Source organism: Molothrus aeneus, chromosome 10 (genome assembly GCF_037042795.1).
Source record: "Molothrus aeneus isolate 106 chromosome 10, BPBGC_Maene_1.0, whole genome shotgun sequence".
NCBI classification, from domain to species: Eukaryota; Metazoa; Chordata; class Aves; order Passeriformes; family Icteridae; genus Molothrus; species Molothrus aeneus.
Window position 1 is genome coordinate 24908470 of NC_089655.1, and position 141296 is coordinate 25049765.

Genomic DNA, 141296 nt, shown 5'->3' on the forward strand with positions numbered 1-141296 from the left:
CAGCTGTTTGAATACATGTTCCCAATATAATAATTTTCCATACACACTTTTCCCCAGAATGACAGGGATTGGGCTTAAAAAGTGTTATTTTAGGACACGGTGGGGGATGGAAAGAAATGCTGGCTCTGTTATACAGAGGTGAAGCAAAATCCTGGTGCAGTCCAGCGTGCACAGAGAACAATGCAGTCATGATAGCCAGAGCTGGCACCATCCTTGGAGCACACAGCCCTCTGGAAAGGGGCAGGGCTGTGTTTGCTCCGATAGCACAGAGAGAATGAGAGATGTCAGCACCCACAGCAGCCTCATCTGTCAGGCAGGAGACAGGATCCTTAAGGGCAAGCTGCCCTGGGAGTTCCTGTGCCACCCAGATAAGATGCTGCTGTGAAGGGAAGGTGGGATCAGCCTGCAGGTTCTGGGGAAGGATGTGTAAGCTCGGCTCCTGAGGAGAACCCAGAAAACTCTGAAGAGAAATAGCTGAGTCATCCCGTTTTCCAAAATACATCTGGAACTGCTCCATCTGCTGTGTGTGTGTCCTGAGTCAGGCTCCAGTTGGTTCTCTGGAGTCAGATTCAGGATCAGTGCAAGGTGGACATGCTTTCATTGAAGTTGACAGACTCACATTCTTTCCCACACAGCTGGCTTTAATCCAGCCACTCAAGTGCTTGTAGATGGTTCATGGAGTTGGTAGCAGAGTCATAAATCCAGATGAAGAGCCTTGGGCTTGCTCGTACAAATTTGGTTTATGGCAGCGGTGAAATGGCTCTGGCAGTGCCTTTGTAAGAGAATCCTTTTGGGGCTGACCTAGCACAGCTGCATTCCTTGCTGGAGTTGCCATGCTCTGGGAACAGAGTGACTGAGTGCAGCAGCTCTTGCCAGCTCTCAGGTGTGTCTGGTTTTGTGCTCTGGCCTCTGGCTGTGAGTGCCCCTGTGGCTGTGGCAGCCCTGGCAGGTACCGCACATGGCAGTGCTACTGCCAGGGCCACCAGGGCTGTTGGGAGAGCTGCTCTTGCATCACCTTTGTCCCCCTGTGTGCTCCAATTTGGTGTCAGTGCTGGGTGCCGCTGGTCTGGATGGACCTGCAGCACATCTCCATCCATCCCAGCAGCTCTGCAGCAAAGAGAAGCTCAGGGTCACACTCCCTGCTGAGCTCAGCCCCCACTGCCATAGCCAAGACTCTGTTCTGGTGTGTCAGGCCTGGAGAAGGCAGTGCTGAGTTTTTGTGTGCAGATCTGCTAATTGCAGCTGGCTGCTCTGCGGGCACAGGCACGGCTCTGCACTCTCAAAAGTCTCCTGGTAGTTTCTCAGCCAATAGGATAAATTCAGAATGAACAAACAGAGCAAGTCAGATGAAGTTGTCCTTCTTAAAATACATGTGTTGATTATGTTATCTGTAATAATAATAAAGTAAATAAATAAAAGACACCACTTCAAATGGAACCAAGGGGAAAATCTCACTATACAGATAAAAGGAAGCAAGCCAGAACTGACATTAAAAATACAAAAGAAAAAGCAAATCTGGATGAAGGGTCTGATTATCCCCTAAACATTCTGCAGTACTTTTGCTGATGCAGAACTGCCTGGCACTGAGCTCGAGGGGCTGCTGCTGTTTCTCTGCTCACTCTTGGTGTACAGGCTGTGAAGGCACCAAAACCCCGTGCAGGAGCAGAGTTCCCAGAGTTTCACTGGGTGCCTTGCTGGGGCTGGTGTCTGACAACAGAAACACAAATCACAAACTCTGATTCTTTTGCACTTGTGTCTGAATAAATGCAGGTGTTTGGCAGCAGGAGCACCACAAACCCCAAGCACAGCGTCCCAACAGAGCAGCTTTTGTTGAGCAATAAGGAAACCTCACTCCCTCCCTGTGCAGCAGGGAGCAGCTGCAGCTGGAGCTCTGCTCACCAGGGACATCAGGGGCACAGGGTCCAAGCTCTGCCCTTCCTGTGGTGCCCGGGCTGTGCCCAGGCTCCTCTGCTCTGTGCTCGGGCACAGCCCAGAGCTCTCAGAGCTCTCAGAGCTCCCTGGATGTTGCTCTCCTCTGGCTGCTCTCCTCAGGAGCTGGGATGCTGCCTCAGCACCCCGAGTATCTGTGCTGTATTTTCTCCTGGAGCCCTTCCCACAGCCAGCACTGCCATTGAATTGGCACTGAAATATCAGCTCCGTATTTTTGTGCTTTTAATATTTGAAACCTAAGTCTTTGTCAGTTTTCTTCCCTGTGAGGGGGGTGAGCTCCACCAGAGCTCTCACGGGGCTGGATTGGTTTTATCACCTGGCTGTGAGCACAGGGTGTGTCACTGGTGGCCATCTGGGGACCACACAGCTCTTGTGTCCTGGGCTGAGCTGGGAGAGACTGGGAAACGTTTCCAGCTGGAAAGAAATCTGTGCCTGGATGTCTTGTTCCAAGCTGCAGTGGCCAGGGAACCCCCAGGGGCAGAACCTCTGAGCACCTGCCCTGATGGGCCTGAGATGGATCAGCCTGTCCTGATGGGTCTGGGATGGATCAGCCCCTGTCCTGATGGACCTGGGATGGATCAGCCCCTGTCCTGATGGGTCTGGGATGGATCAGCCTGTCCTGATGGGCCTGGGATGGATCAGCCCCTGTCCTGATGGACCTGGGATGGATCAGCCTGTCCTGATGGGCCTGGGATGGATCAGCCCCTGTCCTGATGGGCCTGGGATGGATCAGCCTGTCCTGATGGGCCTGGGGTGGATCAGCACCTGTCCTGATGGGTCTGGGATGGATCAGCCTGTCCTGATGGGTCTGGGATGGATCAGCCCCTGTCCTGATGGGTCTGGGATGGATCAGCCCCTGTCCTGATGGACCTGGGATGGATCAGCCCCTGTCCTGATGGACCTGGGATGGATCAGCCCCTGTCCTGATGGACCTGGGGTGGATCAGCACCTGTCCTGATGGACCTGGGATGGATCAGCCCCTGTCCTGATGGACCTGGGGTGGATCAGCACCTGTCCTGATGGGTCTGGGGTGGATCAGCCCCTGTCCTGATGGGTCTGGGATGGATCAGCCTGTCCTGATGGGTCTGGGGTGGATCAGCCCCTGTCCTGATGGACCTGGGATGGATCAGCCTGTTCTGATGGACCTGGGATGGATCAGCCCCTGTCCTGATGGGCCTGGGATGGATCAGCCCCTGTCCTGATGGGTCTGGGATGGATCAGCCTGTCCTGATGGGCCTGGGATGGATCAGCCCCTGTCCTGATGGGTCTGGGATGGATCAGCCCCTGTCCTGATGGGCCTGGGGTGGATCAGCCCCTGTCCTGATGGACCTGGGATGGATCAGCCCCTGTCCTGATGGGCCTGGGGTGGATCAGCCCCTGTCCTGATGGGCCTGGGATGGATCAGCCCCTGTCCTGATGGGTCTGGGATGGATCAGCCTGTCCTGATGGGCCTGGGATGGATCAGCCCCTGTCCTGATGGGTCTGGGATGGATCAGCCCCTGTCCTGATGGGCCTGGGATGGATCAGCCCCTGTCCTGATGGACCTGGGATGGATCAGCCCCTGTCCTGATGGGCCTGGGATAGGTGCTGGTAGCAAAGTTTCATCTTGGATGGAGCTGTTCAGAGCTCTAACATGCAAGTATTCATTTCCTTGAGCTATCACCAAACACACGCTTTATCCCTTTCAAACAAAACACTCAACTTTCTACTGTGTCCAGCTGACAGAAATATATTTCAATTAAATATTATATCACAACTTATGACTTTCACTGAGTGTATTAAATAACCCCAAGAATCTTGCTGCTAATTCAATATTAGTATTTCACTCTGCACTAATTTATGTTTAACAGGGTTCCATTTGAATCTCATTATTGTTTGTCAGTGGTTAATTCTGATGATCTTGGAGCTCAGCTGTTCTTTGTGGTTTGGTCTCAGTAAACACCATCATGGCAGGAAAAGGGTTTGATCCCTGAATCTCCTTACCCAGGGACACACATCAGTGCTGCAAGCCTCTCAGCAAACACATGCTGTGGGTCACATTCAGTCCTGCCACTGCCTGAGTTGGTAAAAGAGATGTTTTCTTACACCTGATTATATGTGCAAATTGAAAAGAAACTGGTCAGGTGGGTGAGGTATAAAATAGAATCAGCACCAGCTATCCAATGCAACATTTCTACAGAAGTGTGTGTTTGATAAATCCTTCCTAACTAAAGGGAGCAGAGGTTCTGTGAGTGAACCTTCCAGGGTTTACAGTGCTGAGTGTTCAGTGTTGGCATAACCTGCCAAGGTCACTGATAAAACTCCTTTGGAGTCAGGAGGAGTGGGAGAACAAACCATGATCCAATGCCTCAAAAATCCTGTGGGCTGCAGGGTTTTGTCTGTCTTAGTCCCCTCCTCCTTCAGTTTGGAAAGTTTTATTACTCTTTGTTGAACCAGCAGTTGTTGTTCTGGTAGAACCAACATGCCCACAAAATACATCCCTAGGGCACAGCTGTGTGAAGTTACAGGGACTGACCCCTGAGGAGAGAGACTTCCCCAGGGTCTCATTCTGAAACATCTTGTTCCATCAGGAATGCACTTTGTTCGTTGTAAGAACCAACCTGCCATCAGGCATTTTGGGTTTAATTCAGCCCAGGAGGGAGATTTCTCATTCAATATGGGTCACTGTTTGTGCTCAGTTTGGTCTGGAAAGCAGAAGCCTGTCTGGACTATGAACATTGCTTGGTGACTTGCTGATTAATGTGCATGTCAACATAAAAGACTCTGCCATTGTCTTTTTCCTTTTTTCTGCTGAAAAGACAGCTATATTAATAAAGTGGATATGAACTGTTAGTTTGGCGTTTTTTAAAATAGGCAATCCAGCTAGCATGGGACAATCATATTTATTCAGTTTGGGCACTTTAGTTAATAATGGGGATTTGTTTTTCAAAGGACAAATAGGGTTTAATATATTGGAGTGAATTTCCATAAAGTCAGAAGCCCAAGGCAGCACAGAAATATGCTGCATTTTCATGTGCTCACCACATTTCCATGCACAAATCAATTTAATTGTGTGCATGTTTTTGCTTGGGGCCTTGTGCTTCTGCTTTAAAATGAGGGAGTCTTTTATTTTGTTTTATCTTAAAGCAGCCTTTCTTAGGGATTGGTCCAGCAGCTGTGGGGCAGTAGCAGAGACAGTGGGAAAAGTCAGGAATGGGACTGTGTTTATGCTCTGGGACTGTAGCAAAGCCCAGAGGTGCAGCAGAGACTTGGTTCCACAAATCCACAGTGCCTCAATAGCCAGGCTGAGCTCAGGCTGCCAAAAACCTCACCAGGGCACCTTGCACCCCTTCTAAGAGCAAGCAGGAGAGGAGAGAGCAGGCAGATGAGAGGTGTTGGAGCAGGATGGTGCTCCTGAGGCCAGGGTCCCTGGAACGTCAGGGGACATTGCCAATGCCCCAGCCCCAGGGATCCCACTCCAGTGTCGGGGGCAGTGGGTCTCAGAGCCAGCAGAGGCGTTTGGGGTTCCTTGCCTTGTCTGCAAACAGCAGCAGAGCCCGTCCCAGCCATGCCTGGGGCACAGCCTGAAGCTGCTCCCATCCCCTGCTCCAGGCTGGGCTGGCTCATTGTGCGCACTGGAAACAGGAGTGTGAGGCTGCTTTGGGCTGAGTTCAGCAGTGGGTGATGCAGGACAGACCCCGGGGGCTCTGGAGTTGCAGTTTGAGTGGTGACACCTCAGCCAGGTGAGACGGGTCCAGAGGAGCTCTGTGAGAAAGAGGGGCCCTGGCCTGCAGCCCCCTGAGAGCCTTACCTGGGAGGAAAGGCAGAGACAGAGCATCCTGGGGGCCATGGGAACCCTGGGTGCCCTGCACAGCAATTCTGGGGTCAGAGCCAGGCCATTCCTGTGTGCTCTCAGCTCTGATATTGGTGCTGCACTCCTGCCCCAGCTCACGGTGCCACACCACGCTGCAGCACCCAGCAGGCTCACCCTGCTCCTGCTCACCCTGCTCCTGCTCACCCTGCTCCTGCTCACTTTATTCCTGCTCACCCTATTCCTGCTCACCCTATTCCTGCTCACCCTATTCCTGCTCACCCTGCTCCTGCTCACCCTGCCCCTGCTCACCTTATTCCTGCTCACCCTGTTCCTGCTCACCCTGTCCCTGCTCACCCTATTCCTGCTCACCCTATTCCTGCTCACCCTGCTCCTGCTCACCCTGCTCCTGCTCACCCTGTTCCTGCTCACCCTGCTCCTGCTCACCCTGCTCCTGCTCACCCTATTCCTGCTCACCCTGCTCCTGCTCACCCTGTCCCTGCTCACCCTATTCCTGCTCACCCTATTCCTGCTCACCTTATTCCTGCTCACCCTGCTCCTGCTCACCCTGTCCCTGCTCACCCTGCTCCTGCTCACCCTATTCTTGCTCCCCCTGCCCCTGCTCACCCTATTCCTGCTCACCCTATTCCTGCTCACCCTATTCCTGCTCACCCTGCTCCTGCTCACCCTGCTCCTGCTCACCCTGTTCCTGCTCACCCTGCTCCTGCTCCCCCTGCCCCTGCTCACCCTGCAGCTCAGTCAAAGCTCACCTTCAGGGTCTTTCCTCTTTGGCCTTTCCTGCTGCCCTTGACCAGCCTGGAAATGATTCTGGTGGGACCTGGCAGTGGAACAGCAGGAGTTTGGAGAAGGAAGGGGTCAGTGCAAGCCCACATATGCCATTATTCCTGATGGCACATGCACAGAGAGTTCTGCTGTGCCCGTGGGCACCATGGGCTCTGGCAGTCTCATCCCCCCAGCTGCTCCCCCAGCTGTTGCCCCAGCTGTTGCCCCAGCTGTCCCCAGGTTTGTTGCTGCTGGCAGACAGGGCTGCTCCTGTGTGGGCTGTGGATTCCCAGTCTCCTGCCAGCCTCACTCAGTGCTGTGCCCTGCAGAGGGTGAGCGTGGCTGAGCTCTGCCTCAGGCAAAGCAGGGCCATCCCCAGGGCTGCTCCAGCCCATCCAAAAGCAGAACTTGGCAGGCACTTTTATGAACTGACAGAGGAAGGTAGAGGCCCATAAAGTGGTGCTGATATGTGCAGTGTGCTTCAGCAGGAGGGAGACATTCTGTTCCCAGGCCTTCGAGACATTGTGGAAAAGGAAAACACACAACTGACTTCTCAGCTTCCAGCCACATGCACCAGTTATGGCAGTGCTGGGACACAAATGCCAGATCTAAAATGAGAGCAGGAACAATCCTGGAATTGTACCTGTACAGGCTGATGCTATCACTGTATCTGATCTGACAGGAAAGAGCTCCATGCTAAAATAAAACTCTTTCAAGGCTCCAAGAAGCTGTCCCTAGGAAGAGCCAGTGCAGCTGGAGAGCCCTCCCAGGCTGGCTGGGGTGGCTCCAGTGTCACTGCTGGGCCACCAGGAGCTGCTGCTGTCAGGAGCAGGGTCCAGCTGAGAGCAGAGCTGCTCCCTCCCAGCCCTGGGCTTTGCTCTGGGGTAGCACTGAGCGCCTTGGCAGTGCAAGCCTAATGCCCATGCTAGCAGGAGGAAGGAAAACTCTTCCCACTTCTCTTCACAGTTCATTGTTTAGCTGCCATTTGGTTGTTTTCCATCAGGAATAACATTGTTTTCCCCCCTGTAATGAGCCACAGTGTCTTTGTTATGTGGTTCTGATTAATTGAGTGAGAAGTAAGACCTGTAGGATTCTTGCTTCTTTTTCTTTCTTCTGGTATTTGGTATTTGTGTAAGGATGGCCAGTTGCCAGCTTGGCTGGCTGTACAAGATGAGGAACAGTCTGCATGCTGGGTGTTCCTGTTACACGTGGGGTTGGTATTAATCCTGAATTTGCTGTTCATGGAAAGGTCCTTGGTGTGGCTGCTGAAATCTGCAATGCACTGAGCAGCCACTGGCCCACCTTGGGCTGGCAGCATGCCTGCATGGATCGAGCCAGAAGTGGAGGAATTCCATCAGGATTCAGGGAGAGAATTGTTTAAACTGCAGGGGGATTGATTTGGGGAAACTGCAAGGCAATTTCTAAATTTGCTCTCTGATTGCAAAATCCAAATTCTTCCCCGAGTCCCACGGGTGATGCCAGGTTATGCTGCTCTGTCTCCCCACTGCCACTGGGATCTCCAGTGGCTCCAGGGGGCTCTTCACAGCTGGGCACTGGTGATGTCCCCATGTTTGGCTGAGGTGAATGCTCCCCTTCCCTTCCGTGCTCTCTGACTCCAAAGGCTTTGCTAATTCTCCCTGGCTCCCCCAGTTCTCCTTCAGCCCCTCCAGTGCTGCTTTCCTGGTGCTTTGCTCTCCCTTTCTCTCCATTCCCATGGCCTGAGCAAGCTCCCATCCCTGCTGCTGTTCCTGTTTACACAAGCTGCTTCACGTGAAGGAAATTAAGAGGTTGTTTAGCCCAACTGTCTCACTGCACGTTTTAATTCTCTAGATTTATGATAGAGCAGCTGTGGCTGAATCCCATTTGAAAAGCTTTTGGGACATTTTCCTATAAGTGTGAAATGATATAAAACTTTGGAAGGGGTGAAAGATTTTATCTAAAGCAATAACAGTGAAATCTGTTTATGTTCAGGCTGTTTGTAATACACGACTGATGCATTCTTTCACCAGGGAACTTGCACCTATAGATAATTTTAAGCCCAGTTGCCATATGGATTGGGGTCTCCCTGAAAAGTCCCCACAGTGCTGTTGTTCACCAGAAATGAGCCCTGAATATTTTAGAATCGAGGGGGAAATGGGGCACCACGTGCAGCTCAGCCAACATGCCAAGCAGGTCTGAGTGGGAGTGAGCACAGATTGCTCACATGAACAAAAGCAATCACAGCCTGATCAATTCAGTGCTGAATTCTGCCCCCAGAGACAAGGAAAGGAAGGAAATTCCCTGTGGAAGGACGCCAGGAATGCGTGCAGGCAGTTTTGCTGCACAGGGGAGCAGCCTGGTGGCACCCAGAGTGACTCAGGTTAGCAGCCCAGGGTCCTGACAGAACATGGCTTCGTTGGCTTCCTGTACCAGCCACAGAGTCCCTGGCATGCTGTCCTCCTAGGTGCCAACAGGCACTTTGTCACTGAGGAGGGTCTCAGTGGAGCATCTCAGTCTGGGTTTTCCTTCCAGGCTGTTCCCTGCTCTCACAGTGGGACTGAGACACAGGGGTTGGAATGGTGCCACTGATCCCCATCCTCACCCTGCAGGGGTACTCTCTGCAAACTGTGTAAAAAATGCACTTTCCCTTTCCTCTTTCCTTGCACCATGCAGTGGAATTAGGAGAAGAAAAGGAAAAGGATTGTGTACAAATTAAGTGTAAAGGTAGTTTGAAAATAATACAAATTTCCATGGTTTCTTCAATGTGATTTTACAGAAAATGCAGGAATATTTTCCCAGTGGATTTGCATCTGATGTATTTCTTCTTTCTTCATAAGGAAATGTTAAAAAAACCCAGAAGCTTTAAATAATAAAGGAGGAGGACATTCCTACTGGGGCTGAGCAGAGCAGTCCCAATTTAACTGATGTAACTGTGCATTCACTCTGGACCTTTGTCAACACACATTAAAAATACCTCATCAGTTTAACCCATTTCCTTCTCTAGGAGAACCCTGGGAGATCACTGCTGCAGAGTGAATGAGGGGCCACAGCCAGGCTGGGAAAAGAAGCTCTGAAAGTTCCATTTCCCCATTGCATGATGCCCTGTGTGGCTCGGGCTGTCTCAGCACACCTCTGAGCAGGCAGGGGCACCCTGGCAGTGAAATGGGGGCCCTCTGCTATTGCCAGGAGAATTAATCCTGATTTGCATAAAACTTCCAACTTCCACCACATAGGAGTGTGGCTGATGAAGTTGCTGCATTTAATGTACCCCTGACCAAAGAAAATATTAAAATTAAGTCTATTTTTTTATCCTGCAGTAAGAGACTGTATTTACAGTAGTTTCTATCACTGAAATGAGACTTTTAAAGAGAGTAACTTGGTTTAATGGGTCTTAGTTATCTCATATATTCATTACTATGAAGAATGGATTTTGATGAAATAGTATTTTCCTTTTTATAAATCAGGCATTGTAGCAGTGGTCATGTAATGCCTCACTGTCCCATCTGCTTTGCAATAATCAAAATTCTTAATTTAGATTTGTTTGCATTGGGTTAAAATGAAGTTTGATTCCTTTAGTGCCTTTATTTTACACTTGGCATGGTCCAGTAACATGAACGGATTTGCTTGATTGGTGATGAATTTTGGAAGGTCAAATGCAAACCAGTGCAGGCAGAAATCCCAGGAGGGGTGAGGCTGGAGCACCAGGAAGAGGGGTGGGATTGTGGAAGCCCCCAAAGCAGCAGCTGATGGAAAGGCTGTGATTAAGCTGAGGCACTGCTATTGTGCCATGACTGACAGCCCCAGCCTGCTCAAGGCACGTGGGAAGGATTTCTTCACAAACCGTGCCCCAGGTGAAGGAGAAACCTGATCCCTGTGCCAGGAGCTCGCCCAGGTGTCCGGGTGTTCTGCAGGGGCTCAGTCAGGGTGTCCCAGCATGGCCAGGGGCTGTGCCTGGGATGGGGCTGTGCCTGGGATGGGGGCACTGCCAGGGATGGGGGCACTGCCAGGGGCTGTGCCTGGGATGGGGGCACTGGCAGGGATGGGGGCACTGCTTGGGATGGGGCTGTGCCAGGGATAGGGCACTGCCAGGGCCTGTGCCTGGGATGGGGGCACTGCCAGGGATGGGGGCACTTCCAGGGATGGGGCTGTGCCAGGGATGGGGGCACTTCCAGGGATGGGGCTGTGCCAGGGATGGGGGCACTGCCAGGGATGGGGGCACTGCTTGGGATGGGGGCACTGCCTGGGATGGGGCTGTGCTTGGGATGGGGCTGTGCTTGGGATGGGGCTGTGCCAGGGATGGGGGCACTGGCTGGGATGGGGGCACTGCCTGGGATGGGGGCACTGGCTGGGATGGGGGCTGTGCCAGGGATGGGGGCACTGCCAGGACACCCTCAGAAAGCCCAGCAGCCTTTGCCTGGCAGAAGGAGAGCCCTGGGCATGGTAAACAGAGGAAATTACTCAGGATGCCTGGAATAGTTCTGTGTGGGGAGGCTCAGGCTCCCACGAGGAGCCAGCTGAGCCTGGGGCTCAGGTCTTCTCCCAGGATGTGTAAAGTGCCCCACAATAAACCCATGGATCCTTGGGATGGAGGCTCTTGATGAGGAGTGCTAAGGGAGAAGTTTTCTTGGTTCTCCTTGTCCTGTGAATCTGTATTTGTATTTCCTTCTCCTTGTCCTGTGACTCTGTATTGGTATTTCTTTCTCCTTGTCCTGTGAATCTCTATTTGTATTTCTCTCTCCTTGTCCTGTGAATCTGTGTTTGACCCAGGTTCCTGTGCTGGATTTTGGGACACGTGGGTGTCCCTGAGCTGGCAGAGGTGCTGGTGCCAGCAGGATTGGGCTGGAAGTTGTGTGGCCTCTCTGCACTCCTTGTTTGGGTTTTTCTCCATATTTTGGAGGGAGATTGGGATGGAACCCCCAAGCCAATCCTGAACACAACAGTGCATGCCAGAATCAGAGATGTTCCCACAGCTGGGAGGGTGAAGCTGTTCCTTGTGAGTGCTCAGCAGCCGCAGTTTCCCAGTCAGGAGTGACACTCGTGGCTGCTCCTCCCTGGTGTGCCAGCCCTGGTGGGCTCAGCAGCCAGCACAGGGGCTCAGGGGGCCAGGACTGCCCTGCCAAGCACCCAGGATGGGGTGGGACTGCTGCCTGCACCCTCTTGCAGCACAGACTGCGCTCCAGTCCTGCCCTGGAAGGGTCCCCAGAGCCACTGGAGGGTTCTGTGCAGGCCCTGCTCTCGGCCATGGCTCCCAGCTGCACATTTGCTTAGGGAGGTGCTGCACTCTCACTGAAAATAATTATCAAAGGTTGGGGAGAGTTTTCATTTCAGGCCATTTCTTTTAACAGAGTTAGAAGCAGTGTGATTTCTGTGAATTTGAGGGAAAGTTATGATACAGTTCTGGGACTGACTCCTGAGTTTGATGGACTGTCACACAAGGATCAAATCAAGCTGAAAGAAATTGAAGTTGTAGCTGTCATGTGGAGTATGACAGCTGTAACTGCAGAGAGGGATGATCCAAATGGCTTGCCTTCAAACCCCTTCATTTTCCTGCTCACTTTAATCTGTTTGGACAGTCTCAGGTCATCTGTTCTGTTACCTGCCACAATTACCTGTCATGGAGAATCTAGAGCCAATTTTACAGGGGGAGCAGCATTCCCAAAATATCTTAGTGCTGTTCCAGTGTATGTGGAAGAATTCCAGGGGAAAAAAAAATCTTTTGTTCTCTTGGCAGTTCTTTATGAAAAGTTCTTTATGAAAAGTTTGAGCTTGCTCACTTACAGGATTGAAATGATGTGTGTTTATGCAGCATTTGTATCAGAGAGGATTTACACCCAGGATGTCCCAGGAGGGATGGACACCAATGCCTTTTGTGCTGGAGTCTATTGTTCAGTGCCTTTCCTTGGAATGCTTTATCCCTGGATCCCTGGTATTCCAGGTCTGTGCAGCCAGGCTCCCTGTGGAGGGAGCATGCAGGGGTGGGTTCTTGTGAAGGGGGTGGCTGAAGAGGGCAGGAGGATGAAAAACCCAGGAGAACTTTTGCAGGAATGGTGTTCATATATTTAGTGGCAGACAAGACTGTCACAGAATGTTCAAAGGCACATTTCTGCCTGATTTTCCTGTTATTAGTGAAGCTAAAAAAATTTCTAGTTTCATTTCTAATAACAGTTATAAGGAATGGACCAGATTCCTGTTATTGGGGTATTTTTATACCTCCCCAAAACGGAGCTCTAAGTGGGTGCAAATTACCTCTGTAATTCACAGGTGTAAGTATCTGCATCCCATTATCAGAAATATTTAAAGAAGAGTTGGTGGAGAAGCACTTGCCTAAGCAGGGCTCACTGCAAATTAATTATTCCCAAACTTCTACTGTTTCTTTTCCTTCTCCCTCCTTCTGGCAAACAGTGGGGAGAAGCTGATGCTAAAGAAATGTTGATTTCCCATCCCTGAAGGCTTGGATTGTGCTTTGGTGAGTGTTCCCCTCCCGGTTCAGTCCACATGCCTCAGCTGGAGCCGTGAGTCTGGGTGGAATCTCTGCTTAGAGCCCTTATTAGCCTTGTTAGTCCTCATTATAATCTCTGCCTTAAGTCCTTATTAGCTGGTGCTCAACACTTCCTCAAACGGGCTAAGACCAAATGGAGCTGGAATTGCCTTGTTTAGTGTGTGAGTGACACCCTGAGCAGCCTGTGCTGTGACACGCGGGGTGTGTGAGCACCCAGGGTGCTGTGCCAGGGACAGGGACACCAGGCAGGGCCAGGGTGGCAGCTCTGCCGGCTGTGCCTATGCCAGGGACACCAGGCAGGGCCGGGGTGGCAGCTGTGCCTGCTGTGCCCAGGGACAGGGACACCAGGCAGGGCCGGGGTGGCAGCTGTGCCTGCTGTGCCAGGGACACCAGGCAGGGCCAGGGTGGCAGCTCTGCCGGCTGTGCCCGTGCCATGGTGGCAGCTCTGCCTGCAGTGCCCAGGGACAGGGACACCACGTAGGGCCAGGGTGGCAGCTGTGCCAGGGACAGGGACACCAGGCAGGGCCATGGTGGCAGCTGTGCCTGCAGTGCCCAGGGACAGCCACTCCTGGCACGCTGTCACAGCCAGAGCTGAAAGGAAAGCCAGGCCATCCTGTTTTCAGAGCGTGCACATTCTCCTGCTCCAGCTCCCACGGGTGCACACATTCCTGCAGGATCTGTCCCTGTCTGAAGGAGGATTGCTCTGCACAGCTGGGCACATTCAGTCCAGGGCAGTGCCACGTGTGAATGGGCCAGGCTGCAGCTGCAGTGGCCTCCCTGGGGCTGGCCCTTGTGCAGAGCTGTGGGTGCAGAGGGTGCAGAGGGACAGACCCTGCTCTGCTCTGGGACAGTGTGGGCACCTGCAGCCTTGCCCAGGGGAACAGGGGGCTTTCCTTTGCAGGGCCTGTCTGCACAGGAGGGGAGGAGAAGGGCACGGTGCCCTGAGGTTTGTGGCTGTTTCCAGGTGGGCACTGAGCTGGGTTTCCAGCAGAAAGCAGCTCAGAGACATGACCTGTCTGAGGTGTGGGTAGGGCTGGCTGAGGAGCCTGGTGCCTGCCCTGTCTGAAGCTGCTCAGAATGCGAGAGAACAGGAAATAACACGGTTGTCATCAGCAATTTTCCAGGCTTTGGCAATGGACAGCTCAAAATGAGGAAGGCTGAGTAGCACTGCTCTTATTCCCAGTGGGGAATAAACTCAGGTAGCCAGGATGGTCATGGGGGAAAGCAAAGAGATCCCTCACAATTCCTGTCTTTCCTATCACCTGTACAGAAATGCACATCCAGCTGCTCCAAATGGCAATATTCCCACTCAGAAGTGTTAGTTGGCAACAGCAGTGGGGCAGGGCTGAAGAAACGATGCAGTATTAAATTATAATAAAAGGATTACAGAGCTTTCTCTTCCTTGCAGCCAGGAAGGAATTAATGCCTGTAAGTTCTGGTAGCCAGGGATGACAAAGGGACAGAACCACAGATCTCCATTAATGCAGAGGTTGCCTGTTTGAGCTTGACATATCCCAGCTGGTGTGTCCATGCAGTTACAGAGAAGGGCAAACAGAGTCAGTTCTGTTCTGTGAAAGGTGACCAGAGCCTGAGCACAGTTTTCCAGATGAGCCGTGTTACAGACAGGCCTGAAAGACCGAGTTCTAGAAATACCAGGAAGGTGAGAAAACCTACTCCAGTGAGTCAGTCCTGTGAGCTTCCACTGAAAACTGACCTCTGTTCACTCTGGGATTGCTCTGCATCTTCAGTGTCAGTGAACCAGGTCCTGAGGTTTTGGTTCAGCCCTTGTTCATGTCTCATTCAGTCAGACTCCCACGGGATCCTGTGAGAAAAAATGAGTGAAAATCTGTCATAAAAACTGCTGCAGCGTGCATGCACCACAGACAGAGATCTGTTCTGTCTGAGCCAAACTGCACAAGTCCCTGTGACTCCTGAGGCACTCTGGAGCAGAGTGAAGGCATTGCAGGGAATATTGACCATGTGGTGTCCATTACTTTTGTTCTTCACACACCAGGGCTTGAAACTCAGATGAAAGGCAGGTAGAATCTGGCTTTGGAAGGGTCAAAAAGAGAACTCAGTCTCACCTGCTGGCCGGTGGAGCACAGCTCTGTGAGAGGGATTACAATTCTGTCACCCGGCCTTTAGGGCCTCCTGCAGGTACCCTGAAGGGCTGTGGCAATGACTGCAGGGAGCTGGATGACACCGTCCAGCCAGAGCCTTTATGTCTGAATTAATTTCCACATGGAAATTTGCCAGAGTTCCTTTTTTCCAAGCCGTCCCTTCTGGGAGAGCTGGCTCCAGTGTCTGACCAGGCTGAGCTGCCCTTGTGCAGCCTCCATCCTGCAGCCCCTCCTGCTGTGGCAGCAGTGGGACAGGGCTTGGGGACCTCCTTTTCCCCTCAGGAGTCACTGTGCTGCTTTTTATCCTTTGCCCTTCTGGGGCACTGTGGTGTTGGGTGGCACTGGGCCATGCCCTGCGTGAGAGGGAGTTCAATCGGCTCCTGCCTGGAGTGCGGGGTGTGCAGCTCCTCTCCCCCACGTCCTGCCTCTGCTCTTCATTTCTGCCTGCAGGGTTTGTGCTCAGCAGCATTTCTGGGTCTCCTGTGCTGGCTTCAGCTCCAGCTGCTCCCATCTGCACAGGGGGATGCAATTCTGTGTGTGCTGCTTCTCCTGAAACAGCAAATTTTAGTGTAAATAAATTCCCACGTGAGAAACTCACGAGAGAAAAGGACTTGGAGCAAGTACAAGTAGGGAGGTCTGAAGCGTTCCCAAAAATTCCTGAAAGCTCCCAGGGATTGCCTTTTTTGCTGAAAACTGGGAAATACTTGAAAAGAACAAGGACAACTCCACAGACCCCCTGGAAGTGCCCATGAACCACTGATGCTCCACAAAGAATTCAGAGAACTCCCCTGGGTGGTGGCTTCTGAAAATGAGGAGGGATTATCTACTGCCTTAGAGTTTGGGTGGACTTGAATTACTTACCACAGAATGCACGGTTTAAAAGAGAATTTCTAGGAAATGCTTTCGATCTATTCATTAACCTTGCTCCAATTAGAGCATTTCATATATTGGACATTTAAGTTAGACTTAATTTAGGATATCATTTGAGATCAAAGATGCAGAGTCTTTGAATCTTTTATCATCCTTTTCAATCTCTTCAAGCCCTTGTCAGTGCTGTAGCATTCTTTTAGGACTGGGTAGAAGCACATACAGAAATGTACAATGTTTTATTAGAAATGATTTCTTGTTGCTGTAATGAAATGTAAAAAAGGTAACATAAGGGCCTAAAAGTAGGTGAGAGGCTGTAATATTCCCTGTTAAAAATAATAAACACACTGAGTCACTAAGGGCTATGTGAGATCATCATGTGGAGATTGGACAAGAAGAATGCTGACTGAATCCCAGTGGCAGGTACTCCAGCTCTCCAGAGGGCAGAGATATTTGAAAAAGAGGGGTTTTTCTTGCTTATGAAGGCCTTTGTCTGTGGTACTGCTCCTGCTGAGTCCTTTCCATGCAGTATAAAACTACCACGTGCTGTGGAACAAACGAAAAGTCCGCAGGAAATGTGGATTTTAAAGAAGTCTCTTCTACTATCCAGGCTTATTTCAGCTCTTGTTCACACTTGATTTTGGCCATGGGGAGGGAAGGGAGATCCTTCAGGACATTGCTCTTCTGGAACAAAGGGGAGTGCATTGACAACAAACACTTTTCAATGGCTGAACTCCCCCAGCTGCCTCCAGGGGATGCCTACACAGGCACCTCTGACTCGGCTGAGAGGGATTTTTAAGAATCAGCTTCACAGATTGGTTGTGTTTTGCTCTTGCTGAGGGGGATCAGTAGGAATGCCCCTGTGGAACAGAAGGAAACCCTCCTGCAGCCAAACTTTGCTCTCCCAGCCCCTCAACCCCACTCAGGCCAATCCACAAGCAGCAGCAGGGCTGAGAGAAAATGTTTGAGCACCAGAGCTCCCTGAAGCACTGACCTGTGGGCAGGGCTGGGGGGACGGGAAGGGTCACTGGTGACAGCAGGGTGGGTGCTGCCCTGCAGGGTGGGTGCTGCCCTGCAGGGTGGGTGCTGCACTGCAGGGTCGGTGCTGCCCTGCAGGGTCGGTGCTGCACTGCAGGGTGGGTGCTGCACTGCAGGTGCTGCACTGCAGGGTGGGTGCTGCACTGCAGGTGCTGCACTGCAGGGTGGGTGCTGCCCTGCAGGGTGGGTGCTGCACTGCAGGGTGGGTGCACTGCAGGGTCACTGGTGACAGCAGGGTGGGTGCTGCCCTGCAGGGTCGGTGCTGCCCTGCAGGGTGGGTGCTGCACTGCAGGGTGGGTGCACTGCAGGGTCACTGGTGACAGCAGGCTGGGTGCTGCCCTGCAGGGTGGGTGCTGCACTGCAGGGTCGGTGCTGCCCTGCAGGGTGGGTGCTGCACTGCAGGGTGGGTGCTGCCCTGCAGGGTGGGTGCTGCACTGCAGGGTCGGTGCTGCCCTGCAGGGTGGGTGCTGCCCTGCAGGGTGGGTGCTGCCCTGCAGGTGCTGCAGTCCAAAGCACGCCTGGGTGAGCAGGTCCCAGCAGTGCCACCCCATCCATGCCACAGCCACGGGCTCTGCTCCAGGGACAGCACCACGAGACTCAGCACTGCACAGAACTGCAATCCACCGGAATGTGGCACAACAGGTGTGCCACAGGGGACAGGGAGGAGCTCAGCCCTTCCTCCTGGCTCTCAGGGCTGAGCTGGAACCTCAGCCAATGATCTCCTCATCCGGGGATGCAGAAAACAGGTTGAGAGGCACATTTTAACTGATGAAGTGACTGAAAGGGAAGGCACAGGCACTGTATCTTCCAGTTAGTCATCCTTCCTATAAAAACGAAAAAATAACTTTGATTAGGCTCTTCAGCATCTGTGTGAAGTCTTTAATTTTCTCATTCCATTCTTACCGATTTCCCCTTACCCTAACTTTGTATAATGAGGCTCTGAGGAATTAGATCGTTTGTTCACCCTGTACCAATCTTGTATAAGTTTGATTTTTTGTTACTTTGAATATTCAGGTGCAGCAGACTTGGGGTAAAGTTCAGGTCCTGCCTGAATGTCATCAGGAATCAGGGGAGATACCGAGTGTAGAGGATTGTGCAAACCCCATTGTGGCTTGTGTGGTGGTGTTAAACACCTCGGGGTGGCCCACAGAGAACAGCTGGAACCAGGTCCAGGAAGAGATGTTCAAATTCTTTCTTTTGCCCCTCAGTCACATCTGGAGCTCACAGAAGGGTCTGGTAGGGCACAGAAGGTGCCCTGTGGAGCAGCACCAGTGCAGCAGCAGCACAGGGAGCGGGAAGAGTTCGGCAGGTGTCACTGGATAGGAAGAACAGAAGAAACCAGTGGCTGGTTTCTTTATGTTCGGCCACTGTGGTGTCCCCTGGCAGCGGGCACAGCTCTGCCCGGGACCCGGGGGTACCCCCGCCCACTGCCGGGCTGCCCTGGCCAGGAACGCCCTGAGGGATGGAAAACCCCGGGTTTCACCTGCCCAGAGCCTCCTCCGGGCCGGGTCAGAGGCACCGGGCTGTCCTGGGCCCGGCTCACCCTGCCCGGCACCTGCGGGGCTGTGCCGGGTCCCTGCCTTCCTGCCTGCGGGCTGCGGATGCGCTGGAAACGCGGTGGAAACGCGATGGAAACGCGATGGAAACGCGGGGCTGCAGCTCCCTCTGCTGCAGGAACATCCCCGGGCTGTGCTGCGCTGCGAGCAGCAGCGGCTGCCCCGGGCCGGGTCCCTGCAGGGTGGGGATGCGGTGCGATTGTGGGGTTCCTGCAGGGTGCAGATGCGGTGCAGATGCAGGGGCGATGTGGCGCAGATGCAGTGGCGATGTGGTGGAGATGCGAGGTCCCTGCAGCGTGCAGATGTGTTGCAGATGTGGTGCAGATGCAGTGCAGACGCGGTGCAGACGCGGTGCAGGTGTGATGCAGATGAGGTGCAGGTGTGTTGCAGATGCATTGCAGGTGCAATGCAGATGTGGTGCAGATGCGTTGCAGGTGCAATGCAGGTGCGATGCAGATGTGATGCAGACACGGTGCAGATGCGTTGCAGGTGCAGTGCAGATGTGTTGCAGGTGCAGTGCAGATGTGTTGCAGGTGTGTTGCAGATGCGTTGCAGATGGGTGCAGATGCGTTGCAGGTGCGTTGCAGGTGCAGTGCAGGTGTGTTGCAGATGTGTTGCAGATGGGTGCAGGTGCAATGCAGGTGCGATGCAGGTGCGATGCAGGTGTGTTGCAGATGTGGTGCAGATGTGTTGCAGATGTGTTGCAGGTGCGTTGCAGATGCGTTGCAGGTGAGGTGCAGGTGTGATGCAGGTGAGGTGCAGGTGCGATGCAGGTGTGTTGCAGATGTTTCCCTGTGCTTCCCCCCAGTTCCATGTGTCACTCCCTGTTTCCCTGTGCTTGCCCCCAAGAGCTGCCCCAATTCCAGGTGTCACTCCCTGTTTCCCTGTGCTTTCCCACCAGTTCCACGTGTCACTCCCTGTTTCCCTGTGCTTCCCCCCAGATCCAGTTCCATGTGTCACTCCCTGTTTCCCTGTGCTTTCCCCCCAGTTCCAGCTGTCACTCCCTGTTTCCCTGTGCTTCCCCCCAGTTCCAGGTGCCACTCCCTGTTTCCCTGTGCTTCCCCCCAGTTCCAGCTGTCACTCCCTGTTTCCCTGTGCTTTCCCCCCAGTTCCAGGTGCCACTCCCTGTTTCCCTGTGCTTTCCCTCCAGTTCCAGGTGGCACTCCCTGTTTCCCTGTGCTTTCCCACCAGTTCCACGTGTCACTCCCTGTTTCCCTGTGCTTCCCCCCAGTTCCAGCTGTCACTCCCTGTTTCCCTGTGCTTTCCCTCCAGTTCCATGTGTCACTCCCTGTTTCCATGTCCCAGGGTTTGTGTGTGTGTGAGCAGCATCCTGCTTGGGCCAGCCAGCTGTATGGGAGCAGCTCCTTCAGCTCAATTTTGTCATTTTTCAGTCATTCCTGCACTCCAGGCCTTTGGAGTGAAGCTTCTTTGTGGAACATCCATATTTTACCACTTCACCATGAAAATGGGTGTGAACTCCATCATCTCCAGTGGTGGTGTGTCTGAACCTCAGCTGTCATTTCTTCAGCCCTTTGAAGGGTGACTGAAGGCAGAACTTCGCTCCTTTAGTGCAGCCTGTGAGCAAGAGCTGTGCTTTTTGTGACTCATATCTATTTATTTTTCTTTGTACATGCAGTTATCTTGCATATTTCTGGTGCCAGGCTTTCTGCTCAAGGCAGCTGAGCAAGAACAGAGACATTTAGAGTGGATAAGTTGTATCACCAGTATAAATTTTCAGGTAATTAAGTGAGATGAAGAAAAACAAACCAGAAATGCAAGCTGGAAAATGGGTCCCTATTCTGTGCCAGGAGTCCTGGCAATGCATAAAGACAAGGAGAGATGTTGCAATAACCTGATGCTCAACAGCACCAAACTGGGGCAGGAATCCAAACAAATGGGAAAATGGTTGGTGGTGGTTCTTGTCACACCTGATCCACCTTCCTGGATGTCCAGTATCCATTTTCCTGGATGTCCATGCTCCATTTTCCTGGACGTCCATTGTCCATTTTCCTGGGTGTCCATGCTCCATTTTCCTGGACGTCCATTGTCCATTTTCCTGGGTGTCCGTTCTCCATTTTCCTGGATGTCCATGCTCCACTTTCCTGGATGTCCATGCTCCACTTTCCTGGGTGTCCATGCTCCACTTTCCTGGGTGTCCATGCTCCATTTTCCTGGATGTCCATGCTCCATTTTCCTGGATGTCCATTCTCCATTTTCCTGGACGTCCATTGTCCATTTTCCTGGATGTCCATGCTCCACTTTCCTGGGTGTCCATTATCCATTTTCCTGGGTGTCCATTGTCCATTTTCCTGGGTGTCCATGCTCCACTTTCCTGGATGTCCATGCTCCACTTTCCTGGGTGTCCATTGTCCATTTTCCTGGATGTCCATGCTCCACTTTCCTGGGTGTCCATGCTCCATTTTCCTGGGTGTTCATGCTCCATTTTCCTGGGTGTCCATTCTCCTGTGTCCCTTCTCCCTCTGCTGGAAGAGAGAGCTGAGCAGTGCCAGAGCCTGGGACCAGGTCATGCACTGGGACCAACTCCACAGGAGTTTCCACTTTCAGCAGGGAAAATCTTTCCGTATTCCCAATTGCAACTTGCTTTGTCCTTAATTTTGGGGGGGTTTATTTATTATTTCCTAAATAAATTCAGTTAAGTAGTAAGGATTTCCCTATTTTGGAAAATCTCAGGCCTCTTCCAAATTCTGTTATAATTAGTTCAAGACTATCTCCAACTGTTTTCCTGAGAGGAAACCTTTCCTTGGCTGCGGGAATGTTGGCTCCAGTTCCCTGGAATCCTTTAGCAGTGTGATATCTGCTGACAGGATGCAGGTTTTGGAGTGATTGCTCCAGGCTTTAGCAGAGCAAGATCTGGGTCTGGGAGCCATTTCTGGCACTGCTGCCTGTTCTGGGAGCTGTGTCAGAGATTGGGTGCCTTGATTCCAGGGGCTGAACTTTGGCTCCAGAAGTTGTTTTGATGTTCTCACTCTGCTTTCAGGGACATTATCCTGTGTTTGAGGAGGTAAAAATAGAACAAAAGCTGCTCAGGATTGTGAGGAAGGACTAAACTCCATCCCTCAGGGCTGCACAAGGCAGTGGTGCAGCACAGAGCTGTCTGCCCAGCCCTCACTGAGCCCAGCTTTTGGCACAGGTGGCTGTATGTGATGAGATCAATGTTTCTTTAATTGTTCTGTTTTAAGTTGATGCCAGCCTCACTTTCTGAACTCAGGGAAGTTTTGTGATCACTTTCACACAGGTGAAAATGAGGAGCCATGAACTGGGCGCTCCTGAATGGTTACAAAAGCAGCAAATGAGGTGCATATGAGCAGAATGAAAGTTCAGATTCTTCAATGTTGTCATGTGAGACCCTGTAAAGCTCTGATTTTCTTCCTTTGATCATACCAGAACCTCCTCTCACACACTCCAAATTCTTCTGTAACTTTGTCAGAACAATCCCCCTTGAAATCCCAACAAGCACAGATGTTCAGGCAGATTTCAGAGTGAGAATGAATAATGAAAGTTCATTATGTTCTACAATGTCCCATTTAGAGCAGCCAGCTTGTTCTGAGCACTGGTGTGAGCTGCAGTGGGCTCTGGGGCTCTCTGACCGGGCTGTGGTTCAGGAGACAGCCACGGATGCTCCTTCCCTCCGCTCTTTGTGATGGACAGGGAAAGGTTTCCTGCCGGGGAAGGTGCCCGAGGTCTCTGCATTCAGCACAGGCTGGGACTGCCAGGGCTGACAGAAGAGCTGTAAAACTTCTCCTCCAGTGGCCTCAGGTGGCAATGCTGATTCCTGTTCCAGGGGATCCCGTTCCCATGCAGAAGCTGTGGCTTCAGGCAGCCCCTGTCCCTGCCATCAGTGTCTGTCTGTCCCCTGTCCCTGCCATCAGTGTCTGTCTGTCCCTGCCATCAGTGTCTGTCTGTCCCCTGTCCCTGGCATCAGTGTTGGTCTGTCCCTGCCATCAGTGTCTTTCTGTCCCTGTCAGAGTCTGTCTGTCCCCTGTCCCTGCCATCAGTGTCTGTCTGTCCCTGTCAGTGTCTGTCTGTCCCTGCCACCAGTGTCTGTCCCCTCGTGCAGTGCCCTCGTGTGCCCATGGCAGCTCTGCCTCTGGCTGTGCTCACCCTGAGTGCATCAGGTCTGGAAACAGATCACACAAAATGATCCATTATGGGAAAATGAGTGTGGGGGAAGTTGAGAAGGAGGAAAAATCTCCCTTTCTATTGTTCCCACCCTAATCCAAGCCCTCCTTGGGTGTGGTGGTGATGTAGAGAGACTCCCTTGCCTGCTGCCATCCAGCATCCTTGAACAGCAAGGAAAGAAGGAAATATCCATGGAAATGACTTCATTGTTCCCTATCCTTGGTGTAAGGACAGTAATTTTATTGTTGAGCTTGGAGAGTGCAGTTTATAAAGGCAGGGTGGGTTTTCTCCTGGGAGCACAGTAAATGAGTGAAGGATCTCTCTTTCAGTTTTCCTTAGCACATTGTGGAAATTGGAATTTTCCTGCCGTGGGTTTTGCTGGGCAGGGCGGTGCAGGGGAGCAGGGTGGGCAGCAGGGCTGGGCAGCAGCTCCTCCCTGTGTGCAGATCCTTGCAGGGCAGCTCTCAGGATGTGAAGGGCCCACCGAGGCCAGGCTGGGGCAGGAGGGACCCCTGCTCCTCCAGGGCAAAGGCTCTGCTGCCAGCCCTGGCCCGCAGGCTCTGCTCCCTGCACTGCACGCGTTCCTGCTGCTCTTTCACTGCAGCCTCCTCGCCCCCTGCACTCGCGCTGGGACAACGTGTGCACCCTCTGTGCCTTTGGGAAGCCACCGGCTCCAGGGTTTTGGATCCTGATATCATCTCCACTGGAATTCTGCTCAGCCATTTTGTTTCCCTTTTCTACTTCAGTGTCTTTTCTCTTACATGTCTTCCTAACATTTATACAGACCAATGTTCACTGTCTGTTCGTGGCAGACATTTATGCAGACCAATTTATACATTTATACAGACCAATTCATAAATTTATACATTTATACAGACTAATTTATACATTTATACACACCAATTTATACATTTATACAGTGTTCATTGTCTGCTCATGGCAGACATTTATACAGACCAATTTATACATTTATACAGACCAATTTATACATTCATACAGACCAGTTTATATATTCATACAGACCAATTTATACATTTATACAGACCAATTTATACATTCATATAGACCAGTTTATACATTTATACAGACCAATTTATACATTTATACAGACCAGTTTATACATTCATACAGACCAGTTTATACATTCATACAGACCAATTTATACATTCATACAGACCAGCTTATACATTCATACAGACCAATATTCACTGTCTGCTCATGGTTGCAGTGCTGCACTTGCACCAAGTGCCCAAGGAGCCCCACAGGGAGCTGCTGCTCTGCTCATCATTTGCTGCTTGATTAAAATGTTTTCAATGGAAGATAAGCAGGCATTTAGGATTCCTACTACATCTGTAAGTGGCCTTGGCAATGCTCAGGGATAAATGCATCCTGTGCTTAAGCAGTTCACAGTTACCATTGTCATGGTGACCTTTGCTGTTGTCCTCATTCAAATCTGGCAGGAGATAAAGGGTGGAACATTTCTGAGAAGCAGAGGAGAGTGAAAAAAGCTCATTAATATTTCACTGAGGAGTGGTGAATGAAATCACACAGTTACTCCCATGAATTTTCTTATCAGCAGACAAAATGGAGTGGAGGGATCGTGGCACTGGCAGACATTTCTTGCAGGAAGAATTCAGTTCTGCCTCCTGTTTGAACAGATTTGAAGGGTTTAAGAGACGTGTTCTCATTGAACAGGGAGCTGTGCCAGACTTGACCAGCTCCCAGTTCTCCCAGCTGCTGAAGGTTAGAGATACCCAGTGAGTGATACCAGAACACTGCCTTAAGATCTTTGTTCTGTTTTAATTGAAATCGAGGACTGAAGGGAGGCTGGGCATTGGCAAGGAAATAGGAAATGTACTGTCTCAAAATAGGATAGCAGAGAGGACACTGCTAGGGGCTCAAAGCCCAGTGATATCTCCACTGTGAAAAGGCTTCTGGCAGGTCTTTCAGAGGCACTGATTTATGAGACATTAAAATAATAACAGAATCTGATTCAGGAGCCAGCTCCATTTCAGAACTGTGGTACTGAACATCAGGCCCTCGTGGAGTGCTAGCACAGGGGTGAATAATACAAAATCTGTAATAAAAGCACTGGTAAAATGGACAGGAAAACAAAATTACTGCACCTCTCCCTATGACATAAATCTCTTTTCTGTCCTCTAGGGCTTGTTTTCTGCCATTTGTGAGAAAGAAAGGCCCATTTTGCCATCTAATGCAGCTTGCTCCAAATGAGTTTCAATTTTCTCTAGACTAGGAAATTTTTTGCAGGTCCTAACAACTTCAGGAATTCCAGCAGTAAAGGCTTTTGATGGGATTCTCCAATTTAGGCTCAGGGTCTAACAGTAATCTTTTTTTCCAGGCCCAATGCATCTGGCAGCATCTGGGCATGTAATCCTGGGGAAAAAAGGGTTCCTGGTGATTAAAAATAATGCCAGAACCCCAGCACCCCACTGTCGGGTCCGGCTGTCTGTCTCTGCCCCGACACGAGTAGTGTGGTTCTTGGGTGGCACGCGTTTTAAAGGATGAGTCTGGACTCTTCAGCTTTTCGGTCTTCAGGTTGTTTATTATTTCTTATCTACAAAATTTTCTGTCTGCTCAACAGAGGTCTGATCTGCAAGCAGTCACAGGCACTCTCTGACCACCCACGGGGCGGTCATGTCCTTTTATACTAATATCTACGTACATAATATTTACCTTTATTTTCCAATGCTTTTCACCCATGTTGGCAAGTGCACCTTCACCATAAACCAATCCCCAAATGCCAACATCACCACAGGAGATGGAGGACAAGAAGAAGGAAGAAGAAGGACAAGACACGCCCTGATCCCTCCATCTTGTCTCCATAACCCCCCTGTACCCAAAAACCTTAAAATCTATATTTCACTTTCTAAATGTGTCCCTTTTACACCTTTTACTCTAAAGTGATTCTCTTGTCCTCAAACTCTTGTTATTTCTGTGGATGGATCAAAATCAAGCCACCAGACACTCTTGGCAACATTCCAGGATTTTCGAGACCCCCAAGGGTTCTCCTGGCATCTCTGGACATTGGGAACAATGTGCTGAGATCCCACACCCCACCCCAGAAATAAAGCCATCATTTTGGGCTTGGACTTAACACTTTATCTCTCAGGTTAACAACTGTAAGCTAAAGAAAGTTGCATATTTGCATTCATTTTTGCTCATATAGCAGTGAAGTTAAATTTAGTTTGTAAAAAACCTCACAAAAATACTATGTGTGCATACAAATCAGGCTGTTTTGTGAAGCTCAGTAAACACAAAGGAAGCAGCATTTTAATCAAAATGAGGAATTGCATCCTAATCACCTCTGAGCACATGCATATTGCATAAGTGCATGTTCTGCAAAGCAAACGCTGTGTAAGGGGCTGCTGATCCTCAGCTCTCTGAGCACTGGCCAGGCTGGCTCTGCATAAACCCAGCCTAAGGGAGCCCTGCTCGCTCATGGCTGTGGGGATGTTGGATAAAATAAACCAGAGCAGCAGCTGTGGTGCGGGGAGCGACGCTGGGGAAGAGGGAACAGGAAAGCCTTATCAATGTGATTGTCTGGCAAAAGATTTGAGAATATGGAAACTATGAGTGAGATTGAAATGAAAGCAAGCTTTGAGATCCCTCAGTTACTGAACAACTGGAAAACAATGGTGTGGCTGGCTGAAGGTGATCCCCTTTTGGTGGAACAACACCCTCTGCTTGCAGGCAGGCCCAAGGGGCAGAGCAGACCCTACAGCTTGGCAGAAGGGGCCCAAAGAGGAGTTTTTAGGGTTTAAAATGTAACACAGTGTGGTAATGTAGTGATTCTTATAGGCTGTGTGTAAATGCTATAGGATTTGTATCTTAGACTAGATTGGTTAGTGGGAATCAGAATATCCAACACAGAAGAAGATTTATTGTATTGTAACAGGAACCTTGCTCTCTTAGCTCTTGCCCCTTTTACTCTCTTACCTTTTTACTCTCTTATGCTTTGGCTCTCTTGCCTTTTTTACGCTCTCACCCTCCCATCCTCTCTCCCCCTCTCTTCTCTGGGGCCTGCTCCAGCTGTGCCTGGCAGCTCCCAGCAGGGCCCAGCACCCAGGCCCTTTGCAATAACCCCAAGTTCCATGACCAGAAGAAGATTTATTGTATTGTAATGAGAACCCTGCTCTCTCATCCTCTTTCCCACTCTCTTTATCTCTCTCTCCCTCTCTCAGTCCTGCTCTGAGCTGTGCCTGGCAGCCCCCAGCAGGGCCCAGCACCCAGGCCCTTTGCAATAACCCCAAGTTCCATGACCAGAAGAAGATTTATTGTATTGTAATGAGAACCCTGCTCTCTCATCCTCTTTCCCACTCTCTTTATCTCTCTCTCCCTCTCTCAGTCCTGCTCTGAGCTGTGCCTGGCAGCTCCCAGCAGGGCCCAGCACCCAGGCCCTTTGCAATAACCCCAAGTTCCACAGCCAGAAGAAGATTTATTGTATTGTAATGAGAACCCTGCTCTCTCATCCTCTTTCCCACTCTCTTTATCTCTCTCTCCCTCTCTCAGTCCTGCTCTGAGCTGTGCCTGGCAGCCCCCAGCAGGGCCCAGCACCCAGGCCCTTTGCAATGAACCCCAAGTTCCACAGCCAGAAGAAGATTTATTGTATTGTAATGAGAACCCTGCTCTCTCGTCCTCTTTCCCACTCTCTTTATCTCTCTCCCTCTCTCAGTCCTGCTCTGAGCTGTGGCTGGCAGCCCCCAGCAGGGCCCAGCACCCAGGCCCTTTGCAATAACCCCAAGTTCCATGACCAGAAGAAGATTTATTGTATTGTAATGAGAACCCTGCTCTCTCGTCCTCTTTCCCACTCTCTTTATCTCTCTCCCTCTCTCAGGCCTGCTCTGAGCTGTGCCTGGCAGCCCCCAGCAGGGCCCAGCACCCAGGCCCTTTGCAATGAACCCCAAGTTCCAGACCTGGCCCCGGAGATCTCTGCTCTCCATCCATCCTGCCCGTGCCACCCCCGATGCTCCGGCAGAGCAGCACAGAGCTCTCTGCTGCCAGAGCTGCTCCCTGACCGTGTCTGGGCAGGGCTGAGCTCTCAGGCCCTGCTTGTCCCCAGGTGATGCTCCAGGAGGGGCTGGGTGTCCCAGGAGGAGGGGACCGGCTGTCCCAGGGATGGGGACACTGCTTTACCAGCTGTGACACTGAGGGACTCCACTTCCCTGTGCACACAGAGCCCAGCTTGTCACCAGCCCCAGGAAATAAGATGAACGCATGAATTGAAAAGATTCAGTGTTTGAAAACACTCTGCCTTCTTCTCAAGCATGATTTCTTTTCTCTTTCTCTGAAACCTTCATCTCTGGGGCAGTGAGCCATGGTTTCCATCTAGGCTGATGGAGGAAGGGGGTTGTGGCAGGGCTTTCCATGCTGACACACTCTGTCCAGCCTGGGCTGGCCCTCAGCCTGGCTCCTGCAGTCTGTCACCATCTGAGTCTCAGAAACCACACATCAGAGAGGCTGGAACTGTCCCTGCAGCTGCAAGGCTGTTTGCTAAGTGTGATTTTATCATCTTTGGGATGTTTTCCCTCACAATTTCATTAAAATATTCATGAGTTCTTTCTCTCGACTGGAATCATTAATAAATAGTTGATGTCAGAGGCATAGCCCTGCACTTCCTTTCTGGATGGATCTTTCAATATTCCACACGTTCCCAATGTGACACCTCCTGATCAGGGTGCAGAGCTCTGCCTTGTCAGGTGTTCCTGCCCTGAGCATCCCCTCCTCAGACACACGAGGGACTCTGACCCTGCCAGGGCACTTCCCAAGGCACAGATTCCCAGCAACTACAGCGGGCGGCAGCCCTGGAGCCTGGGCTGAAGGTTCCCCATCAAATGCAGGGTGTAGGTAAGAGCAGTGCTAACCAGCACTGTTCTTACACAAGCTCCTGGTTCTCTAGAGGCAGAATTTGGTTCCAGAGCTTTCAATCTGTCATTAAAACTCAATTTGATCACAACTCCTGGGGCTGAATTTCCCAATGTGCTTCCTCTGCCTCCTTTGGAGCTGGGTGGGAGAGAAGGTGATGGGGAAGTAAAGGTGGAGCAATGAGGGGCTGAGACAACCCACAGCAGAGCTCCTGGGCATGCACAGCAGGCAGGGAAATGTGCAGCTTTACACATGGCTCTTGCAGCCATTAATTTTATCTTTATTGGAGAAAGTCCCATGTACACAGCCGATTTTCTGCTGCTTCCAGATGGGGTCACAGCTGGGTCACTCCAAGCATATGCCCTCTTCTATTTTATTCCCTCCCTTCAGAAAGGGATCACTGTTTCCTCAGTTTGGATTCTCTGTTTAACCCTCCCTGTGCAGTTTCCCACAGTGGTGTGGTGTTGCAGACTGCACAGCACTGGCTTTTCTCCCACATGCCAGCGACATTTGGGAGCCTCCCCAGCAGGAGTGGCTCCTGAGCAGTGTGGCATGGCTGGGTTTGCTCAGGGCCAGGTGTGACCTCACTGACTCTCTGGGTTTCAGGTGTTCCACTGCGGCTGCAGCACCACAGCAAGCCCAGAATCACTCACCCGCCTCCTGCTGCCCCATGAGCTGCACTCCCAGCCTGCTGGGCTCTGTGTGAAGGGGGGCCAGAGGGGAGGTCCCATCTCGATGGATCTTCTCTTTGGGACCATTCCTGAGTGGGGAGAATTCACAGCAGGATAAGGAATAAATCCAGGAGCAGTGAAGGACAGCTCTGGCGTGGGGATGTTGCATGTGCAGGGATGGCAGGGAAGGAGAGAACAGGCACTGAGGAGCCTGCAGCTCCCTGCCTGCCTGGCACTGCCCTGGGGTGCCCCACACACACAGGGGTGCCTCCTCCTGCCTCCAGGCCTCTGCACCACCACTGCCCGTGCCTTTCTGTGCCATTCCACTCTCCCTGTTTCCTTAGAAAAACCGGGACACAGGGCGCAGTGATAACTGGAGGAAATCCCACCATGTTGTAAGTTATGATAAAAGCTGCCACAGGGAGTAGCAAGGTGCAGTTCAGATCACAGACACGCTGTGTGAGAAGAAAAACTGAAGTAATAAGTCACCTGCCTTGAACGAGCAAGGCAATAAAAGTGCCTTTCTTCCCAAGAGCACTGATGAACATTCCCTTGCAAACACAAACGGGGGCACAGGACGGGCTGCTCTGCCCGCAGCGCCGAGAGCTGCAGGGAGGCAGAGGAAGGAAGCAGGGCAGGGACGTGGGTGAGGAGGAGGATCTGAGGGACCCTGCGGGGAGTTCCTTGCTCCCTGCAGTCGGGCCAGGTGCCTGTGACGGCTGAGGGCACAGCAGAGCAGCTTCTCAGCACCACCTGATGAGGCTCGGGGTGGGGTCGTGCGAGGAATGAAGGCTTTCAGAGCGGCCACGGGCAGATGCCAGCGTGCTGCCTCAGTGCCACAGCTCCCTGCCGTCCCCGAACGGTGTCCGGGAGCATCCGTGTGCCCGAGCGGGAGTGGGAATGCCGCAGGGAGAGCAGAGCCCGTCCTGCATCCGCCCATCCTGCCCCAGGGAGCACGGGCACTGCAGGCGGGGTGCGAGCGCGGAGCCGCTGGGCACTGCCGGCAGGGACAGCCCGGGCTGACACCCTGGGCAGTGACACCCTGGGCAGTGACACCCTGGGCTGACACCATGGGCTGACATGCTAGGCTTCCATCCGGGGCTGACATCGTGGGCTGATAGTCCGGGCTGACACCCTGGGCTGACATGCTAGGCTGACATCCTGGGCTGACACCCTGGGCTGATATCCCGGGCTTACACCCTGGGCTGCCATCCCGGGCTGACACCCTGGGCTGATATCCCGGGCTGACACCCTGGGCTGATATCCCGGGCTGACACCCTGGGCTGATATCCCGGGCTGACACCCTGGGCTGATATCCCGGGCTGACATCCTGGGCAGTGACACCCTGGGCTGCCATCCCGGGCTGCCATCAGCCGGCAGCGCTCGGCGGAGGTGTGGCTTGGCGGGGCCGCTGATGCTGCCGCTCAGCCGGGAGGGGCCGGGCTGGCAGCGTCCCTGCTCCCTCCTGCGGGCACGGCTGCTCCCGCTCCATCCTGCCGGCTCCGCTCCTCTCCCGCTCCCTCCTGCGGGCACCGCTCCTCTCCCGCTCCCTCCTGCGGGCACCGCTCCTCTCCCGCTCCATCCTGCGGGCACCGCTCCTCTCCCGCTCCCTCCTGCGGGCACCGCTCCTCTCCCGCTCCATCCTGCCGGCTCCTCCCGGTCCATCCTGCGGGCACGGCTGCTCCCGCTCCCTCCTGCCGGCTCCGCTCCTCCCGCCGCAGCTCCGGCAGCTCCCGCAGCCTCTCCCGATGCTGCTCTGGCTGCCCCAGCCCCGGCAGGGCCGTGCTCTGCCCGCCGCAGCCGCGCTCGGCAGTGGGGCAGTGCCTGCCATCCGGCACAGGGACACCCGAGCAGCCCCAGTTCACCACCTGACAGCACCGAAACGATTTTGAAGAATTCAATTTTTTTTTTTTCAGCACCTTTGCTGCTTCATTGTTGCCTGGCTTTTTGAGCATGAGTTCTGGTCATTAGGGGTGCTGCCACCGGAATATTTCTTCATCAGATGCCACAGAAGAGAGTCTAGGAAAACAAAGAAACTTGTGATGTGGAGCTGACAGTTCTGGTTTCAGCTGGTGACAACTTGCAGAATCAGTGAGAAGGCAAAGGACAAAATGCCCAGGACAATGTCGGTGACTCCTGGTAATTTGTCACTCAATGGGACGAGCTTCTCGACTGAGCATCACAGCATTATGGACAAGCCCAGTGAGCAGAGAACTTGGAATGTCTTTCTGTTCTGCTTGACTTTTGCCATTGCACTCCCAGCCCTTCTGGGCAGCATTTATTCACTAGTTTCCCTGCTGAAACTGCAGACCAAGAGCACGGTTTCGATGCTTGTGACCTCTTTGGCAGCAGATGATCTGATCAGCATCGTGCCAGTGATTATTTTCATGCTCATGCAGTGGTCAAGCGAAGTCCTGCCCCAGCCTCTGTGCACGACCTCAGCGTTTTTGTACTTATTCCAGGGCATTTCTAGCAACCTGAAAGGGTCTCTTATAGTTTCTTACAACTTCTACACCCTCAGCACGCCCGGGACACTGAGCTGCAGCTCCTCCAAGCGCCGTGTGAGTGTGGTATGGGCCATCCTCGGCATCTGGACTGCCAGCCTGCTGCTGTGCACTTTGCCTCTCTGTGGCTGGGGCAGGTACATCCGCACGTCCTGGGGCTGCTTTGCCGACTGTGCCAGCTCCTACATCCTGTTGGTGTTGGTTGTGTACTCGCTGTGCTTCTCCCTCCTGGCCGTGCTGGCCGTTCCCGTCTCGCTGCAGCTGCTGTGCTCGGGGGAGCCCCAGCTGCTGCACCCCGAGCAGGGCTCTGGGGGCTGCAGCTGCCCTGGGGCTCCGTGGGGTTGCGGGGCCCCTCCGCAGGCACTGCCGGAGCCGGGGGACAGACCCCGGGAGCCTCGCCCAGCCTCGGAGGCGCTGTTCGGGAAGGGTGTGGCTGAGAGCAGCGCACAGAGCTGGAGCTCCACCGTGGGCTTGGCCCAGAAACGATTCTCGCTGATCCTGGCACTGACCAAAGTCCTTCTCTGGCTGCCAATGATGGTAAATTCTCAGATGGCTTCACTTTCCAATGCTCACTTACATTTCATGGGACGTCACCTGTGGGCCATGGATTGGAACAGACGAACAGTGGCCATTGCAGCTGTTCCTCGTAGGGTAGTTGAGCCAGCAGAAGTCCTCTCCAGCAGGTCTGTGTCACTGCATGAGTTTCACTGGAGCCCAGTGTGTTTGGCAGAGCCTGGTTCATGGCTCTGACGTTCTCCCATCACATCATTCATGTCACGGGAACACCGGGGCAGTAAGGTCCCCCTTGGGTACTGCCAGCTGTGGGACAGGGCTTGCTCAGCAGTCTGGGCTGGGAATTGAACTAAGGGCCCCTCTGTCCTGTCCTCTGAGATGCATCCTTTGGGTTAAAAAAGAGGAGTTTGGCAGGAAAATGCAGTTTGGTGGCACCTTTGTAAACGCTGTAGTGCTGGGGCGGGAGGGAGCGCTGCTGTGGGCATGTGTGTGTGTTTGGGGACAGGAACCTGAGAAAGGGATCTGCTGGGAGCAGGGAACATGGGGCTCCTCGGTGCCACACAGGACTGGCGGGCACTGGCAGCTGCTCACTGGTGCTCAGCATCTACATTTAGCTTCAGTGAGGGTTTTTCTGAGAAGTGCAGCGTGAGAGGAGAGCAGTCAGTGCGTTTCCTCTGCTACCTGTTGGAGCCAGAAGCTGTCCTCAGCCAACACTAATGACAGTCTGTGTCCTACAGGGGTGTCATATCCACAGCGAGATGTTCTCCTTGGTCCTGGAAGCATCTCCTGCGCCCAAAGTGATTTACATTTCCAAATGCTCTGCCTTTCAGATACAGATGGCTGTCCAGTACGCCACTGGGCTGCAGAGCCTTTCCTTTGAGGCTCTGAGCTTGCTGCTGACCGTGCTGGCTGCTGCAGTCACCCCCGTGTTTCTGCTGTCCCAGCACTGGCTCCACCTGCCCTGCGGCTGCGTCATCAACTGCAGGAGGAGCTCCTATGCAGTGTCTGCACCAGGGGCCAAAAGTAAGTGTGGAAGGGTTCTTGGTGTGACAGAGGTAGCCACACCTGTCCTGGGAACCTTCTTGGCATCCTCTAGAGCCCTGTTTTTGCTTGGGCTTTGTGTAAAAATAGCTGGAGGAACAGAGGGGGACAGGTGGAAGAGACCCACAGGGATCATCTGGTCTCAACTGCAAATGTTAAGGGCTAAATATTTCTGAGGATGTGGGAGTTGTTTCCCATTCTCTGGAGTGAAAATCCTCTACCATCAGTGGACGAATTCCTGACATTCCCTGCTTGTTCAGGGAGAAAGAACTCCTGAATGTTAGAGAAAAGCCTCAGTGCATGTCTTTCACTTGCTTTAAACACCATCCAGGTGCAGAATGGCTTGTGCTGCCCCTGCTGCCCTTCTAGCCACTTTCCCACAGAGAACAACTGCAGTTCATCTAGAAGGCAGCTCCTTCTCACAAGTCTTTCTTCTCAACAACTCCTTTTTTTAATGGAGGGGAAACTGCCTGTTTCCAGCAGGAGCTGGATAATTTATTCCATGTTTTAGCATGCCATTTGCATTGTGTTTGTAACCTCATTTTTCTTTTTGGTCCCAACTCCTAACACAGTTCCTTTCCTTCCTGCCTAGCCCAGCGTGGCGGTTTTGAGTTCAACCTGTCGTTCCAGCAGGGCTGTGGCATCTACAGGATATCCCTGGAGAGCCCTCCCCAGGCCAGCGGGGACGGCAAACCCTCGTCCCACCCCAGCCCGGTGGGCTCTGCCTGCGGGGAGCCGGGCAGAGGCAGGGACAGCCTGGGACAGACAGGGCCAGGGGCACCGGGACACGGCCCCCAGGGCGCCAGGGCTGGCCCAGGGCCCTGCCAGCAGCAGCAGGGCAGCAGCCCTGCCCCGTTCCCTGAGGGACCAGAGTGGAGGCTGTGCCACCAGGAGAGCCACACGCCCGAGCTCTCAGACTGGGAGTGGTGCCGGAGCAGGTCCGAGAGGAACCCTCGGCAGGTAAAGGAGCAATCTGTTCTCTGCTGGTAGTTAGAGTTTCCTTATGAAATAGGAATGATTCTCACTGACAGTGATTCTTCTATGAGTCCCATTTTTATTTGGTAAAACTCATACGTGGCATTGAATAATGTTTAGTCACCACAGACGTATTTGCAGGTGTTGATCCTGCAATAATTTCTCACTTGTCTTCTTATTTGTGGGGTTTTCTTATTTTGTGTGCACCTGCATGGTTTGTATATGGTAAGAAGTAAGTATGAATGATGTTACTTTATCTTAATGAATAGGAAGTTTCTCTCCAAAAGCTGACATTTTCCTGAGAATTCTCCTGTGGAATTCAGTGGCCATTGGGCATTGCAGCAGGTGGGAGTGGGGTGAGAGCCCAGGTGAAGCCTGTGAGACAGGAGCTCTGGAAGGCTTCATTAGGAAGGGCTCTCTGGAAGTCACCTGCTCCAAGCAGGATGATTTCAGGGCCAGATCAGCTCGTGCTCAGCCTCTGCACATGCACAGGAGATGGATAAGGTGTATTTTCTATTCAAATATGGGCTTCTCTCTCCATCTGATAAACACAAGTTTATCATCTGAGTCACAGTAGGAATTTGGCTGATGTTTCAAATGGGACTGATCATCCCTTTCATAAAAAACCAATGCTCACACTCTTGCAGTGTGCAGAGATGAATTCCTGCACTTGGGGGCAAAAGGGAGTGATGACTCAGCCTGGTTTTAATCTACCAGTTCTTGCCAAGGCCTCATGTGCCATGTACAGCTTGGTTAATAAAGTCACTGGATCAGGTTCATAACTCCTTGCAGGACTTTACAGATGATGTTTAAAAAAAACCCCAAAATTCCTTTCCCCGTGTGCCCTGGTGCCAGTTCAGCTGCAGCCTTGGGACTGCAGCAGGTGTGAGCAGCTCTGTGTGAGCAGCTGGCAGCGGCTGCCTGGGGGTGTTTTATGTGCCCTGGGGCCTTGTATGGCCCTTTTGGACATACTCTTCCCTTCTTGCAATGCAAACAATCACAACTCATGCACTTCTGACACCTTCCCAGGTATAACCCACTGCCAGGCACTGAAGCTCCTGTGGGTAAGAGCTCCAGGCTTTGCAGTCACAGCTCTGCCTGCTTCTGACATTCAGCAGGAGCTGCCAGAGCTTCACAGCTGACATTTGCTTTGCAGCTGGGAAAGGGCAGAGCCTGAAACCCCTGCAAGCTGTGTAAAAATAACTTTAATGCATTGCTCAGGTTTATGTTGGATGAAAGATCAATTTGGGCCACACATTAATGAGCTGAAAACCATCTCCTTTATTCATCATGTCTGCAAGTCCCAAAGTCTAAGAAAAGTCACTCTGTTCTCATCACTCTGCATTTCCTACATGTGTTAAAGAAGGAGATTCCCCCAGCATTGATTTGCCACATCCTTCTGCAGGAAATCCAGGGGCTCTTCTGAGAGTCCATAAATACAGGGGTTCTTGTTTTTTCTCATCAAGAGGAGGAGCTGTAAGAGCTGACAGCAGGAGGGCATCAGCCATCCCCACAGATGTGGGATCAGCCAGTTTGATGGAGGTTGATGCTTGAAGAGCAGGTGCCAGGCAGGACCCAGGATGCCTTTGGCTCCCTCTGGAAGCTGTGGGCCTGGAGAGTGGCACTTCCTTGGGGTGACAGTAGTGACTGTGGAGCTGCTTGGCTCTTCTGTAAGTAAAGAGTTGCTCCATCAAAGTGTTTTCTCTGGAATAAAACTGGCATGAGAGAATGAGGCAGCAAGGTCCATATTGAATATATGATAGGATGGCTGTAATGGAGAGGGAGAGAGAAAATTGTACTTGTCATGTCCAACTCCTGCTCGGCTGCATTTTTGAAAAATACCTTTAACATCTCATAAAATACCCGTGTATCTCCCTTCCTAAAGAGATTGAATGTAAATATGTCATGTCTTATTTTGTCTATGCTTCAGTGCCCTCAGGCAACAAAAACTTCCCAGGCTGGCAGTTTGTTCCAGGCTTGCTGATTATTTTTCTCTACCTCATCTGTGGGTTGCCTTGAGGAAACTCTTTGAAGAGGCTGCACAGGACCTATTTCTGTGCCCTGCAAGGAAAGAGAGGGGGAGGCTGTGCAAGTGACTTCACTGAGGCGGAGCAGTGCAGGCAGGAGTGTTTGACATGGGAAATGCCCAGCATGTCCCTGGCTGCAGGAGGGTTGTGAACGCTCCCTTGACCACCAGGCACAGCACAGAAGCTGAGTTAGGAATGGCCCTGGAGGTTTCCATTGCTGGTGGGAATCTGCAATTCCAGCCCTGCTGATGTGCTGAGCTCTGCCCAACGGGGCTCTTCCTGCCCAGCTGCTTGGAACGTGTTCCTGATTTCCAAAGGGGTTCCTGTGGCTGGAAAATCAATGGAACCTTTCCCTTCACCTTCTCCCCCTGCTCCAGAGGCGTGTGCCCCCTGCGTGGTGCTCCCTGCTGCAGCTCCAGGGCCTCTGGCTCTCTCTGGAGCTGCAGAGGAATGCTGAGAGCAGGGACGTGTGCCCAGGGGGGCAAGGCTGGACAGAGCTCCCACAGCCCTTCCCTGCAAGGTGTCCTCACCTTGGTGCTCTGTGCCCCTCCTGGTACTGACAGATACAAATCCTGCACCAGACCGGCAGTGGAAGTGCTGGGCTCAGCCCATCTCAGGTGAGCTTCTCTCTTCCTGCCATAACCCCCTGGCTCTGCCTGTTCTGCAGCCAGCCTCAAAAAAGGCAAATCATTGCAGAATTAATTTCACTGCAGCTAATTTGCACTCTTAGGGAAGTAGAAGGCTAAGCCTCTATTTTAAAACAAACAGAAAACTCATTGTCTCTGGAAAGGAGAAGCCAGGATCCTTACTGGAAACATTCTAAAAATAGACCTTTTCATCTCAAGATGTGTTTGACCAAAGTAATTAGGAATGCAAACTGCTCAGAGCTGTTTTACATTGCTGGGTTTCTGTTTGGGAAGGCAGCAGGGCCCAGGGGAGCAACAGGCACAGGGCACAAGCTCTTGGTGCAGAGCCCTGTCCCAGGCAGGAGCAGCAGAGTCCAGTGACCTGTGCCTCACTGGGGCACTGCTGGCACCCTGTGCTTTGCTGGCACTCCTGTGCTTCACCTGTGCCTCACCTGTGCTACACTGAGACACTGCTGGCACCCTGTGCTTCACTGGGACACTGCTGGCACCCTGTGCTTCACTGGGGCACTGCTGGCAACCTGTGCCTCACCTGTGCCTCACTGGGGCACTGCTGGCACCCTGTGCCTCACCTGTGCTTCTGCTGGCACCCTGTGCCTCACCTGTGCCTCACTGGGGCACTGCTGGCACCCTGTGCTTTGCTGGCACTCCTGTGCTTCACCTGTGCCTCACCTGTGCTTCACTGGGACACTGCTGGCACCCTGTGCTACACTGGGGCACTGCTGGCACCCTGTGCCTCACTGGGACACTGCTGGCACCCCTGTCTGCTCTTCCAGGGCCTGGGAAACCAGGAATTGGGAGGGACAGTCTACCAAGGACGGAACCAGTTGGTTCTGTCAGACACTGCAGAACCAGCTGGGATGGTGTCCCAGTGTCCCACGCAGCCCCAGCTGTGCTTTGACCATTTCCAAATGGAAATCTGAGTGTCAGAGCCTGTTCCAGCTGCTGTGGGCCTCAGGTACACCCAAGGCTTCCCTGTGGACAGTATCCTCCCTGGGGAATGCAGCCCAGACCCTGCTCAGGCAGCGGGAGCAGGACAGGAGCTTGCTCCTGACCCACAGGGATGCTGGGGGAGGCTTTGCCTTCCTGTCTTCTGTGAGCTCTGGAAGGTGGATGTGTAATTAAAGAATGAGGGATTTGCAGAGATTTCTCTGCTCAGAATACATCAGCATTCCGTAGGGAATGAGGACATTTGTGATTTATTTCACTGGGATTTTCTGGTCTTTGCTTTTGAAAAGTGCCTGTGCTGGTACATGGGGATCTCTGGTGAAATCCCTGTCCCAGATTCCAAAGCCAGGACACCCTCCAGGCATTGTGGGCAGGGGCTGCATGGGGGATGCCCTGGTGTGGGGAATCCTCTCCACAAACAGTGGAGCTTGGTGAGGAAAGGGCTGGGAGATGAAGGCAAACACTGAACTGCAGGGAACCCTGGGAGTGGGAGGCAAAATACCTCACAAGGTGTACCAGCAGAGTCTGGTTTGCTGTGGGTTCCTATGTACTGCATGGATGTGTCATGAGAAGCAAAAAGGGTAATTAATAATGGTATCAAGGACAAGATAAAGGTCACTTTCTGTTCTCATTAATAATAATTTATACTGAAAGTAATTCCAGTAATAATCAGTGCTACTTGGCTGTACCTAAACCCAGGATAAATGCATTTATCCCTCCCTTGGGCCCCATAACCATGGGTTTAGTCCCAGCACTTGTGTCCACAGTGCTCCCCAGAGCTCAGCATTGTGGTTTGCACTGACAAATGGATTCTGTACTTTAGAAACAGGTAAAGGTGTCTGGAATTGAACATTTCCACTGGAGCTGTTCAAGTGGGAAATGACAGCATTCAGTGTCTCCCTGGTTACTGACTGGGCAGTGACAGAGGAGGCTTGATGGGTCTTTTTCACTTTAACAGTAAATACTGATTTCTCGAGAGAAAGCTTGAGAAGACTTTCAGAAAGAGGCACTTTCAGAAAGTGATTGGAAATTTCTCATTCTCCAGACATGGAGTGCTCATTCCAGCAAGGGGAGATTGCTCATTCTCCCTCCAGGTGCCTCATGTTCAGTCTGGCAAATCAAAGAATTTGATTAAACTGGACATAACCTTGCACTGAAGGAATCAGCTTTTATTTAAACTCTGGTTTTCATATTCTGTAGATTTCACAGTCAGTCACAGGCACTTGGGACTTCATACACTAAGGTGTATAATACCACAAAAAACTTTTCACTACTCTTTCAAATCATAGATACTAGGTGTGTAAAATTCTGCAAGGAGCAGGCAGTAAGAGGAGTTAACAAGGGAGCAGAGTGGCTGATTGGTGCTGGATTTTGGGCAATGAGCACAGTGGCTGATTTTGCCAGATTTTGAGTAATCTCAGCACAGTGGGTTTGTGCTGGATTTTGGGTTATCTCAGCACAGTGGCTGATTTTGGTGGATTTTGGGTAATCTCAGCACAGTGGCTGATTGGTGCTGATTTTGGGCAATCTCAGCACAGTGGCTGATTTTGGTGGATTTTGGGTAATCTCAGCACAGTAACTGATTAGTGCTGGATTTTGGGCAATCAGCACTGGCCGATTTGTGCTGGATTTTGGGCAGTCTCAGCACAGTGGCTGATTGGTGCTGATTTTGGGCAATGTGGCTGATCTTGCCGGGTTTTGGGCAATCTCAGCACGAACACTGTTGTTTCCCCGCAGCGCACGGGTGGAGCCCTGGCCGTGCCCCTCTGCGCCTTCCAGGGTACCGTGTCCCTGCAGGCTCCCGGCGGCAAAACGCTCTCCTTGTCCACGTACGAGGTGAGCTCCGAGGGGCAGCAGATCGCGCCCACGGCCAAGAAGATCGAGGTGTACCGCTCCAAGAGCGTCGGGCACGAGCCGAGCCCGGGCGAGCCCGGCTTCGCCGACACGAGCGTTAAGATTCACTTGGAGGTGCTGGAGATCTGCGACACCGCAGAGGCGCTGGACACCGTGTCCATCGTCAGCAGCATCAGCCAGTCCTCGGCGCACGCCCGCTCGCCCTCCCTGCGCTACTCCCGCCGGGAGAACCGGTTCGTGAGCTGCGAGCTGGGGGAAAGCGCCTCCTACTCCCTGCTGGTGCCGTCCAACAGCGACTTCAGCATCTCCATCCCGGACACGGTGGAGGCTCATCGGCGCAACAGCCAGCAGCAGCACTCGGCCAGGGCTGGCTACCAGGAGGAGATACAGCTGCTGAACAAAGCCTACCGAGAGCGGGAGGAGGCGGGCAGCGGCTGAAACAGGGGTTTAACCTGCACACCTCCGCTGCCCTGACAGGCAGTGCTGCGGTCTGGCACTTACCCGAGCAAATACCATATCAGCTGGTTTTTTCCTATCATGCAAATTTTGTTTAGGTGCACTGTTGAATCAATTCAAACTGTTAATGCTGTATCAAGGGGATAACAAATACTGAAGTGCTTTACAGCTTTCCACAGTGGATTTTAAGTTATTTGTTTATATACCTATTTATTTGAGGCACACGTGTGTCTAAAGGGAATCCGAAATAAAATCTTAAACCCCAGCTTTGGTGTTTGACGGCACTGGGTGGCGTGTCTGCAGGGACCTGTGGAAAGGAGGCAGCAGCTCCACATGTGGGAGGTTACAGCAGCTTTCATTCACTTGCAGTCCTTGTCAACATCTAAATCGACACAATACTAGAAATACTTTTCAAACACCTGGACATCACTTAAAGCTCATTGGCTGCTCTTTGTTTCACGGATTAAATCTCTCTTCCTGTTGATTAGGCCTGAAAGTATACGAACATCACACATTAGGAAAACGATACAAATTCCCCATTCTGCAACACACCGGCCGATCGGGGACTCGACCCGGGGCCCAGCGGCTGGCTCCGGTCGGATCGGGACTCGAACCCGTGGCCAGCCGGGTGGGTTCGGTCGTGCCGGGACTCAAACCGGGTCCCGCGAACGGATCAGGTCCGGCCGGGACTCGAACCTGCGGCCCGTGCGCTGCGGTTCAGCGGGCGGGCGGGCGGAAGCGCGGCGGCGGATGGGGCGGGCGGTGCCGGCGGATGAGGCGGGGCCGCGCCGGGCCGGGCCGGGCTGAGCCGCGCCGGCACCCGCGGCCATGAGCTACGAGCAGCGCCGTGACTGGGGCCGCGGTCGCGGCCGGGGCCGGGGCCGGGGCGGCGATGGCGGCGCCGCCGCCGCCGCCGCCGCCGCAGCCTCCTCCGCGGCGGGCGGGCCCGGCGGGCGAGGACGGCACCCCGGCCACCTGAAGGGCCGCGAGATCGGGATGTGGTACGCCCGCAGGCAGGGCCAGAAGAACCGGGACGCCGACCGGCAGCAGGTGAGGGACGCGGGGACGCGTTCTGGGGCGGGGGCCTGTGCCTCTGCGCGCAGGCAGAGCCGGAGGTGTCTGGTCGTGCCCGGAGCCCTGGGCACAGCGGCGGGCCGGTGTGTGAGGGCTCCTGTGGCCGCTGTTGGGATGCTCGCAGCCCTGGGCACAGCGGCGGGCCGGTGTGTGAGGGCTCCTGTGGCCGCTGTTGGGATGCTCGCAGCCCTGGGCACAGCGGCGGGCCGGTGTGTGAGGGCTCCTGTGGCCATTGTTGGGATGCTCGCAGCCCTGGGCACAGCGGCGGGCCGGTGTGTGAGGGCTCCTGTGGCCATTGTTGGGATGCTCGCAGCCCTGGGCACAGCGGCGGGCCGGTGTGTGAGGGCTCCTGTGGCCGCTGTTGGGATGCTCGCAGCCCTGGGCACAGCGGCGGGCCGGTGTGTGAGGGCTCCTGTGGCCATTGTTGGGATGCTCGCAGCCCTGGGCACAGCGGCGGGCCGGTGTGTGAGGGCTCCTGTGGCCATTGTTGGGATGCTCGCAGTCCTGGGCACAGCGGCGGGCCGGTGTGTGAGGGCTCCTGTGGCCATTGTTGGGGTGCTCGGCTCCCCGCTGACGATGGACGCTGTGCTTTCTGCCCTAGAGAGCTGTGGTGCGCATGGATGAGCGCCGGGAAGAGCAGATCGTGCAGCTGCTGAATTCTGTCCAGACTAAAAACGACAAAGAGCAAGAAGCCATGTCCTGGTGGTCCGGGGATGAAGAAGGGTAAAGAGATATAATTACCAGTTCGTTTATTTATTTTGAATTGCACAAACTTTCTGTAAGCTGCAGGAAGATGTGTCAGAAGTGACTTACCTTTATTGAGTGTACTGGCTCAACAAATATCCTCCAGTTTCTCCACATGTATTGTCACACTGAAATGCTTGTAGTCATTGCTGTAAAACTCTTTCGTTATTGCTGAGTTCAGGGTGTTACATTTCTACTTAAACTCATAAAACTTCTAAGTCATCTCAAGGCCTTCTGCAGTAAATGCATGGGACTTTTCAGCTCTCTTGGCCTCTGGAATTACTCTTCCAGAGGTGGCTTTTGGCTTCTGGTTTCGGTTATTGTGCAGTCTTGGAACATTTTCGCAGGGTCTGTTCTGGGGTTGTTAAGGATTTGCAGGAATAGCTGGTGTGCTGAAACGAGGGGACTGGGGCTCCCTTTGGTGAGGGATCCAGTTATGGGGCAGTGAATCTAGCAGTAATTCTCTGATGATGTTTTGTTGCTTTGGGGCTTCATTTGTTACAAAAGAATGTGTTGTTTCTTAGATCCTGATGTCAGGTTTTTGGTGGTTTGTAGTTTGAGACTTTATTTTGGTTTAATGATATTCACTGCAGGGACAGACCCAGAGCAGCTGTGGCTGCCCCTGGATCCCTGGCAGTGCCCAAGGCCGGGTTGGACATTGGGGCTGGAAGCACCTGGGACAGTGGGAGGTGTCCCTGGCCATGGCAGGACTGGCACTGGATGGGTCTGAGGTCCTTCCAACCCAGACCATTCCGTGGTTCTCTGTTCCCATGGACTGTTGGTTCTTTACCTGCTGGATGTAGTTAATGAACCTGCACTCTGCATGTGGCCAGGCACCGCTGGGGGAATCTGAAGTTCTTGTTCTGTGATTCCAGCCCCGCTCCAGAACAGCCTGCCAAAGTGAAACCAGATGCTGAGAAAGCTCCTGTAAGACAGACACCAACCTGGGAAAAAACATCCCTGGATTTGGATGTGGAATTCCTCTGTGAAAAAACCGAGCAGGATGCTGATTTAGATGAGCAACTTAAAGAAGACTTAATGAAGAAGAGATCTGATCCCAGATACATTGAAATGCAGGTACTTTTCCCTGTGTCAAGTTGAAAACTTTTAATCGGATTTTTTTTAATTAAGCTAACCTCAAAATGTAATCCCTTGTAATTTACTAGAAAGTTGTCATGATGTTTCTTTTGCTAAAAATTATCTTTAGAATTCATAAAATTCATACCTATTGATAGAAGAGCGATTAAAATCGGAAATGACAGATTTCAGAAACAGTTAGAATCTGAAATTTGAAGCTGACATGTTGTTCTATTGGGTGGGTTTCTCTTTCTTTTTTATGGGTTGTGTCCCTGCAGTTATGTCTGAAACTGAAAGCACAGCACCGGACTCTGAAGGAATGGCCTTTTGAAAACAGAGGTTTTGTTTTGAACAGTCACATACAGAAAATTGTCTTTCCCTGAACACCAGTTCTCTCTTCCATGCCAGGCCCTGCTCTTGCACCTGTATATACCTGCCTTGTCATGTACTTAACTGTTGGGCTGAAATCATTTTTCTAAATTGAACAAAACTGAAGCAACACATGGAATTCAAGTTATTTCCCATGGGCCTGTGTTTATACAAGTGTTGCTGAGCAGTTTGTCATTATTTTGTAGTTTAGCCCAAACTAAAGGGTGAAATCTAATGGAGGTGAAATCCATTCTCTTGCGTCAGTGCTGAAAAGGTGTTTAAAGAGAAACATTTTTTCTTTTTCCCCAGAGATTCCGAGAGAAGCTCCCCTCATACGGGATGAGAGAGGTGAGTGTGCATTGAGAGAGACTCTGTGGTGCAGTGCTCCAAAACAGGGAGAGCAGTTGTGCCTGTCACTGGCAGCAATCCCTCGTGGCCCTCAGGAAGGGGAGAGGTCTCCCAGGTTCTGAGCCTGATTCCTTTCCAGACAGTACCAGGGGCTCACTGATTGTGATATGGGGCTCAGTACAGCGTTCTCATGGGAATGGAACTGGGAGTATCATGGGAATACAAGGCTGCTACATACATTTAATAATAGGTCTTCTTTTTTTGTCAGTTGAACTTCTAGAAGATTCCTGGTCACTCAGATTGTTATGCTTTCTTCTGTGTATAAAATGGTGCCCTTTCTTGAACAATTAGTCAGTTTAGAATTGAGTACAATTAAGCCAATTAAGCCTTTTTAGCTTTAACCACAGACTTACTGGCTGCACTGCTGGCCCTCAGTGCCATTAGTTTCCCAGTTGCAGGATAAGGGCAGTGACAGTAGGAGCTGTTCCTAATTGATGTTAATTCTTAGGCTGATATCCCCTGTATGCAGTAGAAATGGAGTATTCTGATATGTTTGCTTTTGCAGGCTCAGTGGGTGATTAGTGAGCTCCTTCCTACAGTCCCTCTATTTGCCATCATGTTCTTTCTGTCAGCATTTGTGTCTTAAAATAGTGACACTCCCCTTAACAGTCCTTGGGGTGGGGAGGACGAGGCTGGGAAACTGTTCCTGTTGGTACAAGAAATATTAAAATACTGTGCTGAAAACCTTTAGTTTGTGCAGGCTTGGAGTCCAACAGGGCAAACTCTTGTGTTCAGTCTGCAAAGATCTACAGGAGCCAAGCAGGAAGCAGAAAGGTTAAAAATGTATTTCAGGCTTTCATTTTAGTTCTTCTATGTTGCTTTCATACAGGATCTGAAGCATTTAAAGCTAGTGTGGAGGTTGGGCATGCTTTAAACCCTACACATGGGAAGTGCAAAGTGCAGAAATGGCTTCTGTGAGGTATAAGCTAAACTTTTTTGGTAGCATTACAGGAAGCAGCGGAGCACGTTGATACTTTGCTCAGAGCTCATCCCACAGGAGCAGAGAATTCTCAGAGTCCTCTAGAATGTGTTTGCAGCAGCAGAGCAGTAACAGTCGTGTCTTTGTGTGGCCAGGAGCTGGTGAAGCTGATCAACAGCAACCGCGTGACGGTGATCAGCGGCGAGACGGGCTGCGGCAAGACCACGCAGGTGACACAGTTCATCCTGGACGACCACATCGAGCGGGGCCTGGGCTCCACCTGCAGGATCGTGTGCACACAGCCCCGCAGGATCAGCGCCATCTCCGTGAGTGCCCCTGCCCGCTCTGCTGCAGTAACAGCGCTGCCAACCTGCACTGACGGGGTGTTCACGAGGTTTGGCATCCGTGGAGCACTGGAACTGCAGCCTCCTTCTTCCCTGGCTTTAGTCATGGGTTAGATCTGTGATTTTAATGGATTGGGGCAGTGCAAATGCCCATTAAGATAAAAACTAATGTTGTGTCAGGCCCTCTAGAGGTGTGTTAATGAGCAGGAAAGAATCTGGGTTTCAAATGCTCAGTAGTTACTCTCCTTGATAGTTGAGTGTCAGATGGCCAAGCTCTGAAAGGGGAACCTGCTGCTAAGGCTTGTGTTCCTCCAAGTCTTGTCCCTGGGTTGCTGCTCTCAGGAGAGGAGAAAAGGTGCTCTTCAGGGCATTTCTTTATTTACAAACCTCTCAGTACCAGCTGTTCCTACTGGTGAGCAGCTCAGTCACAGATCAGCCTGATTTTCTTTGTCCCCCTCAGGTGGCTGAGAGAGTGGCTGCTGAGAGGGCAGAGAGCTGTGGCAATGGCAGGAGCACGGGGTACCAGATCCGCCTGCAGAGGTGAGCGGCTCCCTGGCAAGGGCCTCTTGTTATCCTAAGGAGACCATTTGAAAAGTACTTCTAAAAAGAAAGAACTGCTTTCCTGCTGGTATTTTCCCCTGAAGGAATTCCTGTGAGGAAAGAATGAGGTTTTTGAATTTTAGGAAAAGGTTTGAGTGCATTTACTATGTTTTATGTGACAGTGACTATTCTAAGTTAGGCTTTGTCTAATAAGTCCTGTCTTCAGCTCTTGTAAAAGGTTCTGCTGTAGGCAGAAATAAAACTGCTGTCCCTAATCAATGAATTTTAAGAAAAAGTGAAAATGCTAAAGGGAAGAATGCTCCAAACCATATTTCTGTGGAAAGCTGTGCATTTGCTACCCATATTTATGGACTAATTCCTTGGGACCATGTAATAGGTGCAGTGACGGAAGTTTGCAGAGCAAAAGCTTTTACATTTGTAGTTGGCTATAATTTCAAAATCTGAAGTGGTACCAGCACATAAGGGAACCCTTTTGTTGAAGCAAAACTGCTGGTGAGAGAAGAGAGCTGAGCCCTCCCAGTATTTTAATTGGGGTTCATAGAATGTCTCTGCTATTGCTGTTTGCTCCAGGGCTGTGCATGTGAGTGCCCTCTGTGCTGAGCCTGGAGGTGGGGATCAGCACCTTAGTGTGCAGGGGATGGCACGGGGTGCCTGGGAAGTCAGGGCCTCTCCCTGCTCCATTCTCCAGCCACAGAAGTGATGCAACAGTGGCCTAATTTCTTGTGCTGTGTGTGAGGGAGGCAGTGAGGCCCATCTGCATCATGTCTGCAATGGCTCCTGCAGCTGGGGTTTAAGGTTTTAAAGCATTTTGTAAAATACAGAGGAAAACTGAGGAGTTGTTATTGTGTCTCTTTCAGTCGCTTGCCAAGGAAACAAGGTTCAATTTTGTACTGTACCACAGGAATTGTCCTGCAGTGGCTCCAGTCAGATAAGTAAGAGCTCCTGTTTAATGGGACACTGAATGCAATTATAGAATGAGTCCTGAGCTGTTCCAAACAGTCATGGCTCTGCTTTTTATTTTTTCTAAAAGCAAAAGTTTAACTTCTTCCCCTTCTATTTTTAGGCACTTGTCCAGCATCAGTCATGTAGTTCTTGATGAAATCCATGAAAGAAATCTTCAATCAGATGTTTTAATGAGCATTATTAAAGATCTTCTGAATGTTCGGCTGGATCTGAAAGTCATACTGATGAGTGCTACTTTAAATGCAGAGAAGTTTTCCGAGTACTTTGGTAGGTGAAATGCTTCCTAGAAATGTTCTTTCTAAGTAATTTAGGCTTCTACAGTATAGTGCAGTTCTTGAATTATAGCATTGATTTGTATGAAAAGAAGAAATTACTTCAGTTTTACAAATAGCTGCCAGCTGCTGGAGATGCAGTTTCTCTCAGTTTTATCTCATTGCTTCTGGTTTTGCTTTCCAGACACATTATGGAAACAGAATCCACAGAGTGTTTTCCTAGTAAATATTTACCACGTTTAGCATTCTTGCTCTGAGGGGGCAAGCAGATTGAACTTTGAGTTGTTCAGTCTCCCAGCTTTTTCCAGTAGCTGGAATCAGTTGAACATCCTGGTGTGCAGAATACTGCCTGCTGCCTGTCCTTTTTTCATTCAGCAGCCTTATTTGGGGGCGAATGTGACATCTTCCCTGACAATTGGAAATGTCCTGTAGACATGGCAGCTACATTGCAGAACTAGTGAGGAATGTTTATTGCTTCTGTTCTTTCAGTGCAGTTTTTCATCAGTAGTTTTAAAACCGAGTTCTGCCTCCCTCCACAGACCATTGCCCTATGATTCACATCCCTGGGTTCACTTTCCCAGTGGTGGAATATCTGCTTGAAGATGTCATTGAGAAGTTGAGGCAAGTGTTTTTTCTGAACATCATTTCAGAGAGTATTTGTGGGGGGGCTTAGCTTAGTGTATGTATGCTCAAAGATTAACTTGGCATAAAGAACAGTTGCCTGTATTTTTCAACAGAAAACCTCCTAAGGGGTGTCCTGTATGGTAATTACAGGTGGCACACAGTTACCTGGGAATATTGGCTTGAGGGGGAGAACACTTTCTCTTGCTGTGGTGAATTTTCAGGTCTCTAAATCAAGCTAGTCTTTCTTACTCTTCACTTTTTTCCCCTACATGTTCTCATACTTACTAGGGTTGCTCCCTGCTTTTGTAAGATTTCTGTCAGAAGAGAAACTGAAGATTTTTACACATGATTTAGCTAAAGCACAGCATATTGTCCATGGTTTGGAAAACTGTGCAGCTGTTCTAAATTCCCTCAGTTTCAGATGGAATTGTGTTTGCTCCTGCTGTGTAAAGGTACACCCCGGAGAAGACGGACCGCCGGCTGCACTGGAGGAGGGGCTTCATGCAGGGCCACATGAGCAGGCCAGAGAAGGAGGAGAAGGAGGAGATCTACAGGCAGCAGTGGCCAGGCTACCTGAGGCAGCTGCAGGGCAGGTTGGGCCCAAGTTTCTCTTCTGCTTTCTGTTTTCAGACAGCTCTGAAGTGACAACCATAAATTAGTGTATTATGTTGCTGGACTTTAGTAACAGTGGGATAGTGGCTGCTGTGGAAAATGGTGATGGAATTGTCTGTACAGTTGGCTGGCAGCTATTGAAGTGCTTTAGAGGCAGCAGGACTAGCTCCCTTTGCTTCTGAGTTATTCAAGTTAAATTTCACTTCATTAGCTAAATACAAATTGTCAGTCCCTGGCTCATCAACTGACAAATTGTCAGTCCCTCTCATCGATGAGAAGGAGAGAGGTCGAGCAAGTGCTTCAAAACAGTTCAGTCCTGACATGGTAATTCTTCTGCAGTTCTGAACTGACTGTAATCCCACTGAACTAAATGTGGAGGGCACTTTGGGGGTACAGGAATTGCTCAGAGAACTGAGCTGATTGCAGGTGGGTTCATGGCTGGGTGGCTCACTCAGAGCCAGGCAGCAGGAGCCCTGGCTTTGCATGTCTGTGCTTTCTCTGCTGCAGGTATTCAGCAAGCACAATCAGTGCCCTGGAAATGATGGATGATGACAAGGTGGACCTGGACCTTATAGCAGCACTGATCAGACACATTGTGCTGGAAGAGGAGGTACAGTGGGACTGGGCTGGGGGCAGTGCCAGAGCTGGCAAGGACTTTGGCTGGTCACACAGAAAGAAGAGAAATTTTTGCTTGTTCTTCTAAGTAATTGAACAGTTCTGAACTACTGTTATGTTCAGATAAATACACAGAGGTAGCTCTTTTATAGAAAAAAAACAACCCTTGACTGTACCAGGCTGGGTCAGTGAGATTTCAAATCTCACATGCCCACCATGTATCAGAGTGCAAGGAGCTGGCTCTCTGTGCAGTGTGTGATGTGTTCTGACCTCTCTTCCCTTCACTGCCTCTTTTCCCCATAGGATGGTGCAATTCTGGTGTTTCTGCCAGGCTGGGATAACATCAGCACTTTGCATGAGCTCTTGATGTCTCAAGTCATGTTTAAGTCAGGTAAAACCCAAACTCTCTGTGGGACTTCTGGCAGTGGCACTGGGGACAGACTCCTTTTGCTTGGGGTTGCTGCAGTTGGGCTGGATTCATTTTTTCCCTTGTCTCCTCTCCAGAGTGTTCAGCAGTTTTTGTGTGTCTGGTGTCCTTTCCTCTGCTAACAACAACTCCTTTTTCTCACTGTGGGAGTGGCAATCTGAAAAACAGCCTGACCTGCATCTTCTTCCTCTTGTCCTTTCCTGCAGCTGGGAGGACTCCCATCCAAAACTAAACTTCATTCTGTGTGTGCTTCCTCTGTGCTTCATCCTTGAGCAGCTTCCCCTGCTTTGCTGATAGTTCCCTTAAATCCTGTTGATTTGAGAATTTCTTACAGACTCTCAAGTACTCTGTGCCTGCCTGACACACTTGTCCTTCTGCATCTCTCATATTTGTATCTCATCTGTCTTAGCTGGGCTCCTGCCTGTTCAATGGTGACTTGCAGTGTGGTTGTGTACATTCCATAGAATTCCAGTTCATTGAAGGATTGAGTGTCAGTTTGTGTATTAAACTTGACCAATTATTTGATAACTTCAGAATTTAGAAAGGAAGTCTGAATTACTGTACATAACTTCATATATTGTCTTAACTCATCATGTTACAGCATCATAAAAAGGCCTTTATACCTTTTTACATTGTTATGATACAAATACTTGTGATCTCAGAGCAAGAAGCAGTAGCCTGACTTGCAGCCTATTTTGTCTGTTCTGCATAGTTGATTTAATAGATTTTCCTGTAAAATTGGAAGTTTCTGCACTTAAACCATATCTTCTACTGATTTTTAACTTTCAGATAGGTTTATTATCATCCCTTTGCATTCACTGATGCCTACTGTTAACCAGACTCAGGTATGCTTCTCTTTTATTGCAATATTTCACAACTACAAAAAAAAAAGAATGAAGCACATGTTTGGTTTTGGCAAAGACATAAATGGGCCCTGGATAATTGCAGGTGTTCAAGAAGACGCCGCCAGGAGTGAGGAAAATTGTGATTGCAACCAACATTGCAGAAACAAGGTAAGTGCCTGGCTGCCCAGAGCCAGGAAAGCTGTGTGTTCAACAGAAGAAGTGGAAGTGATAATTTAAAGTATAAACCTGTTTGATGTTCCTGAAAATACATTTGTGTTTGCGCCATTAATTTATAACACTTTATCTTTAGAAATATTTATAGACTAAACAAAGTTTTCCTATAATTGTTTTAAACAATTCAACCAACTATGTTGTTTTGAACAGTTAAACTATAGGAGTACTAAACAATTGCTAGAATGATTTGTACAGGATAATCTGAGCTGCCTGTGCTCTGTTCAGAATCCAAGTGGGAACTTCTGCCAGACCAAGGAGAATTAATCAGCTCTTTCTTGAACTGATTAGTAGTATAGTAATATAGTTCCTAATGAAATTCCAAAGGCAAATTTTTTAAATTGCTGACTCTGTTTGGGAGGGAATAAAGAGAGGCCAAACCCAATCCTAGGTCACACTTGCAAAGATGAAAAGTTGCTTTTTTCCCCTCTTTTTTTTCCAACAGCATCACAATTGATGACGTCGTGTTCGTTATAGATGGGGGGAAAATAAAGGAGACTCACTTTGACACCCAGAACAACATCAGCACCATGGCAGCAGAGTGGGTCAGCAAAGCCAATGCCAAGCAGAGGAAGGGTCGAGCAGGAAGGTGGGAACAGGGGGTGCTTAGGGAAGTTTGGGGATGTTGAGTTTCCCACAGTGCTGAAGGTTCTTTATTATTTGCATGTGCTGGCACTGCTGGCTCCTGTTCCTGGGCAGGGAATGATTTCCTTGTCTTCCTAGGAAGCTGAATTGACTTGTGCTGTGTTTAATTCCAGAGTTTCCCTCCTATAGAAGAATGTCCTGCATTTTGTTGTAATTTTTGTCATTACCCTCACACCTGATTTATGAGGCTTATACAGTAAAATGGAAACACTGTAACAATTATTTCTTTGTTCTCTATGCCTCTTTCCTGCTGATGGGTCTTTAGAAGACTGAAGTGGCTTTTACAATTGATTACACTTCAGTTCTAATTCCTTGGGGAGTTTTGGGAATCGCTTTGTAGGAAACAGAACCATAATGTCACAGTTTCATTGGTAAAAAACCCCAACAAATGACCAAACCCATAAGAATGGTTTCTTTAAATGATTGCAGGGTTCAGCCAGGCCACTGTTACCATCTGTACAATGGACTGCGTGCCAGCCTGCTGGATGATTATCAGTTACCAGAGATCCTGAGGACACCCTTGGAAGAGCTCTGCTTACAAATCAAGGTAAAGGCAGGAAGCTTCAAATATATTTATTGTCTACTTTTCCATTGGATTCAGTGGTTGAGAGAATAAGTTAATGCAACTGTGAGCCTAGGGTTGTTCAGCCAAAATTCTATTACACCAGAAATGCTGTGTATTTAGCTAATAATTGCAGCAACTTTTGTAAATGCACACTTGGATCTGGGTGCATCAAACCCAGGGGAAACAGAATTGTCTGCTGTCAATAAAAGGTGACATCTACTAACAAAAATATGGGCTGTGCTCTCCCCCAAATAACATAAATCATTCAATCAGAGAAGCTTCAGTGAGAATGCCAGTGAGTCAATTTATATGATGTCTTAAAAGAATTTTACTACAAAGTAGTTTTAGAACTGGTGTGAATTTCCCTTGTTGGCAGTTTGCATAGAATTACTTTCAAAAGCAGAAGGATTGCCGTGTGTATGTGAACTGAATGAAGATTAGATCCTTCTGCTGCAAATTCCATCACTCATTTTCTTGTCCTTAGTTCTTACCAAAGAAATTCTAACTCGGGCTGTGAATTCCTCAGACTATTTCAATGAGTGTGGTTACTGCTAACCAATTTTAGACAACCATCTTACTGCAGCTGCTGTAGGCTTTTATTGTGATTTTTCTTTCAGATTCTGAGGCTTGGTGGAATTGCCTATTTTCTGAGCAAACTGATGGACCCCCCCTCTCGTGATGCTGTGATGTTGGCCATCAATCACCTCATGGAGCTGGTAAAGTGTTGCTTCATCTGTTCAGAGCCGTGCTACTGTGGGTGTCACCAGGCAGGTGTGACTGCACAGCTCTGGGCTCTGCAGCCCCTTTCCCTTGTGCAGAGCCTTGGTGGACCCTCACTGCACAGAGGGGACACTGCACACAATCCATGGTGCTTAGGGCCCTGCAGAGTGCTTCTGAGGGACTTTGGAAATGACTCCAAACAGACACATGACCCTGCACTTCAGCTCCCCGTGGGCGTTGGTTTAACTCCCTGCTCTGTGCCCTGCTGCCTCCCTGCCTTCCTGTTGCAGGTGGGTCAGTGAGGAGTTGGGGACAAATGAGAAGCACCTTGTGTCATTGTTCCCTTGGCTGCTGGGGAAGGAGAGGTTCATGGCACGTTTGTTCTGCTGAATCCTTGCTCTGGTGATATTTGTACAGATGAGTTGGAGCCATAGGTAGAAACATCTGGTTTGGGTATTAGTGGGTGATATCTGTGTACCAGTGGCTTTCCCAAGGGAATCCTCCCCATTTCACATGGCACGTTTGTTCTTTCCTTTGTGCCCTTGTGCTGGCAGAATGCTCTGGACAGGCAGGAGGAGCTGACTCCCCTGGGTGTGCACCTGGCACGGCTGCCCGTGGAGCCTCACATCGGGAAGATGATCCTGTTTGGAGCCTTGTTCTGCTGCCTGGACCCCGTGCTGACCATTGCAGCCAGCCTCAGCTTCAAGGACCCTTTTGTCATCCCTCTGGTAAAGTCTCACAGATGACAGTTACCTGTGGGGATTTAGGAATCTCAGGAGGATGCTGGGACTCAGTGAGGTGTTAGAGTTTAAGAGCACTTTCATTGATGTTATAGTAATTACATTTTTACTAGTGCGACTTCCTTTGCATACTATGAATTATCATTTTTCCTGTGCAATATTTGAAATAACTATAATTTTCATGTGTTACATGCAAAGTACTGCTGTACAGATGTACCTGAATTTGGAGAAGAGAACTGTCATGTCAGTCTAGGTATTATGTAGGTTCTGATTTTTAGGGCAAAGAGAAAATCGCAGATGCCAGAAGAAAGGAGCTGTCAAAGAACTCAAAAAGCGACCATCTGACTGTGGTGAATGCCTTCACTGTAAGCATGTTTTCATGTGGCTTTTTTCTTCTAGAATTTTAATTTGAATAATATTGATGATCCTAAGGAAAAAGCTGATCAGCTTATGCTCTGTAGGCTTTCTTGTTTGGCTTCTACAGAAACATAAAACCAAACTGATTTTCACCCTTCTAGTGTTGCATAATCTTGTCTCCAGGCTCAGTAACCTGATTTCTGGTGGACAAGTCTGAAAAAGACAAAGGAAGCACAGTATTATAGTTACCTTGCTGAAGTTGTTCACTCTTGTCCTTCTGGCCTCTACAGGAGGCTAAAGCCAACTTCAGAAGTGTTGGATGTTGTGCTGAACTGTGTTGTGGTGAGGAGAGGAGGAATAAACAGCCTGGGAAATGCAGTTACTGCCCAGAACTTTAACTCTGTCAATTCCAACAAAGGGTGGGTGCTGTGGCACAGCCAGGTATCACTGCCCACCAGGGAAAAAGGAAGGTTGTGATTCAGCATATTGTGAAGTTGTGCTTTTCTGCACTCTGGTGTGTGCACATATACAGGGAGATCAAAGGAGTTACTTTCTCCCTGGTAGGGAATATGTGACTGTTTGTTGACCTCCAGTTTTGGCTGTCCTTAAGTCTGTAGTGTTCACTTACAATCACCTTACACCTCTGGTTTTCATTCCTAGGGCTGGGAAGAGGCTCGGAGTTGTGGTTTCAGGAATGAGAAGGATTATTGCTGGGAATATTTCCTGTCCTCAAACACCATGCAGGTAACAGCATCCTGCCAGGTTCAAACAGGATCCTGTGTGTGGGGAAGAGGAGGAGCCTTTGGCACAGCATCATTCTGTGCAATTTTTGTTGTTTCCTAGATGCTGCATAACATGAAAGGGCAGTTTGCTGAGCATCTCCTTGCAGCTGGGTTTGTGAATAGTAGAAACCCCAAGGATCCCAAATCTAACACCAACTCAGGTAACCGTGGAGGGAAAGGGAGAATTTATCCCAGCTGAAACCTCAGCTTGCAGAAGTGCCTCACTCACTTTGCTGTCTCCTGCAGGTAATGAGAAGCTGCTCAAAGCAGTCATCTGTGCTGGCCTCTATCCCAAAGTGGCAAAGATCCGGCCCAGCTTCAGCAAAAAGAGAAAAATGTGAGGGTTTGCTTTCCAGTTGGTTTGTATTCAAGGTGTTTTCTACATGGCATAATTTGGCAAGGTGAAGCAGTGGCTTGAGTGCATGAATGAATCTCACTTTAGAGTTTGAGTCATGGCTGTGTGTTACTTCCTCTGAGAAGGGTGGGATTGTTGATTTCTTAACATCTGGATTCCTGCTAACACCTGAACTAACTTGTGTGACCTTCTCAAGCCATGCACATTGTTACAGCATCTCAGTAGCACTGCTCTAAAGGGGTTCCACAGCAGCACTTCAAACACTGTCACTTCTGGTTCTTTGGGAAAAGAGACCCCAGGGATCCTGGTCTGTTGATTTATCACTTCTTGTATTATCAAACTCGTTTTTTGTTGTTTTTTTTTTTCTTTGAAGGGTGAAAGTTTGCACCAAGACAGATGGATCAGTTAATATCCATCCCAAATCAGTGAATGTGGAGGAGACAGAGTTCCATTATAACTGGCTGGTGTACCATTTGAAGATGAGGACCAGCAGCGTGAGTCAGAGCTGTGCTTGTGGGCTTCATTTGTTTTATTATCCCCTCTTGAATGAGACTGGCTCAGGGTTCAGAGGGGACATGAGCAGCCTTTGTTCTGGGGCCTCCTGTCCTAGGCCATTCCTTGTGCACGCCATCAAATGATTTCCTTTGTGATACTGGGGTATTGTACCACAAATAATGAACTAATGTCGTTTAGTTCTTGGGGTTGTTTTTGAGGATTTGGGTTTTTTTAAGGTCTGGCAGTAACAGGTATGAATTCTGTTAGTTTTTTGGGTTTTTTTCATTTCAATACAGTCCTAACACTTCTCAATATGCTGATGTTTTTCCTCTCATTGTTATGGAGCATCTGGTTTCATTTCACCACTGTGTGAAAGACTGAAAGACTTGGGACCATTTTTGCCCTTGTGCAATCTGATTTCAAAACTTCTTTTGAACTGAGTTGCTTCGTGCATTTCTTTAGAATTTGTAACTGAGTAAGGATCTTCTGGAGATCTGTAGGAGTCTCATTAAGATATTTTGAGAGATATTTTGAGAGATATTTTGAGAGATATTTTGAGATATTTTGAGAGATATTTTGAGGGTGATCAGCCAATTCTGTTGTTGTGCAGATTTACCTGTATGATTGTACAGAGGTGTCTCCATACTGCCTCTTGTTCTTTGGAGGGGATATATCCATTCAGAAGGATAAGGACCAGGACACCATCGCTGTGGATGAGTGGATTGTTTTCCAGTCTCCAGAAAAAATAGCAAACTTGGTCAAGGTAACTGTTTCAAAATCATGTATCTGGAAGGCTCAATGTAACACACTGGTTCTGCTTAGGGTTTTCTGGATTTGATATTCCTGTGGGCCTGTTGATTTATCACTGTGGGAGATGACGTTTGAAATGCACTCCCAGCAAGCAGTTCTAGCACACAGTGTAAGCAAAAGAGATCCAATTTTACACAGATACTGTGGGATGACTTGGTCAGTACAGGAGATATCCACAGGGATACAGAAACAGGGGAGTGGGGCTCCTCAGTTAACAGGAATGGGTTCCATAGAACTGTTTAATATTGGATCCCAGAAATCATACCTGACTCTGTTTTTTAATGCTATTTTTATTTTAAACCAGTCTTTTAATCCTGAGCTAGTTAGCTGAGTGCTGGGTGGGCTGTTAGAGGCATCACTTCCAGAGATGGTCAGCTCTCATCAAAGAGACTGGGTTTTGGGAGACACTGAACAGAGCAGCGTGGAGATGAACTGAGGGGAGGAGAGCAGGTGTAAAGGTCGGGGGAACAGGGCCCTGAGGCACTGGAACCTCTCTGTTGATGCTGTGTGTAGCTCGAACTACCCAGCTCTTTCCTTTTTCCTTCTTTTCCTTTGTTACAACACTTTCCAGAAATTGAGAAAAGAACTTGATGATCTTCTACAAGAGAAAATAGAAAGCCCCCATCCCGTGGACTGGAATGATATAAAAAGCAGGGACACAGCAGTGCTGACAGCAATTATAGACTTGATCACCACGCAGGAGAACGAGGGCGTGCGGAACTTCGCGCCGCGCTTCCAGGGCGAGCGCTACAGCTGACCCTCAGCTGCAGCTGCTCTGCACAGCGGCTCTTCAGCTAGAGAACAGCTCCTGGGGGGGAGCTGCTGCCCTCCTCATCCTCAGGAGCAGGGACCTGGGGCTGCTTGGCAGTGTGTGTATGTGCATGTGCTCTGTGCTCGGTGGAGCTTCCTGAGGGACAGACAGGCAGGTGCTGGATGCTGTGAGCTTCTTGTCCTGCTGGAGCTGTTTTCTTTGGGATTTTTACCCATCAGGTAACAGATATTTAAAAACCCTGCTACAATATTGCTTAGTAATACCTAAACTGTTTTGGTTTTTTTTTCCTTTACTGGGGTGTGGTGAGTAATTACACTTGCTGTGTTATTCCAGCTGTGCAGCAGTCTGCTCACCAGTATTCCACAGACGGTAATTACAGCTTAATTTAACTAAACTTGAAAACACTTGTTGAATTTGTACCGTGGGAGGAAACAATCTTCAGAAATTCTTCTCCTTTTCTGCATTTCATCCCATTCAATTAATCTTCCTTTGTTTTCTGTCCCCATCCATCATCACTACTGACTGAAATTGCAGATTGCAGAAAGCATGGTTAGATGAAAGTCACGTTGGGTTATGTGTTAAGGTTTCATTGCATTGGAGGTTTTTTTTTTGTTTTTTGTTTTTTTTAAGAAGTTCATGTATGGGTTATAGTATTCCATTAAGAGTCTTTTTTTGCAAGTCTTATTTCAACTGTTCTCACTGTTTTGAATGTTCTGTTTTGAATGATCTCCAGCTCTGGAAGATTATTTGAATAACAATTTTGTTAAGGATTTTGAGGTTTATCCTTGAGAAAAAAAGCCTGGAAATATAACTTTTCTCCCTTCTTTGGTGTTTTGTTGGTTTTTTTCTTTGCAAAAATGACTCTAATCATCAAGTTCAGGAGGATTTATGCTTTATTCTGAGGAAAGCAGAGCAGCTCAGGTGAAACAAGTTGAAGTTACTGGCTAGGCTGTGCTTTCCATTGGGTTAACAAGGGATGGAGGGTGCCAAGCTCCTCATTGCCACTGCCAGCTGCACAAAACGTGGTTTAACCTCCCTCCCCAGCACCAAGTGACCGTTCCACCCTCAGGATTCTAACTGAGGAGGAGGAGAAGCACCCTTGGGTTGGGGAGGCTGAGGAAGGGGAGAAGAGCCCCTGGTGGCTGCAGGGAGGGAAGAGGGAAGGAAGCCTCCTTCTCTGGGGGATCACCACATCAGGTTGAAGAAGAAGCAGAGGGCACTGAAGACTTTTCCCATCTCTGTCTTAATGGTGCCTCAGCAATGAAATTGCCATTGCTGCAAGACCAACAGGTAAATGGGATCTATGACAGATGAGGTAGGACACAAGTTCGTGCTATTTATCTTTACAGAACAGGAAAATGTAAAATGCCAGTGTCTACTGAAGAGATTTACTTTCTCTGACAAAAATGACATTATCAACTGGTGGCTTTATGGCATTTAAAACAAAATCAAAACTTTTTTTAGTAAGGATTTAAAAGCACTTTATTGATTGTTGTCCTATAAAATCATAGAAGTCTTTTAATTCCTGAAGAACTGTGTCCAACAATAGGAAAAATGAAAAATGTCTTTACAAAACATTACAGCATTTTTGGAAAAACTAGGTATGAAAAATATATACAGTGCATTAAAAAAATCTGAATAAAATTAATGCCTGGATTTATACATTCAGTTATGTGTTAAACATCCACATGTATACAGTAAAATTCGTTAAAACAGTAGCAGTGTTTTTACTATGTTAAATAAGTCTTTGTTCAATTTACAGTTTCTCTCATTACTATTTTATCAGTCCACTTATAAATTAATTTGCAAGGCTATATAACCACTGTCACACTGTCCAGGTAAGTATTTTTGTACAAAATTACTGCCTTCCTAATATAGTTTAAATTATTAGAGCTACACATCTTTACAAACACTCAATTCACTCACCACTCAAATCAGCATCTTGCAGGATAAAAACCAGCAGGGGCTGGGGAAGGCAACAGGAAGAAAGCCTTGGTAGTACAAGTTGTCCCCTGGTTTCTACACTGCTGAGTCAGCAGCTGGTCCTTAACAGGGAGGGCTTTTCTCATCCACACTCTCACACCTCTCTCCAGCCACCAGTGCCTTTGTTCCCAGAGCACTGAGTGCATTTCACCTTCTCCTCATCACTGAGTGCTGTTCTGAAGCGTTAGTGAAGTGCCAGACCTCAACCAGAAACAGCTGCCCCCAGTGCCAGCAGTTACCCTGCAGTCAAATCCCTGTGCCAGGATGGAGCAGCAGCTGCTCTGCAGAGGGTGGTACCTTTATCCAGCGTGCAGAAATCCTCTGCCCACAGCAGAACCTGGAGCAGCCTGCGCAGCCTCCCAGAGGTGCAGCTGCAGAGTCCTCACGAGGTGGTGCCAGCCCTGGCTTTGCCCTGGAGAGGTCGGTGAGCCTGCAGGGAGGCCAGAGCTGGGCCCTGGAGCCCAGGGAACACACGGCTGCTGCCACGAGGGCCAGGGGCCTGACACAGGGCCTGGGGCTGCAGCTCCTCAGGAGCAGGACACCCAGCACTGCTGAAAACAACTTCAGGTGCTCCAAACCAGACGGAGCAGGAGCGCAGGGAGGCAGGAGCTGCAGGAGTGCCCCAGACGCTGCTGCAAGGCGCTGCTGCTGGGGCCAGGGCGCAGCGCGGCGCTGTCAGAGCAGGGATCCCGAGTCTCCAGCGTGCTGCTGCTGCTGGGCTGTGCCTCTGCCGTCCCCTGTCCTGGAGCAGCCCCAGCTGGGGCTGAGGACACGGCTACACGTTGGTTTCCAGCCCCAGCAGGCGCCCCATGCGCTCCATGTTCTTGTCCAGGGTGGCCCTGCAGGTGATCTCCTTGGCACACTCCGAGGGGAACCAGCCCCTCTGGCCGTCCCGCAGCCGCTCCCCCTCGTACCAGCCTGCAGGGGGGGACAGCAGTGACACCTCTGCACTGGCCCTGCCCCGGGCTGGGGGCACTGAGGTACATTCTGCATCTGCCTTGACTGGCAATCTAGTACCAGTTCAGGATAGCTTTGGCAGATGTTTTTAATCCAGCCAGAGCAGGTAAAAAATAGTATGTGCAAAGCATTGCATAATTTCGCTGTCTTTTTTTGTCATTCAAAGAGAGTTTGAAGTAATGCTACAGTACAGTGACAGAATCTCTAATTTCACAGGTAACTGAGCAACAGCAAGTTAGAATTTAGTCCCTCAAGTACTGACAGTGTCCTGCATCCCTGAGCCAGCACTTGGTGCTATCAGTGCAGTTGTGGGCAGGTCTGGGCAACAATCAAAGTGATCTTGGGATACTTGATCCTGTGTCAAACCTCAGCAACCACCCTGAGCCAGAGCTGCAGCAGGAAAGCCCAGGCCATGGCATGACAGACTGGGGCTGTTTCTCTTGGACAACCCTGGCACTCACTAGAATGTCTGAGCTCTGTGGTTTTAGAAAAATTCAATTTCCTATTTGTGGACACCTCCCCTGCCAAAACTGGGCAGCAGCCACGTTCTACAGCTGGTTACATCTGCTGCTTCCTTTAGAAACCTGAACCCAAATGCTCACGTTTTCCTTGGAAGCTGAACTTCTACTCACTGCAGCCCTGTGCTAATAGGAAACAAGTTTTTGTAGCTGGATCCCCCTGCAGAGGTGACAGATGGTTACTGGCAGCAAAACCCTCACTCACCGTCATTCACTTTTTGATAGACCAAAACGACATCGGCGACTTGGAGAGAGAGCTCATCGGCCTGCTTGGCTGTGTACGTTCTGATGGTCTCCACCTGAGCCAGGGCTGGGGAAGGAGCGAGCCAGGCTCAGTTAAACCAGCCACAGGGCAGGGCTTTTACTACAACACATCACCATTTATTTCAAACATTTCCACTTGATACCTTCCCCCACGGTGCCTTAAGCTGCCTTAGGGTATCTGCAGCCCAGCCCAGCCCCGCTGAGGGCAGTGGCTGCCCTGAGAGCACTCACAAGCCCCAGCAGTTGTGACTTACTGGTCCTGTCCGTGTGCTGCCCGTCGCTGTCCTGGCCCAGCGCCGTGATCCAGCGGGCTCTGTCACTCCTGCAAAGCACAACCCTGTCCCAGCTCGTGCCCTGGAGGATGGTCAGCTCTGAGGCTGCTCCTACTTCTTCCAGTGCCAGCATCTCTCCCTTCAGCACCTGGGAGTAACCCCTGTGTATCACCAGCTCTGTGTATGCTCTGCCTTCTTCACAGGGCGATAGAAAGTTCTCAGCTAAAACTGGTGCTTTTCTCCTTAGGACCCACATGCCACAGAGGTGGTGAAACACGATCAAACTGTGCTGGAAATCTTTGACTCAAAGAAAACATTTCAGTTTTACCTGCACAAAACTATTCCGAAGGCACGCTCACCTCTCTGAACTGTTTGGCCTTGGAAATTCCCTTTCCATCCTTCTCAAAAGATAAGACTATAAAAATAGGTAACTTAAATCACAGGAATTCTTTTCAGACTCTTGCTCTGAGTGATGATCAGCTGGACTGCTATTTATACTGCAAACAGCACAGAACAAATCAATAATAAGCCTGCAGAACAAAATGTCTTTTCATACAAAACCCAGACAACTAAAAATGTCCTGCATTTTTTCCCCAATAAAATTGCATTTCCAAACAAGTCTGAATCATCTCCTGCTTTCATAATGAGATCTTTAATAGAAAGCACTGATGATCTTCAGTTCCTTTCATGGTTATTCTAAACTTTGAAAGCCAACCTAAAACTATCGATTTTTCCAGGCAGGGACATGTCTGGAGCACTCCCTTTCATGTCTCTGTCCTGCCTCCAGCTTCCCCCAGAACAAGTGAACTCTTTCAGTGCTGGGAAGCCGTGTGGAGATGGCACATGCACATCCCAGAGCAGGCACTGGGTGCTGCTGCTTTCTAGGGCAGGCACTCCTCAGGGTGCCCCCTCTCAGAGAGCAAGGGGCAGAGCTGCTCTGCTCTAACCCTGCTGCTCCCTCCAGCCATCAGCACCATCCCAGTGCCCTGCCCAGGGCCCAGAGTGCTCTGGCTGTGCCTGGGGACACTCCTGTGCCACACCCTGGTGCTGTGCCTGCAGTGACAGCCCCGCGGTGACACCGGCCCCACGAAGGAACCTGCCTGAAGCACAGCTGCACTCATCTCTGCAGGCAGGGCAATCGAGGCCTTACCCAGCAGTCAAATCAATAAACCAGAATAAGAAATAGAAATAAAGAAGTAAAGAAATATGTACTACTTTGGGCAGGCGGGAGGAGCTGCCTGCGGAGACAACCAGGTGAAGAAATCCCTTTAGGAGCTGTACTCACTGAGTGTCTGCTCCCAGGAGCATCTCCACCCTGTCGCCGGCGTGGTTGCTGAGCAGCAGGAGCCTGAAGAGGCGGGAGGCAGCGCTCCTGCCCGAGTGCAGCATCCCCGGGGCGCTGCGGCCGGGAGAGGAGCCGGGGCCGGGCTCCTCGCCGTCACACGGCAGCACCAGCAGCTGCTCCCGCAGCGCGTACTCGGTCACGTTGTAACTCTCCTCACTGCAGGGCACGAAGGGACAAAGGCGGTCAGGGCTCCGACTGCCGCTGCCTCTGTCTGGAGGCAGCCCCAGGCACAACACCGCGGTGGGGACAGCTCCTCCAGCAGCTCCCGGCTCCACACGGGGCAAGCAGCCTCTGCCAGAGGCCTGGCGTGACACAAAGCCCCGGCTGAGCGCCCAGGGGACACTTTCACCAGTGCTCTGGGAAATAAGCACTGACAGGGCTTTGGGCTCTTTCTGCAGAATGCCTCTGGGCACTCCCAAACGATGGACACACAGCGTGCTTCTAATGGAACCAATCCTGCTCAGATGCTCTGAGCCACGGAAAGGGGTGCTTGGGCCTTGGTTTTTTAGGGTAAGTTTGGGGATTTTTGGAGGTGTATTTTTTTTTTAAAGAAGTCAGTTCAGTATTTTAGTCTAAATAACTCCTTAGCCAAGGGAAGAACTGGAAATCCCAGCTGGGAGTGCTGCCATCACTACATGGGAATCTTGTGTCTGAAAAAGAACTGCCTATGCATTTGTGCAGTGAATAATAAATACATTTCTTATGAATTAACCACTAGTCTGTACATGTGCACAGCTAATCATAACAGAACTCTTACTCATTAATCAGCAGATAAAGCTCTACAAATCCTTCCTACTCCTCACTTCCATCCCATAGACCTGCTGGATCAGGCTCCTGCTGAAGGGAACCCAAGCACAAGAAAAGCAGTCGGTGCATTTCCCACGAGCCCTCTGGGGTGAATATTGCACTGATTTCAGCTCAGGCCCTAACCCAGCCCACAGCCAGGTCTGTGTGAGCAGGACTGGGCTGAGCCTTCCCGAGCCCCTTGGCTGAACCTCTCTCTCCTCAGGACCCAGCATCCCCACACCTGCTGGCACTGACTGCTCCTCTCAGGACACTGCATCAGTGCTTGGCAAGTATTACATCATTTTTAATGATAAAAAAAACTCAGATTCTATCTACACACAGCAGGGCCTGCAAGGACAACTGGCAGAAGAAGAAACATTCCCAATAAACTAAAATATGGACAGAGGGGAAAAGTGGATTTTTATCCCTCTTGCACACATCCCAAATCAGTGTCCCCTCCTGCCCAGCCTTGGGGAGCAGCCTTGGGACTGGAGAGCCCTTGGGCTCCCTCCTCTGCAGCATCTCCAGCAGGTCAGAGCCACAGTCCCCCAGCAGTTCCAGGAAATGGAGCCAGGGCAGAGCCAGGGCTGGAGATGAACGCTGGGAAAAGCCCCAAGTGCAGCCTCAGAAATGCCCATTTTTAGCACCAAGTGAGGAGAGGTGTCTTGGTGCAATGTTAAGAATCTTCTGAGATTCAGCTGCTGAAGGAAAACCACAAACATTCAAGCCCAACTCCAACAACCATTTCTGTCCATGCTGTGGTGCCATGGCAACGCCGTGGGTGGGAGCAGGGCTCAGCCGAGCTCCAGGCTGCTCACGAGTCTGGACTGGGGCAGGGGGAGCCTCAGCTCCTGCAGTCCTGGGAAGTGTGCAGGGAAAGGACAGCCCCAGCACCTCATCCTTCCCAAACTTGTCTTTGCTAGGGCATAAAGAACCATCTTTTTAATTCCTCTGACAATCTGGGATCTTAACTGTGTTTGCCAGAAGTAAATCCTGGTTAACAAGCAGTTACTTGCTATTGGTAACCTATGACAGAGGCTCAAATAACTCCTAAACTCTTCCACAGCCAGGGTCATGTTCAAAGTCACTGTGATTCGAGGACTGAACACAAAAACAGTTTTATACTGGTGAAGCTCTTACCTCTTCTTCTTGGTGATGATGAGGACATCATTGAAGAGGAAGAAGTACACCTGCTGCTTAGAGGTTCTTTTGGAAAAAAGTCCAGTGTCTTCTACATATGCTGTTAATTCACCCCTTTTCACCAACCACCGTGAAGAGGAAACCAATGGAAATGGCTGCAAGGCAAGAAATTCCAAATTAAACCATTTTTAAAAAATAGACAACAGAGTACAATCTATTTGGGGAAAATGCTTGAATAAACTCAAAGCTCAGAGATAACAAACACAAAGAGGTTACCAAAGTTCAAGGGCCTGCATCGTTGCTACAACACACAGGTAACAGCTGCAAATACCTGGGAATCACTGGGCACCTGTCATTGCTGCTCATGGAAAAGAGAAATGAACAGACCTGCCTGGTCCCATGGGGCTGTGAGAGCTCCTGGGGGCACCCAGCAAAGCCTGGCCTCAGCAAGGTCTGCAGGGTGCCAGCAGCTCCTGAAGCACCAGGGGACCTGGGAGTGTCCCTGGTACCTCAGGGCTGTTCTTGGAGCAGAGGTGACACTGCCTGTGCCAGTGTCACTGGCAAAGAGGGGACCTGGGAGTGTCCCTGGTACCTCAGGGCTGCTCTGGGAGCAGAGGTGACACCCCTGTGCCAGTGTCACCAGGACAGGCGGGCAGGGTGTACAAAGCCCCCTCACCTGGGAGGTGCAGGTACAGCCTTGTTCCTTCCTCACCCTGGCGTGCTCTCCTTGGCAGCACCACAGGAAGGTTCCATGGCCCTGCTGTTCTCCCCAAGGTCTCAGCTGCGTGTCAGGCTTCACTGGAAATGGCTGATGAGGGACCCTACAGCTCCCCTCTTTATCCAGCTCGTGTGGCTGGAGCAGGAGCTCCCTCTCTCCCCAGCTGAGGGCCAACACCTGCAGCAGCTGCACCAGAGGATCTGAGCTGCCTGATGTGAAGATTTGCCTTCATTAATCCAAATTACTCCCAGCTGCAGGAGACACAGAGCCCACAGGAGGCCCTCTTGTTCCTCTGGGCCAGGAAGATGGAGGGAGGGAGATGTGGGACTGCGCTGGCCACACAGACCCCTGTGAGGCTGCCCCCAGACAGACACTCCAGGCAGACCAAGGTGATGGACACAACTGCCTCTTTTCCCCTCATTTTAGCACCTTTCACACACTTTAACAACATCCCCTCATGCAGTTTGGCAGCTGCCTCCCCATTCTGCATGAGCTGGCTTTTTGTATCTGCTAATCCCTGGCCAAGCCAGCTGCAGCCTGCCTGTACCTGTGAGCCAAACCCAGTGCTGGGACTGAGACCTCATGCTGAAGAACAAACACCGACTCCCTAAAACAAACCCCACAACTTCTCTCGTGCAAAAGATGCAAAACTGAAGAACAAAAACTGCTGAAACTTAATTAAAAATTGAATTCCACAGTTGAGCCATGTACAGAAGCACCACGAGATTTGAGTCACTTCCCTTGGGTTCCCATGAAGCTCTCCACAGTTACATCTAACTAAATAATAAACAAATCTCCAAAACTCTGTGAGACTGCGCAAGAACAGAAATACTTTAACTAATTTATAATGGCTATAAAACAGAATTACAGTCCCATGATGATTGGTTTACAAGCAAAAAATACTTTTAAAAGTTCTATTTGAGGATGAACAAAAAATTCCTCTAATCTGTACTCCAAGTGAGTTCATCCCATTTTCCTAATTGACTCTCTTCCAGAAACAGCTTGGTTTTACTTCAAGTTTTCCTTAATTGCCAAAGGAGCAAATCACGTGCACCATGTCCCTGCTGCAGAAAAGAGGCTCTCAGAAGAGAAAAATGCCTTTAACCAGAGCTGGGCTTCCCTGCCCTGGGGCCTGAGGGGCTGCAGGGCTGGGGCTTGGATGCAAAATGGGAAATCTCACAGAAAAGCAGGGAAAGACAAAGCCCCAGGGCAGGAGGGGTCACCCAGGAGCCACAGAGGGACAGAGAGGGATGGGCAGGGCAGAGGGACCCCAGACCCCGAGGGAACCTTGGAGCAGCTCAGCCCCCACACTGGGCTGGACTCACTGAAGACTTGAGTCTGGTACCACCCACCAGGAAATGCTCTGGTGTCACTTGCCCAGAAATGTTGTGCTTGTTGTTGCTATAAGCAAATATTATTACTATCAATTTTTAGACAAAATTTGAGAATAAAAATACTTTAGGCCAGTTGAAAATATCTTTTTGGAGGCAGAATTTGCCCCAAGCCTGACCCAGGGCCTTTCAAGAGCTGTGCTTTTAAAACCATGAACCAACCTCCACTCACTACATGCCTGATAATGAAACTATCTTCTCCCAAAAGAATCCTCATTGTGTTATGGTATCAGACATGAATTATAGAAATACAGACATCAAAGACAGAAATGAGATTGCAGCAAACATTGACTAGAAACAATAAATGTACTTGAAGAAAGTCCAACAAACCTCCCCTACCCATGAGCAGGTCTGCTGGTGTTTCCTACAAAAGACTGATAGTACAGGAAGCTTTTAATGGAAACCTGTGATATCCCACCCTTCAGGGGAAGGACAAACACCCCCTGGATCCTTCCCTGGCCTGGAAGTGTTTCCCAGGCACACCTTTCCCATCAAGTACGCAAGGAAAACTGAGCAGTGAGCAGCAGCCTTTGGCCTCTTTCCTAACACCAAAATCTTCACAGCAGCCTTATATTTACAGCAAAGAATACTCTACACTCAGTATTTATTCAAAATCCCTTGTGCTGTAGCATCACCTTCTAATAAAATTAAAATACTCGACCAAAAGTTTTAACTTCTGCCATGCCTCAACAGGTCACTTTGCAAGAATCACTGTGGGATATGACCATGCTGGTGAAGTTCCCCTGTTCACTGTCCTGGCTGGTCAGGACCATGCTCCTCACCCTACCTTGATTTTGAATTCCAGCTGGGAGTTAATGGTGTACATCATCTCCGTCCTCTCCATCTTGCGGGCGCCCTCGTTGCACAGACGCACGAGCTGCAAACGGGACAGGGCTGAGCAGGGCCTGCAGCACAGCCTGCTGCTCCCTGGGGAGGCACAGGGCACTGCTGGGGCCCAGCAGGGGCACACCCACCTCAACGTGGTGTTTGCAGGGCCACGGTGACCAGGGCTGGCCCCGTGGCTGCACTGCTCTCAGCTCCCCCTGACCCCAGTGATCCCACAGGAACCCCATAATTTGTGATTCTCCAGGGGGAACAAAGGCTCAGTGCCAGTTCTGGCTGAGCAGGGCCACTGCTCTGACCCAGGCTGATGATCAGCTCCAAACACACACCCTCCTCCCAGCTGGATTCACTTCCCCCATGGTTCCCCCACAAACCCAGAATCACCACAGTATCGTCCACTTTGGGATCTCTTCCCAAGTAGGAGCCAGTAATTCTGCACAAACCCAATCCCCAGTGCCCTTCCTTAAATACAACAATGCAGAACCTTCAGTGCTCCTCCTGCCTGCAGTATTTATGCATGGAAAACATCCATTTTTCCCTGGAAGTACTCAGGAATGACTTGACAACGTACCTTGCTGACTTCCTTCAGAGCCTGTTTGCAGTTCTCATATTTTGCTGAATCCTTGGGAGTTTTCTGGCAAATAGTCTGGAACAAAACATCAGTTACTTCAGAGGACCAAGCAGCACAGACTGCAGCACCTTAACTGAAATGCCCCAACTCCTGCTGTGAATTCTGCCTGACAAACACTCCCAGGCACTTCCATCACTCTCCCTGAGTCCCTGGTCACTGCACAGGCAGGGACAGCTCAGTGCCACTCACACACAGCTCCCTTGGGAATGGAGTCCATCCTTCAGCTTCCCAGAGTATTCCCTGCCTAAGGGCCCTCACCCTTCCTACAGGACAGCAGGTCTTGCTTTTCAGCTGCAGGGTTCATTCCAATCCTAGCACTACATACAATTCCTGGGCTGGTTCCTCCTGAGTTTCAGAACCATTCTGACCCTTTACTGTACAATTTTCCCACTAGAACATCCAAGTATTTAACTTGTGAATGGGGGAGCAGGAGGGCCCAGTCCCAGTCAGCAAACAAACGCAGCAGGACCCCATAATCCAGAGCCAGGAGTGGTGTAAGGGAGAGGGCAGGAAGAGACTGGAGAGAACCAGAACTGAGTACGAGAGAATGCTATGAGAGAGTGTGAGAACAAGCAGCAGGAAAGAGGGAAGCAGGGGCTCTCACATCCATCAGCAGGGGCAGACGAGTGACCCTCTGCATGGGGAGGATGAGGAAGGAGATCATGGGCAGGTTCCGGCAATCCTCGTGGGACTCGATCCGGGACAGCACCTCCTTAAACGCTGGGTTTGTGGCTCTGGGGGAAAGAGGATGAAAGAATTCAATGGGATGTTCTACCAAATGATCATGTGAGTTGCTACATTTTAAATAAACCATGATTTTATCAAAAGGAAGTGTGAATTGCAGGAGTCAGACCACCCCAGCCTTCAGCATTATTTCCTCAGATCCACCAGCCCCAGCACTGACATTAAAGCTCAGGAGCTGCCACCCCTGACTGTGAGGGCAGAGCCAGGTGTGCCACACAGGGAGGGCCACTGTCACACTGTGTGACACTGAACTGACGGGTGAGGGGAGCGTGAGCCATGACCTGGCAGGAGGAGGCTGTCCCATGCCCTCGGAGGAGGGGGAGCAGGGACAGCCCAGCCCGGCTGGGAGGCACGGGTGCACCCAGAGTCCCCCAGCGCCGTGTGCCCTGCAGGAGGCTCTCCATGCTCACAGCAGTCTCTGCAGGGTGCGCTGCTGGTACACCTCGTTGGTGCAGTACTTCACGTAGGGGTCGAAGGTGGAGCCCGCGTGCCTCGCCACGATGTCGCTGATGTCCTCGATGAAAATGTTGTTCTGGTGCCTGGCCTCCAGCTCTTCAAAGAACCTGGGGGGTTAACATCAACTGCTCACTTTCACATGCAAACAGCATCTTCCTCTCACAACATTCCCCTGACACAACCCAGTCAGCCACCGATGCCAGCTGGGCTGGCCTGGGACAGGGTGAGGCCGTCTCTCCTTTGGCAGGGCAGCGAGGGCAGTGCTGGCAGGACACAGCCCCAAGGACACAGCCCCAAGGACACAGGACACAGCCCCAGGGCACAGGACACAGCCCCAAGGACACAGGACACAGCCCCAGGGCTGCTGCTGGCCCCTGGCAGCTCAGCAGCAGCGCTGGCACAGCCACTTCCCACTCCCCCACTGCCACAACCAAACAGCACCACTGAGCTGGTCAGACCAGAATTTCCAGAAACAGAGTTGGAAAAGAAATGAAACGACTTCATACACAAATTAACACATTTCCTCTTGCAATTAAAGGCAGCACAGCACCAGAAGTGCTCGATGGAGCACAGGTATGTGGGGCTGTTGAGCCAAGGACAAAGCCATGTGGTGGTGCTCCACATCCTGCAGCCCTCCACTGGAACCAAGCAGGGACTGGAAGCACTGAAAACGGGCACAGAACCCAAAATCCTGAGCTGGCTCTTCCCCTGACCGTGCTTGCTCTGACAGCTTCCCTGCTGTCTGTCTCTGTCCCACACGAGAGCCTCTGGCCACTGGATGCCTCCCACTGCTTTCTGCACTCCCAGTGCTCCACAAGCGCAAGCCCTGATTTCCATGATGCTCACTGGAAATCCCCCAGTGTCGGGGTGGAACAGCTCTCAGATCACCTCTGCAGGTCACCCCTCACACATCAAAAGCTGTCCTGGCTGAAGCCTTTGTACATCAGCATTCACTGCAAGAACCCTCAACTCCCTGGAGTCAACAAGTTCATACAAAAATTCTCATCCAGCACAGAAAATATTAAGGAAATACTTAGAACACATGAGCTCACATTAAGCTCCAATATTTTGAAATCTGCTTTATTTAATTTCAGCCCCTTATTCAATTTTTTAATCACTAACACTGGCTCTTCAAATCTGCCCCCTTTTTCAAGTGATGCTCTCCACAGTTTGCTTTACAAACACACCTCAAACATGCTAGAGGAGCAGAACAGGCTGAGCAGCAGCTGACTGTGTGCAGCAACAGAGCTTAACTAAATTAAGGCACTCTCCAGGTGTGTTTAGAAGCAGCTACTGCCCTGAGTGGCTGCCAGGCTCTCAGTGGGTCAGCCAGAGCCACCACAATCAAGTGGATTTTGGTCTGGTTTTGTTTTTGTGACAGTTCTGACACAGGAACTGCAGATGGACTGGCTGATAAACAGGGCTCTGCCTGCAAGTGCTGAGCAGAATTTGTCACAGCCCTGCAGGCAGAGCCTCCAGCACCTCCTGCCCCCACGCAGCCCCTCCAGGGCACAGCACATCCTGAGCTGCCACAGACCTGTCCTGTGCTGTGGGTTTGGGTTTAGTGCCAGGACCAGCCCCAAGGGGCACATAAATAATAAATTCACAGAAAAAAGAGCCTGTAAGTACGGAGTCTGCAGCGTCTCAGGAGGCACAGCAGAGCCCCATCCCACGCTGGGATCTGTTTCTCTCTGCTCAGACATGTTTATGGCTGGGAGAGCCTCCCACTGTTGCCAATTCCCTTTGCTCAGGAAATGAGGAAATCCAACATTTCCTGCTGTGTTATGGCACACTGACAAGGTGTTGGACCCTGCTGGGCCACAGCTTCCACCTTTAGAATTTATCTGGTGCTTCATCAGCAACATCATCAGAGACAGTCCCTGTAAGAACAGTAAAGACATGGGAGAGTCGAAGACAGGAAAAAAAAAGGGAAAAGGGAAAAGAAAGACAAAGAGGAGCAGTTTATCAAAGTCCCACCTCCCAATATGTCCCATAAGGAAATCCTGCATCAAAGTTTGAATCAAAAGCTGTAGTTTTCCATATCCAATCTGCTAATTATTAGATACAATCGGTGAACCAGACACATCATAAACCCCTTCACTTACAATTTTAGGATAGATTCTGCCACAGAGCCCAAGACTGAGGGATGGAATCATTCCATTCAATTTAACCAACAAGGAATTTGCTGTGATGTGTACAGCTAATTTTGCTGAATGTCAGAAGGATTTACTTCAAACATCTCTTTGTTAAATCCAGGACTTTTCTGGTTAAAGTTAGATCCAACTCAGAGAGAGTCAAGCAGCATTGTAGGACAGAATTTGATTTCCCTCATCCTGCACTGTTTAAAAGAACCATCCACTCTGCACCACTCCTGAAGGCCGAGGGACAAATTCAAAAAGCAGGTTGAGCTGCAGGTGCTGCTGGCACCAGCAGGGACAGAAACCAGGGGAGGGGCAGCAAGCAGAATTCAGCCTCTTCCCCCTGGAGATAGGAGCTGTGATACGTGCAGCTGTTACCAGAGTAACAACTGCCACCTTGAGATAACTTCAGCCAGAAGTAACAAAGATTTCTGATTAACCTCTCCAAATCTGAACCTTCTCATCAGGAACACAAGCTGAGCATCTGCAACATTATTGTTATTTAGGGAAGGGGAGGGGAATTTAAAATAGTAAAAATAGGAAAAATAGTATTATTTCCATAGAATTTTCATGCTGAATCAAAATCAGTTTTTATAAAATAAAAAAGGCTGGAGAGAGGGTGATTAAAGTGCAGAACTGAAATCAGTTTGAGCTCCCACAGTCTCAACAATGGAAGCCAAGACACAGCCACACGCACAGAACTGTACCTGCCAGGCCTGCAGACTCAGAGCCCACAGGGCAGCGTTCAGTGGGCACTGGCCAGGCAGGAGCAGCTGCCCCTGCAGCCTCTGCGCTCCCCCTGTGCCCAGCCCACAGCCCAGGCCTGTCCCACCGGGCAGCCACTGCCTCTGCAGCTGTTCCTGGAGCCCTGGCAGAAACCCAGGGCAGGGAGAGGCCACAGCAGCCCTGCCAAGACAGGGAGATTCCCCAGAGAGCAGGAAGGTGCCCACAGCACCTGGGACCTGCAGGACAACAAATGTCCATTCAGCCAATAAACACACCCAGACACGCTGGGAACACCCAGAGCCATGGGGATGTCTGCCAAGTCATGAACCCATCACAACCAGGGTGCTCAATCCTGTCATTCTGTGACTAAGGCAGAGTTTAAAACCTGACAGAATCTGTTAAAATGGCTTTGTCAGGATCTTTTTCTGCCAATGCTGCTCTGGTATCACAGAAGCATTTGCCCTTTGCTGGCCTAATGGCAGAGAAGGCACAAATGCTAAAGCTTTCCTTCTTCCTATAAACTGGGGATCTGACCCTGCAGACCAGCTGCTCCTGAAGATTAGAAAATTAGAAAAAAAAGAGAAAATTCCCTAATTTCCCTGGGACTCCTCTTTCTCCAGAGAGGCTCCTGGGGAGCTGTGTGATCACCTGACAGTGATTTCTCAGGCTGCATTCCTGCCTCATTCCTGGCTGAGCTGCTCCCTGGCATCCCCACAGCCCAGTCCAGCAGCTCCTGACCAGGGCTGGAGCAGTGAGAGTTTGGGTTCCAGCACATCACACAAGGGCCACTGAACTGCAGCTCTCTGAAGCCACCTTCCAGGAGTTTCCACAACCACACACAGCAGCGCTGCACAGGTCACTCATCTCCACTCCTCTGCCACAGACACTGCAGGGAGCTCCCAAAGGCAGAGACAGGCTCTGCTCTCTGCATTCTGCTTCCAACAAAGGCAGCTTTGTTCCCCCAGGAATGCCCTGTCAGGCACTACAGGCCCATCCTGGTGTTACTGGAGAGTTTCCATTAAACATGTTCCAAGTCCAAGTTCCTAGACAGAGGCTTTAAGCAGTTCCAACTAAAGGTTTTTATAAAATATTTCTATCAGCTCAGGTTCTTCAGCTCACCAAACTTTTGTCCAAGCAACCAAACCCACTGGTAACTCCACTCATACTCAGGTTTTGTACCAAGCAAAGGCTGTTCCAAAACCAGCAGAATGGGACAGATGCTCCATTTTATAACAAAAGGGTGGATCTTGCTACTTTGAAACACCTTGAAAACGAGAAAGCAGCAGTTTGGAGACACCAAGCTGGTATCTGGTTTAAAATCACTTCCATTGTTTACAGAAATGACGTTGCTCAAAGCCAGGACAAAGTTTTGTTTTAGTTTAACAGTATTGCAAAACTTGGAAATAAATTATGTTTTCATTTATGTTTAAAAAGGAGTTATGACTTCTGATTTTACCCCAAGTCATAAAAACCCAAGTTCTTAAACCATGAGACTTCACAGACAAGAAAGAATAAGATTATAATTCTAGGCTAATGTGGTATTTTTCCATTCTTTTTTGTTCCTCTCCCTCCCACTTCCTTTGAAGACTATTAATCAAAAGGGATGCTAGAGCTCCCCTAAGAGTGCTGCTCTCCCCACCCCCATTGTCCCTTACTTTTACACCTCACACTTTGTGTAAGGAGCACCTGTAAAAGGAAATTCTCCTTGCAAATAAAGCCTTTGATGAGCTGCACTCCCTGACACCAGTGCCACCAGACTGGGGTGGCTCTGGGGCCACACAAGCCCCAGCCTCTGGCAAAGACCCCAACTGCAAGAGACAAAGAAAGGGGGTTGGCAGGGAGGAAGGAAGGGTGCCCAGCCAAACCCAAACGTTCTCCTGCTCTGCAGCTCCTGAAATGGGTTTGCACTTGACACAGCACATCAGCTTCCAAAAACCATGAACTTGCTGCTGCATGAACTTCAGAGGACAAAAGTCAAACTGCTGCACAACAGATGCCAAATTCCACAGACTTTGTGGTGTCTCAGAGAAAAAAGCCAAGAAATGACTTTACTGTGACTGGGGACCTTCCCAAGTTCCGCCGAGGTAAACGAGGGTTTAATGCTGAAGAATTCACAAAGGGGACAAAAGAAGGAGAAACAAAATAAAAACCCCTTCAGAATCCTTGTTCAACCTTCAACCCCCCTCCTGAAAGGAGGCCAATATTTCTCTGTTCCACAGGTAAAGAGATCCATGTAAAGCTGTACAGAGCTACAGCTGCGAGCACTCAGTACCTTCACAAGCCACTGCAGCCACTGTGCTCGCTGCAGACTGCAAACCAGGGACAGGAAAAGCAACACAGACAGTCTGATGCTTTAGTTATGTGGAGTACATGATCCACCTGCTGCTGTGAACAGAGCAAATTGCAAGGAAGCCAAGCCACATCCAGCAGCTTTGTGAAAGAGAGTGTGAAGTACTCAGAGAGCACATACATATGCATGTCCTGGATTAAATAACACTGGCAGTAATTACCAGTCAGCAACAAGACTTCTCTGCACTTGTATCACGTAAGATCTGCCATTTCCTCCTCTCTGGGCACTATCTGCAGTGTGTCTGTTCCCTGGCTGCAGACTGAAGGAATGTGCCCCAAAGCAGCAGCAGCAGCAGCAGAGCAGGGATGGCCGTGGCAGCAGAGCCAGGCCCTGGTGCTCACACAGGGGTGACAGTCCCAGGCACAGCCTCTGCACCACCTGGCACCAGCCAGCTCTCCAGGGCAAGCATGGAACCCCAGCTGCAATTCAACAGCTCAGCAGGGCAGACTAAGGACCAGGTCTGGATGCCTGAGCAGCATTTAGCCCAGAACTGCTCAGATGTGAAGGATGCTGATTTCCACTACCATTCACCCTGTGCTTTCCTTCCCTCCCATTCTCAGAGACACAAATCCCAGGCCAGCCCTGCTCACACTCCTGTGCAGATCTCTGCCCACCTTCAAAGCAGCTGGGGTTTTGGAAGGAGTGCCCACCACTAAAACGGCTAACTCAGTGTCCAAAGAGAAACTGCTGCTATGCTGAAGGATGCACAGCTCTGGTAAATACAGGAATGCCACACTTACTTTTTGCTTGCTTCATAAACATCCGTGATGTTGGAGAAGAGGTGGTGGCTCTCTGTTTTGGTCATTGTGAGGCTCAGTTCCCTGGAATTTTTAAACATCCGGATCAGAATCTCCAGGCTCAGCAAATAGGAGTGCTCAGATGATATCACCTCAAATATTGCCTGCAAAGTGAAGGGGGAAAAGAAGAGACTTACTAGTGACTGGGCTTTTTTTCCTTAAAAACAAAAAGAAAATGTTGAGCAGGGGTGCAAAGCAAAGTTTTGGATGTAAGCTAGATATTATGACTTAAATATTCATCTCTATAATAGTTGCATCATTAATTATAAATAAGTTATTTAATACTAGAAAAAAGGTTTTTGTTAACAAGTCTATATTCAGAGTTTTCAATGCAACTGCAAACCAGGAGACTGAAGAGAATTCAACAGAGGTGTGACCCCAAGAGCACAGGAGTGGAGCAGCCTGAGGTCCCTGGTGGAGCTCTTCCCAGACTGGGAGCAAAGTCATCAGCACAGGCAGGAATGGAGCAGACACTTTGAGAGAATCACCTCACCATGAGCCCAGCACATTCTGGAGAACAAGAACCAGAGCAGGGCGCCTGACACACACCCAGGGGCTGGGGCAGCTCGTGGTGCCTGCTGGGCACTCCTGGGGGCACCTGAGGCCACACTGGGGCTCATCTGCACCAGACCAGGCTCAGGGGACATGAACCCCGAGGACAGGTACACTCTCAGGGGGCCACGGGCACCCTGCAGCTGGTACACACGTACACAGGATCTTAGGCTTGCAAGGAAACACCTACTGAAAATAATTTTAGTTCAAACCAGTCTGACACATTTTCTTTAGCCAAAATATGCACAGAGATCCATGTCACTAACAGATTCTGAAAGATGGGATGTGTATGAAGACAGGACATGGACATTAATCAAGGCAGAAGACAAATATATTTTTCTGCAGTGACAATGTATATAACTATCTATTTGTTGTTATATTTGTTATATGTTGTATACATTGCAGTGACAATGTATACAACTGTACAATCTAATAGGCTCTAAAAAGCAATTCAAAGAACAGATAAAGAATAAATGATAAAAGGCAGTTTAAAAGAAATACAGCAAGAGCATGAATTGGTAATGTAACTACAGCTTAAAAATATTTATTTAGGCTCCCACTGAAAGAACTGGCCTCTCAAATTCAAATTGAAAACCCTCAGGTATGAAAATATTTTTTGGTAACATTGAAGATTTTACATTTAAAAGGAATCCAAAGAACTTGTTCTTTTTGAAAGGATGCAAGTAGGGCTCCAGGAAACACAGACTAAGGGCTCCTAAAGGACATCACTGAAATACATGCCTTGTCTCAAAAGCTTCCCAGCAGGAGGAGGCTGAGCTATGTCCTGAAGAGGAAAGAAGACACTGGCACAGCCTGCCATGGTAGGTAATGCTGCAGGGCCCCTAGCCAAGCCCAGCTTGCTGTGGAGGGACACACCTGGGGAGGAGCTGCAGGGACACAGCTGCCCTGGCCAGGCCAGGCTTGGCAAGCTCCCCTGGCCTGGGACAGAGCCCCTGCAGGCAGGAAGGGGGGCACAGCACATGGAGAGGACACAGGAGCAAATGGGGAAAGGAAAGTGGATGAAGAGGACACAAGGAGCAAAGGGGAAAAGGAAAGTGGATGAGGAGGACACAAGGAGCAAAGGGGAAAGGAAAGTGGATGAAGAGGACACAAGGAGCAAAGGGGAAAAGGAAAGTGGATGAAGAGGACACAGGAGCAAAGAGCAAAAGAAAGGGGATGAAGAGGACACAAGGAGCAAAGGGGACGAGGAAAGTGGATGAAGAGGACACAAGGAGCAAAGGGGACGAGGAAAGTGGATGAAGAGGACACAGGAGCAAAGAGCAAAAGAAAGGGGATGAAGAGGACACAAGGAGCAAAGGGGACGAGGAAAGTGGATGAAGAGGACACAAGGAGCAAAGGGGAAAAGGAAAGTGGATGAAGAGGACACAGGAGCAAAGAGCAAAAGAAAGGGGATGAAGAGGACACAAGGAGCAAAGGGGACGAGGAAAGTGGATGAAGAGGACACAAGAAGCAAAGGGGACGAGGAAAGTGGATGAAGAGGACACAAGGAGCAAAGGGGACGAGGAAAGTGGATGAAGAGGACACAAGGAGCAAAGGGGAAAAGGAAAGTGGATGAAGAGGACACAAGGAGCAAAGGGGACGAGGAAAGTGGATGAGGAGGACACAAGGAGCAAAGGGCAAAGAGAGAACAGACAAGACCCTGCTGCTGCCATCAGGGAGCCCTGCCCTGCTGCAGGGCTCCAGCAGGCACACCCCGTGCCCAGCACTGCCCACAGGGGCAGGTACAGCCCAGGGGCTCTGTAACAGCTGCTCTTTGCTCCCCACTGCTGTGGAAGCTCCTGTGCCATATCCCCCTCTCTGTGAGCTGGAGTTACTGCCACCCCTTCCCTGGCACAGCAGCAACGCTGGTGCTGCCAGGCTGGAGCAGCCCAGGAGCCCTGGCGTGGACACAGGCACCTCAGCACACTCTGGGCTCATTTTTTCTCCCTGGGGAGAGAGGAGACTTCACTGGAGAGCAGGAAGGCAAGCAATGAACTCTTATCAAGGTGTCCTTATCAACACCCAGAGCACCGAGCCAGGCGCGCAGTGCAGCCCTGAGCAGCAGCCCCAAAGCACAGAGTACCTCCTGTCTCTTCCTTTCCTCCTGGCTGATGGCTTCTGACAGGCCATTCTTCTTCACCTACAAAGAGAAATCAATCGATATTTTAATACCTTTTGTGGGAAAATGTGATTAAAAAGAGAGACAGGACTATCAAAACCTAGAGAGCAAAGCACCAAGGAGGGCCTAGCTCTACAGGAATTCTAAACACAGGACCAGGTCAGGAGGGACACCAGGGCAAGGGAAGGGAAGGGGCCACAGCACCACACACATGGAAGGCCCTGCTCTCTTTGTGGAGCAGAGGCACATCACAGACCCCAGACCCCACACCCATTTCTGTCAGTCTTCTCCAAAAGCTCCTAACATGCTATACCAACAGCTTTCTCTTCTTGCTCCACCTGCTCCCTGGCATTTTAAAGGATATATTAGTCCTCATTTTATTCCTGCACAGCAGGCCCCACAATGCTGGACAGCAGGAAGGAGGTGCCACACTCTGGTCTGCACACCAAAGTACAGAGTCACAGGTAAATGCCTGTGAAGTTACATCAACATTCCAGTGTGGGAGCCACTATCCTCTGGAACACAACTGCCAGACTCCCACAGCACCACGAGCAGACACTTCTGGATGCTGAGCAAGAGCTAATTAGATGGCTTCTTATTTAACAATTAAAGTACATCTTAATCAGGAGCCTGAAAGCTTCAGAGCATTCCTGAGGAAGTGCAATGGCACTGAAAGGTGCAATGTAACTTTTTTCTGGATGCAGTGGAAGAGTTTTCTAAAAATACACCAACACAGGAAATAGCTAGGAACACATCCCCCAGATTTCAGTGTTCCCTGTTAATTAACACAGACACTGCCAGAGGGCAGGGAGCTCCACGGGGCACCTGCTGAATTCCTGCTCCAAACTGCAGCTGGCACACACAGGTGTGTCCCACTAAGCACACACGAATTCAGGGCACATGAACTCACAGCCAAGGGCCCAGCCTTGCACTCCCCACCAACAGCAACACTTTCAAAAGACAGAGGCCCAGATATGGAGACTGCTTTGGCCATTTCGGCCAAAGAAAATTCAATACCTAATTTTGATGTGTCCAAAATGTTTAAGCTGAAATAATGTAAAAAAAATCACGCGTGATACTAAGCAAACAAAAACTTCATTTAAGCTAAGAACATGATCAGAAGGAATGAGGAGGCCCAACATCACTGCTATTAACACTGGACTGGCTTTTCCCCAGCAATGACTGATTCAACCATGGAGGTGAGAAGCAAAGGATGAAAGGAGGACAGGTGAACTCAAGTCAGGGACAAAAAGTTCCTTCAAAACAAGGAGGTGATGAAAGGAGGAACTCACCAGGAATCTACTGAGTGGCTGCACCACAGCCAAAGTGACCACAAGCCCTTGGGTCCATACCAAGGGAGAGAAAGGGGAGCCAGTGCAGACATCAGCCCTGAAGGCCCCAGAGAGTCACACCAGGGGTCTGGGCTGGTACCACAGACGGGAGGCAGCCTTGGACAGTGACCTGTGAGTGGCCCTGCACAGTGACCTGTGAGTGGCCCTGGAAGGACACAGCCCTGGACAGTGACCCTGGACAGTGACCTGTGAGTGGCCCTGCACAGTGACCTGTGAGTGGCCCTGGAAGGACACAGCCCTGCACAGTGACCTGTGAGTGGCCCTGGAAGGACACAGCCCTGGACAGTGACCCTGGACAGTGACCTGTGAGTGGCCCTGCACAGTGACCCTGTGAGTGGCCCTGGAAGGACACAGCCCTGGACAGTGACCTGTGAGTGGCCCTGGACAGTGACTCTGTGAGTGGCCCTGGACAGTGACCTGTGAGTGGCCCTGGAAGGACACAGCCCTGGACAGTGACCTGTGAATGGCCCTGGACAGTGACCTGTGAGTGGCCCTGCACAGTGACCTGTGAGTGGCCCTGCACAGTGACCCTGTGAGTGGCCCTGCACAGTGACCCTGTGAGTGGCCCTGGAAGGACACAGCCCTGGACAGTGACCTGTGAGTGACCCTGTGAGTGACCCTGGACAGTGACCTGTGAGTGGCCCTGCACAGTGACCCTGTGAGTGGCCCTGGAATGACACAGCCCTGGACAGTGACCTGTGAGTGGCCCTGCACAGTGACCTGTGAGTGGCCCTGGAAGGACACAGCCCTGGACAGTGACCTGTGAGTGGCCCTGGACAGTGACCTGTGAGTGGCCCTGGACAGTGACTCTGTGAGTGGCCCTGGACAGTGACCTGTGAGTGGCCCTGGACAGTGACTCTGTGAGTGGCCCTGGACAGTGACCTGTGAGTGGCCCTGGAAGGACACAGCCCTGGACAGTGACCTGTGAGTGACCCTGCATAGTGACCCTGTGAGTGACCCTGGACAGTGACCTGTGAGTGGCCCTGCACAGTGACCCTGTGAGTGGCCCTGGAATGACACAGCCCTGGACAGTGACCTGTGAGTGGCCCTGGAAGGACACAGCCCTGGACAGTGACCTGTGAGTGGCCCTGGACAGTGACCTGTGAGTGGCCCTGGAAGGACACAGCCCTGGACAGTGACCCTGTGAGTGACCCTGCATAGTGACCCTGTGAGTGACCCTGGACAGTGACCTGTGAGTGGCCCTGGAAGGACACAGCCCTGCACAGTGACCCTGGACAGTGACCTGTGAGTGGCCCTGGAATGACACAGCCCTGGACAGTGACCTGTGAGTGGCCCTGGACAGTGACCTGTGAGTGGCCCTGGAAGGACACAGCCCTGGACAGTGACCCTGCACAGTGACCTGTGAGTGGCCCTGGAATGACACAGCCCTGGACAGTGACCCTGGACAGTGACCTGTGAGTGGCCCTGGACAGTGACCTGTGAGTGGCCCTGGAAGGACACAGCCCTGGACAGTGACCCTGCACAGTGACCTGTGAGTGGCCCTGGACAGTGACCTGTGAGTGGCTCCCTAAAGCCACTCACAGCAGCTGATTTTTACATGAATGAGAAACCAGTCACATCTGAGATAACACATGTGAATACACTTCAGGAAGACAAACGCCCTTTTTTACTGCTGCTCTCATGAAGAATTTTCGCACTCCGTACCTGAAGGGCACCACCCTCAAGCACAGCGTGGTGGGAGCTGCAGCCCTGCCAGGGCAGCCTCCTGCAGCGAGAGGGGATCCCTCTGCCCTGTCCTTCCCAGCACAGGCGCTGCTCATAAACACCAGAGGCATTCTCCCCCTCCTTTCCTAGCACATGCTGAAACCCAGGACTGACATTTTCCAGCTGACTTCCTGCAACAACTCCAGACTCACTTCTGAACTTCTTAATACACATTGACAGCATGTAATTTTTCCAGAGTTATAAACACAGTCACTATGAGTCTCACATTCCCAGATTTTGTTTTCTCCATGCCTTCTCCCATATACTCCCCACTTCCAATCTTGCAAATCAAATACAGACAGTGCACAAGTTTGTGTGTGAGGAGCAGTAAAGAACAAGTTGGTTTCTGTAAGTGAAGCACAGCACAGAAGAGTTCTCCTCCTGAGATGGTCTTCATGCTATTTCTGTCTCAAAGCAAATTAGTGTTTTGAAATTATCATTATTATTACTAAATAGCATTCCTTCCAAAATACCTCAGCTGTTGAACATTTAACTGCTAGTTTGCCCAGAAGGCAGAAAAAACAATTTGACTTCATTATAAACACTTTTTTTTTGCAACATGAAGCCAATGAACTGTATTTTAAGTATTTGATTGTTGGAAAAAGAAAATTAAAGCACATATTTACAAAACCACATTGTCTTGCCTTCTTTATAATTACTGAATCAGAGAGATTCACCTTTCAATACTTTAAAGTGCAAAGGGTCACCAGCATCTGTAAGACAGCTCTGCTAATGAGACCACCTAACCAGCCTTTGGGGAGCTCCCTGAGGCTTAACCCCTCATTTATTGGGATACACAGAGCTGATGGTCAAATACTCCAGGTGATCTTATCACAGCATAAGCTCTCTAATGCCTGAGATGAGCATCTACAACATTCTGCAAGTTATGTTAACAAAAAACAACCCCAAACCCTTCATTATAGGGATATCCCTCCAGAAGCCACAGAAATGGTCCAAGAATAACCCCGGAAACACAGAATTTTTATGGTTCCTTCAGTCCCAAAATCACATGCACAAGAAAGAGCTGTGGCAGTACCAGCTGCTCTCAGGAGTCTGTCAGGTTATGAGCAGGGAAGGCAGTGAGACTGCAGCCCTGAGCAGAACAGCTGAATTTACTTTGTTTGACGATGCTGCTCTGCCAAGGTCCTGCAGACACTTCCCAGCCTGTGCAAGGGACAGCACAGCACCACCAGCTCTGCTCTCCACTTCTCAAAATGCTTTCCATTAAACATCTGCACTCGAGCCAGCCTAAGAGCTGGTGTGCAGTGATTTAGAACAATTCAGCAGCAACTTGTTTGTAACTAACTGAAGCCTTTCTTCAGTATAATTCACCCTTTTAGTGAACTCACACAACCCTTTTTTTAATGAATCAGTAAAGTTGTGTCTTTGCCAAATACAGGACTCTAAAATGAACTTGGTTTCATTGTTTTTTATGTGAAACAAAGACCAGTAACTGACTGGGACCTCCATGTTGTTCTTATGAGGTGAAAAAGATGATGAGAAATTTCAGCCAGAAACTCCAGCAGCGAGTAAGAGAAGACTTTGCTTCAACCCACCCTGAGATCCTGTCCCTGGCCATACAACTCACCACAGAGAGCTGGCTCCACGTCGACCTCAGGGGCTTATAGTGAAAAACAACCTTGTCATCCAACTTCTGCTCTTGGGGCTCAGACTCTTCATCGGAATCTATGTCCAGAGCTTTTTCCTTATAGTTCTGATATAATACAGCATTTTCTGTCAATAACAACAGTGTGTCAGTCGTTACTAGAAAGTTAGTTTAGTTGCTCTCATAAAAATTTAAAGTAACATTTAAACAATGAAAGAAACCAAAGTGTCACTGTGCTGCTCACACTCCATGAGACAAAGATAGCAACTGATTTGGGCTGGACAATGGTGCAGTACAGTGACAATGGATCACTGTACCCAAAGATCCTCCCAGACCGAATTAAAGAACAGATGTGGCCTTTGTCAAGAAAAAAAATAGCAAACAATTTTTTCTTCCTTGGTTTGCTGCACCCAGTTCTGTAATTAACCAGCAATCAGAAAACAGGATTGTGTGTCAGTGGAGCAGCCACTGATCTGCAGGTCTCACTATTTTCATGTTCAGGAAAAGCACACTGCCCAGGCCAACCCTTCTTCTGTCAACTCTAAATACTGTCTTCACATTTCACTGTTTCCCAGTTTCAGAGATCTGAGGTCAGAACTATTCCAAAAGAAAGTTAAAAGCCTGTCTGAGTAAGCAGGAGACCTATGAACCTTCAGACCAAATACACTCCTGACGTATTTGAGTTGTGCCATCATTAATCCAGAACTATCAGTGGCAAAGGAACACAGGCATGGAGCACTCCCACTGCTTCCCAACCTCCCTGGCCACACACCCCTGGCAACAGCAATGAGCAAGGACAGAAATTCAACACCACACAAACCCACAGGCCAATTCAGCCATGAAGCAGGCAGGCTCTGAAAGGTACTTTTAGATGGGCCAGGTTTTGGATAACATCCAATCTTCCCCTACAAGAGAAAGGGGAACTGAAGTGGAAGTTTGGCTGCTCCAGGCAGGGCCCAACTCCTGAGGTCTCTCACCTGGCTGGGTGGGTCTGTCCCACCTGCTCAGACCAGGTGTGGCCTTTGGAGCAGCTCTTGGGGAAGGGCCTGTCGAGTTTATACACTTTTAACTGAGGAAACTGTGACAGCAACTGAATTGTGGGAGGCATTCCAGAGAAAGTTATTAGCTGGGATCATCCAAGACAGACAGGACCATTGGAAGAGAATCCAGAAAACATCACCAGGAGATAGCGTGAGAATAAAAATAAAGAGTAGGAAAGGGGATGATGCAAAGAGAACACAGCGGGAAGCTCTGAAAACAGAAACGGGAGGAAGGTAACACAGCAGCTGAGATGACCTCAAAGAAGCATTAAACAGGGAAAAGCCAAGAGAGCAGCAGTTATTGTAGCAGAACTTCTGTGGACTCATCATAGATGTTTTCTGGTTGAAAGATCAGGAAAAGCAGCAAACTTGGCAAACCTAGAATTAACGAGTACCACAAAAATACAGCTCCACAGACAGTGTTTTTCTGGCACTTATATCTGAAGCCTAAGTAGCAAGAAATGAAAATGCTTACTTGAATGCAAGAAATGAAAATGCTTGCTCAGCCCAAGGGTTGAGCCCAGCACCCCCAGCTGATGAGAAGGCACAAACAGCTGAGTGAGCCCCAGCCCAGGGTAACGAGTCAGGTGTGTGCTGCAGGGAGGGCCCAAACCCCTAATGGATCAAATGTCCTGCACCTGGGCACAGCCCCAGGAACAGGCGGGAGGGCAGTCCCACCTCCAGGAGCTAACTGTGGAACTGCACAGAGCTGTCAGGGCTGAGGCAAACACAGCCAAGAGCTCAGGTTTTGGGAGGGAGAGGAGCTTGAGCGGAAAAGAAGCTCTTGACACACCTTTTTAGTCTGCCACTTCATAGTCTTTAAAATAACCCTAAGGTAGGTCTAGGGCCAAAATTATAGTCCCACATCTCAGCTGCATTACTGAAAAAGAAGGTACTGAGTCTTTGACTCCATACAAAGGAAGTGTGCAAAACAATAGTGAAGTTCATTTCCCTTGGGAGTTGTTAACAAGTCTGGACAGAACAGGACTCACCTTCCCCATCGAACGTCCCTTGTCCTTTCAGCATCTTCTGCAGATAATTTTAAGAGAAAAGAGAGATATGTTAGAAGGAGGAGAATGCAAAATAATCACAGTAACAAGAATGTCTGTTTTATTCAAGACTTGGGCACCAGATCAACAGCGCCTCATCTGTAAACTTCATGTGCTGGACAAGAGTTCAGTAAAAACAATGGTGTCACCAGAGAAAGTGAAAAGCTACCCCAGTTTCATTTCTCTCATGCCTTGTTTAGATGTATTTTCCCTGTGTTTCAAAAACACACTACACTGGTTGGAGAGGGGTTCAGTGAACTGAGCTCATCCCTCTGTCCCAGGGCTGCCTGCAGAGGAGCTGAGAGCTGCCCTTCCCCTCTGCAAACAAAACCACTCTGAGCGCTTTGTAAAGGAGCCTTCTGAGAGCACAACAAACCCCTGAAATAAAACAGCTGCTCTCGTGCAACAAGTCCCAGGGCCCAAGAGTCTATTTCATAAAACACTACTTGCAGAGAACTCTGTAAGGACAACACAGTTTCATGTCCTCCTATCTTAAACTTAACTCACTGTTTTAAATCTACTACCAAGCCAAGCCACACTCTGCAGCTGTTCACAATTTCATCAATTTCTACTTCACTGTTTGCAGTGTTTTCACAGAAGCATCCACTACCATAATTTCAAACTGGCTGAAAACTGCTATAAAGCTGATAATTATTTTAAAGCTACAGCATCAGCTCTTGGATGTACTTTATTACACAGAAATCTATGAATACATTTATACAGTAACAAGTTTCATCTAAAACAAGGAGATACAATATTACACTATGATAAGTAAAAGAACACTATCAGTATGTCTTTACAATTTAATACATTAACATTCAATGTAACTCTACTACGGGATTCTAAGGGATTACAACCAAGATTTAAAAACAGGCATGCTGCTTTTACTTTCAGGCATTAAAAATTAAAATTACTTTCAGGCATTAAAATACCTGAAGTGATTTAAAAATCATTCAGTGATTTTTAAAAATACTTTAATGTCTCAGAGAAGTGAGGGAGGAAGTTCATTTTTCTGTCTCTATTAATAAAGGCAGACTTTATTAAGACAATGTCTCTTTTTTTTTTCCTGTTTACTCCTTTCTAGGACACAGGTTTTAAACCCGTGGTTCAGTTGTGAAAGCTGGAGAATCCAGCAGGAAAGGAGAGCAGGAGGCAGCCAGCAAAGGCTCGGAACCTCCTGGGTTTCAGCAGAGCCCGCCATCTCCAACACCTCACTTGGAAAACAGCACTTTTAAAACTCACAGTCACTATGAAAAGTTTTGGGTTAGCAAAAAAGCAATCTGAAAACTCCCAGCATTTATGGGAAATGCAGGATCAGCAGGCCACACTCCCACGGAGCCAACACCTTCACCTATCAGCACACCTTACCTTTATCCTCCCCAGGCTCGAGAACTTCTCTTTATCTTCAACCACCGCTTTCAGGACGGGCTGGGACATTCTGTTTTTCTTCTTGCAGTTGGCGGAGCCGTCCAGGTCCACGCCGCTGACCACGGCCCGGCGGTAGGACGTGGAGCGGAGCCCGCGCCGCAGCGCGCCCGGGCCGCCCTCGGGCTCGTCCTCGGGGTCGCTGCCCAGGGCCGGCCGCGGGGTCTCCACCAGGCTGCGCACCTTGAGGCCCCGCTCGTGGCCCTGGGCGCGGCCCGCGGGCCGGCTCTCGGCCAGGCTGCGGGGGATCAGCTGCTGCGAGCCCACCCTGCGCGCCGCGGGGCTCTGCGTGCTCAGCAGCGCGGGGGGCTCCGCGCCCGGCACGGCCGGCGGCCCGCGCCCGGGGGGCACCGCCGGCTCCTCCGGGGGCCCGGCAGCCCGCGGGCACGGTGCGGGCTGAGCGCTGGCTCCGAACACGATCCGCTCCTGCTGCGGGGCCAGCGCGGGCAGCCCCGCGGTCCTGGGCGGCTGCGGCCGGCGGCCCTGCCCGCTGCCCGGCGCGGAGACGGTGCCGTTGGCGGTCGAACCGACGGGGCTGTCCGGAGCCAGCGCGAGCACCCGGGAGCGCCGCTCCGGGGACAGCGCGGGGGAGCCCGGCGGCCGCACGGTGCCGTTGGACACCGATCCCATGGCGGGGCTGCCGGGCGAGCGGGGGCCGGTGCCGGCGGGCTGAGTCGCGGAGAAGGCGCACCTGTCCTCCACGGGGAAGTCGGTGACGAGCACTCCGCTGGGGCTCTGGTACGACTGCGGCCGCGGCTTGCTCCAGGCGAGCGGCGGCGGGCGGGGGGTCGCTCGCCGCCTCCAGCGCGGCGCGGCGGGGCCCGCCGGGGGCTGCCCGTCCATCGCCGCCCGCCCGGCGCCGCTCGCCAGGGAGGCGGGCGCGGAGCGCGGCTCGTCCGCCGCCACAGCCCCGCCGGGCGCGGGGCCAGCGCGGGCCGGGCCGGGGAGGGCCGGGCAGAGCCGCAGCGCCCGCTCCCGGTGCCGCTCCCGCCCCACCTGCGGCTCGGCTGGGGGCGGGCGGAGCGGCGCTTCCGCCGCCGGCACAGCCCCTGCCCCGCCTGGGCCGGGCTGTCCCCGGGCCCTCCCCTGCCCCGCGCAGGTACCGGCGCGCCCCGGCCGTGCCCCGGCTGTGCCCGGGCCCGCGGGGTGAGTTCTCGGTAGGAGCCGGCCGCGTTACCGGGGGTTGGCCGAGGGGAGCCGCGGGCAGCGCTGCCCGGCCCCCGGTTCCCTGGCTTCCCTGGCCGGTGTCCCGCCGGGAACGGTGCTGGATTGCGCGCTTGGCACACGGCAGGGCCACCAGCCGTGCGGTGGTGCCACCGCCGGGACCCCCCGGCTGTGCCCCCCACCTGCCCGTTCTTTAGAGGCACCTGGCCGGCTGCGGCTGCCGTACTGCCCGCAACGAGCTGGGAGAAGGCTGGGGAAGGAATGGCTTCGTACAAATGGTCAAACAATGGGACGTCGACAAAGTACCGGCTGGGAATTCTGACAAACTACATCACCCTGAAAAACCTGTGTCTGTAAAAATGGTGAAACCTGGCTGTGACTTTGGGACAACATATAGCTTAAGCATACATCAATGAAGAGCAAAGTAGATTTTAAAAGGAAAAACAAAATATATGCTCGTTTCTGTGCCAGGACACGAATTCTGCCCACTCTAGCAGCCCAGCCAAGGGTCCCTGCACTCCCAGGAGGGGAGAGCTTCAGCACAGAGTCCTGAAATAAAGACACATGGGCATTTTTCTGCTCTGTTACATTCAGTAATAATTACAACGTGGCCTTATTTTGCTATCTGCTCCTCTACAGTTAAAATCTGCCTCCGCTTCCACTGGAGAAAATAAGGAGTCCTGTGTTTTAAAAGCTATTTTGTCACAGCACAGGGAGCATTTTCATGAGAAATTAGCCCCAGTATTAAATGCCACATTGGCTAGGAATGTAAAATACAATATAGAATGCTTCCCTAGTACTGAATCTTGAAGCTGAATTATTTGTCTGGTTTCCCTCAAACGCGTGAAAGGCAAATTCTAGGTGTTACTCTGCTCCTGTGTAATTGGCAGAGCAGAAAAAGCTGGAATGTTTGGAGGTGCTGGAGGCCAGGCCCTGCCCGCACAGTGACAGCTCTGCTGTGCAGGGGGTGCTCAATAAACAACTTGGTATTTACAGATGGGCACCCGCTTAGGCTCCTGGCTGAACTTGAAGGGAGAAGGGACAGAAAAATGTTGTTAGATTTGTAATTGTCCTCTCCATACTTGCAAGACTTGAATTTGTCAGATTTCATATATCACTGAATAAGATAAAAACTTTGGAGTGGATTGAAAGTGTTTCTTGTCTTTTTAAATACACAAAAATTTAATTTATACTGAGCCTGTTTAACAATCAGAAAAAATATAGAGGAAAATGTAAGGACCAGACAACTCTGTGTACATGCACTTAAACTTCAGATGTATTATTAATTCTTCTGCCAGGAGACTCAGTAAAACAAAAAATCTTGCTAAGAATCCAATTAAGCAATGCACAAAGAAATTAAAATGAACAAATGTGTATGTCCACAAATGAGACAAGACTGCAAATTGCCACTCCAGCTTCAAACAGTCAGAGCTGAAGGGAGAAACCACAGGCAGAACCTAAGATGCTGGTTTAGTTGTCACTTGGGATTTCCCAATGAATTATTTCTGAAATTATCTCTCAACTTTCCACATGCAATTGCCAAGGTATTGGATGTAGTTGCAGCATATTACTTAACTCATAAATCCTAATTATTAATGGCTGAGGTAATCAGCTTTTACAAGATTATTCTCTTGCACATACTTATTCACTGTGCTACAATTACAGGAATAATTTTGATTCCTGAAAAGCCACCTCAGTGTTCCATTTCATGCACAGTAAAAGAGAAATAAAACCTTACAATAAAATTGCCATCACAAGAAAAGTAAAATCAACTGTAATTTAAGAGAAGAAAGAAATGTACACATGCTTATTAAGCCTTCTGACAAAGGCAGGGATTCACTGAAATCCCAAACTCAGGGCCCAGGCAGGGCAGCGAGCCCTTCCCTGGGGCAGCTCCCTGCCCAGCCCAGAGCCTGCAATGCTGCACCCTTGGGATGGGGGCAGGAACCTGCAGGGCAGCTTTCCACCCATCTCCACAGCACTCCAGGTAACCCAGATATGCACCTTGAGCATTTAGGAGGGAGGGTTTTAAGCGAATCTCCATTTGCCACCTAAAAGCTGGTGTCAGGAATCAGCACCAAACCAGAAGCATGTCCATACCTGCCTGCAGGCAAACACTCTGTGATACCCAGAACCCCCATTTATCATAACCAGCACGAGGCAGGTGTGCACAGATATGTTCAGTGGGGAACATTTTTATTGCCTGAAAATCTACCAAGGAAAATGGAGGATTCTTCTTTTTCTCCCTACATCCACATCAAAAGCTCACTTTGCCTCTCTGTGCAAAGAGCAAATCCAGCAGTGAGACCTGGCTTTATTCATGACTCAAATGTTTCATGTCTCAAGCACAGTGTTCTGTAGGATTGTCCTGGCCATGTCCTGCAGTGCAGGTGACCCTGGCTGCTGGCTGAGGCCCAGTCCCTGCTGTCTCTGGGCTCCCCAGGGCCATTCCCAGCACATCTGTCCCCTCTGTGCCTCCCAGAGAGGGGAGGGATGGAGTGGCTCCAGGAGAAGTGCCCAGTTGCTGGTTAATCCCCAGAGGAATTGACTGCACGTCCCATCTGTATGAACTGCCAGCTAGGGAGTAGCAGTGTAAATAACATTCTTCTGAAACTCTTCTGTTTCCCTGGCCTGTTCACAGGCAGCTGAAGAGCCAGCCATGCTCTGCTCAGAGCATTCTCTGTCCCAGAATTAGCATGCAGGGGGATAAGGCTCCCTCTGTCCCACAAACCCCTTCCCAAGCCCAGGAGTGACAGGGGTCACCCCTGGCAAAGACGAGGTGTCAGTGTGACAGAGCCAGGCACTGGGGACATCCCCTGTCACTGGTGTCACTGCTTTGCCAGGGACATGAACCAAGGCAGCGGAGCCTCTTTCCAATGCAAGCAGCAGGATTTTCCCAAGGAGGACACGGTTACTCCAGCAACACAGGCAATCCCACAGCTCTGCCAGGGCTCAGGAAGAGCTGAGCCTTCCGACCTCCTGCCCCCTCCTTCTTTTCTCTACAACTGTACCTAGGCTGTGAGAGACTTTACTCTGAACACTGCTCAGCCAAATGATAACTGTAAATCAATCCAAGACGGCAGAAGACATTGAATTATTCCTATTTTCCTCTTAATTGTTTTTTTTTGGTGTTGCTAAAATACTCAGCAATAATAGAAAGCTTTGCAGCATTCACTAAAAGCTCTAGGGCAAAAGCACATCTCATTATACTGCAGGAATAAAGGACCTGGTAATGCCCATGGAGCATCAAAGTTGAAACAAGATGCTGTTTTACTGCTGAACTGGGATGAAAGACAAAGAGTAAGAAAGAATGTGTACCCAAGAAGCACAAGAGAGGACTGAGGTGCTGCTGGCTCTGTTACTCTTGTCATGGAGGTTACAAATCTTTGTCTATGTTTGCAAAATGAACTTTGTGTTTGCTAATATTGAGACTGATATTACTTGTCTCCCAGCTGATTTCCCAGTCGATTTCCCGATCGTGTCTCTTCCTTTGCTGCCTCAGAGGTGGGTGCAGAGATTGTCTACTCTGTGAGAGAAGGAGGGTGCCTGGCAGCTCCATCACTTATAGAGTAGTCTGGGAATTTTCCAACTGGAAGTATTTGAGATTTCAATATGGAAACTGTATTTTGTGTGTGTGTATTTCATATTTTGATGTGAAAAACATTTCCCACATTGCTTGAATTATATGTTCTTCTTTGGTTTTGCTTTTAATTTTCCAACACAGTTTATTTCTCCCAATACTTTGACCAGTAAAACTCCCACAGGCTTCAAGGTAGATAATCATGCCCAGAAAAATTAGGTCAGTGTAACATTAAAGTAGGTGATTTCTGTCAAAGATTAGCAAACTTTCTAAAAGTTACACCTATTTCTAATTTTTGTTCAGTGAATATGAAATGAATCTGAATATCAAAGGAGAATTGTGAAACTGGGAAGTGTGTCCCTTCACCTCCAGTTTAGTTAAATACATTCTTTTTTCCAGTTTTACAATTCCATTTTAAAATTCTGACAGTGAATTTCCCCTCAGTAACTCAAAGACCATTCTTTCCATAGGAGAACAGTTAAGAGAAAGTCCTAGAAAATGTAGATAAAAGCTCTTTAATCTGGTGACTGTATTTCATAAGACGTTGCTATTTAAAGAGTTTGCAGGATTTCAAACATGACCTAACAAAAGGATGGAGGCACTGCTTGCCATAGCTGAAGAGTTTTTGTGGTTGCCATTAGAAACTCAAGCAAGCTGGGAGCCTGCACGGACAGCGTGTGCAGCTCAGGGCTGGCTCTGCTTTGTTCTCCCTTTGTCAGCTGTGCACAGAAATGCCTCAGCAAGTGACAGGGGCAGGTCTCCAAAGGGCTGCTGCTCATTCCCTAAGTTTGGTTGCTGCTGGTTTTTTTGGTGTGGTTTTTAGTTTTTTCTAAAGGAATGAAAATTCTGCCCATACAGAAATTAAAAACAAAACAAAAGAAAAAAAAGGAGAACTCCAAGGTTTTTTTATTTGTTTCCTTGTCGATAGATAGTAATTTCTGGGTGTGACACATCTCTGGCACTCTGCAGTGGGAGCCAGGAGTCACCTATTCTCAGCCCCTCTCAGGCTGTGCCCCCAGCCCTGCCCTTGCCAGCAGGTTCCAGGTGCCCACTGCTGGCTGACTGGGCACGCTGGGCTCCACAGCCCCTCTGCCTCTACAGACAGGGCAGCTGCTGTCAGCAGAGGCTGAGGCTCTCCAAGGACCTCAGGTGAGACTCGTGAGCCCCAGGGAATGGATTCCTTGGCTGCATGGCTCACCTCTGCTCTAGCTGACAAGGCAGGGCAAAGGCTGGACTCCATCATCCTAGAGGTCTTTTCCAACCTAACTGGTCTTGTGATTCTGTAATTGGGGTGAATTAGAAATGCTGAACCTGATTTCATTTCAAACAACTGATTAACCTACAGTTATGTGCCAGATTTCCCTTTTGCTGCATTGAAAGGCTGGAATTTTATGAATGCCATAGCAACAGAACGAGAAAGTGAGGAAATCTGGAGTGCGAGGCAGGGAAGCTTGTGTCTGTTTTTCTCTAATGAGCTGAAGCTCTGAAGCATGCCTTTCCCCCTTAGTTTCCCATTTGTGCTCCCCACAGCCAGGCTCCACGCCTGGCTTGGCTGCAGTCCTGCAGTGGAAACTATGCATGGATGGATGCGTGCAGAGCCGGGCCTGCCAGGGGCTGGGGACCTTCATCCCTCCCTTCAGCAGGCCCAGGCTTGGGGCTGCACTGCGCCTAATTGGACCTAAATAACCACGAGTTTGACCCAATTCCCTGATCTGCTTACAGAGGCCTCTCTCACCCTTCCCCTCCCCTGCGCCTTTCCCAAACGTTTTGAAAAATTGGCACTTCTCTTATTATCTTTCCTCTCCAAGCTATTAAAAGTGTTCCTAATTCAACTCTGATCCTACTAATTAGCTCAAATACATTTTAATTAGTGGGATTTATTCTGCTGTTGGACGTGCCAAAATTCAATGCTAAAGTTTCTCTAAGCTCAGTTTCTTGAGTTGTCTCCTTTCCAGTCAGATCCAAGCTCTAATTTTCTAGCAGTGTTCTTCTAATTTGGAAATAATTTCTGTCATATTATCTAAGTCCTTTTTTCATCCTTCACCTTACTGTGACTTATTTCCTGACCTGTGACCACACAGAACAGAGTTGAAGTTCTAGACCTGATAGGTGCAGTCCTGAGGAGGACAAAAGGAGAGTGGGTGTGTAAGTGAGGATATTGCAGGAGAGAAAAGCCCTTCAGCTGGAACAGCAGTGGGTCAGGAGCAGCGAGAGTCTGAGAATTCACACAGCACTGCTAACAAGACTGAAAAGAGAGAGACGAGGGGGTAGAGACGCTCACTGAGCCAAAAACAGATTCCCAAAAGAAAGGAACTCTGGTTTCAAAAGGAAGGGAATAAAGGAGTGGATAGAGCAAGTCCTGCCTTGCCAAGGCCTCTGATGCAGCAGCATGGCCAGTGAACTCTGCCTGTGCAGCAAATCTGGCTGAGACCGTTCCTTTTATCAGTGAAACAAGGCCCCACAGTCAAAACAATTTTATTGCTTTTTAGTTGGTTTCAAAATTAGTCATGTACTGATTTCATTCCTTAAGTCAAACTGACGGTGATCAAGACCTTGCAAAAGGCTTTCTTACAGAGAGGCAGGGTTGGACCCAAAATAAGCAGCAGCCTTGCCCAGCATCACTGCCATGGAGAATAAATTGGTTTATAAATGTTAATAAAGAGTTTAAATGCTTTTCAAGTTACTCTGACAAAGCTTGGCACGAGAACCATGCAAAATGATTTCTTCCAGCAGGTCAGCTGGCCAGCGTGGGCCCGGCACGGGGCAGGGGCTGGGCAGGATCCCTCCACATACTTTACCTAGTTGGGAAGAGCTGCAAGGCAGGAGCCTCTCAGAGCGTGAGGACACGCTGCTCCGAGCTCCAGCGGCTCTGCCAGGACCTGACACGTACCGGGAACGCCAGGGGAGCGCGGCGGCCATGGAAACAAAGGAGGAGCTGCCCGAAGGGCCGGGACGGCACCTCCCGGGCGTGCGGGGTCCAGCAGTGCTGGCTGTGCCCTCTGTGTGCAGGGTCCAGCAGTGCTGGCAGTGCCCTCTGTGTGCAGGGTCCAGCAGTGCTGGCTGTGCCCTCTCTGTGCAGGGTCCAGCACTCTGCTCTCTGTCCCAGCTGTGCCCTCTGTGTGCAGGCCCAGCACTCTGCTCCTGTCCCAGCAGTGCTGGGCAGTGCTATCTGTGTGCAGGGTCCAGCACTCTGCTCTCTGTCCCAGCAGTGCTGGCTGTGCTGTCTGTGTGCAGGGTCCAGCAGTGCTGGCAGTGCCCTCTGTGTGCAGGGCCCAGCAGTGCTGGCTGTGCCCTCTCTGTGCAGGGTCCAGCACTCTGCTCTCTGTCCCAGCAGTGCTGGCAGTGCCCTCTCTGTGTGCAGGCTCAGCACTCTGCTCTCTGTCCCAGCTGTGCCCTCTCTGTGCAGGCCCAGCACTCTGCTCTCTGTCCCAGCAGTGCTGGCAGTGCTGTCTGTGTGCAGGCCCAGCACTCTGCTCTCTGTCCCAGCAGTGCTGGCAGTGCCCTCTCTGTGTGCAGGCTCAGCACTCTGCTCTCTGTCCCAGCTGTGCCCTCTCTGTGCAGGTCCAGCACTCTGCTCTCTGTCCCAGCTGTGCCCTCTGTGTGCAGGCCCAGCACTCTGCTCTCTGTCCCAGCAGTGCTGGCAGTGCTGTCTGTGTGCAGGGCCCAGCACTCTGCTCTCTGTCCCAGCAGTGCTCTCTGTGTGCAGGGTCCAGCACTCTGCTCTCTGTCCCAGCAGTGCTCTCTGTGTGCAGGGCCCAGCACTCTGCTCTCTGTCCCAGCTGTGCCCTCTGTGTGCAGGGCCCAGCACTCTGCTCTCTGTCCCAGCAGTGCTCTCTGTGTGCAGGGTCCAGCACTCTGCTCTCTGTCCCAGCAGTGCTCTCTGTGTGCAGGGCCCAGCACTCTGCTCTCTGTCCCAGCTGTGCCCTCTGTGTGCAGGGTCCAGCACTCTGCTCTCTGTCCCAGCAGTGCTGGCTGTGCTCTCTGGGGAGCAGAGAAAGGCATCAGCAAGGACTGAAGCCCCAGAGTGCCCCCACAGGACGGTGACAGTGCTCTCTGGCCTTCTAAGTGATGAGAAGGAGCCTGTGGGTTGTGATTTCTGTTTCAGCACAGCTCATATTTGTACATGGTCTTACTGTGCTTTGCATTTCATTTTTACAGGCTGCTATTGTATATTTTGTGAGGAGGGTTGTTTTAGTGTCTCCTCTGGGGTGTGGAAGACAAAAGGTAGGAGTGGATTAAGATACCAGGCATCCAGCAAGAACATTTCTTTCTTAGAAAATGTTGCCTGGCTTCTTCCTAGCAAGTTCTGTGCTGTTGACTAGCTCCAAATTCATCTGTGGTGTTAAAGTGCTTTTGTTTCATTTACAGTTTTACTCAGTTTCTCAGGAGATGAAAGAGAAATAAAGTGACTGAAAGTGTTTTCAAATGCAGTCTGAAAGCAAGATAAATCTTTTGTTTCATTGCTTGGAAACCCCAAAAAGAGAACTGTGAGGAGCAGTTTGCTGTGAGACTCAGTGCTTCCTGTTCTTGTTTCTGCATGTTCTTTCTCTCTTAAGAATTTAGACAAATAAGAAGAGGGACACTCAGCCACTGGCATGCTGTGCCCCAGGGTGCTGAATTCTGTGGCACTGCCCAGCCCTGTTCAGCACCTCCCCACGCAGGGTCAGTGCAGCCATGGATAACATTCCCTGGGAGTGCTGGGATGCACTCTATGATCCCGTGGTTTTCAGTGATAAAAGCCAGGCACTAGAAGGAAATAGAGAACATGTTTTTCCCTCTAAGACAGAAGAGGAGAACATGTGTTACCAGCCAGTTTGCTCTGCTCAATGCCTACTTGCTCTGTGTCATAATTAATCAATTCTTCAAGTAGCAAAATAACCAAAGTACATGATTTAGTCATCTCACTGTGAGTTACCTGGGCTTGTTGAGCAGACCAATTTTTTGACCTCAGAGATGTTAAAAATCAGATAGAAATGCTTTCATGAGGTGAACTGTTGTGCACTGAGGGGAGAGAATGTTCATTTTTATCAAAGAAGATTTTCTCCATCTGTATTTCTATGGATTCCCCTGGGTGCAGTTGTGCCTGTACCTTGTGGACTCCTGTGACGTGGCAAGGGCTGCACAACAAAGCTCCTGGGAAAGGAATTTGGTCTGAGAGTGCGGCACAGCCCACACCTCTCCAGTTGTGCAACGAGGGATTCCCAACTTCCCAGCTCCTTTGGAAATGCTCCTAAAGGAGTGTGCTGACTTAGAATTCGTTTTCAAGCTAATGCCAAATACAAGATAAATCAGTATACAATAAAAATGAAGTTCCTTGTGCCCAGCTGGGATGTGAGGGGAGTCCTTCAGCAGCTTCAGCACTGACCTTGGGCCATCGAGGGAAACGGCGAGGTGCAAACTGTCACCACTACCAACAGTGAAACAGCTTTTTTTCAGAGCTTCATTTTCTTAGTGGGATAAAAATAAATCTTTTCTTAGAGGAACTAATGATCTGAAGAACAAAACACCAATTAAATGGGGTTTTCAGACCATAAACCCATGAATATTCCTTAATGACACAGGCACACAGCAGTTCAACTTGTACCCTGATCCTCTTTACTTTGCTGTTGATGTTTAACTTGAGTTCTATCCACAGTAACATTCACTGCAGCACCTCAGGGCAGGAGGAAACTGGGTCTGGAAGAGCCATTTTTTGCATTGTTAAAAGCCCTCAGCCCCAAAACATCACAAGAACTGGAAATGCTCAGGTTCAATCTGAAGGCCAGGCAGAAACACTGACCAGTGACAACACCAGTGCCTGCTGTGCATTTTAACCACTGCCCAGTGTCCCCAGAGCTGCAGGGCCCAGCACAGCACCCAGCTTCCTCCAAGGGCAGAGCCCAGCCTGTCCAGGGGCAGAACAAAGCGTATCCAAGGGCAGAACCCAGCCTGTCCAAGGCTGTCCAAGGGCAGAACCCAGCCTGTCCAGGGGCAGAACCCAGCCTGTCCAGGGGCAGAACCCAGCCTGTCCAAGGCTGTCCAAGGGCAGAACCCAGCCTGTCCAGGGGCAGAACCCAGCCTGTCCAGGGGCAGAACCCAGCCTGTCCAAGGACAGAACCCAGCCTGTCCAGGGGCAGAGCCCAGCCTGTGCAAGGGCAGAACCCAGCCTGTCCAGGGGCAGAACCCAGCCTGTCCAAGGGCAGAACCCAGCCTGTCCAAGGACAGAACCCAGCCTGTCCAGGGGCAGAGCCCAGCCTGTGCAAGGGCAGAACCCAGCCTGTCCAGGGGCAGAACCCAGCCTGTCCAAGGGCAGAACCCAGCCTGTCCAGGGGCAGAACCCAGCCTGTCCAAGAGCAGAACCCAGCCTGTGCAAGGGCAGAACCCAGCCTGTCCAAGAGCAGAACCCAGCCTGTGCAAGGGCAGAACCCAGCCTGTCCAAGAGCAGAACCCAGCCTGTCCAAGGGCAGAACCCAGCCTGTGCAAGGGCAGAACCCAGCCTGTCCAGGGGCAGAACCCAGCCTGTGCAAGGGCAGAACCCAGCCTGTCCAAGAGCAGAACCCAGCCTGTCCAAGGGCAGAACCCAGCCTGTCCAAGGGCAGAACCCAGCCTGTCCAGGGGCAGAACCCAGCCTGTCCAAGGGCAGAACCCAGCCTGTCCAGGGGCAGAACCCAGCCTGTGCAAGGGCAGAACCCAGCCTGTCCAGGGGCAGAACCCAGCCTGTCCAAGGGCAGAACCCAGCCTGTCCAGGGGCAGAACCCAGCCTGTGCAAGGCTGTCCAAGGACAGAACCCAGCCTGTCCAGGGGCAGAACCCAGCCTGTCCAAGGCTGTCCAAGGACAGAACCCAGCCTGTCCAGGGGCAGAACCCAGCCTGTGCAAGGGCAGAGCCCAGCCTGTCCAGGGGCAGAACCCAGCCTGTGCAAGGGCAGAACCCAGCCTGTCCAAGGGCAGAACCCAGCCTGTGCAAGGGCAGAACCCAGCCTGTCCAGGGGCAGAACCCAGCCTGTCCAAGGCTGTCCAGGGGCAGAACCCAGCCTGTGCAAGGGCAGAGCCCAGCCTGTCCAGGGGCAGAACCCAGCCTGTCCAAGGGCAGTGCCCAGCCTGTCCAAGGCTGTCCAAGGGCAGAACCCAGCCTGTCCAAGGGTAGAACCCAGCCTATCCAAGGGCAGTGCCCAGCCTGTCCAAGGCTGTCCAAGGGCAGAGCCCAGCCTGTGCAAGGCTGTCCAAGGGCAGAATCCAGCTGCTCTGAGGGAGGCTGCTCAATCATTTTTACAGGTTTTGCCTGTAGCACAGGATACAACAGCTGGCTGGGTGTCCAACTACAGCCAGCCAGGGATTGAGAGTTTAAAAACCATTCCCAAAGCTCCTGAGAATTCCAAGGGAAATATTTAAGGCAGAAGCAAGATACACACAAAAGGACAGCCAGCTGCAGATGCTCTTATCCTTTGAGTGAAAAGCTGGGAATTCTTGAAATACTCCAGATAGTTATGACTGGGCAGCAAACACCACAGCAAAGATCTCTTTGTTTTAAGTAAACCATTAACAGAGCAGCCTAATCACAGTGATAAAAACCACACTGATATTCTTGGACTAAACTCCCTCACTGTAACTGTCCATCCAAAACTAAAGCTGCAAAAACTGAGATGCTTCCAATAGGGGAAAAAAACCCATAAAGAACAAGCTCCTGGGACACAAAGATTGGAAAGCTGATCTTTGAAACACAGGAGGTTTACTAGAAGTATGATGTATTATACCAAAGGAGGTCTGCTTTAAAATTTCAGTCCAAAAATAGATTTTCTCACAGAGGCCTACTCTGAGTGAATACATAATATTAATATAATATAATTAGAAACCTTTCTTTGTCCTTTGCACAGTTAAATTCTAGTTCTTAATTACCAAATTGATTTAATCCATGGTTATGTTTTTAGAAAGAGAAGTGTGTTTTAACAACAGTCCATACCTGGTTTCGTAAGTTCCTTGCATTATCACACCTGGAGGGATTTAGGTACCAATAAATTTGGCATTATTTACACTGCTTCTATTTTGAACCAAACAGGTTTGTGGAGGAAAAGAAAACTAATAAAAATAAGCGTTTCTCAGTTCTCCTGTCTTTTATGTCACCACATACACAGGTCAAACACAGCAAGAAAATAGGTCTTCAGTTTAAATATCTGCAGTTTTTATGTGGAGTTCTATACCCACAGGAAACTGATATGGAAAGGGAGAAGGACTGGACTGTCCCAAGTCTGCTCATTCACCTTGTTTTCATAAAGCACATCTGTAGTTCTTTGCTTCCTTGGAGGAAAGCTCAACAGAAGTATGGCCTTAATCCATGAAAACCATGAAATCCCATTTGTGGATGGTGAGCCCTTGGCCCCATCCCTGCCATGGGAATCTCTCTGGTGTGCTAACCCAGGCCTTGGTGGCAGCCCTCACCCTGCTCAGGACAGGCCAGTGGGGCCAAGGACAGGACAGTGTCCCCATGGACAGGCAGGGTCAATTCCCCAGCCTTGCTGTGTCAGTGTGTGAGGGAAAGGTGTTCACACCAAGGCTGCTGCACCCTGGCATTCAGCACAGGAGCAGGGAGGAGGGATGCTTTATTGGGGGTAAATCTGGAAACACGGCTTTTATTCTACATATGTCAATGAGGGAATTACTTGGGCATTTTAGGCACATGATTAGCTATCTGTGCTTGTATGTACAGATGGACATCCTGTTTTCCCTGGAGAAAAGGGAGCAAGAGAAAGGCACGCAGAGGGGACCAGGGCCAGGGCCAGGGCCAGGGCCACTGCACTGGGAGATGCCCCCAAAGCTGGAAGGGCAGAACCAGGCACATCCCACTGAGCAGGAGCAGGGCTGCTGGGGAAGCTGTGAAGGATCTGTCTGGAAGGATCCCAGAGGCCCTTCAGGGCTGTAGGAGCATTGGAAAGGCCCCTGGGGAACGAGGGAGTCCCAGAGGGAAGCGGGGCTGGAAGGGGAGCTCTGCCTCTGTGCCCACTCACCTCTCCATTCCTTTCCCTGGCACACAGCAGTGCCAGGCCTGCTGCTGAGCAAGCCAAAGCTAATGCAGGTACTTTTCCTCTTTTAGCACATGTATTCATTGGTCTCATAGCTGTGTGTGCTCACACAGTCTCCCAAACCTTCATTAGGAAAGGAATCCCCCTGTGTCAGGTTCTTTGTGCCAGCCCTGCCCTGTGCCCAGCTGAGCTGGGGGCTCCCAGAGCAGCAGCTCGTGCCCAGCCCTGGCTCCTGGGGAAACACAAACATTCACAACCTGTCCCTGGCAAAGAGGAGGGCTCCCTTTGCCCCAGGGACTGCTCTCCATTGTCCTGCTCCCTCCCAAAGGGGACGGATCTTTCCCTCATTCCTGCAAAGGGAGGGCAGGCAAATAATGAATCCCAAACTGGGCCGTTCCTGCAGAAGCTCCCAGTAACCAGGGGCGATGCCAGGCTGCTTGTTCCCAAAGCACAGCGGGCTTTGCACAGCACTGCAGCACAGGACTGCAAATGGAAAGCAGCCACTGCTCACACATAAGAGCTCCTGTCAGGGCAAAAGAAAAGCTCAGCACGGTTTTAGTTCTGTATTTTAAAAATACAGCAGGGAAAGCTCTTCACAAAGCTAAACAGAGGCAGCGGAGCTGGCAGCTACACCAGCCCCACATTATCGAGCTCAGAACAGGCCCATTCCCAGTCCATCAGGAGAAAGATTGCAAGATACTATTTTTAAAAGATCCCTTTCTCCACCAGGCCATGTACCATCATTTCACTCACACATACTTCACATTTTGTTCATTCCCATTTTCTATGGAGAAGGGAAAAGACTGCTCTGAGAAACCGAAATGGAACAGAATAGATTTAAACGTGCTTTTGTGATAAACACTGTTAAAGACTATTCACTTCAGAAAGAGTAAACTATAAAAAAGAGTCCTTTAAAAAATAATCATATGTAAAGTAGGAATAATTACTATGATTCTTAAACAACTTAGGAATTACTTCATATGTTTCAATACCTATTAAGGGTAAGACAGAGAGCAGAAGTGTCCCGCCTAGGAGATTCATTTATTTCATAAGTCACTGCTAAATAGACACTGTGTCTTACAGGGAAATGGATGAGATGGAACAAAACATGACTGGAGAGAGAATTATCCAAGACATGGAAAAACAAGTGAAGAACAGGCAGTTCCAACTTCTGTATTCACAGGCCAAGCCCCAGTCAGTGAAAATGAACAGATGACTTAATCACTGTAGTAAATAAGGGCTCTGTTTGGATGTCCTCAGTTTGAGACAAAGTTCCTGTCAGGCTCCTTGCCTTACCCTGTGCCCTGGGTGCTGCAGTGCAGGGCTCTGCAGGGCAGCAGAGAGAGCTCCAGCAGCAGCTGCAGGGCACCAGCACTGTCCATCCTCCCTGAGCTCTGTCCATCCTCCCTGAGCTCTGTCCATCCTCCCTGAGCTCTGTCCATGCTCCCTGAGCTCTGTCCATCCTCCCTGAGCTCTGTCCATCCTCCCTGAGCTCTGTCCATCCTCCCTCAGCTCTGTCCATCCTCCCTGAGCTCTGTCCATGCTCCCTGAGCTCTGTCCATCCTCCCTGAGCTCTGTCCATCCTCCCTGAGCTCTGTCCATCCTCCCTCAGCTCTGTCCATCCTCCCTGAGCTCTGTCCATGCTCTCTGAGTTCTGTCCATCCTCCCTGAGCTCTGTCCATCCCCTCCTGAGATCTGTTCATCCATCCCCTCGTGAGCTCTGTCCATCCTCCCTCAGCTCTGTCCATCCTCCCTGAGCTCTGTCCATCCCCTCCTGAGCTCTGTCCATCCTCCCTGAGCTCTGTCCATCCTCCCTCAGCTCTGTCCATCCTCCCTCAGCTCTGTCCATCCTCCCTCAGCTCTGTCCATCCTCCCTGAGCTCTGTCCATCCTCCCTCAGCTCTGTCCATCCTCCCTGAGCTCTGTCCATCCTCCCTGAGCTCTGTCCATCCTCCCTCAGCTCTGTCCATCCTCCCTGAGCTCTGTCCATCCTCCCTGAGCTCTGTCCATCCCCCCTCAGCTCTGTCCATCCCCCCTCAGCTCTGTCCATCCTCCCTCAGCTCTGTCCATCCTCCCTCAGCTCTGTCCATCTTCCCTGAGCTCTGTCCATCCTCCCTGAGCTCTGTCCATCCTCCCTGAGCTCTGTCCATCCTCCCTGAGCTCTGTCCATCCTCCCTGAGCTCTGTCCATCCTCCCTGAGCCCTGTCCATCCCCTCCTGAGCTCTGTCCATCCTCCCTCAGCTCTGTCCATCCTGCCTCAGCTCTGTCCATCCTCCCTGAGCTCTGTCCATCCCCTCCTGAGCTCTGTCCATCCTGCCTCAGCTCTGTCCATCCTCCCTGAGCCCTGTCCATCCCCTCCTGAGCTCTGTCCATCCTCACTGAGCTCTGTCCATCCTCCCTGAGCTCTGTCCATCCTCCCTGAGCCCTGTCCATCCCCTCCTGAGCTCTGTCCATCCTCCCTCAGCTCTGTCCATCCTCCCTCCGCTCTGTCCATCCTCCCTGAGCTCTGTCCATCCTCCCTCAGCTCTGTCCATCCTCCCTCAGCTCTGTCCATCCTCCCTCAGCTCTGTCCATCCTCCCTGAGCCCTGTCCATCCCCTCCTGAGCTCTGTCCATCCTCCCTCAGCTCTGTCCATCCCCCCTCAGCTCTGTCCATCCTCCCTGAGCTCTGTCCATCCCCTCGTGAGCTCTGTCCATCCTCCCTCAGCTCTGTCCATCCTCCCTGAGCTCTGTCCATCCCCTCCTGAGCTCTGTCCATCCTCCCTGAGCTCTGTCCATCCTCCCTCAGCTCTGTCCATCCTCCCTCCGCTCTGTCCATCCTCCCTGAGCTCTGTCCATCCTCCCTCAGCTCTGTCCATCCTCCCTCAGCTCTGTCCATCCTCCCTCAGCTCTGTCCATCCTCCCTGAGCTCTGTCCATCCTCCCTGAGCTCTGTCCATCCTCCCTCAGCTCTGTCCATCCTCCCTGAGCCCTGTCCATCCCCTCCTGAGCTCTGTCCATCCTCCCTCAGCTCTGTCCATCCTGCCTCAGCTCTGTCCATCCTCCCTGAGCTCTGTCCATCCCCTCCTGAGCTCTGTCCATCCTGCCTCAGCTCTGTCCATCCTCCCTGAGCCCTGTCCATCCCCTCCTGAGCTCTGTCCATCCTCACTGAGCTCTGTCCATCCTCCCTGAGCCCTGTCCATCCCCTCCTGAGCTCTGTCCATCCTCCCTGAGCTCTGTCCATCCCCCCTCAGCTCTGTCCATCCTCCCTCCGCTCTGTCCATCCTCCCTGAGCTCTGTCCATCCTCCCTCAGCTCTGTCCATCCTCCCTGAGCTCTGTCCATCCTCCCTGAGCTCTGTCCATCCTCCCTGAGCCCTGTCCATCCCCTCCTGAGCTCTGTCCATCCTCCCTCAGCTCTGTCCATCCCCCCTCAGCTCTGTCCATCCTCCCTGAGCTCTGTCCATCCCCTCCTGAGCTCTGTCCATCCTGCCTCAGCTCTGTCCATCCTCCCTGAGCTCTGTCCATCCCCTCCTGAGCTCTGTCCATCCTCCCTGAGCTCTGTCCATCCTGCCTCAGCTCTGTCCATCCTCCCTGAGCTCTGTCCATCCTCCCTGAGCTCTGTCCATCCTCCCTGAGCTCTGTCCATCCTCCCTGAGCTCTGTCCATCCTCCCTGAGCTCTGTCCATCCTCCCTCAGCTCTGTCCATCCCCTCCTGAGCTCTGTCCATCCTCCCTCAGCTCTGTCCATCCTCCCTGAGCTCTGTCCATCCTCCCTCAGCTCTGTCCATCCTGCCTCAGCTCTGTCCATCCTCCCTCAGCTCTGTCCATCCTCCCTCAGCTCTGTCCATCCTGCCTCAGCTCTGTCCATCCTCCCTGAGCTCTGTCCATCCCCTCCTGAGCTCTGTCCATCCTCCCTCAGCTCTGTCCATCCTCCCTGAGCTCTGTCCATCCTGCCTCAGCTCTGTCCATCCTCCCTGAGCCCTGTCCATCCCCTCCTGAGCTCTGTCCATCCTCACTGAGCTCTGTCCATCCTCCCTGAGCCCTGTCCATCCCCTCCTGAGCTCTGTCCATCCTCCCTGAGCTCTGTCCATCCCCCCTCAGCTCTGTCCATCCTCCCTGAGCTCTGTCCATCCTCCCTGAGCTCTGTCCATCCTCCCTGAGCCCTGTCCATCCCCTCCTGAGCTCTGTCCATCCTCCCTCAGCTCTGTCCATCCCCCCTCAGCTCTGTCCATCCTCCCTGAGCTCTGTCCATCCTGCCTCAGCTCTGTCCATCCTCCCTGAGCTCTGTCCATCCCCTCCTGAGCTCTGTCCATCCTCCCTGAGCTCTGTCCATCCTGCCTCAGCTCTGTCCATCCTCCCTGAGCTCTGTCCATCCTCCCTGAGCTCTGTCCATCCTCCCTGAGCTCTATCCATCCTCCCTGAGCTCTGTCCATCCTCCCTGAGCTCTGTCCATCCTCCCTGAGCTCTGTCCATCCTCCCTCAGCTCTGTCCATCCCCTCCTGAGCTCTGTCCATCCTCCCTCAGCTCTGTCCATCCTCCCTGAGCTCTGTCCATCCTCCCTCAGCTCTGTCCATCCCCTCCTGAGCTCTGTCCATCCTCCCTCAGCTCTGTCCATCCTCCCTCAGCTCTGTCCATCCTCCCTGAGCTCTGTCCATCCTCCCTGAGCTCTGTCCATCCTCCCTGAGCTCTGTCCATCCTCCCTGAGCTCTGTCCATCCCCTCCTGAGCTCTGTCCATCCCCTCCCCAGCACTGTGGCATGTGGGACATCAGTATCCAAGGCCTATTAATCCTTTGTTTCCTCTGCAGTTAAATTCTGTGGAAGATAAAGAGCTGAAGTTGTTCATGACTTACATTCCTAGACTGATAAGCTTGTTTTCAACCAACCTTTACAAGTCTCCAGATGAAGTCTGACTAAAACTTTGAAGGTGGAAAAAGTGTGAAAGTGTTTGACCTTGGTCATTGCTTCCCCTGGTAGCAACAAAGAATTGCATTCAATCTTTTTTTCACCTTATTTTACAATATAGTTCAAAAAAAGAGCCTTGGAGCAGGAGAAATGTGAAAGAGCAAATGGAGAAAGTTAGATTTCCCTGTCCTTGAGGGGATAGAATTCAGCAAAGCCAAAGTGACCCTGGTTAAAGTACTGGATAATAAATGGATAAGCCTTTCTCCCCAGCCTCCCTGGAAACTTAAGACTCATTCCTAACAGCTTTTTTCATCTGCTTTCAAAAGCTTCCCAAGCTGAATTCACTGAGGGTTTCTGCATCTGACTGATCTCACCTGGAGACAGGTAATAAATACAAGTCCATCAGAGTCCAAAGCCCACATTCCTAAGCAGGGTAAATTATTGCTGAGCCAATCCCATTTCAGTTCTGCCCCCATGAAGTAGAGCTGCAGCAAAGACACCCAGTGTGATAATCACTATTAGACATTAATTATTAGCTGCTTTCATTTCGCAGTGCTTTGCAGGGACAAGCATTCACCCAAGCAGCAATTAAATCACTTGCAGAGCCCCAGTTTGTAAGAGACAAAGCCATTTAACAGATGCCCCAGCCACACGTGGATGGTTTGCAAAGCCATCGGCTGACCCTGAGTTCCAAGCACTGTTTGTCCTGTGCACACTGTCCTCACCTGCTCCAGCCCTCCTCCCTGCATTCCTGCTCCTCAGGGTGATGCTACCCGGGCACAGACAGGGGGACAGGGACAGGGGCAGGGACAGCAGGACAGGGACAGGGGCAGGGACAGGGACATAGACAGGGACAGGGGCAGGGACAGCGGTACAGGGGCAGGGACAGGGACAGGGACAGAGACAGGGACAGGGACAGGGACAGAGACAGAGACAGAGACAGGGGCAGGGACAGGCAAACGGACAGGGACAGGGGCAGGGACAGGGGCAGGGACAGGGGCAGGGACAGGGATAGGGGCAGGGACAGGGGCAGTGGGATAGGGGCAGGGACAGGGGCAGGGACAGGAGCAGGGACAGTGGGACAAGGACAGGGACAGGGACAGGGACAGAGACAGGGACAGGGACAGGGACAGGGACAGAGACAGAGACAGGGACAGGGACAGGGACAGGGACAGGGAGGGACAGGGACAGGGACAGGGGCAGGGACAGAGACAGGGACAGGGAGGGACAGGGACAGGGGCAGGGACAGGGACAGGGACAGGGGCAGGGGGACAGGGACAGTGCGACAGGGACAGGGGCAAGGACAGGGACAGGGACAGGGGCAGGGACAGGGACAGGGAGGGACAGGGACAGGGGCAGGGACAGGGGCAGGGACAGGGACAGTGCGACAGGGACAGGGACAGTGGGACAGGGACAGGGGCAGGGGGACAGGGGACAGGGACAGTGGGACAGGGACAGGGACAGGGGCAGGGACAGGGACAGGGAGGGACAGGGACAGGGACAGGGACAGGGGCAGGGACAGGGACAGTGCGACAGGGACAGGGACAGTGGGACAGGGACAGGGGCAGGGACAGGGACAGGGACAGGGGCAGGGGCAGGGGCAGGGACAGTGGGACAGGGGCAGGGACAGGGGCAGGGGGACAGGGACAGCAGGACAGGGACGGGGACAGAGACACAGACAGGGACAGGGACAGGGACAGGCACAGGGTTTTCCTGCTCTCCCTTTGCCTCCCCAGCTCTCAGCCACCATCCCCGCCCGGCGGCTCTGGCAGCCCGTTCCCTCCTGAAGGCCTCCCCAGGCAAAGCCTGCAGGAACAGGCTGTGCCCCACATTCCTGCCTCCTGCACAAGCCCGGGGCTGCTCCGGGACCCTCCTGGCCCTCCCTTCTCCGGGGCTGCTGCAGCTGCCCTGGCAGAGGGCTTTCAGCACGAGTGCTGTTCAGTGACAGCTCAGGGACAGCTCTTACAGACCAGCCTGTCTTGGGAAAAGAAATTAAGGAGCAAACCAGTGAAAGGCAGTTTGAACCACTGGAGAGCAGTATCCTGAGATTTACATTTCAGACTCCACTTAAGGCATAATTCCTCTGGTATTCACTGCAGTATTTCAGCTGTGATGAACACATGTGGCATTAATAAGAAACACAACAGACTATAACAAGAGTCCCACTGCTGTCGGTGCAGCTCACGAGAGTAAGTAGAAAACAGTTATTTGTAGAAACACTAAATCATAAGGAGAGTATTGAAGAGCCTGTGACAGAGAAAGCTACACAGTTTATTACTGGACTTGGAGTTTCTATGAAGCCTCGGGCAAAGATAAATAAACCTGCAGGCTGGGAGCTGGGGCTGTGTTTGGGAGGGTGGGAGAGCTGCTGGGGAAGCCCTGGGCAGGTGCTGGGGCCAGCACAGGCCCAGCACGAACCTGAGCTCCTGCTCAGGCTCCTGCCTGTGGAGGACACCACCCACAGCTAGCACAGCACACACTCTTTGTGGTACCTAAAAGCACCAATCCACCCTTTGACAGGAACTGGACCTGCAGCTCAGCAGCAGCAGAATTTCAGAGCAGGTGAGAGATTGAAGGCAGGCTCAGAGACGTGTTTGTAAGGAGAACAGAGGGGCTGCCTTCCACGAGGAGGCATGGATGTACACATTGGAACTGAGATATTTTTTCCAAATTTGCAGTACTGATCAAAGGGTTGGCATGGAAAAACACCCCAGAATATTTTCTCCCCTGTAAATTAGTAAGCCTCCCTCATTCAGTTGTACTTGATTGTTTGTGGGAAATGCCCTTTATAGCAAATAGGAAGAACACTGAATAAAATTATCAGAATAACACTGTCTGTCAACTCTTGCCTTTCCCAAGGCTGTCAAAAATGAAAGTGCTTAGCATATATAGATCACTGGAGCATATTAAAACTGTGAATTTTGGTTTATCTACAGACTATCCCTTTAAAGAGGCAGCTGAGAGCTCCTGCAATTTGAATAAAGCCTCCAGGAGCATATTGCAACAAATCCCTACACCACCCTTCGGAATTCAATCTGTTCCAAGTCAGGTCACAAAAGAACCTTCTTATTCTCCTTGTGCCTAGAGAGAGTTCAGCACAGGGCCAAAGGAGAAATGGTTAGAAATATTAAAAAGGGAGAGGAAATAAAAAAAAAAGATCTCAGGAGAGCAGATCCTAGAAATACTGAAGTTTAAAGGCTGAGAACTGGCAGACATCCAAGTAACATAGTGGAGAGACAGTGGGGATTGCAAGGAATTGGCAGGCAGACAGCATGGGAGATGCCAAATGAGAGCTCACAAAGAGTGAAATGAATCAGAACCTAGAGAAGGAGATGTGAGAAAGAAAACTCAGCACAAGGGAGAAGGAGGGAAAGGAGACACGATCCAGGACTCGCAGCTTCACATTTTGGACAGAAATAACTGAAAAAGCCCAGATTGAGGGTTCTGGCAGAGAAAGGCAGGAGCCCGGGGTGATGGGGCACACAGAGAGAAGCAGCTGCAGGGAACCAGCATAAAGCAAGAGAAGGCAGGGGAATGGAAGCCGGGATCCCGCAGGTTTCTGTGACCACTTCTCTCCTTATCTCCAGGCTCTGCTATGCAAAGCGATGCTGCTGGAGGGAGGGAGGAGCAGATTTAACAGGAATGCATTCCTTTGGAAATTCTGCTGGCTTCATTGGAGATTTCAGAAAAACCTGCAAGTTTAGACTCCGTATGAAAGTTGTGCTGGACATGACTCCCAGGCAGTCACAGCTTTATTTCTGTCTCTACCTGCTTGCCATGGTTAAGGAACAGAGCCTTGCCTGCTAAGAAAAGCCATGGTTAAGGAACATAGCCTTGCCTGCAAAGAAAAGGCAGAGTCCTTGTTTCAAGAGAGATTTAACTATAAAAGAATGTGCCTCTTGCTTTGCAATCTCTGCAGCTTCTGCTCTGGGCACAGGGGGAGCACGTGGGCGCTCTGTGCTGCGCTCACCCGGAATCCTGAGCAAGTTCCAGTGCCCCCACCTCCCTCTTCAGGCTCTGACCTCTGGTGCCCTGCAAGCTGAAGTCACTACACAAGGATACATGCTGAATCCTTGCCCTGAAACAATTATTTTAATTTAAAATATCTTTATTATTTGTGCTCCCTAATTTTGGTTACACAGGTAACACAGGGGGTGCAGTCAGAGCCAGCAGCACTCACACATCCAACAGAAACCACTCAGTTCTAACCCCAGCAACTTCCTTACCTTCTTCCTTCCCTCCCATTTTCCCATTTGATACAAAGGTGTTGTTTTACCGTCAACATCTTACATACAAGTGCACTTAAATCCCTCTCTAAGCAGCAGCTGGGGTAGGTAAGAGTGAGTGGCTGGGCGTGAAGGCAGGTGGGCTGCTCTGGCTCCCAAGGCTTGCTGAGCCTGCAGCTCAGTGTGACAGGAAGAAGAGGCAGACCCAGTGGGTGGGTGTCACACTGCTCAGACCTGTCACAGAAAGGCCTTAACACCTGGGACTGCTGAGGCCAAGGAGCTCTGTGCACAGGGGAGCACACGGGGGTTTCAATGGCACATTTACCTCAGCCTCAGGACACCCAGGCTGGCAGCACTGGCATCCAAAGCCTTGGCATAGCAGGACATCTGCAAGCACAGCAAGCACTTGCTGTGCCCTTCCTCCAGGTGGAACAGCAGCTCTGTGCCAACCTGAGCACACCCAGAGGTGCACACTCAGAGCATCCATGGAGCCAGGGAACCCAAAGCTGTAACAGAACAGCCACCAGCTGCTATGGGTGCTGCTGCTCCCCTTTCATACATCACAGAATGAATTCGCTGTACCAAAATCATGAGAATAAAGGAAATTTTTTGAAGAACATTTTTATAATTCTAATATTTCATGGGGGGGAAAAAAACCTCCTATCCTTTTGTGACTTTTTGGGGCTTTTTTTAGAAAATTTGAGGTAATTTAGAATTTTTACAGTGTTTTAGAACACTTTGGACAGCAGCAAGCTGCCCATAGGGCTGTTGTAAGGAATAACCAATATCATACATCTTATATTCACTGTACTGAACAACCAGCCCAAAGGCAACTCACCATCTGGCCACATCCTGGGAGCTTAAACCCAGAGGGGGCACACTGGTGTCCTGTTTGTAACTGGGGCTTCTTCACCCCTCTGAACCAGGACCTGAACCAGGACCTGTCCAGGCTGAAACTGGTCAAGAGAGGATCCCCCAGCCCAGGTTCTGGCAGGTTCAGAACCATTCCCTCAGTTGCATGGTTTTGTTAAGAACTACACAGAGCACTGCCATGGAACTTGCCCAAAACCCAAACCAAAGGGACTGTGCCACACGGCAGGCTGGTGAGCTGAGATGGATTTGGGACATCAGCAGCAAACACCTCAGGGGCAGGGAAGCTCAGGACCCTCAAATCACAATCACAGCTTTAGAAATGGCAAAGCCTCTGGGATTTACTGCTTTTGGTGAAAACTAAGTAAAGGCAGTAAAGCTCTTAAAAGAACAGAAAGCTCATGGCAGAGTGTGGCCTCACATGTTTATCCCATGTCTCCAGAAGTACTTGGAGCACTTGCCATGTGGAAAAGCAAGCCAGTCATCTATTTTTAGACTCACTTGATTCAACACATGGACTGAATTCTGTTAGAAATAACAACCTTCTCATGTAGTTATTGCAAGTGCCACTAGACAGAGCTGTTCATCTGATTTCTAACCTCAGAAATATTTATGAGTGCAGTGATGTGCTAGAAATGCAAGAGGAGTTTGTATTACAGACTCCTTCAGAGAAGTGGCACACGCCTGTAAGAACTGCCTGGCGTGTGCAGCCAGGGTGTAGCTTTGGCACACACTATAAATCCTCTCCTCTCTGGAGCTGAGAGCTGCATCTGCCCCTTATGAATTCTCTGGTCACTCACCAAGAGCGAGTGATAAAGAGATGACAGATGAAAAAAAAAATCTGTTTTTTCTTGGTTAAACTAGAGTCTATGTGTTGAACTTGAAAATGAAGAATACACCTGGAGATCCAAAAGTGCTGTGACAAGTTCCTGGCTGTGGAATAACTGTCAAAGACATTTTACCAGAATCTGGGAAAGGCTCAAACAACAGTATCTTTGGAAAAGAGAGAAGTTTCCATTCCAGGTAGGGAAGGTGCATTCAGACAGGCCCTAAGGGAGCACCAGTGGAGTGGACTGCAGCATTAGAACACTGCAGGTTGTTCAAACCCAACGTTGCAGTTAAGCACTAGCTGATGCCTGATGGTGGCTGGTGCAGGACTGCCCAGTCCCTCCCACCAGGTAATGCAGAAATCACCCAGGAACTGAAATGCTTGGAGCCGTGCTGGTCGATAGAACTAATTATCTGCTCTTTTCTGAGAAATTTAGGGTGAACTATATTTTCTTTAAAGAAAAGCAAGCTGTCGTTTGGGAGGAGGCAGAGAAAGATCGGCATTAGCACTGGTTCCCCCGGGTTCACACCCTGATTTGCATCACATCAACCCGGAGCAGGAATTTCTGGAATTTCTGCAGCAGTAGCTGCAGCCTCGATTTCCCCTTGCGATTGGAGTTAAGCAGCTGTGCAGCCCGGGCCGGCTGCGGGCCGCGGCACGGAGCAGGGCTGCCGGAGCACTTCCAAAGGCGTCGGTTCGTGTCCCTGCTGCCCCGTCTGGGGTTCGGGTGCTGTTCCTGTGCCAGGCTGGGCAGGGCACGGATCCCTCTGAGGATGTGCAAAGGCCACAGCAGGGCTGAAGCTGCCCACGTAGGGCACCCCAGGCCCTTAGGCAATGTCTTTGTTGCTCAAGAACAAGCCTGCAGCTGCTGTTGCTCACCTCCTCAGATAACTCTGACCTTGGCAGTCTGTCCTGTCAGCCCTTGCCCTGGTCCCACACTGAGCAGTGAGCTGTTCTCCCCCAGCCACTCTGCTGTCACCCTGCATCAGGCTCAGCACTAACTGGAGGTGGGATAAAGCCCCCAGGCTGCCTTGGGGGTCCTGCACCACAGGGCAGGTGGGGGATGCCCGTTTGTTTCTGCCCTGTCAGCACAGCCCTGCCCAAAGCCGGCTCCGAGGGAGGAGCGGGGCCGGGCAGGAGCAGCTGCTGGGACAGCAGGGCTGAGCTGCACCTCCTGCCCTGGGAGAATGCAGGGGCCCGGCCCAGCCACCAGCACGGTAAACCGGCTCATTAGTCATTGCAATTGCCAGTGCTAATTAGTGCTGTAAAACTTCTGAACTCGGTGGCACTTCTTGTACCTGTGGCCTCCTCACTTCTTGCTGAATTTTGAAAGAATTCAGGGGTTGGTCGTATCCACGTGGAGATTAGAAAAAGGAAACTCTGATCCCTTTGTCAGTTCCTCTGATGGTCTCTGCGCATTGGCAAAGGACTGGTCAGGTTTTGAAGATGTGTGAGGCAGCAAGAAGCATCAGCAGGTGTGTAGGAAACGCTGCGAGGAAGATTCAGACACGGATACACTGTCCGGAGGTTGAGTCCCATGCTCTGCTCTGCAGGTTGCAGAGGTTGGAGGGTGGCAGCCTGGCGAGGCCAGTACTGCTCTGGGGACACCCACTCGCTTTGGCCCAAGGGCTGGGGGTCAGCCACCCTTAGGTCAGACCGTGACCCTCTCTCTGCAGAGCCGGCCCGAGCTGAGCCGCGTTGAACCAGGGCTCAGTGCCGCAGCTGCTCCTGGTGAAGGCGCATTTCCCGGGGATCTGCTTCTCCATCCCACCACAAAGCGGCACTGCAGCAATTGCCATCCATTCCCGAGGAAGGGCTGCAGGCACTCCCTTGCACTTGCGTGAACCATTTCGACGGGAATTTTCCTGCCTCATTTCCATGGCAGAAACCTCGTGCAGAGTTTCTGCTTAGTCCTTCTACCAACTTCTGCCTAAACTGGACTGACAAAAAGCAAAATGATCTATTTGCTTTAGCAGAAACACGAAGTATCAGAGACACCAGCTGAAGGGAAACAGCTCAGGGAGAAAACCAAGAACAGAGAGTCTTTCAAAATCTCAAGCACTTTCTTCCTCTGAAGACTGAATGGTTTGGGCCCACTGAAACTTTTGAGAAGATCTCCATTACTGTTAGTGTCAGATAAAGCTGTATATAATGATATATATTTTATTTCTATTTTGATACCTTTGTCCTCATTCCTGTCCAGTTTCAAGGCTATAATCGAGCTGCGTCTGGCCAGCAGTCCCAGGTTTATGGCAGTTTGGAGCCAATGGAGCATCCCTGGGGATTTACCATGGCAGCCATCCTCACAGAGGCCGGCTCCCCGCCTGCCTGCACACACGCTGTGCTGCCACAGCAAGGATTATCTTTTTGGCTTGGCTCACACGCTCCTCTGCTGCCTGCCTTACTGTGGGGAGCTGGAGATAGAGCTGGCTCTGGCAGCCCTGCTGGGGCAGCTGGCACGCCTCCTTCCCTGCCAGGCTGCAGTTATCGTCTCCCTCTCATGGCAGGACTGCTTGGGGCTGATTTGGTGTCACTGAAGTGCTGCTGCTCTCAGCAGCTGCCAGCCCTGTCTGGCAGCTGGAGCTGCCCCCTCGAGGGGTGGTGCCGTCAGGGCTTGGCTTGGGGACCCTAAATAAAACAGACTCCATGCTGCACCATGCGCTGTAGGAAAGCTTGTCTGCCTCGACACATAACATGGCCTTGCTTGGGTAATGATTTAACCTAAGTAGTAATCTCAACAGAAAAATCAAGTAATTGATGAGCCAAATAGATCTGCTCCTTGGCAGGTGCTTTGCCATCCTGGGTTTTTGTGTGAAATTCAGGGTCTGTGGAGCCAAGCAAACCTTACACCTTTGCTCTTCACCAACCTGCCTCCTTCCACACCAGCCTTCTTTTGGTTAGAGAAGTGGGGAGGGAGCTGTGGCTCCTGGGGGCCTTCCCTCAGCACCGAGCACACACTGATTTTTGGAATGTCTCATTTTGAACTACCACCCTTTGCCTCCCAAACGGGGAAGGTTCTGTGGCTCTCTGTCCATGGTTCTGTGGCTCTCTGTCCTCTGAAATTCTTGCAGTTGGAAGTGCAATAAAATGCAAAGAGCTTCAGGAACTGAATGGGATCCAGTGGTGCTGGGGAAGGGGAGCTGGGAATAGCCCCCATGGGAACAGAGCCCTCTCCACCAGCAGCTGGTTCTGGCATGACCTGCCCAGGGCTGGGTGTCCTGTGGGACATGCACAAGAAGAGATGATTCCTGTTCCACCTTCCCTTGCCAGCCTGGAGATGAGCTCTTTAAAACTTAACTCAGGCTGTCTCAGATCTGTCTGGAGTGGGCTGTGTCCTCCCTTGGTAGCAGAGGGGAGATGGGACCAGCATTGAACGGACCAGAGAAGAGGTCCAGAGCAAACACACAGCAGTGAACAGTCCCTGTCCCCTAGTGCCATGTGCTCAGAGGCTGGCCCCTGCAATGGCTCAAGGCCTGACACGTTGCATTCACAAGGCTTTTTGGTGATGCTGTGAAGAACAAGGGATGCTGGGCCCTTCTCTTGGTGCGCCTCAAGGGCAGTTCTGCCTGTGACAGTCCAGCAGCCAAGGTGCTGTCAGACCAATGCAGCAGGAAAAACTTCCAGACACTCTGTGCAAGGGGAGGCAGCAAGGGCAGAGCCCCAGGGAGGCCAGGACAGGAGAAAGGGAAGAGGAGCTTTGGGGAAGCTCTGAGCTGACATCAAAAGCTGCTGCCATTCAGTATGCTTCAAAGCTACTGGTGTTCACTTAGTTTTTAATTGGAATGAAAAAAACAATGTTGTTTTTGCTCGCTATTGCTTTGTTACACTTGCCATCTAACTTGATTCATGGTAATCCTCTTACCACAGCCATCTGCCAATTTGCAGCCAATTACTCAGCTGTGCTGAGCCCCTCTGGTTGCACCAGAATGTTAATCTGAAGCAGCTCACCTGCTTCCCATCCATCCCAGCAGTGTGTGCCCTTGCTGGTGACTGCTGATCAGTTCCCAACATGGACCAAAACTGGACAAGGCTTTGCTTTTCATGTATCAAGAATGTTTTATCCTTCCATTCTCAGTGATTAAGCAGATCTTGGCTTATATTATTCTGATTTTTCAGCTGAGGTTAAATGTATTTTTAGATACAACATATTCTACATTTCTGTAATTGTGCATTCTTTTGCTTAATTTGTTTTCTCCATATCATTTCAGAGAAAAATGGATTTCCAAAGCTTTGAAGGCAAAAATGAATAGTGCTATGGATTTTTAAACTCAGTTTACTGTCCAGGCAGTTAATGAACATGCAGATCCACTCCTAAAGTTCAGGACCAGCTGTGTTTCCCTCATTTGGAGAGACAGGATGGGGCTTACATCCCTAGGGGAGTGGGAAAGGGTTTTTGTCATCAGCAGTTGAAGACAGTTGGGAATTGTTTGAACCTCCTAAAGAAAACTAGGGGTTTTCTCATGTCAAAACATGGCTCAGACTTTGCTGCTGCTGAAGCCGATGGATTCCACACGAAGGGGCCTTCAGAGCTGGAGTGGTGAGGGCTCTCCTGTGCAGCAGGGAGCCAAGAGCAGGGCTGACATCTGGGCCTGAGCTGGGAGGGGCCAGCAAACTCATATTGGAATGTCTGTGTGCATTCCTGCAGAACCAGAAAACAAGGACAGCTGAGGTCCAGGGACTCAGGAGGAGCACGCATCCACCTCTCTCAGTTTAGCTTTTGCCCTGGAAATGTTTTGGTACAGGGTGGTGCAAAATGGTCTGGCTTAGTCCTCAGGCACCACTGAAACTCCAGGGATAGTGGAATAAACCCATCCCCATCTATGTTCCCAGTCCAGCCTGCACAAAGGACTGCTTGGGCAGCTCTGGCCCAGCGTGCAGGGTAAACTGGAGTCATTGGTGATGTCTTTGTGTGCTGTTCCAATGGTGAGTGATTTCTGTTCCAAGCACTTTCCAGAGATGCTGCCTGAGACAGGGAGGTGGGACTAATGCCTAGCAGCCTCCCACCAGCTTTGGCCAGGGAGTTCCATTCCCAGAAGCATTCCTCCCCTGATGAAGCCATTGCTAACCCCAGCAAATCGAATGGAGCAGGCAGGAGCACCCAGGAGGCTGAGCAGGAGCTGCTGCCCGGCTTTAATTCAGGAGGGGATTACTGACACACCAGGGCTGCCTAAATGGCTTAACAGGCCTAAGGCCACACCACCCTCCTGCTCCTTGGAACGCTCTGAGCCCTACACAGCTGCACATTGTGGGATGCCAGGGTCAGAGGGGAGGAAAGGAAACAGCACGTGCTTTCCAGCTGGCATGTTTAATGCTCTTTGTCTTCCTCGGAGACACACAGGTTAACTTCAGCTGTGACACATCTCTCATGCAAATACTGCTCCAGATAACATGGAGCCTTATATTTACCCCACCATGAGCCTAAACAAGGGAGCAGTCTTAAAATCCCATGTCTGTATGCCTACAATTGGGACTTTAACATGTTAACTTGGAATACAGAAGCAAGGCACAAAGTTTGAGCCTGCTGCCAGAGTCTAATGACAGCCTTCCCTAGAGAAGCCTCCCAGAGCCTCGAGGGGTGGGTGGCACCTCAGGGAGCAGCTGGCCCAGGTCAGGCTGGCTGTGACCTGCTGCTCACCGAGCTGCTCAGAAATGAGCTGGCTGCAAAGCCAGGGCCCACATGTAGACAATGTGATAACCACAGAGCAGGCAATTAAGAATTGAACAGACACAGAAAGTTCATGTCCTCATGAGTTTCCAGAGGCTCCCCACACACTGAAGAGGAGACAGAGTGGACCTTACAGCCGTTCTGCCCCCTTTTTGGTGGAGCTGTGCTCTGGATATGGTGGCTCCTGTGCACTGGGGAACAACCAGCGCTTGAGAACCTGCTCTGTGCTCCTCAGGATCACAGAACCCATGTACCTAAACTTTAAATGAGCCTTTCTCACCAAATTAACAATAATCAGCAAATCCAAATTGCCAACAAAATATTTTGGAATGACTCTTCAGTGGCAATTGAGTGTCCCAGGAGAGTGAGGTATTCAGTTTGCTGAGGGACACATGAGGCTTTATCATAACAATATCTGGAACAACAATTGCTGTCACATTGGTCATAAAGAAACACTGAACACAGGAGGAAAAGCCCAGTGAATTCCTAGAAGACTTGACCATCTGACTTTTCATTTCTCCACCTATAACATCATGTCCCCGGGCAACCTGGATTTTGCAAATAGCTCATTTTACCAGAGAAAAACAGCCTGCCACCATGAAACACACTGTTCATTGAGTGTCTTCATCAGGGTTCAGTGACATCAAAGACACAATTCCCACTGACTTCAGTGGACAGGATCATGCTCCACAGCCTGATCCAAAGATAACAAAAGCCAAGAGAAGGTATTTATTGATTTCAGCAGACTTCAGGTCAGGTCAGGATCTCAACCATTCATCACTGTACATAAGGGAGTTCTGCTATTAAAATGGAAATGAAATATCTTCCCTCTGTATTATCAGGGGGAAGTCATGGCATAATTGATGAAAAGTCAGAAAAATTATGTTGTCTTTCAGTAAGGAGGAATGTTATCTTGGAAACCAAAACTCCAACATGAAACATCCATGAGCAAAGCACCTGAAAAATACTCAATACTAATCATATGCTAAAGAGAAACAGCAATAAAGACCAACCCCTCCTTGCTGACTCAGATAGGAAGCTGTGGTGAGGATGCCACAGTATTATTTATTCCATGCTCAACTGCCACCTGAAGTGTTGTCACCTAAATAAGCATCTTCTAAGGAACTGACTGTCTCTGCACTCAAGTGCTCTGTTGGAGGAATGGCTGAAGAAACAATTCCAGAACCAGAGTGACAGTGTGAAAGGAACTACAGTAGGAAGAACAAAGAGCTAGGTAATGAGCAGGAATGTGGGGATACATCACAGCAATTCACTTTTGCTTACATTGCATCTTCTATCATATTTAATCAAATATAATACAATTTTTTACATACCCTACAGCTTTTCATAAAGGAGCAGTGTAATGTAATATGGACTCTGTGTCTAACTTAGTCACAAAGGGGAGGGACTCTCAAATCTGCAGCATTTGTCCCTCGATGATACTGTTGTGTTTGCAGCTCCATTTCCACCACTCCCCAGTCACTTATGTCCAGGAGACTGGGGTAGCAAATTAAAAGGAGCCAGGACAGAAAACAAATTTCTTACCAAAATTATTTGGTACAGTGAACTTGTGTTCTCTAGTTGCTGTGTAGGTAAACCCTTTGCCAATGCGCTGTCAGATGTGGGGTAGGACTGTCAGAGACAAACCCTGTGCTGCTGTCACTGTGCCAGGCTCAGCCTGTCTCATTTTGGGGTATTCACATTCTAACTCTGCCCAAATGCACCTGCAGATCCATCACACCAAAAGCCCATGTTCTGATCCATAGCCAGGGACACAGCTCTCCACAAAAACCTGCACTTCATGCCATCTTCACACGGGGACACCTTGACAGAGGCAGCGAAGCTGCTGCTGAAGCTGCTCTGCCTGACCAGCACAGACCACAGACAAGAGCTCGCAGCTAATGGAAAAGTTCATTAGCAACAGGAACTGGGTTAGATTAATTTCTTCGTAACACTGATTGACTTGGACAGCACATTTCACTAACATTTATGCTGCAGGGAAACATAATTATGATTTCCATGAGTGACAGGATAAGATGACACAAAACATGTAATCAAATTTTGAAAGGGCAAATTAATCCTGTAATTGTTTGATAATTCATTGCCAGTGTTATTTGAGCTGTTTGATGTATCCAATGAAATGAAGATCAGAAGTTGCATCAATAAACACCATTCACAGGCCATTCTTGCATTCCATATATCACTGTTTCCACTGCTTGCAAATGATAACCTGGAGCTGTAGGTGGCTGGCTCTGTGTGTCCCCGCCATGAACTGGCCTGGGTTTGCTGCCATGGCAATGGTCACCTGCCAGACACTGTCTCAGATGCCCCAGGGCAGCCTTCTGCATGCTCTGCACTACCAAAGCTTTTACTCCACTTCAGCCTCTGTGTGTTGGGCTCTGACATTGATTAAAGGCACAACTTTGTCACAGCTCGGCGGCTGAAGGGACTCCTGATTCTTAGAGCTGAAGGTATTTTCCACCAAGTGGCTCAAAGGAGGACGTGACTGAGTGGCAGAGGTTCAGACACGTGTCCTCTCAAAGTGCAGACAGACGTGTCTCCTCACTGCTTTGATTTGTAACAAAAGCATTTGTGACTATAGGAGAGGGATAAAGAGAAACCTAAATGCAGGCAGGATTTAATGAGCTTTGAGGGCACAAACCAGCACATGGTTCTCACTGTGCACCAGGGAAGGATGGCTGCAGAGAGAGCTTTCTGCCACAACCCCTGTGCTACACTCACCAAACTCAGTCCATAGCATCACCAAAGAGGAGATGAGAGACACCAGGACAAACCCCGTGGACCGCCTGTTATGGCCTGAGCTGCACACAACAATGGTTCTCATTTGGCTGTCGTGCAGTATTAATGCAAAATGAGAATTTATTAAAGACAACGATAGAATAATTGATCAGGTTAATGTCTCCAAGGGCAATTCATGCCTGATGGCAGCTGTCAGGTCAGGCCGGCCGCAGCTGAGGCAGAACAAAGCCGGCGGAGATGCCCGGAGGAGGCGGCTGCGGCTGAGGACGCCCTTTGTGCCGGCTCTGCCCACCTGCTCCGGATGCGGGGCCACAGCCGGGCCCTGGGGAGCCGGGGGAGCCGGGCAGGAGCGGCCCCTTCCCCGCCTGGCAGCTGCCGCAGCGCCCACCGGCTCAGCCTCCCCTGCTGGCTGCTGCTCACAGAGCCCCAGCGCATCCCAGCATCGCTGCAGCCTGCACACCCCTGTATGGCACCGCTGAGCCCTGGCCATGCACACACCTGGCCATGCACACCCCTGTATGGCACCGCTGAGCCCTGGCCATGCACACCCCTGGCCATGCACACACCTGGCCATGCACACACCTGGCCATGCACACACCCCTGGCCATGCACACCCCTGTATGGCACCGCTGAGCCCTGGCCATGCACACACCTGTATGGCACCGCTGAGCCCTGGCCATGCACACACCCGGCCATGCACACACCTGGCCATGCACACACCCCTGTATGGCACCGCTGAGCCCTGGCCATGCACACACCTGTATGGCACCGCTGAGCCCTGGCCATGCACACACCTGGCCATGCACACACCCGGCCATGCACACCCCTGGCCATGCACACCCCTGTATGGCACCTCTGAGCCCTGGCCATGCACACACCTGGCCATGCACACACCCCAGCCATGCACACACCTGGCCATGCACACACCTGGCCATGCACACACCCGGCCATGCACACACCTGGCCATGCACACACCTGGCCATTCACACACCTGTATGGCACCGCTGAGCCCTGGCCATGCACACACCTGGCCATGCACACACCTGGCCATGCACACACCCCAGCCATACACACACCTGGCCATGCACACACCTGGCCATGCACACACCTGGCCATGCACACACCTGTATGGCACCGCTGAGCCCTGGCCATGCACACACCTGGCCATGCACACACCTGGCCATGCACACACCTGGCCATGCACACACCTGTATGGCACCGCTGAGCCCTGGCCACGCACACACCCTGGCCATGCACACACCCGGCCATGCACACACCTGGCCATGCACACACCTGGCCATGCACACACCTGTATGGCACCGTTGAGCCCTGGCCATGCACACACCTGGCCATGCACACACCTGGCCATGCACACACCCCAGCCATGCACACACCCCAGCCATGCACACACCCGGCCATGCACACACCTGGCCATGCACACACCTGGCCATGCACACACCTGGCCATGCACACACCTGGCCATTCACACACCCTGGCCATGCACACACCCGGCCATGCACACACCTGGCCATGCACACACCCCAGCCATGCACACACCCCAGCCATGCACACACCCCGGCCATGCACACACCTGGCCATGCACACACCTGGCCATGCACACACCTGGCCATGCACACACCCCAGCCATGCACACACCCGGCCATGCACACACCTGGCCATGCACACACCTGGCCATGCACACACCTGGCCATGCACACACCTGCATGGCTCTGTTGAACCCTGGCTGGCACCAGCACTGACAGGCTGCTGCTAAAACCATCACTCTGCCTTCTGTCAGTTCCACATCTGAGATAAAACACTAAAATGCTTGTGAACTCTGCATGTAGCACCTGGCCCCAGAGCAGTTCTATGTGATGGTGACTGAAAAACTGTCCAGATCCCAAGGGTTTGGGTATTTCTGACCTGGTAAAATGAAAATTTTGCTTGCATTTATTTTGAAGAGATTTTTCTAGATGAAACTGAAATTCCACGTGAGCATGATGAGTGACACATTTCCAAGTACAGATCTATTTGGATCTTTGAGGCTGACCTTATGGTCATGATGGATTGCAGGTGATTAACATATAAACTTCCTAATTCTGCTTTGAAAAGCCATCTCAGGAATAACATGGTATAGAATATATAAGGATTTATTTAGTCCCTCAAGTTCTTCAGGTGTGTAAGCCAATGGAAGGTGGAATAGAATATTCCATAGTATGAACGGACTAAATAAAATGCTAATTGACTTTGCTAGATAAAAAAATAAAGTGTGGTGTGATTCTCAGATGAATGTGTGATTCTCATTAATGATGCAATAATAATAAATTAAATCCAGGCAGGGCTAGACAATGCCTGGAGAGGGGGATGTGGAAATGAGGCTGAGGCAGAGCTGGCAGCCCTTCCTCCTCCCAGGAAAGCATCTCTGGAGTGAGTGAATTTAAAATTGGAACAGGCAGATAATGCAGGTGCACCCAATGATTTCTGCCCTCTGAACAGAAACCACATTTTTTTCCAAGCCACAGATTCTCTCCCAAAAAGACTTTTCTTCTCGGCAGATGTTGAGCAGAAGCTTTTTATTATAAACAGATGGGAAAGATTTTTTCAATTACCAATTATTCAAAGTAACAAAGAGGCCTGTAGCCTAATTTAGAGATTATATTGAAATAATGTTTATGTACATTAAAAATAACATTAAAATAATATTATCAATCTGGATTAAAACTATCATTTCATTTGTCTTATTTGAAATGTCATCCTATTCCAGTCCAGTCCAAGAGACCGGGCCTGTCATCTGGACCTATCGGGAGTAGATTGGAGGTGCAGATTCTAAAGGCATCCCACCACTCTGATCTACATTTTCAGCTTCTGCAAGAGGATCTGTGAGGCAGCACAGCCAATAAACTGCATTTTCAGCACCACTAACTACAGTAATCAATATTAATTACAAAAAAATTTTGAATTTATTTTAATAAGCACTGACTTGAGTGTGAAGAAAAGAGAGAGAGAGAGAGGAGAAAAGGTCACAAAACAATTAGAAAATGTCAGTCAAGAAGGAACTCCCTGTGTCTTGTTGAGATTACCCAAGGCACTCACAAGGTCATAGAGAAGAAAACCAGAATTACCCAGTTAGAAAAATTCAAATGTTCCAAGTTTTCTTTGTGTTGCATTCAACATGCAACACATGTTAAATCTCAGGATCCCATTGGCCCAACACTAAATGAAACCTTGTTTGTTCATTGACCTTGGTGATGAAGAAAGGCAGTGGCTTTTCAAGCAGCAGCAGTACTTCTGTTTTCCCTGCACAATCCCCAAATAGCTCAGTGATTCCATAGAGCCTATCCTACAGCACTGCCTTTTTCAAGCTTCTCCACAGAAAATCTTCCATCTTACAAAATAACCCTCTGACCTGGATAGCACTCAGAAGGATGAAGAACTAAAGCTTATTCAGAAGCTAAATCAATAACAGGGGATTAATTTTACTTGCTGGTTTACCACTCTTGCATCTGTTAGTATTTGAAATATTTTGAAGAGCGGGGAAAAAGGTGGTACATTTCCCTGTAACCTCTTCACCACCACTCCTGTTACCATCATCCAATTATTTCAGTGCTGTTGAAGCCCTGTAAGGTTTTTGCAGGCATTGAAAATTCCGGGTATTCTCTCTCCCCCCAGTCACTAGTGGGAGCAAGAGCTTTGTGTGACCAAAGCAAAACCGCAGAAAAGGACCAATCATTCAGCTCCTGACATTCCCATCAGTGCCCCCGGCAACTGTACTTGTTTGATTTCCAGCAGATTTCTTTTTCAAATAGTAAAACAAGAACAGATTTTCTTCTTAATTCCTGTTTGATTGCAGGGGGGATTCGTGTCAAAGGATATTCCTGGAGATTCAAATGAGCTGCTAGAAATGATGTCTCCTGAAGTGTTTAGAAAACATGCAAACAATGTGCATTCTTTGGGATTCTTTGTCAGGGCAGATGCAACAATAGACCTCAGGAAAGAAGAGCAGATGTTATTCTGCACACTCTTCATTTCAGAGGCTTTAGAAATTCATGAGGTCTTTTGTAGGTTTTATGAATCTTCTAATAACAGTGCAGCTGTTCCATTCAGAACCTAAACTTGTCATCAGACGTTTACTTGCATCTGCAGATGTTAAGGAATGGCCACATTTGACAGGTTTGCAAGATACTCTCTCCAAAGGCAGCCAGGCAGTTCCTGTAAATTCTGTATCTTTCCCTCCTCCTGTGCCCTGGATTCTGCTGTTCCATGGCTGGAATCCTTTGGTAATTCAGTGTTGCATTGCCTCCATCCCTTTAACCTAGAGCTCTCAAAGACAATTCAACTTTCTCAGAATATTTCCACTTTCTACACGGGCAGCATTATGATTATTTTCCAATTTTATGAAAAGAGCCATTGAAGCTGTCAACAACAGCACAGAAACTCGTGTACTGCCACGCACGAATGTGTTCTCATTACATTCTGGTCAGGCAAGACAATCACATTGCAGATGGTTTCACTGGAAGACGTGGCTTTGATCAACAAATGCACTGTGCTGAAGCTGCCTGCATTGCCCAGAGCCAAGCTGTTTTACACCAAGCCTCCTCTGACAGAGCCACCATCCCTTCTGGGTTGTGAATGTCCAGATGGAATATTTAGATCTTTGCTCATTCTGCATTTTTGTTGTCTCACCTTGCATTCACTTTAAATTCACTGATGGGTTTATTCAGCTTTTTGTTCTCCTGCTAACCTTGAAAAATGTTGCTTACTCTTATTCATGTAGTAACTGCTGTAGCAATTGGATGTTCCCCAGGAAAAACCCAGACATCTTCAATATTGTGCTTGGCTCCTCTCCAGAGGTAGGACAGTACCTCACGAGCTTCTGTCTCTGCTCTATGGCTTGAAAATACCCTTCAGCTGCCTCCAGTGTTCCCTGAATGAAGGCAGTGTCCCTCTGCATGCAGAGCACCAGAGGGTCTTTCATCCAGCACAGGAGCCACACAACAGAGTTCCTTTGGGACCTGGTAGTATCAGTTTACTTTAACAACAGTAGCATTTCTTGAACCAAAAATATTTATGGTCTGCATCCAGTGTATTTATTCCTCAAATGAGAACTTATCTGCCTTTGTGTTAAGTACTGGCAGTACCAGTGTACAGGTAAGTACTCACTAATAAGTGTGAACTGAATTTGACATTTCTGAGCCCAGAAGAGAGATGGAAGAAAACACACAATTCACTCAGCAGGAAGAGTTGCTTTCAGAAAACTGTGGTGAGGTGGAACAGGCTTGATTTTGCCATGACAGAAAAAATGACAGTGCTTCACTTGAAGTAAGAGCAGAACTAATGCTGTAATTACTGGCCTGTGGCAGCACTCCACTGTCTGTGGAGAGCATCAGACTTGGGATGGGGCTCAGGTGATCTCAGTGCAAAGGAGGGACAGACCCTAAGGACAGAATGTGCCACAGAGCAATTAAAACAGTGGTTGGGCAGGTCCTGACAGAATTTGAATGTACAGACAAACGCACCGAGTGTCAGTGAATGAGAAATCTCACCCTGGATTTCCCCAGCAACCTTTCTTTTTCTGCAATTAAAAACCAGGGCACCAAATGCACAGAGGAAGCCCTGGCTCCTGTGCCTCCAAGAGAAGGAAGCTTGGTCGGCCTGATGATTAGAAATAGAAGAAAGAAGTAGAAAAGCAGAAAAAGAATATGAGGTGGGACTTCAAAGAGCTGAGCTGAGTCTGGGGGCTATCAGAGGGCAGATCCCCTCTCTTCCTTCCTTCCTTCCTTCCTTCCTTCCTTCCTTCCTTCCTTCCTTCCTTCCTTCCTTCCTTCCTTCCTGCCTGCCTGCCTGCCTGCCTGCCTGCCTGCCTCCCGTGGGGTCCAGGACACTGTCCCACCTTGCTGTCCCATGGGGGGTTGTTTTTGCCATGTTGTTTTTGCTGTAGTGAGCTATCCATGAAAAGTCAGGAAAAGCCAAGCTGCTCTGCAGGGAGGTGACACTATGGGTCACAGCTGTCCTGAGCAGCCTGAGCTCTGCTCTCAGCCTGTCACAAAGATCCCTGTGCAGAGCCCACTGAGGACACCATGGCCCAACAAGCACTGCAGCTGCAGAGATCCAGAGGAAGTGTGCTAAAGCAATGAGAGGAAATCTGACAACTAATACTTCCTATTTTCCTAGATCTCCTCCCCAGAGGAGCAAGCTGCCAGGTGGTGTGTTGGACTGTATTCCCAGCTGGGAATAGATTGACATGCTGCTATTTTGTGTTTCCCTGAATCCCGATGGATACTAGCTGAAATGGTAACTCTTCTGATTAACATGCACTTCATGATTTCAGAATAAAGGAAAACAGCTTTTCTTTCTCCTCTAAAGACAGGGCCTGCTCATTACAGTTTGGGATGTCCATATGTTTCCCAAACTCAGGCTGCAGCCCTGCATATGGAATTGCTGGTAATAGCCTTTACAACTAATTATTTGAAAGTACTTAAACTAATAAAATTATTTTGAAGAGATATCCTGAGTTTGCCAGAGATATCTGACTGTGTCACTGAGGTGGGAGATGAACAGCTGAGCTGCTTCCTGCCGGGTCCCATGTAGAGACCAGGAATTTGAGGGACGCAGGAAATAATGGTTTTTAGCAACCAGAAATTGGTAACAGCTTTTGTGCACTTCTGGGCCTCTTTCCTTTCCATGGCACCATCACCAAACACTTTGCAGCACTTGGAGAGGACAAAGTAAATAGGTGGGGTTTCTGTGCAGCCCTGTACGTGAGGATGCTCCCAGAGCTCCGGGCGAGCAGGAGTGGGAGGCAGCGCTGGTGCTCTCCCACAGATCTACACTTGCTCCCTACCTCCTCAGCCCTGATGTGGCTGACACACTCCTGCCTGCAACTGCTTCTTCCAGACACTCCAGGAGGTTCAGAGCTTGGAAAGAGAATGGTACTAGAGAAGCTGAGACTCTCTTTCTTCAAATACACTGGAAAATGTCTCACAGGCATTCCTCTCTGCATGCAGAACGGGACCCGGTCGGGATTATTCTTTGTGTGTGTGCAACTCTTGAATCTACAACATAATTTAAAGGAAAATCTGAAGGCATCTCCAGGCAATAAAAGGATACTAGTCCATAGAATGGGCTGGCAGTGATTTCAGTGATAATATAAGGAGATTAGTGTCACCAAGAGGTTACACATTCAGCCTCTGGCTCAAGTGAAAGTTCTGGTATTTGAAGAGAGCACCAAAAGCAGAAAACTGTCAGCCAATCTACCACCAAAACAAGCAGGAACCACATCAGGCTACTTCTAAAATATCAGGGCCCCTTGAAAACAATCTCCCAAATCTGAAGCCAATGAAAAGAAGCACCCAGCTTCAGTTCAGTTCCTGCAGCTGTGGCCAGCAAGGCCTGGCTGAAGCCCTGGCACTGACTGCCCTGGGGTCCCCTCTGACCAGAGACAGATGCTAGCACTGCCTGCCTGGGGAGAAGCAGGACAAGAGAAAAGGGAAATTACGAATCTCAAAAATGCCTTTACTTATATTATAAAAATATTAAAAACAACCAGGAAATGTTACCTTTATGCTTTCAGTGCTTATTTTTTCTTTCTAAGAATTAAACCCTCAATATACTAATGAAAGGCCTGAAATGTTTGTAGCTTCAAAGGGCTTTGTCCTGACTTTATTTTGGTGTAATAAGCACTGGCAAAGCTAGTCTATAATTTTGATTAAAAAAAAATAAATCTATAAATAAACAAGTGTGGTTGATGAAGCAAAACTGCGTTTCCAGCAGAGGCATACGCTCAACCACAGAATAATAAAGAAATAAAAGATTTGATCCAGAACTTTCCAAAACATGTTGTCATTGTGCCTAGGGGCTTCAGCTGCTGGCTCCAGTCCTCTTCCCTTTGCAGGCAGTTCCAGAGGAGCTCCCCTCTCTGGTGCAATCAAACCCAGATTGACTGGTTTTTGGAAGAGACTTATTTCTATCGTTCCCTTTCATTTCAGGCCCTTCCCCAGCCCCAGACTCCCCGTCTCTCCCAGCCGGCCCCGGAGGAAGGCCCTGTCCTGCCTGGGCTGGGCACAGTCTCTGCCCGGGATGGGAGCCACAGCTGCTGCTCCACGCTCTATTTTTAGACCCAACATTTCTTGAGAAAACGCCTGAAGGATTCATCAGGGCGGCTTTTCCTCTCTGATCCCCGCTGCCACATGGATCCAGCCGGAGCGGTATCCTCAGAGAGGAGGGCTCCATCCAGTGTCTGCCGGATGAGTTACCGAGGGCTCCGCTTGCCCGTACAAATTAAACCGCAGAGGCTGCTTCCTCTCCCGAGGAAAGTCATACTCTCAGTAACAGAACCGGGAGTAACAACTGGAACCGAATTCTTAGCACGATTCTCAGCTGCTTTGCCTGACAGACAAACATCCTGGGGTGCTCCCAGCCCTTCCAGACCTGTTTTCATTTAGGCAAGGCTGAGAAAACGTGATGTTCTTGTGAGCAATAGGTGACCAGACATTTTCAAAAATAGACTACAGTGACATTCTTGGATTTGAATTGCTGGATTTTGTGGCAAAAGATGCCTTTTGAGCTTATTGGACCCAGGATTTGATCCTTTTGCTTCAAACAAGTGAGTCTAAGCATAAGGATATGCACAGCATTGTTAAACACAGCCTCCAGGTTCCTACCTTCCCATGAAAAATACTCTTCACCATTTTGATATCTAAAAGCTTGTTTCTGGAGTGACTGTTGGGATGTTCTGAGCCACACTGCAGTACAATTAGGTATGTCCCAGTCTGAACACACTGCTGTCACCAGAATAAAACCGGATAAGCGCATTTATCTACGTGAAAAATTGTCCTTTAATCTTAGTTCCACCCCGTAAAGTGTAGGTTGCATCTTAAGCTGTTCTGTGCTGTCGGAATAGGTGAAAGGAAGCTCCTTTGTACTCCTCATCTCTCATGCACAGAGCATTAGCACGTGCAATTAGGCGTGACATTTGGGTAAATATTGCTTGTGTTAACAGCCAAAGCACCCAGGAGACAGCGATCAGCCAGCAGGGAAAGCAAGGGGAACAAAGCCCTGCCGAGGCAGAGTTTTGTGCTGGCAAAAGTAACACACAAATCTGTGCACTATCATTTTCACCTCCACCTAGACTCAACTCCTGATATGTTGTTGGTTCTACTTATGCACTTTCTATGAGTATTACTCTTCATATTCAGCATTAAGCTGAATTCTCAGGCATCCTATAAAACCCCAGTTACTTCCTGATTTTAATATCCTAAATTTCTTACTTTATATTACAAAAATACTCATATTCACCAGTTTTATTTAACACTGAACAGCTCAGTGCTAAAGAGGGGCTGAGAACAGGGATGGTCCTGTTAAAAGTTTGCACAGAGACAAAACAAGAATGCAAAACTAGTACCCGTATGCACAGACTTGCTGTTAGGCACCATATTGGTTTAAAGGTTGTGCACTCTGACATTCCATCACCAAGGGCTGGACTGTAATCCCTTCATGCTTGCTGGGAATTCACACCCTGGGGTGTTCTGCCATTAATTACAGTTGGGTTGCTCAGCAGGCTGGGGGCAGTGGCTGTGCTCAGATCTAGCTTACTGGAGCTTGGCCCTAAGGTCTTTTCCAAGAACAAAACATACAGGTTGCAGTCAATTCTGAACTGCAAACTGCTTTAGTTTATCTTTAAAAGTGACACAAAGAAAGAATATTTTATCTGCACATTAAGAAAACCTTCCCCAAATGCATCTACATTGCCCTGTATGTGAATGATCTGTGGATTTGGTTGCTCAGGGTTTATGTTGTGAAACCACACGAGATTTGAGACTGAGCAGTTGAAATGCCCTGTTCAGTGCTTCCAGAGCAGAGACTGCTGGAGCTGCAGAGCCTGGCCATCATGGCTGGGTCACCTGCTCGGGGTGGCCCAGGAAGCCCAGCCACTGCTTTCCAATGGCCAATTTGCCAAGCTGTGCTCATCTTTACAAAGGACTGAGTTATTCTTTTTTCTTTTATAGCCTCCAGATGTTTTGGGATAAGTTTTGAACATTACATATTGCATCCATATTTATATTTTAAATAAAATCACACAAAAGATTTTAAAATAAAACTTCTTGCTGGCTGCTGGAGATGATTAACTGTGCAAACAATGCAAGTTGACAGTGACTGGGCTTCATTTTTCATTCTGGTCAGTGTTGCATAAACTTTGCTTTAGCTTTGTTTTAATCAGTTATGAATTTGATCTTTTTTCTATTCATAAAAGTGACCTCCAGGACCACCATCACCACGACCTTTAGCTCCAATTGCTGAGATCACACATCACCACAGAGAAGGCCTGGTGTCAGAACATGTAATATTCAATATCTATTATCACATTCATAAGCTGTAGGTGTTTAAAAGTCATAAGCTTTTTTCCTGTTAAACCTGGCCTTTTGGATGTGGGGAGCAATGGGCACTGCAAGCTGGTAACCATCATTTCATGTCAGGGCTGAGGACACTGGGCATAAACCTCCCTGGGAAGTGCACATGCATTTTCAAATTGCTCTTCTTGGGATCCTTCACCAAAGATTCTTTAAAACCTAACCTGTAATGCAAGAAGATGAAATGTAAAAAAAATTATAACTCTTGCTTTTCACTTCAGAGAAAATTGTATCTGAGGGTAGAAGAAATCAGAGCTATTTCCTTTCAGAGAAGTTGTTCCTACCAGCTTTCACACTGCAGAATCCTTACTGGCCATTTGATGGACCTGCAATGGTGAATGAGTCTAGGATTGAGACATCATTTCATTTTATACCAAACTCCTGGTTATTGTGGGGTTTCACAAGTGTCTGGGAATTTTTCCGTACCCTCAGAGTGGGAGTAAAAGCCTCATTTTCTGCAAGCACCTGAAGAAGTTCCTGCAGAGTTCCACCAAGCAGTCATGGGTAAGATGAACTCCCCTTTTCAGCGGATTTATCTCTGTTCAGAAGCTTGCATGTGCGAGCCTTGTTGGTGGCACAGCTCCAGCACCATCTGCTCCCGTGTCTCCAGAGCACAGGCAGAGAGCAGCTCTAACAACTGAGGCTGGAGCCCACGGTGTGTTTGCAGCACAGAGCCACTGCACACCACTAGGGCTTGATCGGGGTTTTCACTGTTCTTTCACATCCATTTTAGTATTTTCTGCTGTTTTGGTTGAGCACATTGGCTGTTGAGTTTAAAATTCAGAAAAAAGGAAATAGTTCCTTGATGTATCTCTGAAAATCTACACACATGTTCAAGGAATCTGTGTATTCAAGCTTCCACTTCATGTGGAAAAAGACAAACAGGGTAACGGAACTACAATTTTTTATGCTCAAATATGTATGTCCAAAGTATTTTGGCCCAGGGAATCATTTGAAGAGTTACAGACCGTTTGGGTTGTGCAGAATGGAGCTCTCCTGCCCTAGCTGTGGCTCTGCACTCAGCAGAGGGAAGAGTGGACTGTGTCTGCACGGCCACCTTGCTGAGCAGCCTCTGGGATCCCAGCACGGAGATCACTGCTGTGCACAGGAGGGAGCTCTGGAGTCACCCCTTGGGCAAGGCAAGGCAGCTGAGCTGCTCACTCTCCTGGTAGCTGCCAGAGGCATAAACAACAAATAAAGCACTCCCTGTCCCTTATCATGTGGCCAGCTCGTGAGCCCAGCCCTGCCCTCCTGACCAGAGCCATGGCAAGTGTGGATGATGCACGACACACTACAGCTCTGCCTTGCTTGGCGCCCTGCTGAAGGCCACGTTTGTTCTTGAACAACCACTCAAATACCACCTTTGAGATCATGAGAGTGGGAGAATGCTCTTAATGTGACAGAGATCCATTCTAGTCACTCTTTCAGAGCTTCTTCCTCAGCATTTCTTGCCTGTGACAAAAACATTGCTTGGATTCTCCCAGAAAACATATGACCTGCAATAGTGAGAGGGTTGTTTAAAGAAAGAGGCTATTTCTGCAGTGGCCATCAGTTGTTATGGATGGTGATTTCACAGCACCTGGAGAAGGAGCAAGGAAAGACAGACAGACAGACAGACAGCAGCTCTGCAGGCAGTGTGGCCAGCCCAGGGCAGATGTGGCACCTCGGTGAGCACCTGAGGGCTCAGAGGGAGCACTCATTTTCTCCACAGAACTTCTGTACCTGGCACACAGAGCTGCACTCCAGACAACATGTGGCATCTGTCCTAGCATGGAATTAGATACAAAACAGGGAGAAAGTTGGGTACGTGAACTACCTGTGTGTTTGCTCACTGCTGTTGAGTTTGGCCAAATCTACTGGGAGCTGGGAGCAGTGAAAAACCTGTCAGTATTTACAAGCTTCTGGAACAGCTCCATTCTTTAATCATTTCTAAGCTCCAAGTAAGCAAGAAAGGACAAATGAACAGCTCTGACAACATACTGACTGACAACGTGTTAACATTTTTAAAGCACTCCAAGGGCGCTTTCCAAATAGGTTTTGGAAGGTGAAAGAAATGAACAGAATGCAGTGTGTGCAGCCAGAAGTACCGTGTGATGGTAGCTTCAGTGATTCTTCTGCAGTACTGAACATTCTTTGACTTGCAGAAACTCAAACAATCTGTCTCTGAAGAAATAGCTCCAGGATGTTGCAACAGGAAGGAAATGGACTGTGTAAATGCTGGGGCATCTTATGGAACTGAGAGATGCTGTGCCTAAGGAATGATTGGGAAACGTTTAGGTAATACACGTGTCCAAAGAACAGGATCTCTATGCTCTGAAACACAGAAAGCTGATGAAGTTGAATTCCAATGAGACATGTATCTGCTGCCCTGTATCCACTGCAGGGTCCCTGATGTGACTCTGTTTGCAGTGTGAGCTGTAGGGTAGCAAAGTACAGCCCACACTGGGGCCCTTCACTGTGGCCCAATGTTAATTTTTATGTTTAATCCACCAGCATTGAACTCTGGGAATAACAGGGGCTGTCCAGGTTAATTCCTAAAGCAGAGCAGGAAGGAGCAAAGAGCAAGTGCTCCACGAGCAGTTACGGGGCTTACCAAGGCCAGTCCTCTCTACATTCCAAGAAAGAAACAAAATTAAATGCACTTGGAAACTCAATTTGACAGCTGTGAGCACTGCTTTGTGAGTGCTGGAATGGGACCAATTTGTCCCTAAGATAAATCCCAAGTTTCTTGTAGGTGTTGAACTGCAAATATTGAAGCTGCATTGAGTAATGGTGTCCAAAGGAAAAGGAATTTATCCACTCTAGGCACCAGCCAAAGCCTATAATTTTTCCTAAGAAAATTCCCTATTGATAGCACTCACAAGAGCTTTCCCACGTTGATATTTTTGACAATACTGCTTCTATTATCAGCACAAAAAACACACCCATTTTTGCTATTGTGAGTGTTGCAACTACAAATTTATTCTCTCTATTAAACTGTCAGTGACTTTTTGCTGAAAATGTTCTCATCTTCTGGAATCTGGCTGCCTTCATCTGAGCTGAGAAATAAGGGAGAATGATCCATCCAAATTCCCAGAAATCATTGACTTGGTGAAAAGTTTTCATACTGTATAACCAGTGATACATCTTCAAAATGCTCAGTTTACCCAGCACTCGAGGCATGTGCAGAGGATGAACTTTTCTACTTATGTTCTAGCACTATCCACACATTTAGAGATGACATCTGACTCAAACTCACACAAACATCTAAGCAACAAGTTGCTAACGCATACACTGTGCTAACAAACCAGCAAAAGCAGGGGGGTGTTGGGTTCTTTCTCTGAAAAAGGAGGAACTGATACTCTGAGCAGGGCCTGAATTCCACACACTCCTGGTCCTGGGGTTCAGCTTGACTTTTCCAGCCCTCAGTAGGGTTTTGGTTACATTTTCTTACTCATTATACCTAAAAGGCATCTTACTGAAGCAGAAAAGTTCTGGAATCATTTGGGAAACAAAGTCTGTTGGGTTAAGTAGGGATTCTAAGAGCCAAGTGAATCTGAAAGTGATAATACCTGAGAGTGCCACCTTGTGTTAATTCCAAGGGACTGGGGAGGGCTAGTTGAGGTTAGGTGCTGGGGCAGCTTCAGGAAGGCTCTGCCAGAAGGGCCATACAGAAATTCAGGTGATGTTTCATTGATTGATTGTAATCCAGGTACCGTTTGAAGTGAACAGTGAGTCACATCCATGACAGCTAACAGTCTATACACATGGCAGCCTACTACACTGTAGTAGGGAAACGGTGCCAAAATAACTAAGAGGCAATTCCAAAACAAGCCAAGGCAGACCCGGAGCCATATTTAGCTTTAAATTACAGAGTATCAGGAAAAAATGCCAGGTTGTCAGCTTTTTGGAGTATGCTTTACTCCATGGAATGCTGACAACAAGCACGGCTGCATGGCTGGAAACCAAAGTCAGGGCAGAGGGCAGGCCAGGGTTTGAGAAGAGCAGGGAAGGCCAGGTTTGAAGGCAGCACAGTGTGGGAGGTGGCTGAGGGCAGAGCAGGGTTTGAGAAGAGCAGGGAAGGCCAGGTTTGAAGGCAGTACACTGTGGGAGGTGGCTGAGGGCAGAGCAGGGTTTGAGAAGAGCAGGGAAGGCCAGGTTTGAAGGCAGCACAGTGTGGGAGGTGGCTGAGGGCAGGCCAGGGTTTGAGAAGAGCAGGGAAGGCCAGGTTTGAAGGCAGTACACTGTGGGAGTGTGGGAGGTGGCTGAGGGCAGGGCAGGGTTTGAGAAGAGCAGGGAAGGCCAGGTTTGAAGGCAGTACACTGTGGGAGTGTGGCTGAAGGCAGAGCAGGGTTTGAGAAGAGCAGGGAAGGCCAGGTTTGAAGGCAGTACACTGTGGGAGGTGGCTGAGGGCAGAGCAGGGTTTGAGAAGAGCAGGGAAGGCCAGGTTTGAAGGCAGTACACTGTGGGAGTGTGGGAGGTGGCCGAGCCCTTGGAGGCAGTGTCTCTGAGGGAAGGCACTATCCCGGGCACCTGGGGAGGCTCTCCAGCCAGGCCAAGCCTGTGGCTGTGGCTCTGCTGTGCTCCAGGAAGGAGGGGATGGAAGCACATTCCACAGCCAGCTGGAGGATGGCTGAAACCACCAGCAGCCACAACAGCCAAAGGAAAATCTCTTTAGACAAGCAGAACTAATGAAAGGACTGAGGGCTGGCAGACGATCGCCACCGGTGCCAAGGTCTCCGGGGAGAGCCACACAGCTCCAGCTCTGTCCAACTGAGCTGACAGCTTGTGTGATTCTCAAACTCTTGCATTAGCAGAGATTTTCAATCATCACTTAGTGGCGTGTGGTCTGGGAGAAGAAGAGGAAGGGACTGTGTCTTCAGATGGGTCCCACAAAAGCCTTTGGTACTTTCAGTTCTGCAGAGGATTGAAATGCCCAGCCAGGGCATTAACTCCAGATCATTCAAGCTGAATGTAGATATTTACAGTCTTTCAAACAGCATATTCCAAGCGTACAATTAGCATGAGTCATTAATCCTCCCATCCCCTTACAGCACAGTCAGATCTCTGGTTTTCACATGAGGAAGTTGCAGTAGTCATACACTTTGATAAGAAGGAAATTAAGTATTAAAAAAAAGAAGAGTATTTTTTGGCTATTTGGCACTTAGCTACTGATAAACATACAAACCATGGCTGGGATTGAAATCCTCATTCCCACCAGTGAGGATACAGGCTACAGGTACCCCACAGCAACACTTTATCAGGATGAAGGGCTCTGCATCTCAGATGGACTCTGCTCGGCAGCACTGCCGTGGTGTCTGCCCGCAGAACCCAGCCCCAAAGCCACACGTCTGCAAAGGTGCTACCCCACAACAAGGCACAGACCCACACTGGAGGTTCCCCGTGAGTGATCCTGACCATCTGACTCCTCTGGAAAGCCCCTGCTCTGCTCCACTGGAACTAAATACAAAGAGAAGTGGCCTGTGTGCACTGATTAGGAAAACAGCTACAAGTAGATGAGCACTGATCAGGACTGCCACAGCCTGATTTTATTGATCATTTTAAGTTCAATTTTTATTAAGGTACCTTTCTGATGGTCTTGATTCTTCAGCTTATGCAGGGAACAGCAGCACACAGGCATCTTGACCCCATGTGAAGCCTCTGGCATTACTGGGTACAAAAGTAATAAAGCAGTGCAAGGCCAATACAGCACTGAAGGTTTAGCCCTTCCCAAAATTAAGACTGTCTGATATTTTTAAAGAAATATTTTGCTTACTTTGCAACATTTAGTTTTACTAACATATTACTTTCCAAAAGAAGTGGAATTTTTTTTTACCTGTCTATAACAATAATAATAAATCAGTATGTGCCAATGCCTTCATATATTGAACTTAGAAAATATTTTTTAAAATCAGTCCCTTACATATCATCAGACAAGGGAATGCAAATAGTGGAGAAGTCTTTCTGTACCCATTTCCACATTTCATATATCTTCTAAATTAGGGGTCATAAGCTGCAGTAAATACAGAGTTTAAAATCCAATTCATTAGCTCTATGAGCCCGCAGCAATCACTTAGGTACTGTAGGAAGAATGTCAGTGATTGGGAAGGAAAATGTCTTGGATTTTAAAATCTATTTGCCACTTCCACATTAAGCAACAGCTGTTTTCAGAGTTTTAATGCTAACTTGAATCACAGAAGAAAATGTTAAGCTAGTGCTTTAAAAAATCCAGTAGAATTGGAGCCCAGCTGTACTATGGAATACAACACATTTTCCTGTTCCTTCGCCAGATCAGCTGCTGAGGCGTTTGGAATAACATCCCTATCAGAAGGGGCTGAGGCAATGGAACCTTGTCCCCAGTACTCCACACAAAGGTGGGAGCTGTTTCTCTTTCAGATAAAAAGCCAAAACCAAGCAAAAGAATCTGCCGAGTGTCAGGCCACAGGCAGTGGGGTTTTCTGTCCCCAGCAGAGCCAGGGAGGAGCCCCAGGGGCACATGCTGGGCCCTCCTCATGGGGCTGCTGCACAAGCCATGCACTAGACCCAGACAATTGGCCAGAAACAAACAAAAAAATCACATACAATTGCACAAGGAGCAGTGTGTCTGTCGGCAGGAGAGTAAATCCTTGCTGCGAGTCACCCTGAACATTTTGCAGCTCAGGAATCTCGCCCCCTTCTTCCCATCCACAAGGGACACCATGATGTGAATAAAGGATGTCATGCCCTTCTGCCATTCTGCAGGCTTTGCTGCTGGATCTTGTCAGCTCTAGTGTTACCAGATGCTCATTACTCTTCTACAGATCTTGTTAGACCCCACTTGTACCCCCCATTCAGCCCTCACACACATTACACTGGGAAATCTTTTGGCCACGTGGAAAAACCCCACAGATATGAAAGTGTAAAAACCAGAAAGCCTTAGGAAAAAATGGCAAGTGGAAATATTTCTATTGCCTTTTTGACTATATGAAATTGCTGTAGCTCGGTACATGCCATAAAGCACATCATAGAACTATTAAACCTCTAAACACAACATCTTGACATTTTGACTTCCAGACTCACTGAGGTATGGTTGATTTCCTTGCTAAATTCATCCATTTATCTCTGAGTTCACCTCACTTTTCCCTTGTAGCTTCCTTCATTCTCTTGCAACAATCCATCTCCCTGCATTCTTTCTCCTCCTCCTTCTGTATCTCCACTATTTGACAAATTTATTCAGTTTCCTTTCCTGATACAATTGCTGATTTTTAATGCCTCTCCCTCTGCTCTGTGTGATGAGTCTTTTCTCTCTCCTGTGGCAGTCACACTGCCAGGCTTCATGTGCACATGGAGCACTGGCCAGCAGGGCCCTGGAGGCCTTGGATGGCCACGCCTGGGCTAGGTGGGCACCACACCACGCTGTGGGGGGAGACCTGAAAATAAGGATCTCCTTCAAGTGAACATTTTGTCTCCTGCTGAACATCTTAGAGCCTACTGGAGGACTGAGAAGTATTTGTTCTCTTTGGGAGGTTTTTGACTATTCTCCCACTTTCAGCATACGTAAAAATACTGCCTACTTTTGAAAACTCCCCTTGGGATTTTTTTTTCTATTTTTATTATAAAAATTATAAACAAGCACACTCATAACGGAGAGCCAACACATATTAGGATGTCCTGCCTTGGTAACACAACAAGGCTGCCTCATGCCCAGCCCCACAGGCACAATTATCAACAATTCTGAGCAGAATTATCCAGGCCATGACCAGAGCTCCCCGTTTCCATGAGACCCCAGCCCCCAGAGAGCTGCTCTAAGGCACCAGCACGGCTGGTACATCACTCAGCCACATCAACACCAGTGGCACAGGAACCGTTTGCATGTCAAATTCACAAATTAAACATGTGAACAGATGACAAGTGAACATCTTGATTCACACTGTGTTTCTCCTGCTTGTCAGCTCCTGGCAGTTAAGAACAGTCACTCCAAAAAGTACTAAAAATAACACAGTCAGGCCCTGCCTTCAAATTCTTTTTTTTCCTCCAATTTTGCTTTGATATTCTTCTCGATGCTGCTAATAATGAAGTTAACATGGCGCAGAAACCTTTGCTATAATTTTAAAGTAACATCAGAAATACATATGACCTATGAGCAGATGGAAGGGCAGCAGGAGATGCAAACATCCAGCTAAGCCACGCTATCAGCCTGGACTGTTTTCTCAGGTGACATCAAGACAGCATAAAGTATGAAAGTACAAAGACTCACAGACTAATTTGGGATTTGACCCTTGTCAGGGAGAAGGGCAGATCTACTTCCTCTCTCCTAGGATTAAGGAGAGGCTCCCAAAGGCTTGTCCCCATTTCTCTTGTGCCACACGACATGACGCATGAGGTGCTCTACACTGTGATCTCCCACGTTTTCTCTACGGCCTTTTCAAAAGTCTCCTGACTGTAATGGTTTCCCCATCCCTTCCCTGGATAACAGACTCCTTCTGCCACGCAGAGAAGACTCCCGTGATCTCTGTGATCCGATCTCCAGCAGTCTCCTCTTGCCTGCCCTCGGCCCCACGGGGGTTGGGCCCCCTGCTCCTCCTCTCTTTCCAGGGATTTCACACAGGCAGCCCCAGCTTCCTGCCCCGGCTCTGGCTCACGCAGAGGCTCCCCGGCGTCTCCTGAGCACATTTCATGGCTGGCACAGCCGCGAGGCACAGCCGACATCCTGCGGGAGGAAACCGTTCCTTACAGCCAGCGTCACGCTCCGGGACAGCTACACACAGCAGCTCTGGAACCACCGGCTGTGAAATAAAATTTCCACTGAATTAAGCCCAGTTGATGCTCAGAATTTTTGATGTAGCTCTAGAGTCTTGACAATTCTGCCACAAATCTCGCAGAACACAAATGCATTGGGAAAAATTCAATCAGATGAAAGAAACACTGTGTGTTCAAAAAACTACAATTGCTGAAGCCCAAGTCCCCGTCAAAAAGTGAAAATTAATAAATGGAAACGTCCTTTTCCAAAAGTGACAAATCATTATTACACTTTGCCTGAGGGAATCCTAAACTGATTTTATTGTTCAAGTGAGTAAGCACGAGGCAGATTAACAATGTCTCCTAAACACCAGTTTTGAAGGCTGATTGTAATTCCAACCAGGGAAAGGGGTTATCCCAATGCCAGTTGTGCACTGTCAGCTTCTGAGCAGAATTACCATGCTATTAGTGTTTCTATGTGTAAAATTCTTGTCAAAACAGACTTCTAGTTTTTGAAAGAAAATAAGAGGCAAATACAAAATCATCAAGGGTTTAAATGAAATATCTCCTTGGAGTGAAATATTGTCAAAAGTACCGCATTTCATACAATGTGTTAAGACACACCCTGCTCAAGACATGACACCTGGTATTCTAATTGTATTTAAAATTATGTGTAGCTCACGTATTCTAACAGCAAAGGGAAACTGGTCTGTAATTCTGAAGCAACTGAGCATTTCAAGTCCTGCCCAAAAGCAGTATAATATTTACAGATTTCCAAGTGCTGTTAAGGTGAGGATTTCTGAAATAATATAATAGAAATAAATAGCATTGACTAAATAAGCTCTAGGAGAATATAATGTTATTTCTATTTATGATGAACTGTTCATTAATACAGTAATGAGTAACACAGCAATACAATAACACAGCTGTAAATATTAATTTTACAGCTTCAAAATATACAATGAACTAAAAAGCGAGAGATTAATTCAGCATGAATGGCACAACTACCAAAGACTTTTACAGCAAAGTTTAAAAGCTCGTGTGGAAGTTGACTTTATATCAACTGTCACATTTATTTCATGTATATTGTTTCTGTGGCATCATCAAGGGAATAAAAAATTCACACAGTGCCTTTTTTGTTTAATTATGATAATGATCATTTATACCGATGGCATACAGATAAGAGCAAAAGGTATCAAGAGACTTTAACCCAAATTTAGTTCTTTACTGATTCTGTTATTCCTGCCTCTTTATGCCACAGGTTTGTGTTGTATTGGTTAAAAAAGTAGGCAAGATACCACAGATTTAGAGAGAACTGGTGATTGCCAAATGCTCCATTAAGAGATGCATTTTGCAGAAGAAAATTCCCCAATACTTGTAGCAATAATAATAAAGAAATATCATCATTGAAATCACCATGACTAAAACACAGGATGATCAATCTTGCCAAGACTGTATTTGTAAATTTTGATTTTTAGATCATAATTTTTTTTCACACTGAATGAGGAGATTAAATGAGGAGTAATTAATGAGGAGTAAAGCAATTTCTTCTCCTCTCTAGAGAACCTGGGAACATGAGGTGTTTGCATCTATAGTTCCAATCCCTCCCACTGGCACCTCACTGCACACCCCCAAACCAACCAGGCTGAGACTCACGTGGGTCAAAAGGTTAATGGGGATGGTGACCCCTGCTAAGCATGACAGGGAAAAGATTAATGTAGCTTTTGCTTATCCACATGAAATCAAAAACTGTGGAGGATAAAGCCTTTACACTCATCTTTGCTGAATGACCACGCAAAAATTAAATATCCCAACTGACTTGCTCGTCTTTGATGTTTTTAAACTGATAAACAGTTTAGAAATATCTTGTAGGAAAAGGAGATTATGCAAAATATTTTTGGCGCCTTGGACAATGCAACCAACAAAAAACGGATGACCATCACTAGCTGATAAATAAATGAAATCTCATCTCTATTGCTCCAATTCACCATCCTTTTCTAAAAAAGGATCATCATAAATGGCAATAGGATGTAACAGAGTGACAGAAAAAGCAGTCTCAGGAGACCTGAATCTTACACTGCACTCTGTTTCTTTCCTACAAATTTACCTCTTCCTTGCTTTACCTCTTCCTCTGCACAGTGGAAATGATAGCACTATCCCTTTTCTTTTGTCAAACATCCTGGAATTTGCTGAGAGGGAAAGCATTGCACAGAAAGGCAGTGCAGTCACCTGTGTGCTGGGTGACACAGCTCCCATGGCACACTGACCAACACAGGCCATGCCAGGGGACAGGGCACAGACCTTGTCACACTTCCAGCCTCACCTCTCTATGCTGGGTGACACAGCTCCCATGGCACACTGACCAACACAGGCCATGCCAGGGGGACAGGGCACAGACCTTGTCACACTTCCAGCCTCACCTCTCTATGCTGGGTGACACAGCTCCCATGGCACACTGACCAACACAGGCCATGCCAGGGGACAGGGCACAGACCTTGTCACACTTCCAGCCTCACCTCTCTATGCTGGGTGACACAGCTCCCATGGCACACTGACCAGCACAGGGTGTGCCCAGGGGGACAGGGCACAGACCTTGTCACACTTCCAGCCTCACCTCTCTATGCTGGGTGACACAGCTCCCATGGCACACTGACCAGCACAGGCTGTGCCCAGGGGGACAGGGCACAGACCTTGTCACACTTCCAGCCTCACCTCTCTATGCTGGGTGACACAGCTCCCATGGCACACTGACCAGCACAGGCTGTGCCCAGGGGACAGGGCACAGACCTTGTCACACACAGCACTTCCAGCCTCACCTCTCTATGCTGGGTGACACAGCTCCCATGGCACACTGACCCAGCACAGGCTGTGCCAAGGGGACAGGGCACACACAGCACTTCCAGCCTCACCTCTCTATGCTGGGTGACACAGCTCTCATGGCACACTGACCAGCACAGGGTGTGCCCAGGGGGACAGGGCACAGACCTTGTCACACTTCCAGCCTCACCTCTCTATGCTGGGTGACACAGCTCCCATGGCACACTGACCAGCACAGGCTGTGCCCAGGGGACAGGGCACAGACCTTGTCACACACAGCACTTCCAGCCTCACCTCTCTATGCTGGGTGACACAGCTCCCATGGCACACTGACCCAGCACAGGCTGTGCCAAGGGGACAGGACCTTGTCACACACAGCACTTCCAGCCTCAATGCTCTGAATGGCCTGTGGGTTTCTTGTGACACCATTTTTCTAAAGGAAATATGTTTCCTTTTCAACAGAGATACGTTTCTTACGAAGGAAACCACAGTGTCACACTTTTCCTGAGCAGACAGGAACACATGTCCAGCCAGAACTTCACCAGGGTGTTCCTGAGGCCGGTCACAGCCCTGCTCAGGGGATGCTGAACTCCCACTGGGGCCGTGGAAAGGGGCACTGCATCTTCAAAGGAAACAGATTTGCTTCAGAAAGGGGCAAGAAGTTGAAGAAACATCTGTAAAGACTGATAATAGATTCACTTCCTGAAATTCTTTTACAACTACTGCTGTGAAAAGCAGGAAGTATGGGCAAGAGAAGGAAAGAAAGTTGCAAATAAGGGAAGAAATCTTTCTCACCCCCACAACTGGCTGGACTGCTGAATGGTGCTGGAGGTGAGCCTGGAGGTGTCCTTAGCGGGACCTCTCTGCCCTGCTAATACAGAAAGGAGCCAGCAGTGTGGCTGCTCATCTGCCAGCTTT

General features: G+C 49.9%; 3 protein-coding genes across 4 annotated transcripts; 2 read left to right on the top strand and 1 right to left on the bottom strand.

The window, feature by feature from the left end:
- The first annotated feature begins 31102 nt into the window (after window positions 1-31102).
- On the top strand, window positions 31103-40502 carry GPR149 (G protein-coupled receptor 149). The gene is made up of 4 exons (XM_066556837.1): window positions 31103-32317; window positions 33124-33316; window positions 33927-34294; window positions 39666-40502. The coding sequence occupies exons 1-4, from the start codon at window positions 31388-31390 to the stop codon at window positions 40218-40220; spliced, it is 2046 nt and encodes a 681-aa protein (XP_066412934.1). The 5' UTR covers window positions 31103-31387; the 3' UTR covers window positions 40221-40502.
- Window positions 40503-41066: 564 nt separating this feature from the next.
- On the top strand, window positions 41067-57388 carry DHX36 (DEAH-box helicase 36). 2 transcript variants are annotated; one of them, XM_066557116.1, is made up of 25 exons: window positions 41067-41288; window positions 41914-42035; window positions 42932-43133; window positions 43812-43850; window positions 44985-45155; window positions 45634-45713; window positions 46592-46666; window positions 46798-46964; window positions 47509-47590; window positions 48046-48186; window positions 48713-48815; window positions 49124-49211; window positions 50037-50092; window positions 50196-50260; window positions 50769-50912; window positions 51398-51515; window positions 52151-52249; window positions 52808-52981; window positions 53272-53358; window positions 54011-54094; window positions 54194-54293; window positions 54379-54469; window positions 54861-54981; window positions 55593-55745; window positions 56364-57388. In XM_066557116.1, exons 1-25 carry the CDS (start codon window positions 41067-41069, stop codon window positions 56547-56549), a joined length of 2970 nt encoding a protein of 989 aa, XP_066413213.1. In that variant the 3' UTR covers window positions 56550-57388. The 2 variants fall into 2 exon arrangements, with proteins under 2 accessions (XP_066413213.1, XP_066413214.1); XM_066557117.1 differs by lacking the exons at window positions 41067-41288; window positions 41914-42035 and having other exon boundaries at window positions 43097-43133; window positions 43814-43850.
- Window positions 57389-57987: 599 nt separating this feature from the next.
- On the bottom strand, window positions 57988-86334 carry ARHGEF26 (Rho guanine nucleotide exchange factor 26). Its single transcript, XM_066557118.1, has 14 exons — window positions 85435-86334; window positions 84010-84046; window positions 81960-82105; window positions 77259-77315; window positions 74567-74727; window positions 68567-68719; window positions 68017-68146; window positions 67353-67427; window positions 66726-66815; window positions 63830-63984; window positions 61844-62059; window positions 60541-60608; window positions 60228-60332; window positions 57988-59465 (listed from the first exon to the last, which is right to left on the bottom strand). The coding sequence occupies exons 1-14, from the start codon at window positions 86332-86334 to the stop codon at window positions 59323-59325; spliced, it is 2436 nt and encodes an 811-aa protein (XP_066413215.1). The 3' UTR covers window positions 57988-59322.
- Between the last annotated feature and the right edge of the window lie 54962 nt (window positions 86335-141296).

Bases quoted from the DNA above. Each gene is read 5' to 3' on its own strand.
- GPR149 (XM_066556837.1), top strand. From the start codon at position 31,388: ATGCCCAGGACAATGTCGGTGACTCCTGGTAATTTGTCACTCAATGGG. The intron at 32,318-33,123 runs GTAAATTCTCAG...TCTGCCTTTCAG, and splicing joins TTCTCTGGCTGCCAATGATG to ATACAGATGGCTGTCCAGTA. The intron at 34,295-39,665 runs GTAAAGGAGCAA...GTTTCCCCGCAG, and splicing joins CCGAGAGGAACCCTCGGCAG to CGCACGGGTGGAGCCCTGGC.
- DHX36 (XM_066557116.1), top strand. From the start codon at position 41,067: ATGAGCTACGAGCAGCGCCGTGACTGGGGCCGCGGTCGCGGCCGGGGC. The intron at 49,212-50,036 runs GTAAAACCCAAA...TTTAACTTTCAG, and splicing joins TCAAGTCATGTTTAAGTCAG to ATAGGTTTATTATCATCCCT. The intron at 53,359-54,010 runs GTAAGCATGTTT...TTTCATTCCTAG, and splicing joins CTGTGGTGAATGCCTTCACT to GGCTGGGAAGAGGCTCGGAG.
- ARHGEF26 (XM_066557118.1), bottom strand. From the start codon at position 86,334: ATGGACGGGCAGCCCCCGGCGGGCCCCGCCGCGCCGCGCTGGAGGCGG. The intron at 84,047-85,434 runs GTAAGGTGTGCT...AATTATCTGCAG, and splicing joins CGAGCCTGGGGAGGATAAAG to AAGATGCTGAAAGGACAAGG. The intron at 74,728-77,258 runs GTACTCTGTGCT...TTCACTTTGCAG, and splicing joins AGGAAAGGAAGAGACAGGAG to GCAATATTTGAGGTGATATC.